The sequence below is a fragment of the Rhinoraja longicauda genome, chromosome 27, assembly GCF_053455715.1.
Source record: "Rhinoraja longicauda isolate Sanriku21f chromosome 27, sRhiLon1.1, whole genome shotgun sequence".
Classification (NCBI taxonomy): Eukaryota; Metazoa; Chordata; class Chondrichthyes; order Rajiformes; family Arhynchobatidae; genus Rhinoraja; species Rhinoraja longicauda.
In genome coordinates, this window is record NC_135979.1 from 4,507,914 (window position 1) to 4,652,092 (window position 144,179).

Consider the following 144,179-nt stretch of genomic DNA (forward strand, 5'->3'; position numbering starts at 1 on the left):
AGTGTGAATTGTGAGGAAGATGCAATAAGGCTGCAGGGTGACTTGGACAGGTTGTGTGAGTGGGCGGATACATGGCAGATGCAGTTTAATGTAGATAAGTGTGAGGTTATCCACTTTGGAAGTAAGAATAGAAAGGCAGATTATTATCTGAATGGTGTCAAGTTAGGAAGAGGGGATGTTCAACGAGATCTGGGTGTCCTAGTGCATCAGTCACTGAAAGGAAGCATGCAGGTACAGCAGGCAGTGAAGAAAGCCAATGGAATGTTGGCCTTTATAACAAGAGGAGTTGAGTATAGGAGCAAAGAGGTCCTTCTAGGCAGAGACGAAGCCGGCCGCCCTCAAGGCAGAGATGAAGCCGGCCGCCCTCAAGGCAGAGATGAAGCCGGCCGCCCTCAAGGCAGGAGCCCAGACGGCCAGAGTGCCGAAGGCCTCCTCCAGCCGCCGCCTGTAACTGGAAACCGCGGAGCCCGGCCCCCTTGCTCGCCTCACGACCACCGCACGGAGAGAAGGGAGTCGACGACGACGACGACGGACGCGAGGAACAAGGGCCGGGGGGGGGGGGGGGGGGGGCGGTGGGCCGCGTTGACGGGGGAGACGGTTGGAAGCCCGGCCGGATCGGACGCCACTCGTGAAGCCGGAGCGCGCCAACTCGACTTTGAAAATGGCGCCAAAACCCCGCCACAGCGGACTATTTCTATTCACGTTGTACTTAATCGGGAGATTGTGCTTGGATATTGTAATACTTTACTGAACTGTATAGAAAAAAAAAATTTCACTGTATGTACGGCAATATTGGAATCTGTAATTTGCACTTTGTTGAATCGTTCGGAAGAAAGCACAACATCGGGTCGGAGCTGCCAAAGGGAGAGGGCTCAACGATGAAGTCCGATGGCAGACCAGCCTGGGGAAGCTCACTTTAGAATTACTGGTCTCCTATTAATGCTACCTCTATATTGCATCTAGTATTATGGGGTAAGCATGAAGAAGGAATAAGATTGGACGTTATTGCCTTCCATCACAGTTATTAAGCTTTTGGGAAGATTGCCCATTTCCTGCATAAAAACACAGTTTTAATATTAGAACCTCTTGCAGTAATTTACAAGCCTGATTCAACTTGTATGTAGGTTAATTGACTGGGTATATGTGAAAAATTGTCCCTAGTGTGTGTAGGATAGTGTTAGTGTGCGGGGATCACTGGGCGGTGCGGACTTGGTGGGCCGAAAAGGCCTGTTTCCGCGCTGTATCTGAAATATGAAAAAAAAAAAAAAAAAAATGAAACTAAATTTTAATCAACAATAAGTAAAAACCGTATCACCTAATATTCCATTTGTCAAAATGTTATTTTTGATATAAATCTTGTCTGCGTTCTATTCAAGTAAATCTGTGTTAAATGCTTCCACCACTGCCCAAGGAAGACTGCTGTGGCCCTTAGCAGAATTTTTAACGGTGTTTCCACTTCTGCTAAGAGAGTGGTTGCCTCACAATGCTGGAGGGATCTTCACCTTCAATGCAGACAGCTCCTCTATCTTGAACTTTGGCACATGCCAATGTGATCTTATCATTGGGGAAAGAGGAATTGGGTTGTTGTAATGTCAACATCATCTAGTTCCATACAAATCCAGCACAGTGGCACAGCAGTAAAGTTGCTGCCTTACAGGCACAGGGACCCGTGTTCAATCCTGCCTACGGGTGCAGTCCTTACGGAGTTTGTACGTTCTCCCCGTGACCTGCGTGGGTTTTCTCCAGGATCTCCGGTTTCGTATAGGTTTGTAGGCTAATAGGCTTGGTATAATTGTAAATTGTCCCTAGTGGGTGTAGAATAGTGTTAGTGTGCAGGGATCACTGGTCGGCGATGACTCAGTGGGCCGAGGGACTGTTTCTAATCTTAAACTAAACTAAAACCCAGGCAGACTTGAAGCTAACAAGTGGATTTATCAAGGTATTTGAAAGGCAAAGTTATATTAATGTATAAACTTGTACGTCTTGGAGTGTGGGAAGAAACCGGAGCACTCGGGGAAACCCCCATGCAGTCATGGGGAGAACGTGTAAACTCTGTACAGACAGCACCCTAGTCGATCGAACTTGGGTCTCTGGCACTGTAAGGCAGCAACTCTACCGCTGTGCCACTGTGCGCTCCAAGCCATGTCATTTAATATCATGCATGTCATTTAAAACCATTGCATCTACAATCTGATCCCATTACTGTACCTATGCAAAGATTACTTCTCCATTTAAAACTATTTTTAATCAAGTTTACAAAATATTTATAATCAGAAGTAGATTTTTGTGCTTTGTTTTAATTTTGTACATTTACAGACCAGCTTTTATCAGTATTATTTTTATACTGGTGGTACCAACATTTTTATGCCGGATATGTGTCAAACAAATGGCTGTGGAGACAATCCAGAACTGGCAATCTGGAGCACGGTCAAGATTATTTTTCACGAGCAGCATTTTGTGACGGCTCTGCCTCAAAGCCCGAAGAGGACGGGGTTCAGCCTGATGATAGAGAGCTGTATTTCAGTAAGAAATTCCTGATGCCACCTTTGCTGAATAAATCAAAGTCATGAATCCTACTGGTGGTCTTTCAGTGTGGCTTCTTTCCTTTGTTCGATGTTGATTGTTCATTGAACTGCTGAAATTCTTGATGCAGGAAGACGTACACAGGCGCTGGATCTGAAGAAGGGTCTCGTTCTGAAACGTCGCCCATTCCTTCTCTCCAGAGATGCTGCCTGTCCCGCTGAGTTACTCCTGCTTTTTGTGTCTATCTTCGGTTTAAACAAACCTGCAGTTCCTTCTTGCACTCTCGATGACGGAACTTGTTTCACTTCCAATAATCGGAAATTGCGCAATTAGTTTTTTATATACGCCCTGCAGGTGCAGCGGCGTTTAGTTTCGAGGTGCACGGAGAGAAGATGGAACCTGCAAACAAGCGGCAGAAAACGTTGAGGACCGATTTGGTGAAAGGGATCAGTGAGGGCGTCATTGGTGATCTAATGGATGCAATGAAGGAGGCAGAAGTCATAAACACCTCTGAATGTGAAGTGATTCGTCAAGCAAATCAAACAACCAAAAACAAGGCTAGATGCCTTATTGATACTGTGTGGGGAAAGGGACCTCGCGCCATTGAAAAACTAATTCAGAGTCTGAATATCGCAGATCCAGAGCTGTGCTGCAATCTGGGCATTTCCTCGAAGGAGAACAAACTTGTCCCAACCACTCCACCAGCACCAGTGATGAAACCGGCCGCCCTCAAGGCAAAGAAGCCGGCCGCCCCCAAGGTAAAGAAGCCGGCCGCCCCCAAGGTAAAGAAGCCGGCCGCCCTCAAGGTAAAGAAGCCGGCCGCCCCCAAGGTAAAGAAGAAACCGGCTGCTCTCAAGGTAAAGAAGCCGGCCGCCCTCAAGGCAAACAAGCCGGCCGCCCTCAAGGCAGAGAAGCCGGCCGCCCTCAAGGCAGGAGCCCAGACGGCCAGAGTGCCGAAGGCCTCCTCCAGCCCCCTCGCGTAACTGGAAGCCGCGGAGCCCGGCCCCCTTGCTCGCCTCACGACCACCGCACGGAGAGAAGGGAGTCGACGACAACGACGACGGACGCGAGGAGCAAGGGCCGGGAGTGGTGGGCCGCGTTGACGGGGGCGACGGTTGGAAGCCCGGCCGGATCGGACGCCGCTCGTGAAGCCGGAGCGCGCCAACTCGACTTTGAAAATGGCGCCAAAACTCCGCCACGTCGGACTATTTCTATACACGTTGTACTTAATCGGGAGATTGTGCTTGGATATTGTAATACTTTACTGAACTGTATAGAAAAAAAAAAATAATTTCACTGTATGTACGGCAATATTGGAATCTGTAATTTGCACTTTGTTGAATCGTTCGGATGAATGCACAACATCGGGTCGGAGCTGCCAAAGGGAGAGGGCTCAACGATGAAGTCCGATGGCAGACTAGCCTGGGGAAGCTCACTTTAGAATTACTGGTCTCCTATTAATGCTACCTCTATATTGCATCTAGTATTATGGAGTAAGCATGAAGAAGGAATAAGATTGGACCTTATTGCCTTCCATCACAGTTATTAAGTGTGAGAGAGGGGTAAAAAGGGATAATTGATTTAGACTAAGGACCCTGAGAAATAGCTGACCCGACCGTGCTCCGCAAGAACAAATGGTGACTTTCCAAGGATAAGTGTTAGAAGATAACCACAGAAATAGGGGAAAGGGCATGAACTACTCTGTACTGCGCTTGCCTAATAAGATAAATGAATATTACAAAAACGCCCAGCATGACAAGATGTCTCATTTAAATGCACATGCGATGTATGACGTGGGAGGCAACAGGGGCGGTGCCGGTAGATTGTGCACCTCAGTGCTCCGATTGGAAGGAGCCCAAAGGGGAGGAATTAAAGGTGTAACAATTGTAAATTGATGTGAATAAAAAGAAGGGATTTTCCCGACCTCGGTGTGTCTCGATAGGGGAGGCACCCAACTCTGCAGACTTGCAAATAAAATATACTTGTTTCTCTAGATTTGTCTCGAGCATCGTGATTGTGAGCACTCACATTTTCATCTCACATTAAGCTTTTGGGAAGATTGTCCATTTCCTGCATAAAAACACAGTTTTAATATTAGAACCTCTTGCAGTAATTTACAAGCCTGATTAAACTCATTTTTAATCAACAATAAGTAAAAATCGTATCATCTAATATTCCATGCGTCGAAATGTTATTTTTGATATAAATCTTGTCTGCGTTCTATTCAAGTAAATCTGTGTTAAATGCTTCCACCACTGCCCAAGGAAGGCTGCTGTGGCACTTAGCAGAATTTTTAACGGTGTTTCCACTTCTGCTAAGAGAGTGGTTGCCTCACAATGCTGGAGGGATCTTCACCTTCAATGCAGACAACTCCTCTATCTTGAACTTTGGCACATGCCCATGTGATCTTATCATTGGGGAAAGAGGAATTGGGTTGTTGTAATGTCAGCATCATCTAGTTCCATACAAAACCAGCACAGTGGCACAGCAGTAAAGTTGCTGCCTTACAGGACCAGGGACCTGTGTTCAATCCTGCCTACGGGTGCAGTCCTTACGGAGTTTGTACATTCTCCCCGTGACCTGTGTGCGTTTTCTCCAGGATCTCCGGTTTCGTATAGGTTTGTCGGCTAATAGGCTTGGTATAATTGTAAATTGTCCCTAGTGGGTGTAGGATATTGTTAGCGTGCGGGGACCACTGGCCGGCGCTGACTCAGTGGGCCGAGGGTCTGTTTCTAATCTTAAACCAAACTAAAACCCAGGCAGACTTGAAGCTAACAAGTGGTTTTATCAAGGTATTTGAAAGGCAAAGTTATGACAGCACCATCCTTGGACTTGCATGAATACAAAAGTGCTGTCAGACCATCTTGCAATCTGAGCAGGGAGTTAGTTGAAAGAGGTAAATGTAACTGCCTCTAGATTTTCTGCGGGTTTCCTCTTTTGTTTAAGAGAATCATGCCCTTCGGCCCACCGGGTCTGCGCCGACCAGCAATCCCCACACACTGACATTATCCTGCACATGAAGGGCAATTTACAGAAGCTAATTAATGTATAAACTTGTACGTCTTGGAGCGTGGGAAGAAACCGGAGCACTCGGGGAAAACCCCATGCAGTCATGGGGAGAACGTGTAAACTCTGTACAGACAGCACCCTAGTCAGGATCGAACTTGGTCTCTGGCATTGTAAGGCAGCAACTCTACTGCTGTGCCACTGTGCGCTCCAAGCCATGTCATTTAATATCATGCATGTCATTTAAAACGAATGCATCTACAATCTGATCCCATTACTGTACCAATGCAAAGATTACTTCTGCATTTAAAACTATTTTTATCAAGTTTACAAAATATTTATAATCAGAAATAGATTTTTGTGCTTTGTTTTAATTTTGTACATTTACGGCCCAGCTATTAACAGTATTATTTTAATGCTGGTGGTACCAACATTTTTATGCTGGATATGTGTCAAACAAATGGCTGTGGAGACAATCCAGACCTGGCAATCTAGAGCAAGATCATGATTGGCAGGGGTTATTTTTCACACCAGCAGCATTTTGTGACGGCTCTGCCCCAAAGCCCGAAGACGGGGTTCAGCCTGATGATAGAGAGCTGTATTTCAGTAAGAATTTCCTGATGCCACCCTTGCTGAATAAATCAAAGTCATGAATCCAACTGGTGGGTCTTTCAGTGTGGTTTCTTTCCTTCCTTCGATGTTGATTATTCATTGAACTGCTGAGATTCTTGATGCAGGAAGACATACACAAAAAGCTGGAGTAACTCAGCGGGACAAGCAGCATCTCTGGAGAGAAGGAATGGGTGACGTTTTGGGTCGAGACCCTTCTTTAGGCGCTGGATCTGAAGAAGGGTCTCGTTCTGAAACGTCGCCCATTCCTTCTCTCCAGAGATGCTGCCAGTCCTGCTGAGTTACTCCAGCTTTCTGTGTCTATCTTCGGTTTAAACCAGCATCTGCAGTTCCTTGCACTCTCTTGATGCCGGAACTTGTTTTCCTTCCAATAATCGGACATTGTGCACTTAGTTTTTTACATATACGCTCTGCAGGTGCAGCGGCGTTTGTTTTGAGGGGCACTGAGAGTAGATGTGTGATGTATATGTAATATAAATGCCAGATCCCCCGACTGCCCGGTAAATGGAGCGCCCAACAGCCGCCCACGGTCCCGACAACGTGACCGGCTAATCAGACAGAAGGCCGGGGGACTGGAACCGTGACGTCCCCGACGTTGAGTTCCAGATCAACACTTCTCCGCTGCCTGAACAAGTGGACGACGACGTTGATGTATTCTACATTGACGCTGTGATTGAGTCGACGCGTGAATGGGGACAGATGTGCTGCATCAACAATGTGAACATTTGAGTTCAAACTTGACTCTGGAGCTCAAGTGGACATCCTGCCAGAGCACTTGTTCAGAAAGACTGGTCTTGCCTTACTGAACACTAATGTAACACTGAGATCATACTCTGGACATACAATGAAGCCTGTGGGACAGGCAAAGGGGAATGTCAAAGTAGGCAAGAAAGAATATAGGGGTGTCTTTCAAATAGTGAGGGGGAATGTGAAACCCATATTTGGGAAGCTAACGTGTGAAAAGTTCTTATACGAAAGGAGGCGGTTGATGGCGTGAGTGCAAGCCCACTATACACTGCCAAGATCATTGAGGGAAAACCGTGAGCTTTTCCAAGGGCTGGGGAGGCTAAAAAGACATGAGTACAACATAGTGCTCCAAGAGAACGTGCAACCTAAGCAAAACCCACCCCGCACTATCCCCTATAAGATCAGAGATAAGGTCAAAGACGAATTAGAGCGCATGGAAGACTTGGGAGTCATAACGCCCGTGCACGAACTGACAGATTGGGTGAATTCAATGTGGTTAGAAAGCCTAATGGCGAAGTCCGCATTTGCCTTGACCCACGTGACCTCAATGCGGCCATTTGTAGGGAACATTTCCCGATGCTGACGTTCGAGAACATTGCAGCTCGCATGCCGAAGGCAGAATGGTTCTCGAAATTTGACGTGACAAGTGGGTAATGGCAGTTTCCACTGAGCGATGATAGCTCGCGTCTGACCACATTTAATATTCCTTTTGGGAGATACCGATACCTCGTCCTTCCATTTGGCATCTCATCCGCAAGTGAGATTTGGCAGCGGGCGATGCAGGGAGAGTTCGACGATTTAGAAGGGGTGGAGATAGTCGTTGACGTCATTCTCGTTTGGGGTGTGAATGCAGCAAAACATGACGCAAGGGTGAAAGCCCTACTCGAACGGGTGAAAGAATCCGGCCTAAAGCTCAATCCCAGAAAGTTGGTAATACGCTCAAACGAGATTGAATATGTGGGACACGCCATCTCGCAAGCAGGTGTGTCACCAAGCCCATCTCGTGTCAGCAGCATGCTACAAATGCCATACCCGACGAACAAGGCGGAAGTGCAAACTTTCTTGCGGATGGTCACCTACATGGCCAAGTTTATTCTGAACCTCTCGGAGATCACCGCCCCACTTAGACAGCTAACAGAAAAGGGAGTAGCGTGGCATTTTGAGCAGAAGCACCGACAGGCAGTAGACAAGCTGAAGTGTCTTCTCACATCGCCACCCGTACTCAAACTGTACGATGTGAACGCGCCCGTTTCAATTGCCACAGACGCTTCCAACAGCGGGTTTGGAGCGGTCCTGATGCAAGACGAGAGACCGGTTGCATATGCATCACGACGCGTGAACGAGGCCGAGCGCAATTATGCGACTATAGAGAAGGCGCTGTGCTCCATATTGTACGCGTGCAGAAAGTTTCATGACTTCATCGTCGGTCAGCGCACAGTAATCCTTACTGACCACAAGCCATTAGTGGGCTTGCTCGCCAAGCCGCTACACAAATTAAGCCCCAGACTCCAGCGAATGCGAATGCACCTGCTACGGTACGACATGGAAATGCGGTGGAAGCTGGGACGTGAAATGTTTGTCCCCTATGCCCTGAGCCGGCTGCCCAGTGCAGACACACCTGCGGAAGAGCACATCGCACTGCCGAACATGATACAGGCTGTAGAAGCCATCCTACACATGTCAGACGAGCGCCTTGCACAGTTCAGAGCTGAAACAAAAAAAGATCGAATCCCGACACTGTTGTGCGAGTATATAAGAAAGGGTTGGCCTAGTGACAGGCGTGATTTGCCCTCGGACTTGACTCTGTTTCATACATACCATGACAAGCTGGTTGAAGTCGATGGATTAGTCTTGAGGGAAAACCGAATCGTAGTTCCCCAAAGCATGCGAAGGCTGATGCTGAACGCGTTACATGAATCTCATCTGGGAGTAGTGAAACTTAAACAACGAGCCCGCAATTTATTTGCGTGGCCAGGAATGAATGCACAGATTGAGGACACAGTGAGAACATGCTCGATATGCCAGGCAACTAGGAAAGCACAAGCAAGCGAGCCGCTACAACCACACCTCATCCCCAGCAGACCTTGGTCTAAGGTTGGCGCAGACATCTTCCATCTGGATGGAGTTGACCATTTGCTTGTAGTGCACTATTACTCCAAGTACCCAGAAATAGCGCAGTTGACAGACATGACGTCACATTCGGTGATACGTGAGATAACGGGCATGTTTGCCCGGAATGGCATTCCTGACTTGGTGATAACAGACAACGCGAGACAATTTGACTGTGCTGAGTTTCGAAGATTCCAGGAGGACTGGGAATTTGCCCATGTCACCTCAAGTCCCATATATCCACCGAGCAACGGGCAGGTAGAGCGCTGTGTACAAACTATAAAAAGTATCATGAGAAAAGCAAAAGGCAGCAGCCGTGACCCGATGTACGCCATCGTCGAATACCGCAACACCCCGCTTGACGGGACAGGCGGCTATGCCCCCTCACAGTTACTGAACAGTAGACTGTTAACAAGCAAATTGCCATCGCCTCTATCGCTCTTACTGCCACATCATGTCCCTCCCATGGGACCACAACTGGTCGCCCGGCAAGAAAAACAGGCAGCATACTTCAATGAGAAGGCAAGTGTCGAGCCGCTGCCGTGCCTGGAACAACAACAACAGGTGTGGTTTCGTGCCAAACCAACCGAGTGGCAACGTGGCCGCATTGCAAGAGAAAACCTTTCCCCTCGGAGCTACGTCATCTCTACACCGAGCGGTACTGAGTTCCGCAGAAACAGGAAGGACATACGGCCTGCGCACGAAGCAGCTGAGCAATGCCCTGGCAACACGCAGCAGACGAGCGCGAGCACTCTCCCACAAGGAGGACTCCCTCTCCCAGAAGGAGCTAGTCTCCCAGACGAGGAGGAGAGTCAACCAGACGGAGGAGCCCCTCTCCTCGAAGGAGCTAGTCTCCCAGATTCAAGAGGACTATCACAGGCCGCATCACAAGGTCCTGTGGTGGGGGAATCGGCTCAAAGCGTGCCAAGCCACACTCGTATACAACATAAATACGACGCAGAACGGGTTGGAAATACGACTTGCACGAGAAGTGGCCGATTGTTAAAACCCCTGGCACGGCTTGTTATGTAAAATTGTTGGGCAATTATTTGATAGTTTTGTAGTCTGAAGAGCATTGTGTTATTTGTGGTGTTTCATCCACATTAAATTGATTAAAGCTTCAAGTTATTAGTTTTGACCCCAACGTTGAAGGGGGAGATGTGATGTAATTAAAGTAAAGGGCGAGATGTGATGTATATGTAATATAAATGCCAGTGCCCCCTTGAGGCCAAAAGCAGAAGCTGGCAAATGTGCTTTTGCCTCGTGATTGAGGTCAGGTGACCTTCTAGAAGTTTACAGGATGTCAGATGTATTGTGCTAGTCACGACGCGGACATGACATGGTGTAGTCATTACAGATGGAACCTGCAGATGAGCAGCTGAAAAAGTTGAGGACCGATTTGGTGAAAGGGCTCAGCGACGCCGTCATTAGTGGTCTAGTGGATGCAATGCTGGAGGAAGAAGTGATAAACACATCTGAAGGTGAAGAGATTCGTCAAGTAAATCAAACAAGAACAAACAAGGCTAGATGCCTTATTGATACTGTGTGGGGAAAGGGACCTCGCGCCATTGAAAAACTAATTCAGAGTCTGAATAATGCAGATCCACAGCTGTGCTACAATCTGGGCATTTCCTCGAAGGAGAACAAACTTGTCCCACCTACTCCGCGTCCAGAGCCACCGACTCCACCAGCACCAGTGATCCCCAGTCCTGGTGACTGGACGACTCCGTCTCCACAGCAAGGGCGGACCAATTGGCTTTTTACGCAGAGGGTGGGCTCGGCAGCAGTGGGAACGCGGCGGGCCTTACAGCCGAGTTACACAGAAAAAAGAATCATCCCTCTCCCCAGCAGACTATTGTTACCCCCTGCCCCGCTGTCCAGTTACTTCGGCGGGTTATTCGGGCAGGTGTCCCCAATCGGCCGCATTGCAGGAGCCCATCCGCACGGGGAGGAAAATCACCCCGAAGGGCTGCAGGGTAGAACGAGTAGGGCCGCGGGGCAGGGGGAAGGCGCGGGGCAGGGGTCGCGGGAAGGCCGCGGGGCAGGGGGAGGCCGCGGGGCAGGGGAAAGGCGCGGGGTAGGGGGAGGCCGCGGGGGAGGGGGAGGCCGCGGGGCAGGGGAAAGGCGCGGGGCAGGGGAAAGGCGCGGGGGAGGGGGAGGCCGCGGGGGAGGGGGAGGCCGCGGGGCAGGGGAAAGGCGCGGGGTAAGGGGAGGCCGCGGGGCAGGGGAAAGGCGCGGGGTAGGGGGAGGCCGCGGGGTCGCGGGGCAGGGGGAAGCCGCGGGGCCGCGCCGCACAAGCACACAGTCGGCCAGGAGGCAAGGGGACCCCTGGCATCGGCAAGCTAGAAGCCGGGCCGGCCAGAGTGCAGAGCCCCCCCGGCCGCTGCCTGTAACTGGAAGCCGTAGAGCCCGGCTCCCTGCTCGCCCCCTGACCACTGAAGGAGAGAGTCGACGACGACGGATGCGAGAAGCAAGGCCCTTACCAAGGGCCCGGAGTGGGGGCCGGAGTCAGGCCTTCCATCCGTACTTTCGAGGCAGGCTGCGTTAACGGGGGCATCGGTTGGAAGCCCGGGGCTCGCCTGGATCGGGCGCCGCTCCTGAAGCCGCAACGCGCGAGCGGACGAACTCGTCTTTGAAAATGGCGCCAAAACCGTGGGCCTCTTAAACCCTGCCACAGTGAACTATTTCTATATACGTTCTACTTAATCGGGTATAGTAATACTTTACTGAATGCAAAAAAAAGTAATTTCACTGTAAGTATGGCAATAAGATACCTTTAATTTGCTTTGTGTGGAATTGTTTGGAAGAAAGCACAACATCGGGTAGGAGCTGCCAAAGGGATGGGGCTCAACGATAAAGTCCGATGACAGACTAGCCTGGGGAATGATTGAAGTCTCCTCTTAATGCTACCTCTATATTGCATCTTGTATTATGGGGTAAGAATAAAGAAGGAAGAGGATTGGACTTTATTGCCATCCATCAGTGAGGAATCCGCTGTGGTGGATGTTTATGTTAACTTTTATGTAGTCGTGTGTCTTGTTGCTTTTTTTAAGTATGGCTGTATGGTAATCGCGTTTTGCTTTACCGTAATTTGTACACTTGACAATAAACAAAGCTCTGAAACATCTTCAGGAAAAGGTCTGTAGTCTCACTCAAGCTTTTTTTTAAAGCACCGGGTAATACCATCAACACTTAGAATCTTTCAGACTACCATATCACTTATGTAGCATCTTGTCGACCAAAAGGATTAATTGCTGGTTTCTTTGAACTGGACTAAGCACCATCTTAGATTGGTACATCAATAGCTCAGTAACTCTGCAGCTCTATATAATTATGAAGTATTTCAGATATTGAGAGGGTCCCTACCTTAAATACAAAGTTATTGATCCGTGGCTGTAGTAACTAGTTTTGTGTCACTAAGCAAGCAATTGTTACTATTTCAGTAAAGCAAGTTGAAATTAACAGCTGGAGACACAGGGAACTGCAGATAATAATAATAATAATCCATTTATTTTATATAGCGCCTTATCACATGCTCAAAGCGTTTTACAAAAACAATTAACATAGAAACAAACAGACAAACTATCCTGACGGAAAAGCGGCGAATATTCAACGCCAGCGTCCTCTCACGTCAGGGTCCGGCAGTAGACATTAAAAAGCACAAGACACACAGATATAATTTTTTACACAAAACAGCCATCACAGTGATTGCTCTAGGCATACCCTCACTGTGATGGAAGGCAAAGTCTTATCTCCTCCTCATTCTTCTCCCGTGGTGCCACGAGGTGATCGAGGCTCCCAACTTTTTGAAGCCCCCACCGGGCGATGGTAAGTCCCAGGGCCGAGCCGAGCAGGCCGATGAAAGTCCTGAGCCCCCACCGGGCGATGGAAAGTGCTGCGGCCGAGCCACGCAGGGCGATGAAAGTCCTGAGCCCCCACCGGGCGATGGAAAGTGCTGCGGCCGAGCCACGCAGGGCGATGAAGGGCCTGCGGGCGGGTTGATCGTACCTCGCGCTTCGGGGCGGTCGAAGCTGCTACTGCTGGAGCTCCCAAAAACCGGTCGCCAGCCAGGGACCTGCGAACTCCCGATGTTGCGGTCTGCAGGGCCCACGGCCGAAGCCTCCGAGATGGTAAGTCCAGGCCCTGCGACCGGAGACTTTGAGGTCGATCCCAGCTGGAGGCCGCCGACTCCACGATGTTAGGCCGTAGCGCGAACGGAGATACGACACGGTAAAGGTCGCATCTCCGTTGAGGAGGAGATTTGAAAAAAAGGTTTCCCCCAACCCCCCCACCACCCCCCTACATACACAGAATTAAAAATAAAACAAAACGTACATTTAACAACGACAATGACAAAAAAACGGAGAGACTGCCGGTGAGCCGCAGCTGCAGAACACAGCCACGCCCCCTATCCAGATGCTGGTTTACAAAATGCTGGAGTAACTCAATAGTCAGGCTGAGAATCTATGCTATTAGCTGATATAGTCAATTAGAGATATTGTATTTTGTTGTAGTTGAGATGGTTTCTTTTGTTGTTTTAGCTAATATAAAATGAAGGCTTATTTTCAGTGGAAAGCAGTAAGATGGATGCTTGTGGCAGAAACGTTATCATTGGGATGGAATGTGTTTGTCCTTTTATGAATGATAGGGAGTAGACAGGAGTATTACTCCCTTCGTCCGATAGTGTATTGAAACAGTAGAGCAAGGTCGTGCAACTGCGAGATTGCTCGTGTATAGAGATAAGTTTCTTTCTCAATAACAACTCCGTATATGGGTGCGTGTGAAAGTAGGAATAGTTTTGAATCCACTCTAGGTAAATTGATGCGTTTCCCCGAAAGCATGTGACTTATATTAATGGTTTGGTTTCTGAGCATGTGACCTGTATTAATGATTTTGTTTTCTCTGTAACCACGGGAATTGTATTAGATTTGTAATTGGTCCTTAATTTTTATCTGTTACGCCCCTTTTTCCTTTCTGTATAAAAAAGTAAACAATCGTGGAAAAGTTGTTCTTCCCCTCCCCTGAGTTGAGATCTTTTCAGACACTAGTATTGTGTCTGGAGATCCTCACGGGAAGAACCCCATGGTGGAATAAATCTGATGTGCTAATCCAGTATTACGTGTGATTATTCAGACTGAAGGTAAAGAACTTGATTTAACAAGGCAACATCTCTGGAGAATGTGCAGGAAGGAACTGCAGATACTGGTTTGAACTGAAAATAGACACAAAAAGCTGGAGTAGCTCAGTGTGTCAGGCAGTATCTCTGGAGAACATGGATAGGTGATATTTCAGGTCGGACCCCTTCTTCAGACTGAAGAGTCCCAACCCAAAAAGTTACCTATCCATATTTTTCACAGATACTGTGTGACTTGCCGAGTTACTCCAGCAGTCTTTAAAAACTACCAGCTGTTGGCAATGGACTCAACATTTAAAAATTGTGACGCAAGATTTTTCACCCAATTTGCTACAGGAAGGCAGCATATTAATCCACACATGGTTATAGTACTTAATGTCAGAATTTTATTTTTCTGCAGCTTTGTCATGACTACAGTTCAAAACATTAAAATCACCTACACTTTAGATCTTATGCAATCCAGTTATACTTGTGACTACAATAAAGTATTACTATTAAGTTATTAGCCTCACCACAGACATACATATTTGATAATCCACAGTTCTCAAGGCAGCAGCAGTTCAAGGCTGCAATAAACATGGACTACCATTCCAATGTATTAAATAGATGTTCCTGTACAAACTGCAAATACACAGTGACAAGGCAGTAGCAAATTGCAAGTAGGTAAACTTGCTTCTCCCCATGCTTTGCTTGGAATACATTAGAATATTACATGAGGAGATTGTGCAGACAGGTATTCCAGAAGCAAGCTAATGCTTCAGCATTTAAAACCACAGCCACCTTAACTTTGGCAGTGCAAAGCATTATTTTCAGAACAGCATCAGGGAGCCCTGAGCTACTGGTGACAAGGTTTCATCAACTCACATATTTGGAGTTAATTTGCCATTTCCAGGCTCACATCTTCCTCACTATATTAATTTGCCCAGCTGTAGACATCATACAGTAACTTGTGTGAAAATCAGAATGGCAGGTCCTGTCCTTTATAACTGAATTAGCCCACGAGTGGGAAAAATGGACCTTACACCATTTGCTGTAGCCTCCCCAACCCTCCCCAGGTGCTTTGGGCAAGCAATACTCAAGGAAGCACATACTCAGCTGGTAGACACGGGACATTAACACAGAACTATCGAAATGTCCACACTTCAAGATCCTGCACCATGAAATCTTCAGTTTTGGACAGAATGGAGTTGTTGAATGTTGTACAGGGATTGCTTCTTCCATGATTGAGATCTTCATCCAACCACAAACCAAAATGTCCACTGAACAGAAGAGAAACATTAAACGTATCACCAAAGCTTTCACCATACTTTAAAGATTCCCCAGTAGACACAAATTGCTGGAGTAACTTAGCAGGTTAGGCAGCATCTCGGGAGAGAAGGAATGTGTGACGCTTCGGGTCGGGACCCTTCTTCAGACTGATGTCAGGGGAGGGGTCTGGACAAAGATAGAATGTAGTCAGACAGTAAGACTAGTGGGAGAACTGGGAAAGGAGAGGGGATAGAGAGGGAAAGCAAGGGCTATCTGAAGTTAGAGAAGTAAATGTTCATACCGCTGGGGTATAAACTACCCAAGCTAAATATGATCACCAAATTGCATTGGGCCTCACTCTGACAATGGAGGAAGCCCAGGACAGAAAGGTCAGATTGGGAATGGGAGGGAGAGTTAAAGTGCTGAGTAGGTTAAGACAGACTGAGCGGAGGGTTTAAAGATTCCCAGGTCAGTTGGGTTCAAGAAATAATAAAAATCTTAATGAAAATATTGGCTCAGTTTGTTCCTTGATCCCCTGTGGGAGGGCAGGAGATGCCCAGTGTGACCTGCCGGGCACATCTTTGAATTAATTATTCTTTAATTAATTATTAGGCCTTTCAGCCGACAGAGTCCACCTTGACCAATAACCTGTTCACACTAGTTCCATGTTTTCCCACTTTCTCACCACTCTACACACCAGGGGTAGTTTACGTGATCCAATTAACCTACAGATCCATAGGTCTTTGGTATGTGGGAGAAAACTGGAGCACCTGGAGGAAACCCATGCGTTCACAGGGAAATCATGCAAACTTCAACCAGACAGCACCAGAGGTCAGGATCGAAGTGTCTGGCGCCGAGGCAGCAGCTATATAAGCGCTACATTTTGCAACTGCAACGTTGCTGTCTTTGTTCCTGCTCTCCAACTGCTCCCATTTCACTCATTAATCAGATCATCTTATTTACAGTTTATTCCCTTGGTGATCCCCAGTTTTAGCCTCTGAGATAACACCCTACCCTTCCTCCAACTTAATCCTCTCCTTCCCAATTCTGACAAAGTCTTTAACCTGAAACATCAAACATTTCTCTTCCCACAGCTATGGGACTGATCTGCTAAATATTTCCAGCATTTTTTGCTTTTATTTTGAAACAAAATTATATGGCTAGAAATGTTTTATTGATGTTCAGAAAACCTCCCCCCTCCAATTGCAGGCACATTGAACTATTAGGCAACTCCCTACCATCCAAATGGCAGAAATCATGTTCCAATAAGATACCTGCCACCTCCCAATGCCAGCGAGTCCAAACTTCCTTTAATGAAGAAAGAATTCTCTCCAGTCCATTGGAAGATCTGGGAAAAGAAAAATAATAAAATGAAGCCTATTATTTCATGAAAGGAACTTCACTCAGGTCAAATACTTTACAATAATTGAAGATTTTGGAAATGTGCTCATATTGTAGGGCCATACATTCAAGATCTTGTGTTTCTCCAAACCACTTAGTATGTTTTGTCTGCACTCTAATGTTCTCCTATTGCCCCTTTTGTGCCCACCAAATTAGCCCTTTCATAGCTTCCTGCAACCATGAACTTCCTTTCTCAATCACACTTTGACAAAAAACAGCAACAATTTAAATGTGGCCCATCTGCTCCAGTTAAGTACGAGCATAAAATCACAAAGGTTTCTAGTTCGGAGTCCCACTTACCAAAATTCTGGTCAACTTTGCTTTTTCCCTACCGAGCCAATTTTTAGAACAGCTTACCACTTTTGGACTACACCTGGTTCTACTTGCTTGATGTGGGGGGGAGGGGGGGGGGAACTGTAAAATTGTAAATAGGTGTCCCTTCCGAACGGAGACCCGACCTTTGTTTTCTGGGTGTTGTCTCCGTTCCTGCTGTGGCCTACCATCGGCCCAACTCCTGGAGCTGGCGGCCTCCAGGGCTCTGGTTCGCTGAGCCCGCGGACCGGACTTACCATCACCGGAGCCGGCCGTCCTCGGAGGCTGCGGGAGCGGCTGCGACTCGCCTTAAGCTCTGGCCGCGTGGATGCCGACATCGGGAGCTCCGGCAGCGGCAGCGTGTTCGCCCGCTGGGGCTTAGGTCGCGGACATTTCACCGTCCGGCGCGGCCTAAAATATGCCGCGGGATTTTTCTCTGCTGGGCGGGGGCTTCAATGTCGGGAGCCACGACCGCCCCGACGTGCAGCAACAGCAGCAGCGTGTTCGCCCACCCGGATCGGACTTATCATCGGCGGAGCCGGCCGTCTTCGGAGGCTGCGGGAGCGGCTGGGACTCGCCTTGGGCCGGCCCGCTGCGGACCGTCCGGCGCGGCCTGCAACCACAACAACCTGACCGCGGGAGAAGACGGCAGGAGAAGGGAAAGACATTGTGGCCTTCCATCACAGTGAGGAGAGGACTGGAGGAGACTCACTGTGATGGATGTTTCTTTTTTTGTGTGTTTTTGGGGTTGTGTAATTTTAATGCCTATTTAATGCTTTTATTGTTGGACTGTGGGTGACTGAATTTCGTCCAATATTGGATGACAAATAAAGCTATCTTGAATCTTGATCAATCTATATCTCAAATGTCTCACCAAACCCAATTAGACCAATCAAACAGCGACCTCTTGAAACACACTTCTTACATGGTCAGCATTTGAACAGTAAATGTGCGTGTGCAACAAACACATGGGATGGAGTTTTACCCCCAGGATGTTCAAAGCTAGCAGCTGTTCAAATTGTGACACTTATTTTACGGATTTTTAATCTAGCTGCCATTGGATCTGTAATTTAAAGAGATGAAAATGGTAAAGATGCAACTGTGGCGGATCAGGCCACTCCTCGGGTCAGCCCCCTCGTTACGTGACGGACAGGTGAAAGGAGTTAAAAGCCAGACCAAGGGAAGGCGTGGATCATCCCTTGGAGAACTACGCTGTGGGCACCAGCTCACAGCCTAATAAAGAATCTATTAAACACTGCCTGGCGTCTTGCCTTTTCTCTGGCCTCCGCCAGGCCACTACATTGGTGACCTCGACGGACATCACACGTAGTGATGTCGAACAATGGACAACCCGGTCCTGCCGCCCTCGCGCAACCCGTCTCCCTCAAATCCGATCGGGGGCCACAGTTCACTTCGGAACTGTGGTCGGCCATGGCAAGGCTCTTGGGTGTCAGCCTACACCACACTACGGCGTACCATCCACAGTCGAACGGGTTGGTGGAACGCTTTCACCGCCAGCTGAAAGCTGCCCTGAAGGCTCGGCTCACGGGCCCAGACTGGGTGGACGCCCTGCCGTGGGTTTTGCTGGGGATCCGCACCGCACCCAAGGAGGACTTGGCCTCCTCCTCCGCCGAGTTGGTGTACGGGGCCCCCTTGACGGTTCCCGGGGAGTTCATCCCACCAGCGCACGGTCGAGTGGAGCAGCCTTCTGACGCCCTGCAACGTCTTCGGCAGACGGTGGGCAGGCTGGCACCTGTGCCCACATCACGTCATGGGACATTCCAGCCACACGTCCCTGCCGCTCTGGAGGACTGCCAGTTTGTGTTCCTGCGCAGGGACGCACACCGATCACTTCTCCAGCGGCCGTACGAGGGCCCCTTCCGGGTCCTACAACACGGCTCGGCCACATTTGTTCTGGACATGGGGGGTCGCAGAGAGACTGTTTCGATCGCACGGCTGAAGCCGGCACACGTGGACATTGATCGGCCGGTGCCGGTTGCACAGCCCCGCCCGCGCGGTCGCCCCCCGTCCAAGCTACCCCCTCCAGTGTCTGCTACGACCCCTCCACCTGTCGGTCAGTCGCCGGTCCCTGCGCCGGTCATGGTGCGCACCCGGGCTGGTCGCCTCGTGCGCCCTCCTGTCCGTTTTGTACCTCCGGTTCTTGGGGGGGGGTCCTGTGGCGGATCAGGCCACTCCTCGGGTCAGCCCCCTCGTTACGTGACGGACAGGTGAAAGGAGTTAAAAGCCAGACCAAGGGAAGGCGTGGATCATCCCTTGGAGAACTACGCTGTGGGCACCAGCTCACAGCCTAATAAAGAATCTATTAAACACTGCCTGGCGTCTTGCCTTTTCTCTGGCCTCCGCCAGGCCACTACACAACCAATCTTCTTGCTATGACAGGGTAAAGACCTTCACATTTTTACAACACTAATAACACTTAGTATATAAAGTGCTAGTGTAAACTGATTCACTGACGTCAGGCCACCAAACAACATTCCTGCAAATAGCATCAAGTGGATCATTTGAGCCCATCCCAAAAGTCTATTGCTTGTATCCTAGCCAACACCATCCAATTCACCCACCAATACTGTGAACTGGAGAACACACCTTGATGCTTATGCATCCATACCTGGATACAAAATACTCATTCTTGTGTACAAATCTCCACCTGGTCTCACTCTACCATCTCTGTGTAACATTCTCCAGAACTCAAATCCTGTTCTCCTGTACCCATGCAGTTCTTTTACCACATACAAAGTCTGTGTCCCCAACACCGGAAAGGTTCCAGATGGACTGGTTGTTGTCTGTTGTAGCTTGCACTTTTTGGTTGGTCTCAACTTTTGCCCCATTAAGCTCAAAACACCTTGTCATCTTAAGTCTAAAAGTATTGTGTAATTGATAATTATTCCAAGTGCATTAATACTGTTACCAATGCAAGCTACAACTTCATTTCCAACACAAAACAAGTAATCAAAACCCTATCTTCTAGAGTCTCACTTCAAAAGAGTGACACAAAAATCATAATGCAATTACAAGGAACTGCAGATGCTGGTTTATACCAAAAATAGATGCAAAATGCTGGTGTAACTCTGTGGGTCGGGCAGCATTTCTGGAGAAAATGGATAGGTGGCCATCTTTCAGACTGAAAAAGGGTCCCGACCTGAAATGTCACCTACTTAAAACTCATGATTGATGTGCAAAATAAAAGACAATTTGAAACTCATATTGCACCCAATCAGAAATGTTGTGAATAAAGTTAATCTCACATGTTATGCATTGTTATTTTCACTATTTTCATGTTCAGTAACAGAGCTTGGATACCAGCATCACTTACTGTTCTAGCTCTGGTCTCGATGGAAAGCCACAGAAAGGCAATTCAATTCAGTGCAATGGAAGAGTTATAATCCAACAGCTGGAAACAAGCTCAGTTACGATCTATCCCATGATTAAATTGCCAGAATACAACTACGTCCGTGGTTGGAACTACATAAAGGTGTACATCACAATTGCAAAATGTTGCCACAAATCTGAATGAAACAGATTCACAAGAGTGATGCCTGGATTAGCAAGGACAGGTTTAACAAAGTGAAATAGTTTTCCCTAGAACATTGGAGGCAGAGGGAAAATCCAATGGAAGTACATAAAATAATAAGAGGGAAAGATAGGACAGTCAGACACTTATTCTCAGGGTGGAAATTTCAAAGGGCAGAAGGCATATTTTAAGGTGAGAGGGGCCACACACACACTGTTTCAAACACATTGTGGACCAAAGCACCTGTCCTGGGCTGTACCGTTCTGTGTGTATCCATCAAGGAGAGAATCAATGAAGAAAAAATATATAGACATTACCAGATACAAATGTTTAGAACAAGGCTGTGATAGACATACCTTAAAATCAAGGTTAAAAGTATAGAGAAAGGTTTCTCCCGTTCCATAATAATAGTCACTCTGCTTTGGGGGATGTGAAGTCAAAGCACCAAACACCTGTAATAGACACAGGGTAGTTAAGCATTTGCTGTTTGTGTACATCAGAGGAGGAAGTTGCACTACCTTCACCTGTACACCTCTCTCTCACCTGGCCACACGTATCCTTTATGACTAGCAGTACGGCCGAGTCAGCGTGGGCTACTTTGCGGTACAAGGTTTTCAGACTGAAGCCATGCACGGCGGTGTTGAATGCCAATCGCCAGGGATGGCCCACTGTTCTGGGTGGTAGATATTTTGAAATCTACAGAGCAAGAGAGAATCTAGATTATAGCACGGTTTGTCCAAGGAGAATGACTGCAAAAGGACACAAAGTGCTGGAGTAACTTAACGGGTCAGGCAACACCTCTGGAGCATATGAATAGGTGACGTTTCAAGTCTGCACCCATTCTTCATTTCAAAGGGTCTTGATCCAAAATGTCACCTATCCATGTTCTCCAGAGATGCTGCCTGGCCCACTGAGTTACTACAGCACTTTGTGAAACGTCACCTATCCATGTTCTCCAGAGATACTGCCTGGCCCACTGAGTTACTACAGCACTTTGTGAAACGTCACCTATCCATGTTCTCCAGAGATGCTGCCTGGCCCACTGAGTTACTCCAGCACTTTGTGTCCTTTTGTCTATTAACCATTCTATGAGAACGTCAGCAAAGTAGTTTGGTTATTTGAAAAAATTCTAAAACAGATTTTGTGGGAAACAATTTGTTTTCAATGCTCAACTATATCAAAAACAATTTATTGATTTTGGTAGGGCCTTCTATCATCTGCAACACATTACATTTATTCTGAGATTTCAAAGCTCCAGAATATCTCGCAAATTTAATTTTTGGACATTGAACAATTTTAGAAACCAGTTATCGAGAGCGAGTGGAATTGGCCAGCGACCACTGTGTATCATCTTCCCAGGACCTGGTACAAGCCACCGGGGAAGAGCTGGAGTAGAGTTTTGATTTTGGAAGAGCAGACTTGGTCTTAATGAAAAGCCAGACACGAAAGGAAACAGCAGATTTGCCAAACCCAATTGCCATGGAAGCTTTAAAAAAAAAAAAATAGTGACAATCATGACAAAAAATATAAAAACTACCAAATCATTCATTTTTAGGAAGTCCTGTGGATTATTCAGCTCCCATTGGCCATTGTTAAGACATCAGGGTGCAGACAATAGGTAACACAGGGAGCCTCAGCACCGCCCCCCCCCCCCTCATTGCCTCCTTTGACAGTTGTGTTAAGATCCTCAACAAGTTTATAATCCTATTATACAAACAATTTAATTCACACTTTAACAAGAGACTTATAATTCGTACCAACATTTCATTTCAACCAAATTTCTCATTCTCTGCCTCAACCCCTCATACTAAAAAGTTTTCACTTTGACCCAAAATTTAAGGTGCTCTCTTTATCTCTCTACTCACCATCTTATGTCAGAAACAGTAAATGCTGGCAATACTTTGCAGCTCTGGCAGGATCTTTCGAATTAGAAACAGAATTAATATATCAGGTTGAAGGCTCAATTGATTATGTTTTTTCCCCCACAGATGCCACCTAATCCAAGTGTTTCCAACACCATTTTAATTTCACATTTGCCGTATCTAGTTTTATTTTCATGAACGTTGTCAACCATTTAACTACCCATTCTCACTCCTTTACTAATAGACATAAACTACTCATTTTAGGCACTACAAGCTGTGCAAGAAAGGGATATCAGAGTAAGGAATTAAGGTTCTGCAATGTAATATATTTCTTAACTAAATTACGTAACAGTTTGGTTCCCACTTGCAAGTTTCATCCCTCTCAAAAATGTATTCATTACTTCTTAAAATTCCGACAACCTTAATGCCATATAGGACTGAGACTGAGATGAAGAAAAACTTCTTCACCCAGAGAGTTGTGAATCTGTGGAATTCTCTGTCACAGAAAGCAGTGGAGACCAAGTCACTGGATGTTTTCAATAGAGGGTTAGATTTAGATCATAGGGCTAAAGGAATCAAGGGATATGGGGAAAAAGCAGGAACGGGGTACTGATTTTAAATGATCAACCATGACAGAACAGAACAAAAAAACAAAGGGCAGAACAGCTTACTCCTGCACCTATTTTCCTATGTTTCTATGTCAACTATTTCTCTCCTCGATAATGCTGCCAGCATTTTCTGTTTTGGTTATGTTAATTGTTTCCTTGTTCGAACAATGTACTCTTCGGGAGATGGCCAAGGAAGATGCAAAAGAACAAGGGGCAGCACGGTGGTGCAGCGGTAGAGTTGCTGCTTCACAGCGCCAGAGATCCGGGTTCGATCCTGACTATGGGTGATGTCTGTACGGAGTTTGTATATTCTCCCTGTGAGCCGGCCGTCCTCGGAGGCTGCGGGAGCGGCTGCGACTCGCCTTAGGCTCGGGCCGCGTGGATGCCGACATCGGGAGCTCCGGCAGTGGCAGCGTGTTCGCCCGCCCCGGATCGCGGGGCTTGGGTCGGCCCACCGCGGACATTTCACCGTCTGGCGCGGCCTGAAATAGGCCGCGGGATTTTTCTCTGCTCGGCGGGGGCTTCAACGTCGGGAGCCACGACCGCCCCGACGTGCAGCAGCAGCGGCAGCATGTTCGCCTGCACCGGATCGCGGGGCTGGGGTCGGCCCGCTGCGGACTTTTCACTGTCCGGCGTGGCCTGGAACGTGGCAACGACAACAGCCTGACCGCGGGAGAAGATGGCAGGGGAAGAGAAAAGACATTCTGGCCTTCCATCACAATGAGGAGGGGATTGGAGGAGATTCACTGTGATGGATGTTTCTTTTTTTTGTTTTTTGTGTTGGTTGGGGTTGTGTAATTTGCTTATTTTATTGCTCTGGACTGTGGGTGATGAAATTTCGTCCAAAAAACTTGTTTTTTGGATGACAAATAAAGATATCCTGAATCCTGATCGCGAGGGTTTTCTCCAGGTGCACCAGTTTCCTCCCACATTCCGAAGACGTACAGGTTTGTAGACTAACTGACGTCTGTAAATTGCCCCTAGTATTTATTACTGAAACTAATGTCCAGGTGATCACTGGTCAACACAGACTCAGTGGGCCGAATGGCCCGTTTCCTACTGGATAATCATAATGAGCCATACCTTCTCAACGTGGAAAGATTCCATTAAACAGCTTTTCCCCTGGAGAACAGGTGCAATGTTCCCAAATTCGGCATCAAAAGCATCTTTGTAATGTTTCAAAGGGCCATCGTCCTCTGTTATAATCTGTGAAGGGCAGGAAATAGCTAATTAGTTTTACAATCTTAGGATTGCCACAAACCCTTACCTATACACTATGAATGGTAATTTCTTAATCACTGGACCAATTTGCCTTTTGAATCCAGATAGACAGTTACAATTTAGATGGGATACTGGGGGATGGGCAGCGCAGCGGTAGAGTTGCTGCCTTATAACGCCAGAGACCCGGATTCGATCCAGGCTACGGGTGCTTGTCTGTACGAAGTTTGTACGTTCTCCCCGAGATCTGCGTAGGTTGTCCGAGAACTTCAGTTTCCTCCCTTACTCTAAAGATGTGCAGGTTTGTACGTTAATTGGCTTGGTAAAATTTTTAATTGTCTCTAGTGTGTGTAGGATAGTGTTAATGTGCGGGGATCACTGGTTGGTATGGACTCGGTAGGCCGAAAGGCCGGTTTCCACGCTGTATCTCTAAACTAAACAAGGAACTGCAGATGCTGGTTTACAAAACAAACAAAGTGCTGGAGTAACTGAGCAGGTCAGACAGCATCCCTGGAGAACAAGGGGTTTCACTTCAGGTAACCTATCCATGTTCTCCAGTGATGCTGACTGACCTACCAAGTTACTCCATCACTGTCATTTTCAGTTACAATTTAGGTTGCGAGTGGACTTGTACTACAAATATAAAATGTTCAGCACTACAGACAACAGTTTTGCAGACAACGGCACTACAGTTTTGTCGTTACTCACACAAAATGTTTTAAATTTAAATTTCCTTCCAACATTCAGGGACGCAACAAGCAGCATTTCACTTGCACTTCACCCAGTTTAGTGCATTTCATTTGCTGCTCATAATGTGGTCTCCACATTAGAAAAAACAGACACAGCCAACCACTATATAGAGCACTACACAGAGTCTATATAACAACCCTGAGCTTCTAGTCATCCATCATTTTAACTCATTGTCCCACTTTCACCTTGACCTGCCTTCAGCTTGCTACATTACTCCAAACATGACCAATGTAAGTAGACCAAGTCTACTCCACCATTCAATCATGGCTGATCTATCTTTCCCTCTCAACCCCATTTTCCTACCTTCGCCCCATAATTCCGACGCCCTTACTAATCAAGAATCTGTCAATCTCCGCTTGAAAATATCCATTGACCTGGCCTCCACAGCTGTCTGTTGCAATGAATTCCACAGATTCGCCACCCTTTGACTAAAGAAATTCCTTCTTTCTAAAGGTATGTCTTTTTATTCTGGGGCTATGGCCTCTAGTCCTAAACACTCCCACCAGTGGAAACATCCTCTCCACATTCATTCTATCCAGGGCTTTCACTATTCAGTATGTTTCAATGAGGTCTCCCCTATCCTTAATATTAAATTGAAACACTTTTGTAAACCCCTTATCTGCAGTTCCTGATATCCACTAAATTTTCCGCCTAGTTGTACATTTAATGTACATTACTTGCTGAAAATCCAAAATACATAGCACAGCCTACCATTATATTCAATTTTAAATAACATTTGTGCAATGACTCGCACTGTGAACTAATTTCCTTTGTCAAAGGCATTCTGAGAGTATCAGATCACAAATCCAGGTCTAGGGCAAAATATAGTTTAACATTAAAAGGTAAGCTTGGTGCAGCTCACGCCAGGGCTCGGTGGGGGAGGACCACAGTCCAGAGTCCTTTCACAGCAGGACATTAGTGGGCAGGGTCTGGTAGAGACGCCCCTCAAACAAAGGAAGGGATATCAACCCAGAGGGGACACGAGTGGCAAGGGTGCTTGGTACAAGGATAGATTGTTTTTTGTTGGCTGTGATTGTGTGTGAAATTGCTTATTTTTGTTGCTCTATTGCTGGACTGTGGGTGAACTTTCATTTCATAGCACATCTTGTATGTGTACGTGACAAATAAACTTGACAACACCACCGAATATAACAACGCTGAGAATGTTTGAGAACGTTGAGAGTTTTTGCATTGTTCCTTTTTTATTATTCTCAATTAAGTTTATTTTTGAAAAAAGAAATCTGTGCAAGACTATACTTTACAGGTAGGCCTAGATAGAGTGGAGGGGAAGTTTCCAGTAGTGGGAGAGTCCAGGACTAGATGGCACACCATCAAAACAAAGGGTCATACCTTTACAATGGCGATGAGGATGAATTTCTTTAGCCAGACAGTGGTGAATCTGTGGAATTCATTGTCACAGATGGCTGTGGAAGCCGTCACTGGGTATTTTTAAAGTGGAAATTAATAGGTTCTAGATTAGTAAGGGTGTTATAGGTTATGGGGGAGAAGGCAGCAGAACGGGGTCGAGGGATAAAAATAGATCAGCCGCAATCAAATGGCAGAGCAGACTCGATGATGCGAATGGCCTAATTCTGCTCCTGTGCCTTATGATTATACTTGTGCACAGATTCGATATTTGAGTCCCTGGTTGATGTGAAATTCAGAAGGACAATGTTTATTCTCCCTCAGGCTTCCCACATCACAGTTCAGCAGCAGTAACTGTTGCTCTCCTCCACTGTAACAGATACGTAAACAACAACTTACAGACCTTTTCCACCTCAAGCTTTCATTACCAATTTAAAACTGGAGGCACTTCAGGGGAGTAAAAACAGATTTAAAACTGACAACGAACCATAACACTCCCATTGACTATGAGAGGTCTAAAGATGTCAACCATAACCCTCGGCAATGCGTTGCTTGAACAAAGAAAAGTCATGTGGGTCGAAGGACATTATTGACTTTGGCCCTTAAAAAGCAGTCAGATTTATTTGGAGTACAGCAGGAACATTGAGCTAATGTGCATCAAAGTAAAAGCTTGACCCAAGTCAGGGTTTCAAGATGGGCAAGAAGATACCGCTTCAACAATGGGATTCCAAATGAATTTGATCCTTTGCCTATTGATCGGTCGATGTGACTAGTGTCCACATTTTCCTTGCTTTCATTTCCAGGCATTCCTTACCTGGTATACTGTTCAGTATTTTACTGCTGCATTGAGCAATCAGTGAAAACATTTTTAACATCAGTGGATCGATACCAATAATTCAATTAGTGATTTAACTCACCTCCCAATCATCAAACAGTCTATCGAAAAGCTTCTCGTTCAAGGAGAATGGGCACTTTTCACCCAAGAGCACAAAGTCATCCACACGATTGTCACCCATTTCTTCAAATAAATAAATACCAGGTCTCCAATGGTTTAGGTACGTGTGGAATTCAATCAGTCTGCAATGATAGAACAGGAAATATACAATACATTTGCTTTTATACAGGCTCTTTTCATGACCTCAGATCAAAATGCATCACAACAAATGAAGTGCTTTTGAAATGTGAATCAATCAAAATAACCCACCAATTGAAAGGGTTAATATTGGGAAATGTACTGGAAAACATCCTCAGTATTCAACATGGATCTGTCCACCCAAGGGGCCAGACACGTATTTGTTGATGAAACACTTTTTGGCTTTGCACTGACAATCTGTCTAAATATTCATCCGATTTTAATACAAATAACAGGTATTTTGGTAATTTTTAACACGTATAAAAACAGATTAATAAAAAATCTACATGAAGAAATAATGTTTTAGGCCCGTGCTATAAAATAGGGTTAAATACTCAGCACGACATAAAGAATGCGTTGAGCAATTATTCTCAATCAATCCATTTAAGCTTCTTAGAAATCAATTAGATCAAATAGATTTTTTTTGTATACTCAGAAATACAAAGATAATGAGTTTTGACTTTCCCTTTTACACTTTTGAAGAATTTTACATCTTGCAAAACACAAGTTTACTATCTAGGCATTTTAAATTATGATACGGAATGACTCTTGACTTTTATAATTGACCTCTCTTCTCTCACCTTACAAACAGTTCGTAAAAACAAGTCCAAAACTGAACAAACCTTTGCTGCATTTACAAAAGGAAAAGCAAGCAATTTTGTCAATCAACACAGGAAGCCGACAGTATACATTTCATTAACCATCAGGCAACGCCAGGAGTGTTTGAATCAGGGTTCGCAACAATTTCCATCTATATTGTTTACATTATCCAAAGGCAGACACACCTTGCTATTTTCAACGCAAGGGATTTTAATTTCAATATCATTGTCATTTGTGGAGAGACGATCACGTAAAATTCAGCTCGTGTCTAGACTTGTACAGTGTTCAAATTGTGACTTTCATATACAGATGACTCACAACAGGATTTCTGTTCTTTTTAACCAAATGAGACGAGAATTCAAGAACCAGAGTTTACATATGATCGATAAAAAGAAGTTATATGACACAACTCAATTAATTGTCTGAAGAAGGATCTCAACCTGAAACACCACCTATCCACATTCACCAGACCTGCTGAGTTACTCCAGCATTTTGTGTCCTTTTTAATTACAGACAGGTTCTTCTCAATTTTTTTAAAAACCATATGCCAAAATCAATTCTTAACCATATTTGGAAGCTACAGCAAAACAAACATTTTAAAAGTTAATTAAGTGAAGAATCACAGTGTAGATGAATAAATCATTTATAATCATTGCAACTCCATTACTCCCAATGATTCACTTTGTATACATTCAAACAAATGAAATAAGCCAGAAACTAATTAAAAATCTCATTTGTCTCTTCACTCAAAAGATCTATACTCACAAAACAAGACTCTTCTAATCCAAACTTCTCCGGGCTTGCAACTGAAACAACTTCAGAACAAACTCGCCTCATTTGGTTATACACACAAAGATAAATCTTCCACTGACTAATCAGGAGCCTGCTCCAGTGAACATAGAGATAAAGGAGGTAATCATATACAGCTTACGTTCTCAGCAGGGCATACCAACTGCTTAAATAAATCAGCAGCTGAGATATTTAGAAAAGTCACTGAAATTTATAAAACATAGAGCCCCAACTTAAATCCTAAAAGCAGATACGGTGAGGCTGCATCAAAAATGAAAGACACAAACCAATCTCTGGAAGAAGATGTAAATCCACCTAATTATGGATTTGACAAGGGTGACCAGTTGACCAATCTACTCTCATGATATGGGTGGGACGTTTAATTATGATAATGAAACTGATTACCTTAATTTGACAATCATTCTACTTTTACCAACAAGGCTGTTAGATTTAAAATCTTAAAGAAGACAAAAAATGCTGAATGTTTATATTAAGAGATTTTCTTTGCATCCAAAGCTTGATTAAGTAATGTAGAATGAAAGGCAGATTCCAATTCATGCATAGATCCTTTGCATTAGATTTGACAATAGGAAGTTTACTTCAGGACAAGCTGCCCATGTGTTGATGAGTTGTCCAGTCTAGGGTCCTTCTGCTGCTGGATGTTAAGGGGCAGAGTCTGTTGGGGACACCCCCCAAAGGGAGGGGAGGGGAGGGATAGGATATCACCCCAGGGAGCTGCATGAGTGGCAATAGTGCTTTCTTTAAAAATGGGTGTGAACACTACTGAGTAGGACACCATTTAATGTGCAGACACTGAGAATGTATGGAGTTTTTTCACCGTTTTTAGAACAAAGAACATAGAACAGTACAGCACAGGAATGGGCTTTTCGGCCCATAATGTTTGTGCCGAACAGGATGCCAAGCTAAACTGATCTCATCTATACGGTATGAATGTTGATTTCCCTAATTTCAAGTAACTCCAACATTTCTTTCCCCCCCACCCCCAAGTCTATGCTGACCATCGATCACCCATTCACACTAGTTCTATATTATTCCCAATTTCTCACTCCTGGCACACTCGGGGTAATTTACAAAGGCCAATTAATCTACTATTCTGCATGTCTGTGATGTGGGAGGAAACTGAAGCACCCAGAGGAAACCCTCAGGGTCACAGGGAGAACGTGCTAACTCTGTACAGACAGCACCTGAGGTCAGGATCGAACAGAGGTTTCTAGTGCTGTGAGGCAGCAGCGCTACCAGCTGTGCCATCATGCCGCCAACCAAGTGAACATTTCCTTTCCTAAATGTGTTGGAAGGAACTGCAGATGCTGGTTTACACCGAAGATAGACACAAACTGCTGGAGTAACTCAGCAGCATCTCTGGAGAAAAGGAACAGGTCGAGACCTTTTCTCGGACTCCTTTCCTAAGCCTGCCTTATATCTCATATTTTCTGTTCTATCGCTTCCCCCTTTTTCTTTTGGGAGGGTCTGTTCTGCATTTCCCAACCCATGATTTTTTTTTTTTGGATCTTCCTTTTAAATTGAGGGTTGTATATCACAGCAAGTTCTGTTGACCTTGAATAGTCAATCTTTAAACTGTGGGAATGATCAACAGTATTCTTGGGTAGAACAGGTTTAGAGTAACCATTGTGCCAGTATAAGGCAGTTTACGTACATAGTTAAACCTCAGTTTATAATCTCTGATGTAACCTAAGTTAATGATTAGGTTTTAATTGATGATGTCAAGTAATTTATTCTTTTTGGCTCAGGTGTCCAAAGTAGTTCTGTCCCACTCATTTTACAAAACAAACTTGAAGACCAAACACATAACAGTCTTAACCATCACACTCATTAACCACTTGAATTATTATATATATTATTGATAACAAGAGCATTTTCTGGTTACCAAGTTGCTGCTTGTAATCTGTTTCCTCGCTCCTATTATCTCTGCTTGTCGTCTGACAAAGCAATATTTATTTTCCCTGCTTTGCCTTGCAAGGATTAATTGAGGAAAGCTACATGTTCTCTCCTCATTCTCCCTGATTTTCCTGCCATCCCTTTTTGACGGTGGATTCGATGGAACAAATATTCGTACAAGGGCTTCAGGTGCATTCTCAAAGTACTGCATGAAACTGAGGACCAACTCCTGCACTAAGAACATTGTCTGGTTCCTCTTACCTTTGCCCCAGCCTCCATTCCCAAGTTATAATTACACTGAACATTTGCCCTCCTTATCTACCCTGACTCAGTGGGGAGAATTTGTGTTGCCTTCAATTCGCCATTGGTTATTTAGTTTGATGGTTAATGTTGTTTTCTTTCTTTATGTGGCTGGATTCATGTGCATCATCTTCAGAGTGCCTGCTGCCTTGACACCACCCTTTGATTTGCTGTGGTTCCATAGATAACGTTCAGAGACAAGGATTCCCGTTAACAAACTTACTTTTCTTGGGACATTGCAAACCAGTATTCCTCAGATTTGTTCATATCCTGAGGTGCAGCCACTCCTAACTTAAGCAAGTGCATCCTTTTCACAGGAAGTTTAACCTTCAGGCATAAAAACATCAATCTAAGTTTGTCTTCATCATCTTTAGAACGATACAGGTCTGCAATTTAAAAAAAAGAATTATTTAGTTAGTACTATGTTTAAGATTCAGTTTCAGATTAGTTTATTGTCATGACATTCTTTGCATGAAGCTCATAGAGTATCAAACGTACATGATGGTAGTTACTTAATAAATACAATGACAAATGTAAAACAGTAAACCGATGCAAATATTTGTGCATCAGATCAGATAGTGTAACCTGACTTGGTTTTTTAAAAAATTGCAAACCTGAAGTAGTGCAAAATAAAAGACTAAAGTGCAATAAGGGAATAATTGAATGAGGTAAAGAGTAAGAATACCTCATGGAATGGGTTGTGAACGAGAGGTTGGTTCAGGAATCTGATAGCAATGGGGATCAAGTTGTTCTTAAGTCTGGATGTTTGGGCTTTGATGCTCCTGAAACATCTGCCTGAAGGTCGAATAGAGAAAAGGGAATGTGGACAGGGTGGCAGGCATCCTTGTCAATTCTTCCAGCCTTCCCGATGCATTGCATGAAGATGGACTGGGTGGAAGGAAGTGACGTACGGCATACGTGTGATGGACTGGGCTGTGCTCTCTGCAGGTTCAAGTGATCAAGAGCAGAGCAGTTGCCATAACAGGCCAAGATGTATCCTGTCAGAATACTTTTTATAACACATCTATAAATGTTCAAGAGAATCCTTGGGGACATGCCACGTCTTCTCAGACATCTAAGAAAGTAAATACAACTGATGTTCTTTCTTGATCACCACATCAGTATTAAGAGACCAGGTTGGGTTGCTGGTGACATGATACCTGGCTACTTGAAGCTATTGACCATCTCCGTTGATGAAGACAGGGATAGGTTCATTCCCCTGCTCCCTCAGGTCAACAACCGACCTGTTCATCTTGCATACCTTAAGGGCTAGGTTGCTGTTCTGACACTGTGACACCAGGTTTCTGATATCTTTCCTGTACTCTGTCTCATCATTGTTGTTTATCCGGAGAGGCTCCAACGGAGAGCAAAATGGAGCAGTGGTCTACTGAAGCACTGCCTTGAGCCAATGGACTGGAACATGTTCAGAACTACTTCATCCAGCCTGAATGAGTACACCTCAATCGTTATCAGTTTCATCAAGAAGTGCGTTGATGATCGTGCACTGACAAGAACAACCAGGGTCCATCTTAATCAGAAACCTTGGTGAACAGGGAGATTCACTCTCTGCTAAACTCCATATCTGGGACCTTCAAGAAGGATGGCCCTGTACTGCATTAAAAGGCCAAGTATGACCTCCGTAAAACTATCAGGGAAGCTAGAGACTTTAATTTCAGACAAGCTAGATTCAATCAAGCCAATGCCAGGTGAATGTGGAAGGGCCTGACTAACCATCACAGGCTACAAGCTGAAATCATTGGTGATCCCTGGGATCGATGCACCTCTACTGAATGAGCTCGATGCATTTTACTCCCACTTGAACAGGCAAACTAAGGTCCACCAAGGTACACTCCTTGTCCCCATTGGCTCTGTCCCAGAAATCGTGCTGGCGAGTTAGACCTGCTTTCACGAGGGTAAATTCTTTGAAAGCAGCTCACCTGGATGGAGTTCCTAGAGAGGTTCTGAAATCGTGCCCCAATCACAGTCTTCACCAAGATCTTTAATCTCTCATTTCAACACCCTACTGTCCCTAAATGGTTCAATGAACTCTCCATCATTTCAGTCTCCAAGAAAAATAAAGTGACCCATCTCAATGACTAACGCCCATTAGCCCTAACATCAACCATAATGAAATGCTTTGAAAGATTGGCGATGGCACACATCTGCGCCTGCCACCCAGACAATCTCGGCCCCTTGCAATTTGCATAGAGGAAAACTAGGTCTATTAAAATAGGTTAATTAAGTAGTGAAGTGAGGGACATAAACACACAGCAACATTCATGAGCACTGATGCATTATGCTCATTTTCAAAACACCTTTGGTCTATCTAAAGCTATTTCAACCAAACTTCAGTAACATTTCAATAATGTGCAGGCTTGGACTTTGGTGCAGGACTGGCAGATTTTCCAGTTTATGAGATATTAATGCCCCAATGAACTCTGAACATACTTTTAGATGTTACACAGTAATACAATATATTTATTAGGGAACTAGTTTAGAGAGAGAGAATAGGAAAGTAAACCTGCAGGAAACAGGGCCCCTGTGAGTTTAAGGGGAACATGGGAATGGGGCCCCAATGAGTTTATAAGGACTGTGGGAACTGATGAGTTCTCAAGGAGTGTGCATCAATGAGGTCCTGAGAATTCAAAGGGTGTGAGAAAAAATGCTTGGTCAGCTGAATGTCAAACTCTCAGGATATTTGAATAGATCGCAGATTATTTGAAGATTGTCTGAAGAAGGGTCTCGACCCGAAACGTCACCCATTCCTTCTCTCCCGAGATGCTGCGTGACCTGCTGAGTTACTCCAGCATTTTGTGAATAAGCAGATTATTTGAGTATCTATTTGCATTAAAATCGTACCATCGTTCACAAGTAGAGATAAAAACCAAGCTGTAGCGGGCCAACTTCATTGGCCAACTATCCTGACTACGGGTGCCGTCTGTACGGAGTTTGTACGTTCTCCCCGTAACCTGCATGGGTTTTCTCCGAGATCTTCGGTTTCCTCCCACACTCCAAAGACGTACAGGTATGTAGTTTAATGGGCTGGGCAAATGTAAAAAAATATCTCTAGTGGGTGTATAGTGTTAGTGTGCGGGGATCGCTGGGCGGCACGGACCTGGTGGGCCGAAAAGGCCTGTTTCCGCGCTGTATATATATGATATGATATGATATGATATAACATCCTCCAAAGATTTGTTGTCCAAAACTAGTTACTGAGCAGTTATTCAAGTTCAGAGAACAAGTTATTCCTGATATAACAATCTGAGTTGTCATAACAAGCGATCTAATTTTGTGGAAGAGGACAAGATAATTGAGATGGAAAAGCAACATTTAGAGTAGGAAAAAGGAATAAAGGTACAGACTATTACAATGTAATGGATCAAGGACTTCTGGTACAGGTAGGTTAACACAGGTAAATTCTTGAAACACTGAAATGGACACTGTAATGGATACTTCGTAAAGGAGCTAATTGGATTTCCTCAATCATAATTATTTCAAGCTCTTATGAATAAACAAAGAAAGAACTTGTGTGTTCACAAAGCAAAACTAAAACTGTTTAATATTCAACAGCGTACTCTGCAAAAGTACATTCGACTCTCAGTCAGATAGTTGTAAATTCAGATGTGTTGTACATAAAGTGTGCTGTTGACAAATTTCCAAAAACAAAAGTTTAATTTAATTTGAAATTGTAAATAAATTCTGGGAGATAAAATGATCCATCTTGAGATAAATTGATGTTAAAATGGTAATTTTTTTTTCTTGGTGCTTTTATGTTGCTTTAATAATCAATTAAAAAATATATTGGAATTTTGATGGTTAGAAATGCATTAACCAGATGTGGTTAATGCATTTGTAAACATCAAAATTCCAATATATTTTGGGGATATGAAGCGGCATGGAATTATATAAAAAAGAATAGATAACAGCTGCTAAAAATAAAGTTAATCTGATGTTCAATGATAATAAGGGTTTAATGTAATGATACTCCAAGAGAATGCTCTAGGTGAAGTGGTTAAGTGTGGAAATGCAATATTATCTCCTCTATTACAAACCAACTGAGTGGGTGTTTTAGAAGCATCATTCTTGTGGGACCCACTGTAAATGCACTGGGTGGTCCTGTGAAATATCTGGCTTGTTCCCAGTTTTGTTGTAGATGGCTCTGGTGACATTGCTATGGAACGTTCCAGTTAGTTGGACAAATGGCCTGCAACCTGCCCTGCAACAAAAACGCAGTGCAGAAGAACTTCTTTGACTACAAGACACACACAAAAAAGTCCTCAAGTCCATTCAAGAAAAGGAGAGGATGGACCCTGTCAGATGGTCGATGGTCGAAGTCATTTGGTTTAACGTCATATCAGAGACCATTCAAACAAGCAGCAATGGTGGTAGTGAGAGGAGTTCTCCCTATCAGATCCTCCATACACAGTGGGAATGTCAGTACCATTGTATGCTGTCTCAAGGCAGTGGGGATGAGTCCTTCAATCATCTCCTCCAGGAATGTGCTTTCTGTCCGTGAGGCTGCTGAGAGCCCACGGTATCTAAGGGCAGATACTAGCATGGATCGCAGGTTGGCAAAGAGTGTCAATATAGGGGGCTTTTTCTCGTTGGCTGCCAGTGACTTGTGGAGTTCCACAGGGGTCGGTGCTGGGGCTGCTACTCTTCACATTGTATATTAATGATTTGGACGAGGGGTTTTAAGGCTTTGTGGCCAAGTTTGCAGATGATACGAAAATAGGTGGAAGGGCCGGTAGTGCAGAGAAAGCAGGGACTCTGCAGAAAGACTTGGACAGGTTGGGAGCGTGGGCAGAGAAGTGGCAGATGGAATATAGTGTTGCAAAGTGTGGAGTCATGCATTTTGGTGGTAGGAATAAAGGCATAGATTATTTTCTAAATGGGGAGAGAATCCAGAAATCAGAGGTGCAAAGGGACCTGGGAGTGCTGGTGCAGGATTCCCAAAAGGTTAATCTGCAAGTCGAATAGGTAGTAAAGAAAGCAAACTCAATGCTAGTTTTTATTTCAAGACAAAAACAGGGGTGTAATGCTGAGGCTCAATAAGGTGCTGGTAAGGCCACATTTGGAATATTGTGAGCAATTTTGGGCACCATATCTGAGGAAGGATGTGCTGGCTCTGGAAATCCCAGGAATGAGTAGGTTAACCTATGATGAGGGTTTGTCGGCACTGGGCCTGTACTCGCTGGAGTTTAGAAGAATGAGGGGGGACCTCATTGAAACATACAGAATAGTAAAAGGCTTGGATAGAGAGGATGTGGAAAGGATGTTTCCAATAGTGGGAGAGTCTAGGACTAGAGGTCATAGCCTCCAAATTAAAGATGAGAAATTGCTTTAGTCAGAGGGTGGTGAATCTGGAATTCTTTGCCATAGAAGGCTGTGGAGGCCAAGTCAGTGGATATTTTTAAGGCAGAGATAGATAGATTCTTGATTAGTACAGGTGTCAGAGGTCATGGAGAGAAGGCAGGAGAATGAGATTAGGAGGGAGAGATAGATTAGCCATGATTGAATGGCAGAGTAGTCTTGATCGACCGAATGGCCTAATTCTACTCCTATCTCTTATGACCTTATGACAAACACTCTCCTCTCTCTGGCCAAATGTTGCTTGCTCGTTAACAACTTCCACTTTCTATAAATCAAAGGTGTCGCCATAGACACTCGCTGGGCCCAAGCTTCGCCTGCCTCTTTGTTGGCCTTATGGAGCATTCTTTGTTCAAGTCTACTCTACCAGTACTCCCCAGCATCAACAACTGTATTTGTACTGTCTCATGCACCCACAGTAACTTTCCCATTTTCAGAGAAGTGTTGACATTTTGCCCACATGCTTTTTGAAGGATGATCAATTTGCAATGATTTCCCTTGACTGCATTTATAATTCAGCTGTCCACTTACTGTACTATGTCATTAAAAAAAAGTTCTAATGTTGAATAGTTCTTGTGTAATTAATGCAAATGGAATAATTGTGTCCAGAAATTCAGTTGAGTATATTTCTGTTCGTATTTCTAATTATTATTTTGTGATAAAAATCCTTAAGAAAGTTTTTATTTGTACATCCTTTGCCTATAGTTACTTATTAAGAGTTTTAGCTCTTTATAAAACAGTGGGATTGGATAAGAAATTCTAGAAAGCTGCAAAGTCTTGTAGTAACTTTGTTATCTGATGATCTGAAATATTGTTAAGCCAGCTATCATGTTTATTTCATTCCTGGTGTTGATAAGTTTCCAATGTCAGATCAAACTGGTTTCATGGATGAAAGAATAGGGAAGATCCTGGTTTGATCTTTGGTCAGCGTCGAGCTAGATGATTGCAGATGAGGATAGTCACACAGGCAGGCAGTGCCCCTGTGAGCAACATTCTTGCTCCATTATGTCCAGTGGAAATCCACGTGTAGATGATCAGTCACGACATGTTCAAGCTGGGAACGACTTGCTCATTGACCAAGTCAGGGATTTTTTTTAAATGAAATTATGTAGGAGACTATTATATAGTTTATTTTTCTGTTTTCTGTTATATAGTTCCTGTTATATAGTTCTATATAGTTCCTGAGGATTGGAGGATAGCTAATGTAACCCCACTTTTTAAAAAGGGAGGGAGAGAGAAAACGGGGAATTATAGACCAGTTAGCCTAACATCGGTAGTGGGGAAAATGCTAGAGTCAGTTATTAAAGATGTGATAGCATCACATTTGGAAAGTGGTGAAATCATTGGACAAAGTCAGCATGGATTTATGAAAGGCAAATCATGCCTGACGAATCTTATAGAATTTTTCGAGGATGTAACTAGTGGAGTGGATAAGGGAGAACCAGTCGATGTGTTATATCTGGACTTTCAGAAGGCCTTCGACAAGGTCCCACATAGGAGATTGGGGTACAAACTTAAAGCACACGGTATTGGGGGTTCAGTGTTGAGGTGGATAGAGAATTGGTTGGCGGACAGGAAGCAAAGAGTAGGAATAAACGGGTCCTTTTCGGAATGGCAGGCAGTGACTAGAGGGGTACCGCAAGGCTCAGTGCTGGGACCCCAGTTATTTACAATATATATTAATGATTTGGACGAGGGAATTGAATGCAACATCTCTAAGTTTGCGGATGACACGAAGCTGGGCGGCAGTGTTAGCTGCGAGGAGGATGCTAGGAGGCTGCAGAGTGACTTGGATAGATTAGGAGAGTGGGCAAATGCATGGCAGATGCAATATAATGTGGATAAATGTGAGGTTATCCACTTTGGCGGCAAGAACAGGAAAGCAGAGTATTACCTGAAAGGTGGCCAATTAGGAAAAGGGAAGATGCAACGTGACCTGGGTGTCATGGTGCACCAGTCATTGAAAGGAAGCGTGCAGGTGCAGCAGGCAGTGAAGAAAGCGAATGGTATGTTAGCATTCATAGCAAGAGGATTTGAGTATAGGAGCAGGGAGGTTCTGCTGCAGTTGTACAGGGCCTTGGTGAGACCGCACCTGGAGTATTGTGTACAGTTTTGGTCTCCTAATCTGAGGAAAGACATTCTAGCCTTAGAGGGAGTACAGAGAAGGTTCACCAGATTGATCCCTGGGATGGCAGGACTTTCATATGAAGAAAGACTGGATGGACTGGGCTTATACTCGCTGGAATTTAGAAGACTGAGGGGGGATCTTATTGAAACATATAAAATTCTTAAGGAGTTGGAGAGGCTAGATGCGGGAAGATTGTTCCCGATGGGGGAAGTCTTTTAGGACCGAGATGAGAAAACATTTCTTCGCACAGAGAGTGGTGAGTCTGTGGAATTCTCTGCCGCAGAAGGTAGTTGAGGCCAGGTCATTGGCTATATTTAAGAGGGAGTTAGATGTGGCCCTTATGGCTAAAGGGATCAGGGGGTATGGAGAGAAGGCAGGTACAGGTTACTGAGCTGGATGATCAGCCATGATCATATTGAGTGGCGGTGCAGGCTCGAAGGGCCGAATGGCCTACTCCTGCACCTATTTTCTATGTTTCTATGTTTTACCATAACGTATTTTCACACAGCATATTAAGGGGGTTGATGTGGAACAGCCATATTCCAAATGTGACAAGATGAATTCTTCAAAGAAAAAAAGAGCAGGGATGTAGAATAGTTGTGACTAAATAAATACTAATACAACATTGTATACACCGATCAGCCAAAACATTATGACCACTGACAGGCGAAGTGAATAACATTGATTATCTTGTTACCGTGGCACCTGTCAAGGGGTGGGATATATTAGGCAGCAAGTGAACAGTCAGTTCTTGAAGTTGTTGTGTTGGATGCAGGAGAAATGGGCAGGAGTAAAGACCTGAGTGACTTTGACAAGGGCCAGATCGTTATGGCCAGACGATTAGGTCAGAGCATCTCTGAAACGGCAAGGCTTGTAGGGTGCTCCCGGTCAGCAGTTGTGAGTACCTACCGACAGTGATCCGAGGAGGGACAAACCACAAACCTGCGACAGGGTGTTGGGCGCCCAAGGCTCATCGATGCATGAGGGCAACGAAGGCTATCCCGTCTGGTCCGTAACGACAGAAGGTCTACCGTGGCACAAGTCACAGAAAATGTTAATGGTGGTCACGGGAGGAATGTGTCACAATACACAGTGCATCACACCCTGCTGCTTATGGGGCTGCACACGGATGACCAACAGCATATTAGGCAGGTGGTCATAATGTTTTGGCTCATCAGGTCATAATGTTTTGGCTGATCGGTGTATGATCATGTGAGGAATAGACAGGGTAAATGCACAGAATCGTTTATCCTGAGTAAGGGAATTAAGAACCAGAGGACATACTAGGGGCGTGGCTGTGTTCTGCAGCTGCGGCTCACCGGCAGTCTCTCCGTTTTTTTTGGTGTTTTTTAGTCAATGTTGATGTTAAATATACGTTTTGTTTTATTTTTAATTCTGTGTATGTAGGGGGGTGGTGGGGGGGTTGGGGGAAACCTTTTTTCAAATCTCCTCCTCAACGGAGATGCGACCTTTACCGTGTCGTATCTCCGTTCGCGCTACGGCCTAACATCGTGGAGTCGGCGGCCTCCAGCTGGGATCGACCTCGAAGACTCCGGTCGCAGGGCCTGGACTTACCATCTCGGAGGCTTCGGCCGTGGGCCCTGCAGACCGCAACATCGGGAGTTCGCAGGTCCCTGGCTGGCGACCGGCTTTTGGGAGCTCCAGCCGCAGCAGCTTCGACCGCCCCGAAGCACGAGGCACGATCAACCCGCCCGCAGGCCCTTCATCGCCCTGCGTGGCTCGGCCGCAGCACTTTACATCGCCCGGTGGGGGCTCAGGACTCTCATCGCCCTGCGTGGCTTGGCCGCGGCATTTTCCATCGCCCGGTGGGGGCTCAGAACTTTCATCGGCCTGCTCGGCTCGACCCTGGGACTTTCCATCGCCCGGTGGGGGCTTCAAGGGGTTGGGAGCCTCGATCGCCTCGTGGCGCCACGGGAGAAGAACGAGGAGGAGATAAGACTTTGCCTTCCATCACAGTGAGGGTATGCCTAGAGCAATCACTGTGATGGCTGTTTTGTGTAAAAAATTGTATCTGTGTGTCTTGTGTTCTTTAATGTCTACTGCTGGACCCTGACGTGAGAGGACGCTGGCGTTGATTATTCGCCGCTTTTCCGTCAGGATAGTTTGTCTGTTTGTCTGTTTGTTTCTATGTTAATTGTATTTGTAAAGCGCTTTGTGCATGTGTTAAGGCGCTATATAAAATAAATATATTATTATTATTATTATTATAAGTTTAAGGTGAGGGGAGGAAAGATTTAATAGGAACCTGAGGGGTATCGTTTTTTTATACAAAGGGTGGTGGGTATATGGAACAAACTGCCGGAGGAGGTAGTTCAGGCATGTACTATTATAACATTTAAGGGACACATGGACAGGTATATGAATAGGATAGATTTAGAGGGATATGGGCCAAATTGCAGGCAGGTGGGACTAGTGCAGATGGGGAGTATTGGTCGACAAGGGGTTGGGCCGAGAGACCTGTTTCAACGCTGTATGATCGTATGACTTTATGACTCTATGAATCTATGACCTATAGGAAAGAGTATGAACAGTAACGTTGGGAAAGTTTCTTTTCCACAGCTGGTTTAGAGGTCAAAATAATTAGCATCATATCAGAGACATGAAAGCTCCTGTGCCAAATTGCTTGACTGGCTTCAGGCCAGGCGGAAGGGAAAAAGTTAACAATTGCTCTCAGAGCATTCGCTGAGGAAAGGTAACATTTAGCCAGGTTGCTTCCTTTCAGTCTTCGTCCATTGACTCCTGCTGGAAAATGCCTTTTCTTAGCAAAGGGAGATTCACATGGGGAATGACCATTTAAACAAAGAAGCTATTTGAACTAGGTCACTGAACTAGCAAGAGATTGTTCCTTTCTGTATGAAATATACTATGAAAACAGTATGTAGGTTAATTGGCTGGGTAAATGTAAAAATTGTCCCTAGTGGGTGTAGGATAGTGTTAATGTACGGGGATCACTGGGCGGCACGGACTTGGAGGGCCGAAAAGGCCTGTTTCCGGCTGTATATATATGATATGATATGATAACAAAAAACCCCACAAAGAATAAAACAGATTAACAGAAAATATGACACCAGTGGCGGCCATTTGGCCCATCACGTCAATGATGGCCCTACTTCACCGATCCATATGTTCACCCGAGATGCTGCCTGACCTGCTGAGTTAATCCAACACTTTGTCTATTTTTTTTGTAAACCAGCATCTGCTGTTCCTTGTTTCTATAGTAACCGACTGAAGAGTTTAAAAAGTATTAAAAACATGACAAATAATTACACTTTAACATTGAAATTTAAATTAACAATACATTAAACACTAAGTCAATACAAATATTAAAATAAAAGTTTAAAAAATAAAAGTTAATGCGCCCTTTCGCCACTAATCTCCAGGTTGTAAACCTCAATGAAATTAACCGAGTCTCCAGTGCTCTGCTGGATATGACTGCTGTAGGTTCAGCAAGGTGGACTCCTCGGCATAATGTTGGGAAATTTCAGGAGACAGGGAATTGAGGAATGGAGCAGAGTGACTTATGTGCCTGCATCTCATGTTTGTGGGCCAGTTCAATGGTAGCAGTATATTTTAGTTGGAGCAAACTTGATTTGGCCCAACACCTTCAAGAGAAAATTATATAAAACCCATGAAAATTTTCCTTTTGCAAATAGAAAATCAATAAGATAAAACAGGACCATTGCGTTCAGGGAGAATTCACCATTTTGTCGAGCTGCTGCCTCGCAGCACCAGAGACCTGGGCTCGATCCTAACCTTGGGTGCTCTGTCTGTGTGGAGTTTACACATCCTCCCTGTGATCGTGTGGGTTTCCTGCCAGTGCTCAGGTTTCCTCCCACATCCCAAAGTTGCACAGGTTTGTGGGTTAATTAGCCTCTGTAAATTGTCGCTAATGTGTAGGGAGTGGATGCATCAGTGGGATAACATAGAACTAGCATGAATGAGTGAACGATGGTCAGCTTGGACTTTGTGGACTGAAGAGCCTGTTTCCATGCTGCATCCTCAATCACAGAGTCACACAGCACGAAAACAGGCAACATTGATGGGAGAAATTCTGGGAGCTAGGTGCAGGTTGGAAACATGTTTGTCATGATTTCATAGTAGACAAATCTGGGAGAAAAAAATTGAAGGTGGCAAAGTTGATGAATATTGGAGCAATTATCTCCTACCTTGATCGCATTCACATTTCTTCATAAATGTGGGTAATGTATCATTTGCTTTATTATCTTGTTTACTACATAATCCACACTGATCATCTTTGGCTTTGTTTATGTTACAGCAAACTTCTTCAGCCTTCAAACTTGACAACTCAGCAGAAATTATTTCCTCACTTGTGTTCTTCACCATTGGAGACCACAGATATTTACATCCTTGATCTGATAGATTTATCTCACAAAATGATGCCGCTTTATCATCTGTGCTGTTGAGGGAATCACAGGGCGTCTCTACCTTGTTTTGCTTATGCAACTGATTCTCTGTCAATATATGGGATAAACAGTGATTGCCATCATAATTTGTCTCTGGTTCCAATATTCTTTCTCTGGTACATTTTTCAGAACAGTAACGCTGTTTGTTCTCTGACAGTAAATCTTCACCTCTGTATTTTACTTTGATTGAGAAGGGAAATGTTTCTTCATTCTCAAGTTCATAATTTTCTTTCAGGCTCAAACACATTGTATTCTCTTGTAATTCCATAATATAATTGGATGATTTCACATTAACTGGACATGAAGAATCAGGACAGGAGTAAGGAGCGGGTGTACGTTTTGTCAACGTTTTAGGTTCTTGATCAGCAGGAAATGAATCCGTTTCTTTGAACTCTGCACACAGTCCTCTGCCTTTGATCCAAGCCGCTGGACTGTTCTTATGGCGGGCGTTTACAGTTTCTCTTTCTGTTTGTACTTTACTTTGGATAGGAACTTTTCTTCTACAAATGAGAGAGAGAAAAAGAATCCTTATATTCTATCCAGGCAAAAAGCAATGTTAAGTTATTTAACATACAACAATTGAGAATTAGAAGGAAATTTAAGGACAAAATAGTCTTCAATATTTCTCTCTTCATCTCTTTCATTCCAACAACTCTTATCTAACTTTCTTAGTTTAGTCATAGAGGCGTATAGCAATGAAAAGGGCCCTTCAGTCCAACTTTTCCATTCCGAGCAAGAAAACCCAACCTAAGCTGGTCCAATTTGCCTTTGTTTAGCCCTGTAAACCTTTCCTATCCGTGTACCTGTCCGTGTCTTTGGAATGCCAGTATAGTATCTGCCTCGAGTATCTCATCTGGCACCTCGTTCCATAAACCAACTGCCCTCTAGTGCAAATGGTGTCCCTCAGGCTAGTATTAAATCTTGCCCCTCTCACCCTAAAACACATGTCCTCCCTGGCTAAAACACATGTTTGCATTTTTGATTTATTTCTAATTATGCCAATGGCTCCACTTCCATCTTTGCTAAAAGTTCTACAGTTTCTGTTTGGTTTCATTTAATCATAACCCAGGATTGCCTAACCACTTCAGAATTTGTCAGACTGCTCAATTTTTGGATTCTGCTTCCTTTCCTCTTTCTTTGTTCCAAGATTTCAGGCCTTCTCTCTCTGTGGTTCAGTTTATTTTTCTGTGGCTTATTTTTCTTCTCTGTATTAATTTGGGGAAAGACATCTGGATATTAGACGGATCCATTCGGTCTAATTCAGTGATACTCTTCCAGTTTTTAATCTACAGTTATTCTGTGGTGTTAGTGCTATGGGAGTGGTTGGTTTTAATTTTTTTTAATGAAATTGCAAAGCACAATTTGAAGACTGTTTTATACTATTTATTGCATTTGATATGATAAATGAATCATTGATTGCAATTTGAAGTTTATTTTGAACAAGTGTAAACATTTAAACATGATTGTGGTGACTGAAAAACTTCAGAGGCCTGAGTAAACTGAACCCAGGTCTGCATGTTGCATGTTCAGTTATCTTAGCATTGTAGTAACTTCTTTAATGCAGAAGATCAGTCAACTAGCCTCTCCCATTGTGAAAATGCTGAGGAATTAAGGCCTCACTTATTTTTTACTGGATTCAGTAAATTAAGCATTTGGAAGAAGTATTAAAAAGTTTTTTTAAAAAAATTAATCATCACTTTGAAGCCAGTTTATCTATTTTATGGTCTTGGATGGATTTGACATTAAAGCTACGAGTTAAATCTATGAAACATTCGAAATAAACCACCATTGTGTTTTAACTAGAAGATTAAAAAAACAATTGTTTATAGTGCTATCACTATAACTGCCAGCATGAAAGTATATTCTTTACACAAATGCAATATAAATAAGAATATAAAAATTGCAATATGTTAATTTTTACCAATGCTTTCATTACTTCTCTTCAAATAGTACAAACTCCCTGGATATGATCATACTGGAAACATGCATCTTTCAGTATTTCACTTGAAGCCAACTTCACATGTGTACACTCTGGAAGATTCGTATTACAGTTGAGTCTGATTCTCTCCTTTTATGACTGTGAAACCTGCAAGCACGTACATTGCCTTTTTGCTGGGATCTACAAGATTTTTCTGTAAGATTCCTACAAGTCCTCTCCTGTGGATTTGCACTTCCTCCTATTTTGTACAATTTCCACAATAGTTGTATGTACAGGAGAAGTAGATTGTATTGAATGAAGCTCAGCTGTGTAATTGCTAACAGCTTTTTATACATTAGAGTCATAGTCATAGAATGATAGAGCGTGGAAACAGGCCCTTGGGCCCAGCTTGCCCACGCTGGCCAACATGTCTCAGCTACACTAGTCCCACCTGCCCATGTTTGATCCATATCCCTCCAAACCTATCCTATCCATGTACCTGTCTAACTGTTTCTTAAATGTTGGGGTAGTCATTGCCTCAACTACAAGTTGTCCTCAGGCAGCTTGTTTCATACACTCATCACCCTCTGTATGTAAAAGTTACCCCTCAGATTCCTATTAAATCTTTTCCCCTTCAACTTAAATCTATGTCCTCTGACCCTACATTCACTTATTCTGGGCAAGAGACTCTATGCATCTGCCTGACCTATTCCTCTCATGATTTTATACACCTCTGTAAGATCATCCCCCATCCTCCTGCGCTCCAAGGAATAGTCCCTGCCTACTCAATCTCTCCCTTCTTGGTCAGACCCTTTAATCCTGGAAACATCCTCGTAAATCTCCTCTATACGCTTTCCAGATTGACAACATCTTTCCTATAACATGGTGTCCAGAACTGAACACAATACTCTAAAAGCGGCCTCACCAACGTCTTATACAACTGCAACATGACCTCCCAACTCCTATACTCAATACTCTAATGTGCCAAAAGCTTTTTTGACCACTCTATCTACCTGTGACTTCACCTTCAAGGAACCATGAACCCCTAGATCCCTCTGCTCCACAACCCTTGCCAGAGCCCTACCATTCACTGTGTAGGTCCTGCCTATGTTAGACTTCCCAAAATGCAACACATCACATTTATTTGTATTAAATTCCATCAACCATTTCTCAGCCGACTTGGCCAATCGATTAAGATCCTGCTGCAGTATTTCACAACCACCTTAACTATCTGCAAAACACTTTTGTATCATCAGCAAACTTGCTAATCTTGCTCTGTATGTTCTCATCCAAATCATTGATATAGATAACAAACAGTAACGGACCCAGCACTGAACCCTGAGGCACACCACTAGTCATAGGCCTCTAGTCCGAGAGGCAACCTTCCACCATCATCCTCTGCTTTCATCCATTAATCCAATTTTCTATTGATTCAACTATCTCTCCTTGGATCCCATGTGATCTAACGTTCCAGAGCAGCCTACCATGTGGAACATTGTCGATGTAGAATAAATATTGCACAGGACTGCATCAAAGTTTGCCATTCCTAAAAATCCAAGAAAATATTAATTTTATGAATAGAAGTGCTATTTAAAATGTGTGAAGAATATGGCATAGGATAGATGATTAACTGCACAATTTCCAATACCAGCAGTGAGTGCCATCGACAAAATGCGCTGTTGCAACTTGCCAAGCTTCCTTGACAAGTTCATAGAGCCTACCACTCAAATGGTACACGACATTACCACCATCTATATGATCTCCACAAATGCTGGTCCTGCCAGTGATTTTATGAATGAATGGATGAAGATAATCTTGACATAAACATTCTGGTTCAAGTGGATTGCTCTTACATACTCACAAGGGAGAAGACGTGTAAAGCTTCATTTGAGAAATATCTTTGTGTGACCCTGCTGAAATGATTGATTGTGTGCTGCAGGCAAAGAAATAATCTTCACAGCCATTTTCAATGATAAGAGGATGAGATTTGTATGGGTCAAAAAAGATCTTTTTTGGAGTGACAAATAGGATTCCCGTTACAACACCCTGCAGACAGATTAAAAAGCGCAAACAAATGAAAAATGATTACTGACAAACAATCCAGTAATTTGGTAAAAGATTAAAACACAAATCTACAATACAATTCATTTACTTTTGAATTACCATGAAATTATTACATAATTTGACCATTAAAATAGTTCATTCATATTTAAACAAAAACAATCTTGTTTAAACTCACTTACAGAAACCTCATTTTGATACAGACATGCCTTTGAATGAGTACCACTCTTATTAATTTTGTTCAGACTGCAATCTCATGATGATATAAGTCTTGAGGATACATAGCTGAGAAATATGGATTGGGCAATTTTACTATTATTTTTTAATGCATTTCAGGCACTTCTAAATATACAATATGTGCACACATGGAGTAAAACTCTGTGCTCCGCTGTTGAAAACTGTTGGTGGGTGCGATTTCAATGCAGATAATGTAAACTAATTTCTGCTGGACCACATTCTGAAACTGGTGCATACAGCATAACAACATTAAAAAAATGCCCCACATGCCCTCATGCTGGTACTTCAATCCTTATGAATCGGGGAGATTAGTTTATTTTGGCATCATGTTCAGCACAGACATTGTGGGCCAAAGGGTTTTGTTCCTGTGACGTACTTTTCTATGTTCTATAAGGGCGATAGTCATACAAAATTCATTGTGTAAAATTTGCTGAACCTTTTCTGGCTGTTAGTTCAGTAAGATCTGTCATTTTTAATGGAAAATAATATTTTCATGATGTAAAGTTTAAACTAAATGAGTTTGTAACCGTAATTCTGTTGTTACAATTAAAGTATTTTACCTTTCTGTCTGTGAAATACTTGCAACAGATTTTCAAGAACCTTTCAGAAATAGGTATTTCATCCCTCTTTGGATAAGGGGAGCTGACGATGTTTTGTGAGCTGCACCACTGTACACTGGACATTTCTGCAGAATCAGCATCCTGAAATTAGAGCGATTGTTACCAACACAATAACACGCTGGCATTTATTCAATGTCTCCTTCTACATCTTTAGGAAATATGTGAAACTGTAACACACCCATTAGTTCTCCCACCTGTTTGAAAACCATGGCTTTGGTATTTAATTATTCCTACCAAACGAATGCACAACTTACCTTAAAATATTTTTTGGTCATAATGGTTTTATTTATGTTGATGGAGGACTGTATATTGGCAAGGACATTCACAAGTTATAGGAGTAGAATTAGGCCATTTGGCCCATCGAGTCTACTCTGCCATTCAATTATGGCCGATCTCAGCCTCCTAATTCCATTTTCCTACCTTCTTCACATAGCCCTTGACACCCGTTCTAATCATGTATTTGTCTCTCTCTGCCTTAAAAATATCCACTGTCGTGGCCTCCACAGCCCTCTGTGGCAATGAGTTCCACAGATGAACCACCCTCTGAGTTAAGAAGTTCCTCCTCACTTTTCAAAAAGAGCACCCTTTAATTCTGAGGCTATGGACTCTGGTCCTAGACTCTCCCACCAGTGGAAACATCCTTTCCACATCCACTTTATCTATGCCTTTCATTATTCTGTAAGTTTCTATAAGGTCCCACCTCAACCTTCTAAACTCTAGCAAGTAGAGGCCCAGTGCTGTCAAACACTTATCATATGCTAACCCACACATTCCTGGAATCATTCTTGTAAAACTCCTCTGGACCCTCTCCAGAGCCAGCACATCCTTCCTCAGATATGGGGCCCAGATTTGCTCACAGTTGCTCACAGTGCTGACAGACATGGGATATTTTATTTCAGATCTCAAAGTGAGAAAATTGGCACCGGTGCTTTCTACATTTCAGCACAGACTAACCAGAAGGTGGGTCACGAAAGGTGGTATATCCATTTCTTACATGAAAATCGCTGTGAAAGTCAATAGCTTGGGCCTTTTTCATCTTTACAGCTTGCCTTAAAGCACAATTCTATGCTAAAATGGCCAGTCTGGTGTCAAGATTACATTGTGATCATCACTGCTAACATAATGAATTGAGTTTTATTTTCCAATGCGAAGATGTGCATTTGTGCTATGTACAGCTAGACCTGTCTGCACAAGAATATTACCACCATGCCTTTATACAAATCATGTTTTGGATGAACAGTTTCACCTGTAAATTTCAAGGAAAACAGCAAATGTTCTGAAAGCTGCTCGTTATACACATTTTATCCTGTTTCTGAAATGATATAATGCCAATACTTGTTGTCTTCCTCTCATTTCGTGCCCTGGCCAATCATATCATATCATATATATACAGCCGGAAACAGGCCTTTTCGGCCCTCCAAGTCCGCGCCGCCCAGCGATCCCCGCACATTAACACTATCCTACACCCACTAGGGACAATTTTTACATTTACCCAGCCAATTAACCTACATACCTGTACGTCTTTGGAGTGTGGGAGGAAACCGAAGATCTCGGAGAAAACCCACGCAGGTCACGGGGAGAACGTACAAACTCCTTACAGTGCAGCACCCGTAGTCAGGATCGAACCTGAGTCTCCGGCGCTGCATTCGCTGTAAAGCAGCTCTACCGCTGCCGCATTTAACCCTCAATAAATAAAATGGATTATTTTGTAATTTTCACATTGTGGATCTTCGGATCTTACTGTAGAAAATTAGCGGCTGTGCTTTCTAAATTCAACCTGTAAACATTGTACTTTATTAACAGCTGTCATGAAAGACAGCATATAAACACGTGTTGTTTTCCTGGATGCATAGTACAAGCAAATATAAATGTGGCGCCCAGCTGTTCAGGTTTTTGTTTCAATTGCAGATGGCTTAGCTGGAGGATTTTAATTAAGATTTCTGGTTGAAGGGCCAAAGCTCAGTTCGGGTCACTAAAGGCTTGTAAAATAAATTCTTTGCATGCCTGTTTGCTAATCTTCTCCTGACCATTCTTTGCTCGGATTCTCCCATTTTGTTTGTGGCTTCACTTCATCAAACATGTCCATGAATACTTCCTCTTTACAGGAAAGAAAGATGGAACACCCTTTGATGAGCCAAATTTCTGGTGTCTGCTGCAACAATCTCCAATTATGATCTTAAATTATTTTTGTCTATACCACGATAATTCATGTCTCACTGTGCATGACAGATTTGTCTGTAATGTTTTTGATTCTGCAGATACCCCAAATTCTGCAGCTTTTCTGGAGATAGCATTATTTGAAACTATATACTTACTACTGCAAATCTTAACTTCATGTTTTAATCAGTAATAATTAACATTTTAATTAACCTTTAATTATTGAATTAACCTTGTAATAATTTGGACACAATACCATTAGTGCCATTGGGTTTATTGTTGTGATTCTTGGACTAGTAACTGTCCATCCATTTTCTTACTTTAAATTAATTTAGTTCTTATTAAAAAGCATTCCTATGTTTTCCGTTTCTCCACTCCTGTTCTTACACAATGCTTATGAAAACGAAATATCATTTTCCACTGTCCAAGTTTAATGTTTGCAAGGCGTCTTTTTAACTGCAAACACGAACAAGCCAAAAATGATTATTTTTCGAGGCCTGGGTTAAAGCCCGCAGTAGAGTGGAGGACGTGGGAAGTTAATAGGATGTCCCAATGGCATACTGGTCTTGGCAGAACGTACCAAGAGTTTGTCATATTCAGCATCTGATGAAGACACACTTGGAGACTGGTTTGGACTTGAGGATAAAGGACTGTCTTCACTCTCCGCACAGGCTGGATAAGGAATGCACAATCGCTACGAGGAAAACAAAAATCAGAGTTTGTTCATTTATGCAAAACATTGCTTTCTTGCTGATCTGATGTACATGTAACTGCACGATCCTCGTCAATTTTCCACTCCAGACAAATGAGAAATGTACCCGCAGAGCTCATGGTTCAATGTACTCCATCAGCCATTCATAACGTTTGCTGCATTAAATGATTTCAAACGTTCTACACTTGATAATGGGGTTGTTGGGCAGAAACCAAAGAGTATATTTTCTCTTTATTTCTCCCCCCTCCTCCACTGTGCCCCACCTGGATGCACCCATTTTCCCCATCCCTCCCCGCCCCACCTGGGCTTGCACCCATATCTCTCCCCTCCCCACCCTCTCCTTCATTCCTTCCACTGGCTTCACAATTTGCAACTTTTCAATCAGTCTGTCTCACACCTGTGTTAATATCTGGCCTTTGTTCCAACCATCTGCCTATCAAACCCTCCCTCATCTGTCCACCTATTACCTACAATGCTTTGTCCAGTCTCTCCTCTCTCCCAGTTTTCTTCCCACCCCCACAATCAGTCCGAAGAAGGACCCCGAGATCCCGATCCAACCAAAACGTCACCTATCCATGTTCTCTAAAGATACTGCCTGACCCACTGAGTTACTCCAGCATTGTGTCCTTTTGAATATATTTTGGATGAAGATTCTTCCAAGATTAGAATTGTGCAGAGTTGTTTCCATTTTAGAATTTCCATTGGTTCACCCCTAGCCAACTCACTATTTATCCTCAACGTAAGGATTGGTGCTAATGTTATGTCCCCTATTCAACTCCGATGTACTTTTTTGTCAACCACCCACGTTCTTGAAAGGGTAGTTTTTACTTTAACTACTCCCTACAAATGGTATATTGTTATAAATTAATCAAATTGTAGCTGTGCATACATAAACAGCCTCATAATTAATCATTTTTTAAACTTCGTAGGAAAGAACTGCATATGCTGGTTTAAATCGAAGGTAGACACACAATGCTGGAGTAACTCAGCGGGACAGGCAGCATCTCTGGAGAGAAATGGGTGAGGGTGAGGGTCAGTCTGAAGAAAGGCCGGCACGGTGGCGGCACGGTGGCGCAGCGGTAGAGTTGCTGCCTTACAGTGAATGCAGCGCCGGAGACTCAGGTTCGATCCTGACTACGGGCGCTGTCTGTACGGAGTTTGTACGTTCTCCCCGTGACCAGCGTGGGTTTTCTCCGAGATCTTCGGTTTCCTCCCACACTCCAAAGACGTACAGGTATGTAGGTTAATTGACTGGGTAAATGTAAAAATTTAGTGTGTGTAGGATAGTGTTAATGTGCGGGGATCGCTGGGCGGCGCGGACTCGGTGGGCCGAAGGGCCTGTTTCCGCGCTGTATCTCTAAATCTAAATTTTAAAAATCTAAAAGATCTTGACCCGAAACGTCACCCATTCCTTCTCTCCAGAGATGCTGCCTGTCCCGCTGAATTACTCCAGCATTTTGTGTCTACCTACCATTTTTTAAACTTCTACAATTGAATTTGTTTAAATTTAAATTCTAATCAACTTGCAACCTTATATATTAGAGATTACATTTTGGAGTTACTATTAGAAAAAACAGGTATCAAAACCTAGTTGTCTCTAATATGCTCTCTGTGCTATTATACAAAATACTCAAAATATCTCAAAGAAATATTAACTTTTTTATTATTAGACGGTAACTAACCTGCAATATTCTGCCAGCAGTTCTTTATTTTTTTTGAATACATAAGATTACAGGTTTGTTTTTTTACATACCTGCCCAGGAATAATACTTTGTGAATAGAGCTTGTTTAAATGAACCAGTTTATTTGGTGTACTGTTAAATTTCAGGGCTATGCTGCAAAGTGTATCCGCCATTCCTGCCTGTAAAAAGAATTTCACACTTTATGTCGATTTGTGATGTTACTTAAGATGTGTAAATAATTGGATATATTTGGAAGACACTTACTATATATTCAATAGTGCCTTCCAGTTTCCCTTGGATTAGTTTTCTAGTGTTGTTCTCTGCTCCTTTATTTTCTGAAAGTTATTGAAAGAAAATACGCAAAAATTAATAACAATCTGAGTTGATACCCCATAATGCAAACACTCATATTTTTGAGTGGACAGAAGTATCCTGTTTGATAGCAACAGCCAACTCATTTGGAAACATACAATAACTTTGGTTCAGTACATTGATACTATCAACTCAATGCTTTCCATCTGAATAGTCAGCAGTCAAGATTAGCTCCCTGAAATCAATGAATTCATTCATGCTTCTGCAGATCATGGCAAATTTTCCACTTAAATTTTCCACTTAATACTTTTGGATCAAAAGCAATCAAAATAATTTACCTAAAGGTTATTTTGCCAATTTTTCATCACTATGATTTAACTCACTGAACTAGAAATCAAATTGTGTGCGAAATGGGTACATGGTGGTGTTTGGTTTATGGTTGAGTTGGCTGATTTTCAAACAATGATTTGCATGTCGGACTGTGCTATACTGAAGGGGAGCGAGGTCATTATTTAAAGCCAGCAATCATTTCCTAAATGTACAGATGCTGGTATATACTGAAGATAGTGCAAAGTGCTGGAGTAACTCAGCGGGTCAAGCAGCATCTCTGGAGAAAAAGGATGGGTGATGTTTCGGGTTGGGACCCTTCTTCATACTGAGGAGTACCCCTTTCTTAAATGTCTGAAGGATCCCAATGCAAAACATCATCTGTCCATTTTCCAATGATCTGTGATCATTTTCCAATGTTCAATAGATTCAGGGTGATCATTTTCCAATGTTCAATAGATTCAGGATCAGTTCCTGTGGATAGGAGGATAGCTAATGTTATCCCACTTTTCAAGAAAGGAGCGAGAGAGAAAACGGGGAATTACAGACCAGTTAGCCTGACTTCGGTGGTGGGAAAGATGCTGGAGTCAATTATTAAAGAGGTAATAACAGTGCATTTGGATAGCAGTAAAAGGATAAGTCCAAGTCAGCATGGATTTACGAAAGGGAAATCATGCTTGACTAATCTTCTGGAATTTTTTGAGGATGTGACAAGTAAAATGGATGAAGGGGAGCCAGTGGATGTAGTGTATCTAGACTTTCAGAAAGCCTTTGATAAGGTCCCACAGGGGAGATTGGTGAGTAAAATTAGAGCACATGGTATTGAGGGTAGGGTGTTGACATGGATAGAAAATTCGTTGGCAGACAGGAAGCAAAGAGTAGGAGTAAACGGGTCCTTTTCAGAATGGCAGGCAGTGGCGAGTGGAGTGCCGCAAGGCTCGGTGTTGGGGCCTCAACTGTTTACCATATATATTTATGATTTGGAAGAGGCAATTAGAAGCAACACTAGCAAGTTTGCGGATGACACAAAGCTGGGTGGTAGTGCGAACTGTGAAGAGAATGTTAGGAGGTTGCAGGGTGACCTGGACAGGTTGAGTGAGTGGGCAGATGCTTGGCAGATGCAGTATAATGTAGATAAATGTGAGGTTATCTACTTTGGCGGCAAAAACAAGGATGCAGATTATTATCTCAATGGCGTTAGGTTAGGTAAGGGGGAGGTGCAGCGAGACCTGGGTGTCCTTGTACACCAGTCACTGAAAGTTGGCGTGCAGGTACAGCAGGCAGTGAAGAAAGCTAACGGCATGTTGGCCTTCATAATGAGAGGATTTCAGTATAGGAGTAAAGAGGTTCTTCTGCAGTTGTATAGGGCCCTGGTAAGACCACATCTGGAGTATTGTGTACAGTTTTGGTCTCCTAATTTGAGGAAGGACATCCTTGTAATTGAGGCAATGCAGCGTAGGTTCACGAGATTGATCCCTGGGATGGCGGGACTGTCAAATGAGGAAAGATTGAAAAGACTAGGCTTGTATTCACTGGAGTTTAGAAGGATGAGAGGGGATCTTATAGAAACATATAAAATGATAAAAGGACTGGACAAGCTAGATGCAGGAAAAATGTTCCCAATGTTGGGGGAGTCCAGAACCAGGGGCCACAGTCTTAGAATAAAGGGGAGGCCATTTAAAACTGAGGTGAGAAGGAACTTTTTCACCCGGAGAGTTGTGAATTTGTGGAATTCTCCGCCACAGAGGGCAGTGGAAGCCAAATCACTGGATGGATTTAAGATAGAGTTAGATAGAGCTCTCGGGACTAGTTGAATCAAGGGATATGGGGAGAAGGCAGGCACGGGTTATTGATTGTGGACGATCAGCCATGATCACAATGAATGGCGGTGCTGGCTCGAAGGGCCGAATGGCCTCCTCCTGCACCTATTTTCTATGTTTCTATGTCCAACCTTTCCAAAGATCCTACCCAACTTACCGAATTGCTCCAGCACTTTGTTTTTTGTTAAATGGGAGCCTGTTAGTCCAATGTCAGAATTACAAAAAATGCTGGAATCCTCAATAAAAGATTTAATAACAAAACATATGGGGGGGGGGGGGGGGTAAAAAAGGATTCAATGCAAAAGGCATATCATGTTTGACTAATCCACTGGAGTTCTTTGAGGATGTAGCTTGTAGAACATTTGGAGGAAACTTTTTCTAATCTCTTACCTCGACGGAGATGCGATTTATTTCCATATCGTATCTCCGTCCGCACTGCGGCCTAACATCGAAGAGTTGTCGGTTTTTACTGGAGACCGATTTCGAGAGCTCCACCACGGGACTTCAACATCGCGGAGCCCGCGATCCCTTTGCCAGGAATTGACCTCCAAGCTCCACCACAGGTGCCTGTGGACTTTAACATCATGGAGCTCGCGGTCTCTGGTCAGAGACCGACTTCAGGAACTCCAAGCCGCAGGAGCTTCGACCGCCCCGAGGCAGGAGCTTTGATCTCCCCGACGCGGGAGCTTCGACCGCCGGCTGCGGGAGCTTCGATTGCCCCGACCGCGGGAGAAAAATGCCTATATGCCTTCCATCACAGTAAGGAATGTGGGGAATCCACTGTGGTGGATGTTTATGTTAGCTTTTATGTAATTGTGTGTCTTGTTGCTTTTTTAGTATGGCTGTATGGTGATTCACATAGCACTGTACCTTAATTGGTACACGTGACAATAAAAGACCTTTGAAACCTTTGAATAGATAATGGAGAGCTTCTGGATGTGATTTGGATTTTCAGAGGCATTCTTGTTGTACTTCGTGGTCCGGTACCTGTTGTACCTTTAGTGACTCTGGACGGACCACAAGTACACGTGTATAAAAGGTTACAATGCTGGAGCTCAACTCCAGGCTGTTTATTCCGTGGTCATCTGGATCCAGAGTGACCACCCAATCACACCAACCTCTTATATACGCACTCCTGCACATGCAAACAAAGTAGTCCTTGGGATACACAAAGTAGTCCCAGGCAATATCACAACATCCCCCTTGTCTTATAAAAGAAATATATATATATATATATATATGTAACAACAAACTCTAAACACAAACGTTTTTTTGAAACACCATAAAACATTAACAAATATCAACGGTAATGTGCAGGTTTCTTACTGGCACGTCCCGAGCGTGTCACATAATCCCCATCATCATTACGGGCCGGTCGTTCCTCCGCTTCACATTGGGTCTCAACCCTATCGCTGTCTGGGGGGACACAATGGGGACCAACCCCTGGCTTCTCCAGTGGAAGATCTCTCAACTGCACTCGATTCCTCCTGAACCGATTTCCATTCGGCGTCTCAATAATGTAAGACCTTGACTGGGGTTCGTCGCAGACCGATCTCACTTCTGCTGGAACCCAGACCTGATTCGCTTCATCCAGAACCCGGACCTTCTGTCCAGCGTGCAATGGCAACAAGTCATGTCTCTTGACCGAACTGTCAAACTGTGCCTTCATATTCTGCTTACGCTCCTCAAGTCGCTCAAAGGTCCTCTGCCCTTCGTATGCCTTGTTCATGTCAAGGTTCGTGGGGAGAGGCGTCCGAATCTGTCTTCCAAACATCATCTCCGCCGGTGACAGTAACTTGGAATCAATCGGTGTAGTGCGCAAGTTGAGTAAAGCTGCTGCTACACTCTGTCTCGTTGCCAAGGACTTCTTGATAACAGACTTCACCGTTCGTACCATGCGCTCAGCCAGCCCATTCGACTGAGGGTACCTAGGCGACGACGTTGTATGGGTGATTCCCCATTGCTTGCACATGGACTGGAAAGCTTCACCCACAAATTGTGGACCATTGTCGGAGATGATCTCCGTCGGTGCTCCTAGCAGACCAAACATTGCAGTCACCATATTAGCGACCATGGCACTCGTGGTGCTAGTCAGTCGGTTGACCACCGGAAACTTGGAATGGTAATCCACCATGACAAGATATTGAACGTTGTCAATTTCAAACATGTCCATTGCTATTTTGGTCCAAGGTGTGACTGGTATCTCATGTGGCATGAGTGTTTCCCTCATTTGCTCTGGCATGTGCATCTGGCACGGACTACACCTTCGGACAAGGTCATCAATGTGTTGGTTCATGTTGGGCCAATAGACCATTTGTCTCGCTAGAAGTCTCGTCTTCTCAATGCCTTGGTGGCCAACATGAAGTTGCTGCAATACATCCTGTCTCATCGACTCAGGAATGACTACTTGCCGTCCTTTGAAAATGGCCCCATTTGACATGCCCAACTCATCTCGAAAAGACCAGTAGGGCCGCAGGTCGGTAGGTATCTCCTGTAGGGTCGCCGGCCATCCGGAATGGACATACTGCATAACCCTATGCAGTATAGGGTCACGACAAGTTTCTGTCTGCAGCTCCACCCTTTTGAGTTTGCCGAAGTGTATCAAGTCGACACCTAGCGTGTCCTCGATGTTGTCGAAGAAGATGCTCTCTACATGTACATCGAGATCTATGCTCTCTGTCTTCTCCGGATTGGGCAGCCTGCTGAGAGTGTCAGCAATGATCATCTCAGCCCCAGGTCTGTGCTCTATGGTGAAGTTGTATCCTTGCACCTTGATGAGCAACCGCTGCAGTCGGGGTGGGGCACTCGTGAGTGGTTTGCCGCAGATAGTGACAAGAGGCTTGTGATCAGTCAGCACCTTAAAATCCCGCCCAAATAGGTATGTATGAAACCTTGTGATGCCAAAAACCAATGCAAGGGTCTCGCGTTCAATATTGGAGTAGTTGGACTGGCATGAAGACAGTGCCTTCGAAGCGTACGCAACAGGCCGTCCTTCCTGCGAAAGGCATGCTCCCACTCCTTTCATTGACGCATCTACCTCAAGGGTGACAGGAGCATCAGGGCGATAGTACTGGAGGACAGATTCCCCCTGTATGCAGCTCTTCAGGTTACAGAACGCCGTTTGGTGGTCTTCTTGCCACAAGAATGGGACATCTTTCTTCAACAAATCCCTCAAAATGGCGACCAGGTCAGCATACTTTGGGATGTAGGGCGATAAAAAATTCATCATCCCCAGGAACCGTTGTAAATCTTCCTTATCTTGTGGTGTTGGCATCTTATGAATGTCCTGCACCTTACCAAGATCTGGTCGAATGCCTGTGTCTGAATACATTGTCCCGAAGAAGTTGATGGAGTTAGCCTTCACTACGCACTTAGCACTGTTGAAAGCTAGCCCTTCCCGGGACGCTGCCTCTAACAGCTTCTGTAGATTATAATCATGTTCTTGCGCTGTGGATCCCACTATGACAATATCATCCGCAATGCAGACGCATCCAGGAACCTGTTCTATGATCGTGTCCATACGCTGCTGGAATATATCCTGACTCACCAACAAACCGAAAGGCAACCTCCTGCAGCAATACCTGCCAAAAGGCGTGCGGAACGTGGTAAGTTCCTGGCTAGCCTCATCAAGTCGGACAGACCAATAACCCGCTTTAGCATCGAGTTTGGAGAACAATTTCCCATTGGCAAAAGCCGGATTGATCTCCTCAAGTGTCTGGATCTTGTGCGGGCAACGTTTGAGACTTGCATTCAAACGCTTCGGGTCTAGGCATACCCTGATTGACCCATCCTTCTTAACGGAGGTGGTTATTGGACTGCACCAGTCCGTATGGTGAGTCACCTTTCGGATGACTCCATCATCTTCCATTTTGTCCAACTCAGCCCGCAACTTGTCTTTGAGATGGATACTACATTTCCTTGGCGCATCAATGTGTGGTGTGGCCTCCTCCTTGAGATGAAGGGTGGCTGGCCCCTTGAAGTTGCCAATCCGATCAAACTGATTAGGCCACCTCTTCATTAGGTCCCCCACCGAGTTGAAACTGTCTTGCTCCTTCCGAGCATCTGATGGGTGCTCCTCTGTTCCCATAGCATGTATCGTGACAACCTGAAGTTGCTTAATACCTGGGAGGCCGATGACAGCGGATCCTGCCACGTCTACCACGAAAAATTCCTGAGGACACCACATCGACCCTTGGTATCGGCACGAAACGGATATAGTTCCAACACACATGATTTCCGTCCCATTATATGCTGTCAGACGGACTTTGCATGGTCGTAGGTGCTGCTTGTATTTGTCATTGGGATACATGTCTCGTATGATCCGAAGGGGAAGAGTATTTCCTCCAGCCCCGGTGTCTATCTTCACCTTCAGTCGATGTTGCCCCTTCATTGACGGGCATTTGATGTTCAACACCGCAAATGCCTCATCACCCATTGGAGGCATCCTGTCCATACCTGAAATGGTGATATTATGGACATACATATCCGATCCTTCCTCTTGACTGTCACAGCACGATGCATCACCGTCATGGGACTGCTGCTGCACCTCGTTAACTCGCTTGTATTTGCCCCTGGACCATTTAGATGGGCGCACAGGATCCACTTTATTCCTACAGCATTTTGCCCAATGCCCTTTCTTGCCACACTTCTTGCATGTGTCGCGATACGCCGGGCATTGCCTGGGCTTATGAAACAAATCACAGTAGCCACAAGGGTTTTGTCTCTCATCCTGCGACTTCTGTTCCGTCGACCCTCGTGTCTTGACAGCATCAATATGGCTAGACCCGGGCTCTAAATTTGCAATGCGCTGTCTGCCCGCTGCAATGGCCTCATACTGCCTGCCTAACGTAAGCACCTCTGGAATGGTGTGACCTTTAGGCTTCTGTATAAGCTCTCGCTGTAGACCTTCATGGGGCGTGGACGTGATTACCAACTCCATGACTGTCAGTGAGCTCCTGCTCAGTGAAGTCACACTGGAGGCTTTTTTCGCGACACCGGGTCACAAACTGAGCAAGCAACTCCCCCGGCTTCTGGCGATACCGCATCAACTCCAACCTGTGGACCCTGAAATTTACCTTCGTCCTCAGCTGGTCCTCAAAAAATGCCCATATGCACTCCGGTTTGCTCCGATCCTCCACACTCAGACCTGACGCATTCAAACGACGAAGGCCTTCCACTCCCAAAGCGATTTTTATCTTCGTGGCCTGCTTAAATTCCGATGCAACTTCTAAGTCTTCCAGGCACAGTTGCAACCTTTCCTTGAACAGGGAGAACTCAGTGGGGATGTCCAGCACTTGCCAGTTCATTTCAGGTAACCGAGACATATTATTTGCACTATATGGCGGAAACACGGTAACTTGAACAATTATAAACAAAACCAAAAACAACCGTATCACAGGACCCCAACCCTTGCTATCAGCAAATCTATAGCACTATATGCATTCACAGAAATAAACATACATATACCATAGTATCAAATGCAAACAGTAATCTTGCAGTATTACACACAGATAAGCACACAAAGCAATGTCCAAATCTTCCCTTCAAGAAGCAGACTGGCTGTGTAGATCAGCGTAGCGTAGGCTCTAGATGGGTGAAGGTCGCTGCTCCACTGCGATGATCTGCCTCGCAACGATGGGCTCGCAACGATGGGCCCGCAACGATGGGCTCGCAACGATGGGCCCGCAACGATGGGCTCGCAACGATGGGCTCGCAACGATGGGCCCACAACGATGGGCTCCCAACGATGGGCTCGCAATGATGCAGCTCCCAGCCGCTGTAACCGCGGTGCGATCGGGCCTCGGCTGCGGTGCGCGTTGGCCCCGCCCACAGGTGCTCCCGGCCGCTGCCGCTCAGTCGACGCGTGCTGCCGCTGCCTCGGGCCCAGGGCCTTCCCGACTCACCGGTCGCCGCGCCTGGGTAAGGATGCAGTGCCTCGACCTTACCGGTCGTCGCGCCTCCGTGGGTGGTCGGTCCCTCCGGTCGCCGAACTCCCCCGCGATGTCGGGTCTCACCGGTCTCTGCACTCCCCCGCGATGTCGGGTCTCACCGGTCCCTGTCGGTGACGGTGTCGTCGTCGGTGTGGGCCTTCACACACCTCCCTCAGCAGCTTGCAACGTCCCGTCGGCAGCTCAGCGCTGACTACAGATCAGGTAAGTGCACATACACTGTAGGCCCTGTCGAGAGGCAATCCAGCGTCCCGTACGAGCTGGAAACTACTCTTTATTTCTGTTTCTTTCCCCTAGGGCACTAGTTTAATTATTTTCGTAGTATAGTTTTCGTAGTATAGTATAGTTTTTTTTTTGACTTGTGAACCTTTTCCGCTTGGGTTTCTCTTTACCTTTCTAGGCAAATCACCAAACCGCTGCCACCATGTTGTACTTCGTGGTTCGGTACCTGTTGTACCTTTAGTGACTCTGGACGGACCACAAGTACACGTGTATAAAAGGTTACAATGCTGGAGCTCAACTCCAGGCTGTTTATTCCGTGGTCATCTGGATCCAGAGTGACCACCCAATCACACCAACCTCTTATATACGCACTCCTGCACATGCAAACAAAGTAGTCCTTGGGATACACAAAGTAGTCCCAGGCAATATCACAACAATTCTCTCAGTCCCAGATACTCTTGCATGCGGAATTGTGAGTAATATATTGCCATCGAAACAGAATTACTTATTGAGCAAAGCAAAGAGTGGAAATGTATATATCCTTCTCACACTGACAGGTTGTGACTATTGGGAACTGTGGTTTCTGTAATTGATGACACAAAGTGCAGGAATAACTCAGCGGGTCAGGCAGCATCTCTGTTTCAGATCCAAAATACCACCTATCCATGTTCTCCAGAGACGCTGCCAGACCTGCTGAGTTAATCCAGCACTGTGTTTTTTTTAATAAACTAGCATCTGCAGTTGCTTGTGTCTGTAGTAATTGACACTTGGGACCTAGATATTACCATCGATATAAATCATGTGGTTGAGGCTATGAAATGTCTTATTTTCAGGCACGTTCATGGTCCTAAATGAATTGTAATCGAGAGGATGGAGGAAGATATATGGAGAATTCCATCAGTCATTAATAAAATAAGAGAATTACCTTATTTCACCAGTTCTTGCAGGTTGTAAATCTGGCATAACAGGAACAAAACAAACCCCTTCTGATACCAAGCAGCAACGTTCTAAAATACTATTCATTATTTTAAATCTTCTTTTAAATTGTAAAATAAATAATTTCACAATAGCGTGTGGATTCATCAGCAATATTTACTTCTATTATCTTGTTCAAGTTGACAGTGGTTACCTGGAAACCTTTGAAGGGCATACAGACCCAATCTTATTCTCAACCAATATTAAAGCACCACAGAGGACGAGGAACAGAAAGTATGGGCAGTTTTGCCTCTTTAATTACCTCTTCAAAGAGAGTAAATGCAACTGAATTACTTTACTCTTGCCCCTCTTTAAGATGACTGGCAGATGAGGAGGAGACTGGGAATTTTTCCTCAAGTCAAGAGTGTGTATTTGTTTTATGTCCTAGATAGAAGATCAAAATACTTACTGCAGCAGCACTACAGAATATGATGTCCCAGTCTCAACTACAAAAGAAATAGAGTTGAAGGAGTGCATTTAATTCTCCCAGCCTGATGGGGAGGAACGGGCGAGGGGAGGGGTTAAAATAAAATGCAACACCACACAAATCCATTCATTTTATTTCCTAATATGGCTGTCTGCAATAAGGACACTTGCCCGAGCTGGTGACATCTTATTTAAACAACCAAACTAATTTAAGAAAAGCACAAGAGAGGGCCTTTGCTACACAACCAAACTCTGCTGAAACATAAGCCAAAGGAACCACATAAGAAAAAAAAGTTATTTCCTTGTAGGCCAGAGGAACTAGCGAGATATTGGAATCAATGTCTTCAAAAAGATATAGCAAAAACTTGGTGAAATTACAAACTGGTCTCCTTAACTCCTATTTTTTTTTTTTTTAATATAGTATATGTCACACATGAATACATACAAGTGTAAATATATATATAAATACCTGCTGTGTAGAATTGGTGAAGATCAGTTTTCTGCCTTCCTGATGGATTCAATACTGGTGTGGAATAAGCTACATTTAACATAATGGCTTTGTTAAATGCAGAGGCCATCTCGTTCTTACGCTCTGTCCCTGGAGACTTTATTGTGGTGACTTTAGTTTGCTTAAATTTCTTCTTTGATCTTGTAGAAAGAAATTGCGCACTTAAGCTCCGAGCAAATTCTGCTCTTGTTACTCCACCATAGAACCCTCCAAATGTCAGTAAGTCTACAAGATAGAATATTTGCTTGATGGTTACTTAGAAACTCTGCCACGATGAAAATGTAAAAGGATTGGCCATATTTATTCCAAAAGCTTTAATGTTGACTCTGCACCTTTGAACTGCAAGGACACCCTGTGGTGACATGAAGATCTTACCACTAAAGATTAACTCACCAGAAGAGAGCTGCGACCTGAAATAAAGGACATGGGACATTCTATGAAATTAGAATACACAAGTATTTTAGGATGAAAGTCATTAGATTCAAAGATGTTGGATAATTACTATTTTTGCCTCAATAGTCATGGTTTTTCACAGCAAAACATAGGAAATGAACAAGCACAGAAAACAGGAATAGGAAGTGAGGTTCCTCACTTCAAACCTGCCCCACCATTCAAAATGATCCTGACTATCTACCTCTCTTTTAAATAAATGTAATGACTTGTCCTCCTACATTTTGTCACTTTGTCCACTCCCCACCCCACTGCTGCCTCCTCCTCCTTCCCTTGCTCTGTCCACTCGGCCTCTCCCCCAACTCTCCACTGCCTCCTCCTCCTCCCATGGAGTCACTGACATACTCCACCTTCAAAGATGTTGGTAACTGCCGGGGAGGAAGAGGGAGTGGCGGTGGATCGTGGGAAGGCCGCGTGGACATAACGATGGCCGACAGGAAGTGGCAGCTGGTGAAAGGGGAGGGAACCCCACGGTGACCGAGCATGTCCTGTCGGTGGCAGCGGCCAGAAGAGAGGACAGAAAGTGGCGGCGCTGCGCAGCAGCTGCAGCTCACCTGCAGTCCGTTTGTCTTTTGTGTTTTTTATTTTTTGTCTTAATTGTAGTGTTTAGATGTGATGTAGTGTTTTTTTGTGGTTGTGTACTGTGTGGGGGGGGGGGGGGGCTGTAAAATTGTCTCTTCCGAACGGAGACGCGACCTTTTTTCTGGGACATGTCTCCGTTCCCGCTGCGGCCTACCGTCGGCCAAACACCTGGAGCTGGTGGCATCCACCTGGGACCACCTGGGCTCTGGTTCGCAGAGCCCGTGGACCGAACATACCATCTGCGGAGCAGCTGCCTTCGGAGGCTGTGGTGGCGCTGCGAGAGTGGCTATGACTCGCCTTCGGAGGCTTCGGCCGCGGGCCGCATGGATATCGGAAGCTCGCAGCCCTCTGGGTGGGCTCTGACATCGGGAGCTCCGGCAGCGTCTTCGCTCGCCCCGAATCACAGGGCTTGGGTCGGCCCGCTGCGGACTGTTGTGATATTGCTGGGACTACTTTGTGTATCCAAGAACTACTTTGTATGGCTGTGTATATAAGTGATGGGTGTGATTAGGCGGTCACTCTGGATGCAGGTGGCCACGGAATAAACAGCCTGGAGTTGAGCTCCAGCAATGTAACCTTTTATACACGTGTACTTGTGGTCCGTCCAGAGTCACTAAAGGTACAACAGGTACCGGACCACGAAGCACAACATGGTGGCAGCGGCTTGGTGTTTCGCCTAGGGAGGGAATGAAGCATGCCCGAGCAGAAAAGGTTAAAAAGAAGAAAAAAAAGAAGAAAAAAAAGCCCTGAAGGGAAACAAAACAAAGAAAAGTTTCCAGCTCGGTACGGGATGTTTGGAGTGCATCCCGACAGAGCCAGTATGAGTTGGTATAGTTACCTGCTCAGTAGTCGGCGCCGAGTTAGCGACGTAACGCTGCAAGCTGCTGGGGGTGGTGCGTGTAGGCCCACGTCGCGCCCCAGCACCTGTGTAGGCCCGAGATTAGAAGCCTGCAACTGCATCGGGGGGGAGAGACCGGGAGACCCGACACACACGGAGATGTGCGGTGACCGGGGAAGACCGGGAGACCCGACACACACGGAGATGTGCAGTGACCGGGGAAGACCGACACCCACGGAGGTGTGCGGCAACCGGAGGAGACCGGGAGACCCGACACCCACGGAGGTGTGCGGTGACCGGGGAAGACCGACACCACGGAGGTGTGCGGCAACCGGGAGAGCCCTGGAGGAGACCGACACCCACGGAGGTGTGCGGCAACCGGGAGAGCCCTGGAGGAGACCGACACCCACGGAGGTGTGCGGCGACCGGGAGACCCGACACCCACGGAGGTGTGCGGTGACCGGAAAGACCGGGAGACCCGACACCCACGGAGGTGTGCGGCGACTGGTAAGACCGACACCCACGGAGGTGTGCGGCGACCGGGGGAGGCTGACACCCACGGAGGTGTGTGGCGACCGGGAGAGCCCTGGAGGAGACCGACACCCACGGAGGTGTGCGGCAACCGGGAGAGCCCCGGAGGAGACCGACACCCACGGAGGTGTGCGGCGACCGGAGGGGGTCGGCGACCGGAGGGACCGACCACCCGCGGAGGTGCGGCGGCCGGTAAGGCCGAGGCACTAAATACTCACCCAGGCGTGTCGACCGTAGAGTCGGGTCGGCCCTGGGCCCGAGGCAGCGGCAGCGCGTTGGAATAGCGCGGCAGCGCGTTGGAATTGCGCGGCAGCTGCCGGGAGCACCTGTGGGCGGAGCCGGGGAGCACCTGTGGGCGGGGCCAGCGGCAGCGCGTTCGAAAAGTTGAGCGACAGCTGCCGGGGAGCACCTGTGGGCGGGGCCAGAGCGCACTGCAGCGGAGGCGCGATCGCACCGCGATTACAGCAGTGCCAGCCCAGCAGTGCCAACCCAGCAGTGGGAGCCCAGCAGTGCCAGCCCAGCAGTGGGAGCCCAGCAGTGCCAACCCAGTAGTGGGAGCCCAGCAGTGGGAGCCCAGCAATGCCAGCCCAGCAGTGGGAGCCCAGCAGTGCCAACCCAGCAGTGGGAGCCCAGCAGTGCCAACCCAGCAGTGGGAGCCCAGCAGTGCCAGCCCAGCAGTGGGAGCCCAGCAGTGCCAGCCCAGCAGTGGGAGCCCAGCAGTGCCAGCCCAGCAGTGGGAGACCAGCAGTGGCAGGCAAATCATGGTGGTGGAGCATCTAGAGCCTACACTACGTTTGATCTACACAGAACGTCTTCTTGAGGGGAAGATATGGAACAAAATGAATATTTTGTGTTTAATGACCTGTGTAGTGATCTGTGTACTGAAAGCGTAATGTATTATATTTGATGCTTTTGTATATATGTATATATCTGTGGAGTGACCACACGGAGTGAGTGACCACACGGAGTGAGTGACCACACGGAGATGAGTGACCACACGGAGATGAGTGACCACACGGAGATGAGTGACCACACGGAGATGAGTGACCACCCGGCGATGAGTGAAATTCCGCAGAGGAGTGACCACCATGATGGCGAAAAAAAGCAATTGTGTTTAATTGTGTTTAGTTGTGTTATTGGTTTTGTTTGCAAAAATATATTTTAGCCCTCGAATGGTAAAGAAAACAATTTTATATAAGACAAGGGGGATGTTGTAATATATAAGACAAGGGGGATGTTGTGATATTGCTGGGACTACTTTGTGTATCCAAAAACTACTTTGTATGGCTGTGTATATAAGTGATGGGTGTGATTAGGCGGTCACTCTGGATGCAGGTGGCCACGGAATAAACAGCCTGGAGTTGAGCTCCAGCAATGTAACCTTTTATACACGTGTACTTGTGGTCCGTCCAGAGTCACTAAAGGTACAACAGGTACCGGACCACGAAGCACAACACGGACCTTTCACCGTCCGGCACGGCCTGCAACAGGCCGTGGGAATTTCTCCGCCCGGAGGGGGCTTCAATGTCGGGAGCCCCGACATGGCAAGTTCAACAGCCTGACCGCGGGAGAAGACGGCAGGGGAAGAGAAAAGACATTCTGGCCTTCCATCACAGTGAGGAGGTGACTGGAGGAGACTCACTGTGATGGATGTTTTTTGTTGTTGTTTTGTGTTGGTTTGTGATTGTGTGTGTAATTGCTTATTTTAATTGCTCTTATTGTTGGACTGTGGGTAACGGAATTTCATCCAAAATACTTGTTTTTTTGGATGACAATAAAGGTTATTCTGATTCTGAGAGAGGTGAGGGCCAGGGGCTACAACATGATCTACAACAGCAGCCTTGTCAATTGGACTGTGTGTAGCTGGTGAAGAAGGGCTCACTGGTGCAAACCAGTGGCATCGGCGCCCAGTTTTAAGGTGAAACAACACAAGGTGTTGGAGTAACTCAGCAGAGTGAATCAGCCTGAAGAAGGGTCCCAACATCACCTATTGATGTTCTCCAGAGATACTGCCTGACCTGCTGAGTTACTCCAGCACTTTGTCAACCATCATCTGCAGTTGTTAGTGTCATCTACATACAATGATAATACCTTATTCGGTTACAGCAGAGACCATTCAGCCCAATACTTCACCCCCCCCCCTCACCCAATGGTCCATTATAACAATTTACTGTATTCAGTAGCCGCAAATAATTTCTGTTGTACTTTAGAATTTTTTGGGGAGGATGAGATGACCTACTACATAAACACATAAACCCTGCCTATCATAATGTTTTCTCTACTCTCAGTTACTACTTCTTGACTAAAAGAGAATAAAGCTCCAGAGTCCCAGTTCAATCTGACCTCAGGTGCGATGTGTGCTCATTCTCCAGGTGTTCCCGTTTCATTCCACATCCCAAAGATATGTTGTTAGAATAATTGAAGAGAGACACAAAAAGCTGGAGTAATTCAGCGGGACGGGTAGCATTTCTGGAGAGAAGGAATGGGTGATGATTAGGGTCGAGACCCTTCTTAGAATAACTGGCTGTTCTAAGTTGCCTGTAAAGTAGGGTGATATCAAAAAGAATAAAAGACAAGATGGTGGGCTTGCGCGAGTGAATAAAGAAGGTGAATGGGACTAATGGGATTGCTCCCCTGAGAACCGGCATAGACTTGATGGGCCAAAAGACCTCCATTTGTAATGTGATAGGAAAGAGGAGTTCAACTCTAGCACGTAAAAGACAGTTTTATCCATTTTTCTTTTAGTTGAGATTCGAGGACTGAATTCAATTCAAACAATATTCCTTCAGGCAGTAAGCCTGGATTCTGGAAATAATTAATTGCCTAATGTACTCAAATTTTGTTATCCCAAGGGTCAAGAGTGTTTAATTGTTATATATATATCAAAACTGAAAAATGAAATTCTTACTAACAGCAGCACAGGTTTGTAAAGTAACCAGTTTATCAGACTTTCAAGATTGCTAAAAATATGAATGCTCACGTTAGAAGAATAATCTTACCGTTTCACCCTCCTCAGTCTTTGTTATCCACGATTATACTAATGCCTCAGAGTGAAAATGTCAGTTATTTTAAAGGGCACGTTGTTTCACTTCTCTCTTCAGTGTAAGCTTCATTATTAACAGGAAGTTAACCATGTGACTTGGTGCCAATGTGTACATCTTGTAAAAATACTGCACAGGAAAGGAAAAAAACCCAAGTTAGGAATCATTCAAAAAGAAATTAACTAAAAAGGTTAAAAAAAAAAAAATCAGTAAATGTATCACCATTTTGTTTTAGTCCTGTGCATGTGAAAACTGGTTATGTCTGGAGTGGAGAAAGATTGCAATGCCATCTCGATAATTCAATGGCTGTAACGCACTTTGAGAAGGGGATGTGAAAGCCATTCTCTCTTTTGAATTAGCTAAAGTGAAGAGGCTCAAGAGGCTAAAACACCTGCTACTCTGAAAGGGATGCGGGAGATGCAAAGTGCAATTTTCAGCCCCTCACCCCCATACTCTTTCCAGCAAGCAAGCAAGCAAGCAATCTCGCAATCTCGCAATCTCTCTCTCTCTCTCTCCCTCTCCCTCTCCCTCTCCCTCTCTCTCTCTCTCTCTCTCTCTCTCTCTCTCTCTCTCTCTCTCTCTCTCTCTCTCTCTCTCTCTCTGTCTCTGTCTCTGTCTCTCTCTCTCTCTCTCTCTCTCTCTCTCTCTCTCTCTCTCTCTCTGTCTCTCTCTCTCTCTCTCTCTCTCTCTCTCTCTCTCTGTCTCTCTCTCTCTCTCTCTCTCTCTCTCTCTCTCCCCCCAACTTGCAGTCTGAGGAAGGGTCTCGACCCCAAACATCACCATTCCTTTTCTCCAGAAATGCTGTCTGACCCGCTGAGTTACTCCAGCTTTTTGTGACTATCTTCGGCCAGCATCTGCGGTTCCTTCCCACAAATCAGTGTCCAATCACAATGGTTTAAAAGGAAGCATACACACTCGAGTTATTTTAAAAATATATTGATCTTTCACACCATCTGCCCACACCCAACCTCGCCCCTCACACCTAATCTTCAGCCTGCTCTTGATCTATGACTCCCCCATCCAGATTCAGTAATCCACCTCAGTGGAAATATCGCCTCGATTCCCTAGTTTGTTCAACTGTCATTCTCCGAAAATACCACTGCACATAATCTGGTTGCACAATCAGTCCCCAATCCCTCCAACCCAACACCAATCTCAATAGACAATAGGTGCAGGAGTAGGCCATTCGGCCCTTCGAGCCAGCACCGCCATTCACCGTGATCATGGCTAATCATGCACAATCAGTACCCCATTCCTGCCTTCTCCCCATATCCCTTGACTTCGCTATCATTAAGAGCTCTGTCTAACTGTCTCTTGAAAGCATCCAGACAATTGGCCTCCACTGCCTTCTGAGGCAGAGAATTCCACAGCTTCACAACTCTGAGTGAAAAAGTTTTTCCTCATCTCCGTTCTAAATGGCCTACTTCTTATTCTTAAACTGTAGCCCCTGGTTCGGGACTCCCCCAGCATCGGGAACATGTTTCCTGCCTCTAGCGTGTCCAATCCCTTAATAATCTCACGTTTCAATAAGATCCCCTCTCATCCTAAATTCCAAAGTAAACAGTCTCCAGTCTCTTCACCCAGAATGGACTATTGGTCTTAAACCCCCTCCCTTCCCTGCCACCACCTCAGGCATTGGTATTCAAATTTACACACCCACCCAATCTCCAATTCCCCTCTGACCCATTGGATTGCCATTCACAGTAACTCATTTGATCTGCTGGTTTCTGATCACTTTGATCCAGTGGGAGCATAACTGCACTGATCTCTATTGGGTGCACTAGACATTCTGGGCAACAAAATTCTTAAAGTGCTTGACAAGATTAATGCTAACAGACTCTTTCCTCCAGTTGGATATTCAAGAACTCATGACAAAAGATTGACCATTTAGGACTGAGATGGAAGAAAATTTCTACATTCAAAGGATTGTGAATCCCATGTAGCCATAAATACTCAGTAACTGAGTATATTCAACACTTAAATAAAACGTTTTGAAACTATGGCAATTAGGAGCAGGAAAGTACAGTTGATGCAAGAGTTCAGTCCTGTTCTCTTGGGAAGGACTGAAAAGACTATTTTTTTTCCTGTCTCTTATGTTCACAAGAATATCAAGATCAGTGCTGACTTGTTCAGGTTTGGTCATGATGTGCCTTTTACCAATTTTAGATTAGAGGAGAGGTTTAGATGTTGAATAATTTTCTCTCTTCTCAAAGATCAGACTATTTCATAAGAAAGACTTTTAGAATTGATTTAAGTAGAAGAGACTTGAATCCCCATTATTAGCATTTCATAAAGACAGAGGACCCAGAAAGAAACACAAATTTCACAATCAACATGGTAATTTTTTTGTCCTATGTAGCAAGTAGTTTTCCGATGAAATTCCATTGCATAGCACAGTCGTAGAACCGTACAGCACCGAAACAGGCTCTTTGGCCAAATGTATCCATGCCAACCAATCCTTGCATTCCTTCTTAAATACATAAACAATATTAGTCAACATCCAGTCTTCTGCTACCTCCTCCATAACTAATGATGTCAATATCTCTACCGCGATCTCAGCAATTTCTGTCCTAGCTTCTCACAATATGCGGATACAGTTGGAGAGGCCCTGTTATACATTACGCCTCGTTGATTATGCAATAACATTTCCAACCCATTTGCCATTGTGAATGCAACTGTAATTCTTGTACAATGCTTCTAAAAATGAGCCAACTACAGCAAAAAAAGCCAAAAAAAAGTAGGCCTCGGAAGATGTATTGTTCCTTGGGTGGAAAAATAAAAGATCAAGCAAAGATAAAAAGCTGGCAGTGGAAAAGGCCAAATATAAATTTAGGGATTATCAGGAGGTTATGACTTCATCCTTAAACTTGTTATAACTTTCAGTAAAATTATAATAATAATAATAATGAACATTTATTTTATATAGCGATTTTCCAAGTGCTCAAATACGCTTTACAAAAACAGTCTTCAAGGTCAATCCCAGCTGGAGGCCGCCGACTCCACGGTGTTAGGCCGTAGCGCGAACGGAGATACAACACGGTAAAGGTCGCATCTCCGTTGAGGAGGAGATTAGAAGAAAAGGTTTCCCCCACCCCCACATATACAGAGCTAAAAATAAATCAAAACATACATTTAAACGATAACAAAAGACAAAAACAAAAAAAAGACAGAGACTGCCGGTGAGCCGCAGCTGCAGAACGCAGCCACGCCCCCACAAAATTATGGCAGATCTATAAATTTATTTTGTGTACGCATCTTTGGGATTGTGATTATATCCTCTAGCTGTAAATGGCTCAAGTAACAGAAATAATCTGACTATCCCTTTAATTCATCAAAATTGAAATGTTGAAGAAAATTATCCCTTAGCCTTCCCCCCCCTATTTCATCCCTGGAATCTAGGTAGCAGGCTGCAGGTACATTTCCTCACACCCCCTTCACCCCCGCCCCACAGTTACATGGCTCCATGTTTAACTCAAGTGATAGCCAGGTTGTTTTTTTTATGGAATCGAGGTGCATAGCGTGGAAGTTGTAGAAATATGAATCTGGCTTTTCCAACATAAAGATGAAGGAAATTAGACATTTTCAATACCTTTAAATAATACATTTTCAAACATCAATTTCTCCTGAGACTATATTCTCTGAAACGCTTTCAGAATGCTGTCAACTGCATTCTATCATGTGTAACATCAGCCTTTGACCTCCTTATTTTTTATTAGACATGAAAATCAGGGATTGCTAATCTATTTTATTACTTTCTGCATAGCTTCCTCCTCCTTACCATTTCAAATTTTCTCCAGGATTGGTCTTCGGCCTAAATTACCATCTTTTACATCATGCTGGATGCACAAGTCATCCTTTCCCCTTTACCCTGAAATTTGAATATGCCGGCAGCATTACTCATGGGCTAACAACCTTCACAAAGATCAGACATGCTGGTGTCAGATTTGTCTATAATGGCAGAATATCTGTGCTAATGGCACCTGTAACAAAGTCCAACTAAATCCCAATATCCCAACATTTGAGTTCATCTACCCATAAAGCATACGTCCAAGTTGATGTTACTATTTGCAGAGAAGAAAAATGTCAATGTGATTTCACTCTTTACTTCCTAGTTGTGCTTTTTAACCACACCCTAATTTTACAAAATTATCTTTAGAAAATCCATCAAAGGGGCAGCACACTTAAAGTTATTGTCTCAGAGCTGGAGTGATCTGCATTCATTCCTGACCTTCCGCGATGTGTGATGAGATTGCACATTTTCTATGCGACTGCATAGGTTTGCTCTAACCTCCCAAGAAAGTGGTTGGGTGAGTTAATTGGCCACTGTATAGAAGAGAGGTAGAATCCAGGGAGTCATTGATGAGAATATGGGTAGAATAAAATAGCTTAGGGTAGAATTGATGTAAAAGTGGGTGGTTGATGGTTGTGTGGCCATGTGGACCACAGGATCTGTTTCCATGCTGCATATCTATCCAACTCTATGTTTCCAAGATCAAGAATCGGGTGAACTTATGTAAAAAAAATAGGCAGAATAAGCTTCAATACACCGTATATGAATTCCACACTCTACCATGCGACTGGTCTTCTCAAAATATTGTGCTCCTCTCTGAGCCATTAGGATTCAGCATGCTAGAACTGAATTTCTGAAACAACACTAATTTAATGATATAAGAAAATAACTGCAGATGCTGGTACAAATCGAAGGTATTTATTCACAAAATGCTGGAGTAACTCAGCAGGTCAGGCAGCATCTCGGGAGAGAAGGAATGGGTGACGTTTCGGGTCGAGACCCTTCTACTAATTTAATGATTATGCACACGGGGTGGGAGCTGCTTTACATCCTCGTCGTCCACCCTGGGTAGTTCTACGGAACTGGCAACATTTGCAGCAAAGCGTCAAGTATGGTACTCTGAAGCACCAATTACCACTTTTGATTGTTGTAGTTGATATACGAAAGAAATAATTATGCACACTGTCCTATGCAATAGAACCACATACACTGAGGCAATCTCCATTACTGACAGCCTCATGTGGCTGACTATTGTTGCTATGTTAAGATATTTCTCTATTTACTCAATACTGATGTTTCAGTCACATTCTTCTTCTTCTATTCTCCTTATGCTGCTGCAAAATTTAACCAAACATTCTTTATTGCTCTTACTTTTTGTTAGATCTTGACTATGGTTGATATCCATTATACCTGTTCTAGTCCTTGCCTTTCTTTGCCGTAGTTTTGGTACATTGGAATTTCTCAACTTCTTCCCCTCTCCTCTACTTAAAATACCACTTTGGAATGACTTAAATGACTTCCCAATCATCCATTGTTGTCATCAATTCTTTCACCTTATGATAACAATCCCCATTTCTATCAATATAGGAAGAAGTTTAGTGGCAGGAATTACAAATGTTTTTACATTTTAAATCATGTAAGGTATAATAAGAGTTAATAGTCTCACTCATAGACATGGAATCCTTGCGGTAATCAGATGGATATGAACATCAACTCAGGCCATAGCAGGACTCAGCTGTGATCTGTGTAGGAAGTAACTGCAGATGTTGGTAATACCCAAGATAGATTCAAAATGCCGTAAAAACTCAGTAGGTCAGGCAACATCTCTGGAGAGAAGGAATCGATAACATTTTGGGTTGAGACCCTTCTTCAGATTGTGTGAAGATGGGTCTCGACCCGAACCGTCACCCATTCCTTCTCTCTAGAGATGCTGGCTGTCCTGCTGAGTTACCCCAGCATTTTGTGTCTATCTCAGCTGTACTCTGCTCCCTATTAATCAGATGATACGTCACATTACGGATGTTAGCAGAATGAAAGATTCCAATTTTGTTCAGTTGTACCATATAGCCGGTAAAGTGAAGTGCTGCAAAATCATGAAATTCCATGACATTTTGATAAGATTATTTCACCCGATCAGCAGGCAGTAACGTGCTGTAACAAATTCCTTTGCACATCGTAGTTGAAATGCAGACATTTCTACCACAAACCATTTTTATACGCAAGTTAAATATTAAGCTGGAAAATGTATTAAAAGCATGACAACAGGTACATAGTACAAACTCCAAAGGTTCAATGCACCTTACAGCCATTATAATACATATTTATGAAGGTAGAAGTGCAATAGATAATTTGTGCATGATTAGCCACAGAAAGCAAAGTGATAATGAGCAGATTAAAAAGCAAAAAAATATTTATATATACAGGTGTTGGAAATCTGAAAGATTTCTATCACAGTTTCGATAGAATCACTGGAGAGATATAAGATGTTTCATTATACAATCCTTGATCTAATTTCCTCAGCATATCCTCAGTAATGCATTTGAATTTTGTTCTCGTGTGTCTGGAGTGAGATTTGAACCCCGGCATATGATCTCAGAAGCATGATTACTGCTACAAAATCACAACTTGCATGCGAGATTAGATTCTATTTCAAAAACAGCAGCACAGATTTATGGATCTGATGCTATGATTCAGCAATCACATACCACTTCCAAAAAAGCATTGAGATACATAGCATTTAAAAAACACAGCACATAGAACACTTCATGATAAAAGCCAAAAAGATACATTTTAAAATTAGAAGTCACTGTTTTTGTGCTCACCTGTATCATGTCGCATTTTAGCTATTGCGATTTTCAATAAATGCAATGGATTTTCATTTACATGGTTTCTCAAGTCCAATCAGATGAATTCTCAGCCGATCCCGGGAATTACTGCATTTTACCACACGCCACCGAATTTTAGATGGCACAAAGACGGAAAGGAAGCGAAAATACTGACGTGAGCAGTTTTAAGCGTTAACAAATCACCTACCACAACAAATCATGCACCGCCCAGCCCAACGCTTTACGTATTGACAGTGAGTGGGCAAATAAATCTCAATTTACCCACAAAGATAATTGAAACACCATAAGGTAAATACTGGGATAAACATGGGACAGAAAACAGCCGGGGGGTATTCATGTTAAAAATGTCTATGTTAAAAATAAACTTTATTCTTAATATGAAATATATAAAACAAATGTCATGTAATCACACCACCAATCAAATATCATGCAAAAAATTCCATACATTCCTAGTGTCTATACATTCAATGGTGTTCTACTGAGTAATGTTCGCACGTGTCTTTACACAAAACACCTTTGCATACATGAAAACTGGTTCGTCAACGAGCCAGACCAGAATGAATGTTGGTGAGACCATTCCACGCACTCTAACAAGGTTCTGCGCCGCTGAGCCAGACCAGGAATTGATGTTGGTGTGATCGTTCCTAGCACTCTAGTGAGCCTCAACAATGCCGAATCAAGCAAGGGGTGAATGTTACTGTGACCATTCCATGCACTCTTAACAAAATTCTGCACCACTGAGCCAGACCAGGAATTAATGTTGGTGGTCTGTGTGGGAAGGAACTAGAAATGCTTGTTTACACCGAAGATAGACGCAACATGCTGGAGCATCTATGGAGAAAAGGAATAGGAGACGTTTTTGTCGAGATCCTTCAGACGCTTGCTGTGATCATCCCATGCACTCGAACAAGGCTTTGCGCCGCTGAGGCAGGCCAGGAATGAATGGGGGTTGGGTTTTTTTTTAGCTGTTATTGTTCCGTGCACTTCAGCAAGTTTCTGCGCCGCTGAGTCAGACCAGGAAGCCCTTTAAAGACGGGATAGAGATTAAAGCCAGCGGCCGCCATCTTGGTGCCTCCCCCCTCACGGTCCAAGAGCCTCACCTCCCCCCATCCCCGTTGCCCCATTGGCCGGCGGGCGGTCGGAACTCGAAAGAGGGCCAATAGGAAGCGAGGTTGTTGAAACGCCCATGGTAACCACTTGAGGCCTTCCCCGGCGAGCGGTCTGGTCGAGCCTGGAGCAGCGGCGGCGACGGCGTATTCCGACTCCCCGAATGTGTCCGTGTCCTGAACGACCCACCGCCAATTACCCGTTGGCAAGGTACTTACACAAAAACGTTAATATTCCCTGTCTGTCTCAACATCGGAGATCAAAGCGGACTGTAAAAGTTATTGTTTAATTTAGCTGCGCTGTTGTCCCTAAAAAAAGGATCATTGTACAGCTGCTTAATAATTAATATGTACGCAAGAAACTTTTTAAACGAGAGGTGGTTTGTCTTTTTCTCTTTCTCGACCCGAAACGTCACCCATTCCTTCTCTCCTGAGATGCTGCCTGACCTGCTGAGTTACTCCAGCATTTTGTGAAATAAATACCTTCGATTTGTACCAGCATCTGCAGTTATTTTCTTACACTATATTCACTCTATTGTCATAAAGTAAAATTCAGTAGGCCTTTAGCAACCAATGGTGCATTATCATTTGTAGAAACTGTCAGAAGACGTTGGTGTTAGTTGACCTTGATGTTCTGTTTGGGTAATGTATTGAATTACAGTGCCAAAAACAGGCTGTCCCAAATTCCAGCAAATTTTTGGCCCACATCTAGTTTGTGAGACATGATTGCCAGGTTGATAGCACTGCCAGAAAGCTATTATAATATCGTACCTATCCGAATGTTCAAAATGTAATTATCTAGCAAGTCCACAGATTAGAGATCAAGTAACTTTTTACTAACCATCCCAGTTGACATTTAAGAAATATTTGATTAATTGAAATATCATACACAGATGTCCAGTTTTTCTTACTGAAATAAAAATATTTTTGCATCCGAATAGTGATAGAAATACCCAGTGGTTAAAGTTACACTGTTCAAAAATGACAGATCTTGTATATTGAGAAAATATTGACTTTTGAATACAAACATTTTGGAGTACAGAAAGTGTTTGATTTTACATCTTAAACAAGGCAATCTATACTAGTATTTCTTCAATTTAATTTCAAATAGAATGACTAATAGAATTACATTAATAATTTATTTAAACTGCAGGTACATAAAGGTTGAGACCTATAGGGTTCTTATAAAGGGAAGGGTTGGATGAGATCAGCTGGGATTATATTGAATGGCAGGATAGGCTTGAGGAACCAAGTGGGTAGAAACATAAAAACATAGGTGCAGAAGTAGGCCATTCGGCCCTTTGAGTATTTAATATGATCATGGCTGATCATCTAAAATCAGTACCCCATTCTTGCTTTTTCCCCATATTCCTTGATTCCTTTAGCCCTATGAGCTAAATCTAACTCCCTTGAAAACATCCAGTGAATTGGCCTCCACTGCCTTCTGTGGCAGAGAATTCCACAGATTCACAACTCTCTGGGTGAAAAAATGTTTCCTCATCTCAGTCCGAAATGGCCTACCCCTTATTCTTGTGCATGCTATTTTCCTTGTGTTGTATTTTGTCTCATTTTGAACCAAAATAGATTAAATTAAAACTTTATCTTCACGCAGCCACATTTTGGGTGCACTTTAATCTTGAAGTGTGATTATGATATAATAACGCAAGGGAGGTAAAAAGGAAAGACTTGAAAGCTAGCACCTGTAAAGAGAACTGGAAAGTGTTTTGGCCTTGTATTCTTCAGAACTGCACAATGACACATCAAATCCTGTTTACTCAAATCATTTTTAAACTCTGATCTAAAGGCATCCCACTTGTCAGACATTCCTTTTTCTTCAGCCTCCCATAAAAATATGTGAATATTTTTTGTCTAATACCATGAAATTGACCTTGTCCCAATTTAAGACTTCAACTTTTGGACCAGAACCATCCATTTCCATAACTATTTAAAATCTAATAGAATTATGCTCAATAGTCCCAAAGTACTGTACTCCCTCACTGACATTTCAATCGCCTGCCCTGTCTTATTTCCGAAAAGGTCAACTTTTGCCCCTCATCTTGTCGGACCATCTGCGTATTGGTTGAGAAAAAAAATCCTGAATGCACTTAACAAATTCTACCCCATTCAAGACCTTAGCATTCTGGGAAATACCGGTTGATATTTGGAAAACCAAAATCCTTTACTGCTACAAACTTATTATTCTTGCAGCTATCTATGAGCTTCCTGTACAGTGCCCTCCATAATGTTTGGGACAAAGACCCATCATTTATTTATTTGCCTCTGTACTCCACAATTTGAGATTTGTAATAGAAAAAAATCACATGGTTAAAGTGCACATTGTCAGATTTTAATAAAGGGTATTTTTATACATTTTGTTTTCACCATGTAGAAATTACAGCAGTGTGTATACATAGTCCCCCCATTTCAGGGCACCATAATGTTTGGGACACAGCAATGTCATGTAAATGAAAGTAGTCATGTTTAGAATTTTGTTGCAAATCCTTTGCATGCAATGACTACTTGAAGTCTGCGATTCATAGACATCACCAGTTGCTGGGTGTCTTCTCTGGTGATGCTCTGCCAGGCCTGTATTGCAGCCATCTTTAGCTTATGCTTGTCTTGGGGGATAGTCCCCTTCATTTTTCCCTTCAGCATATAAAAGGCATGCTCAATTGGGTTCAGATCAGGTGATTGACTTGGCCACTTAAGAATTGACCATTTTTTTAGCTTTGAAAATCTCCTTTGTTGCTTTAGCAGTATGTTTGGGATCATTATCTTGCTGCAGAATGAACCGCCAGCCAATGAGTTTTGAGGCATTTGTTTGAACTTGAGCAGATAGGATGTGCCTATACACTTCAGAATTCATTATGCTACTACCATCAGCAGTTGTATCATCAATGAAGATAAGTGAGCCAGTACCTTCAGCAGCCGTACATGCCCAGGCCATAACACCCCCACCACCGTGTTTCACAGATGAGGTGGTATGCTTTGGATCTTGGGCTGTTCTTTCTTTCCTCCGTACTTTGTTCTTGCCATCACGCTGATGTAAGTTAATCTTCATCTCATCTGTCCACAAGTCCTTTTTCCAGAACTGTGGTTGCTCTTTTAAGTACTTCTTGGCAAACTGTAATCTGGCCATCCTATTTTTGCGGCTAACCAGTGGTTTGCATCTTGCAGTGTAGCCTCTGTATTTCTGTTCATGGAGTCTTCTGCGGACAGTGTCATTGACAAATCCACACCTGGCTCCTGAAGAGTGTTTCTGATCTGTCGGACAGGTGTTTGGGGATTTTTCTTTATTATAGAGAGAATTCTTCTGTCAGATGCAAACCACTGGTTAGCCGCAAAAATAGGATGGCCAGATTACAGTTTGCCAAGAAGTACTTAAAAGAGCAACCACAGTTCTGGAAAAAGGACTTGACAAATCTACTGGAATTTTTTGAGGATGTAACTAGGAAAATTGACAAGGGAGAGTCAGTGGATGTGGTGTACCTCGACTTTCAGAAAGCCTTCGACAAGGTCCCACATAGGAGATTAGTGGGCAAAATTAGGGCACATGGTATTGGGGGTAGGGTACTGACATGGATAGAAAATTGGTTAACAGACAGAAAGCAAAGAGTGGGGATAAATGGGTCCCTTTCGGAATGGCAGGCAGTGACCAGTGGGGTACCGCAAGGTTCGGTGCTGGGACCCCAGCTATTTACGATATACATTAATGACTTAGACGAAGGGATTAAAAGTACCATTAGCAAATTTGCAGATGATACTAAGTTGGGGGGTAGTGTGAATTGTGAGGAAGATGCAATAAGGCTGCAGGGTGACCTGGACAGGTTGTGTGAGTGGGCGGATACATGGCAGATGCAGTTTAATGTAGATAAGTGTGAGGTTATTCACTTTGGAAGCAAGAATAGAAAGGCAGATTATTATCTGAATGGTGTCAAGTTAGGAGGAGGGGGAGTTCAACGAGATCTGGGTGTCCTAGTGCATCAGTCAATGAAAGGAAGCATGCAGGTTCAGCAGGCAGTGAAGAAAGCCAATGGAATGTTGGCCTTCGTAACAAGAGGAGTTGAGTTTAGGAGCAAAGAGGTCCTTCTACAGTTGTACCGGGCCCTGGTGAGACCGCACCTGGAGTACTGTGTGCAGTTTTGGTCTCCAAATTTGAGGAAGGATATTCTTGCTATGGAGGGCGTGCAGCGTAGGTTCACTAGATTAATTCCCGGAATGGCGGGACTGTCGTATGTTGAAAGGCTGGAGCGATTGGGCTTGTATACACTGGAATTTAGAAGGATGAGGGGGGATCTTATTGAAACATATAAGATAATTAGGGGATTGGACACATTAGAGGCAGATAACATGTTCCCAATGTTGGGGGAGTCCAGAACAAGGGGCCACAGTTTGAGAATAAGGGGTAGGCCATTTAGAACGGAGATGAGGAAGAACTTTTTCAGTCAGAGGGTGGTGAAGGTGTGGAATTCTCTGCCTCAGAAGGCAGTGGAGGCCAGTTCGTTGGATGCTTTCAAGAGAGAGCTGGATAGAGCTCTTAAGGATAGCGGAGTGAGGGGGTATGGGGAGAAGGCAGGAACGGGGTACTGATTGATAGTGATCAGCCATGATCGCATTGAATGGCGGTGCTGGCTCGAAGGGCTGAATGGCCTACTCCTGCACCTATTGTCTATTGTCTACTGTCTATTGTCTATTAGCTGTGGAGGTCTTCCTTGGCCTTCCAGTCCCTTTGCGATTAGTAAGCTCACCAGTGCTCTCTTTCTTCTTAATAATGTTCCAAGCAGTTAATTTTGGTAAGCCTAAGGTTTGGCTAATGTCTCTAACAGTTTTATTCTTGTTTCTCAGTCACGTAATGGCTTCTTTGACTTTCATTGGCACAACTTTGGTCCTCATGTTGATAAATAGCAATAAAAGTTTCCAAAGGTGATGGAAAGACTGGATAAAAGACTGGGTACTGAGAGCTCTCTTGTACCTGCATTAAGGAGGCAATTAAACACACCTGAGCAATTACAAACGCCTGTGAAGCCATGTGCCCCAAACATTATGGTGTCCTGAAATGGGGGGACTATGTATCAACACTGCTGTAATTTCTACATGGTGAAACCAAAATGATTAAAAATGGCCTTCATTAAAATCTGACAATGTGCACTTTAACCACATGTGATTTTTTTCTATTACAAATCTCAAACTATGGAGTACAGAGGCAAATAAATAAATGATGGGTCTTTCTCCCAAACATTGTGGAGGGCACCGTATATTTCCTCCTCTAACTCCTGCTGACTATTAGCGTTCAATAGTACAGGTGACTTTTGAGTTGCTCACTGTTTGCTCTTTTCCAAACACATGCATGTTATATTTAAAGTTCATTGTCTTGTGTTTAAGCTTATCACGATGTGTTATAATTGTTCAAGCAGCTTTGGAAGTTTTCCCACTTGCTAAGCAAATGTTGTGGCAATTCATATTTTACAGATGATTCCAATATGGCAGAATAAGCCTTGTGGATCGTCCCGCAGTGTTGTTCGAATGATTGGGTCAAACCTCCCTTTGAGGCCATGTCCTAGAGTTTGTTTCCAGGTAATTTCTCCCCTCTTAATTTAAACCTATGCCCTATGGTTTGGGATTCCTCTTTCCTGGGAAAAAGACTGTGACTATTCACTTTATCCATGCCTCTCATGAATCTGTATACTTCTATAAGGTCACTCCTCACTCAGCCTCCTATGCTTCAAAGAAAAAAGTCCCATCCACTCGTGACTCGAGCCCTCAAATCAGTACTTCAACTGGTCTCACTCGTGTCTTGTGCAGTTGTAGCATAATGTCCCAAATCCTATACTTTATACCCTTATCAATGAAGGCATGAATGCCAGAAGCCACTTTTATCACCCTGTCTACATGTGTTTTCAGGGAATGGAGTACCTATAACCTCGGGCCTCCATTCTACAAAGCTTTCCAGGTCTACCATTCTCTGTGTAACTCCTGCCCTGGGTGACATACCAAAGTACAACATCTCACACTTTTCAGAGGTAAATTTCACTTGCCATTTCTTGGCGCACCTTCCCAACTGATCTAGATCATTTTATAAACTTCGGTAGCCCTCCTCATTATCCACGAAACCACCAATTTTGGTGTCATCTGCAAATTTACTAACATCAACTACATTGTCGTCCAAATCATTTATATAGATGAAAAATAACAGTGCACCCAGCACAGATCCCCGTGGCACACCTCTTGGGGCAAATATTGAATCCAATTGGCGAGCTCACTCAGAACCCAGGTCACTTGCGTTGAAGCAGCTGCACTACCTGCTAAATCACCACACCTCTTTAAGGAATATAAATATTAACATAATATACTTGAATGTCACTGTGCCTGTAAATCTCATGCAAGGGTATGGTGACTGCTGTTGGAATGAAAGAATGAAAATAACACTTTAAATTAAGTTGGATACGCAGAGAATGGACGATATGGATTATATGCAGGTTGATAAGACTTGGTCTTGGCATCATGTTCGACACAGATATTGTGGGCCAAAGGGCCTGTTCCCATTCCGTACTATGTTTATGTTCTAAGTTCGCAGCTTTTGAATCATTCAAGCATTTCTATCCTTCATATCTCTTTTCTTCACTCTCTAACAGGCAATTATTAACTAACTTTTTAATTTAACTACATGATAAGCTGAATATAACTTTTAAAAAGGAAAGTAAAATGCTACATTTTCTTTGGCTCATTTTGTCTAGCCAAATGTTTCTATTTCCATTAATGTAATCTTTGTTTTGTTTCCTTCAGCTTGTTCCTGGGCTCACTGCGGCTGAATCTTTAAGTTCAGTCCATGGTGATAAACCAGCTGTGCCGACTCTGGCGGACATTGCATGGATAGCTGCAGATGAAGGAGAAGCTTTTACCAGGATGAGGTATTCACCAATGGGACCAGTAGATTGGGGTTGTCTCTAATGTTGGCAAGAAATTAGGAACAGGAACAGAACCCAGTTAATTCTGCTTTTGACAGAGATGGACCAGTCCTAAGCTGAATTTTTAACTTCTAGATGTGGTATCACTTGACTAGAATTTATTGCTTATTCGTAATAAGATGATAATAAAAATAAATGAGATGATAGTGGTAAATGATCTCTGAAACTGTGTAGTCCTTTTGGTCAATAACTGGGTAGGGAGTTATAGGACTTGGACCAAGTGATAATAAATTAACACCAAAATATTTCCGAATCAGGATGCGTGCAACTTGAAAGGTGAAACCGCTGATGGTGGAGGTCCCACGTTCCTGCTGCTCATGTTCTATTAGTGGCAAGGTCATGAGTTTAGAGTAGCTTAGGTGAGTAACTGCAGTGCATTTTGCAAACATGAAAATAAATAGAAGTAAAATAGGCCAAGGTTATTCATCATTTTATCTTGGCATCGATTGCCCCGTGTCTAAAAATCTTATCTCTAATTCATCACAGTCCTTTTGGTAGAGAAGCCCCAAAGATTTGCCATCTTCTCTTTTATCCACATAGCCATCCCTAATTTTGAGACCGTGACCCCAATTTCACGGAGGTAACATTCCCACATCTACTCTATCAAGCCATATAAGATGGTGCACGCAGCCATATTAGGACAAGGAATTAATGTTTATACATACCAAATAAACCGGTTGTTTTGCCTGGGTGATATCACACTGCATGATAGTTGTTGGAGCTACAGTCCTTCATGCATTTTGGAAAAGTACAATTTACAAGCACAGGTCAGGAAAGGGTTTCTTGGTGGCATGAGACAAGTTATATGTCACAGGATCCCTCCTCCTCCCCCCTCCCCGGATGCCCAATGCATTTGAGTGTCAGGTTAAATATGATCCTTGTAATGATGCTGGGAACTTGGCACTCATCATAGCAATGGTGATTCCAGTGTCACCTATCGGATACAATGACCCAAGATTTTTTGTGATTGCTGACAAACTGTGTCAGGTTTTGTGAAGCATGCACTAGGACACCCAAATTCTTCTGCATCTTAGAATTCTGTAGTCTCAATTAAATAAAATGTTTTTTTATTTTTCCTATCAAAATAGACAGACTTATCTTTTCCCACATTATATTTATTCGTCAGGTCTGACCACCTATTTTTATTCCTTTATCCCTTTCTCTTCTTTTCCACAACTTGCTTGGCTTCCTTTCTGTGTCATCTGCAAATTTGGCAACAATAACATTGCCTCCAAGTCATTTATATAATTATAAATAGCACTGATCCCAGTATCACGCCACACAATACAACTTGGCAGTCAGAAAAAAAAGCACTTTTACTTGTGTTTCCTTTTAGCCAGGAAATCTTCCATCCACGGCATTGGTACTTTATAAACTGTGTTTTTATTTTCTGCAATAACCTTTGTAGCAGCACATTTTCTAGTAAGAATTTGTTTATTAAGGATAGTGCATTCACTTTATACTTAATCCATGTTACTTCAAAGAACACCAATAAATTGGTTTTGTGAAAAGAAAATGAATTGATAAATGTCACCACCTGATGACTTTTCAATTATTTGCCCAACAACCACTCTTGCTTCAAAGTCAATGGGGATAGGGAGGCTGTTTCTGTGAAATAGGCTTTCTGCCTAAAGGGTGTCAGCCTGTCTACCAGGCTGTTTGTGAACAGGAATTCCACTGAAAGGAGCCTTGAGGTTAAATTCTGCGGTTATATGTGAAACCCGTGCTTCCACATTTCTGTCATCACAATAGCTTAGCACTTTACCAACCAATACCTATCTCCTCCATTTGCATGAGTGCAATTGCAGTGACGTAGTTAGCTGATGTCCTGCCCTCCTGACATCAGTCTGAAGAAGGGTCTCGACCTGAAACGTCGCCCATTCCTTCTCTCCTGAGATGCTGCCTGACCTGCTGAGTTACTCCAGCATTTTGTGAATAAATACCTAGCTGATGTTAACATCACCTAGTTTAGTACTAAATTGCATTCCACGACAATATATTCAGTATTTTCCAGATAAAGTGCACTTTCTAGTTTGCCTAATTTTAACTAGTGAATGGAATAATTTGTGATCTTGATGGACATTGAAAATATCTTGGATTTCCCACCCCCATGGCTTTTATATACATTTTCATATGATAGATGCAATTAACAATTTGTTCTAAACCTGTTCTTTGACTATTAAACATCTTAATTATTTACAACTTAAAAGATAATCCTTTTTCCGGTTACTGGAATCAAAAGTTTAACTTATACGTGGAGCAAAGATTCATAGTTTTTTAGATCTGCATGCATAAATGTAGTTTTAACGAGAAATTGCGGAGAGTTGTGAATATAATCCCTCATACAGATCAGATTTCCCACCATTGACTCCATTTCCACCTCACGCAACCTCGGAAAAATAGCCAACAAAATCAAAGACTTATCCCTTCCTGCGTCATTTCTACTCCCTGCTTCCGTCCGCCAGAAGATACAGAAGCTTGAAAGCATGCCCCAACAGACTCGGGAACAGCGTCTTCCCCTCTGTTATCAGGCTTCTGAATGTCCTTCCACAAGCTAGGGTACTGTCCAATTCAACTCTACTTCATTGAGGACATTGGACTTTGTCTGCGAAACTAATGTGCTGCAATGTTGAGAGCTGTCGTCTGCACGCTGTATCTTCCCCTTTGCTCTATCTATTGTTTTTGAGTTTGAGTTGATTGGATTTATTATGGTATATCTGATCTGTTTGGATCTACTGTAAAACAAGGTTTTTCACTGTTCCTCGGTACAAGTGACATTAATAATAAACCTAACATACGAGTCCTGAATTATGAGTCATTTTTGTTTTGTATTTTAAGACTTTTGTGAAAAATCACTTCTGAATTATATTTTTAATCTGTCTGGTTTGTATTAAAGAGCTGATGCCAGACCCTACAGGGATGATTGGCATCCTACTCCTCTACTTATAATGCACAGAAATTCATCCGTCCCTAACTTCCGAAGGGAAGGGAAGAAATATGAAAGTCTGAAGAAGCCCGGACTGACTGCTCTGAATCATACGGTTGCACTTCAGGATGAACTTAGCCACTTGCGAGAACAGATTGCTAAAATAGTTGCTGTACCAGAAAGTAAAATGGAAATTGGTAAGTTGGTGAAAATATTGTCTCAGCCCTAAAACTACAATTCAGGAAAGGTTAATAACATGGAAATTATGATTGCAATTGAATGATCTGACCCAAGTTGTTGGGGTAGTGGCCAAAATTGAAATGAAATAACATTGAGGTTTTTTATATGGTGGAAATTGGAAAGTTTGGGGTTACAGTTCTGAATGTCAGGGTGACTGCAGATTAACGTACCATTGTTGGTATAGGGAGAGGAAATGAAATAACAAGATGGACACACACCTATAGAGTTGGTGAAGCTGGTAGAAGGCATGAAGACTTGGAGCTAGTTAAGTATGGTGAATGGGGAAGTCAAATAGTGAAGTTGGTGATTTGTTTTGGAATACCCGTGAGGTGCATCTGTAATTAATGCAGGTTGCATAATTGGTAGCCTTTTGGTGTGTTCGAACATGAGTGCAATTATTGACAGAACTGTGGGGCCAAAGTATTTGGGGATTGAGTGTAAATGATTTTTTTTCAATATGTGGAACTGGCTGTTACACATATATGGATTTTTATTTTAAGGATATAGAATAAGACAGCCTAATCTCTCAGTAAATAAAGGGTCTTGACCTGAAACCACCCATTCCTTCTCTCCAGAGATGCTGCCTGCCCCACTGAGTTACTCCAGCATTTTGTGTCTGTCTTCAGTTTAAGCCAGCATCTGCAATTCCTTCCTACGCACTCTCTGTAATTAACTAGTCGTGAACATTTCCTGCTTGTTACATTAGTGTTTACAGGCACTCCCCAATTTATGTAAGGGTTATATTATGTGAACCCTTACCTAAGTCAGATGTTACATACATCAGAATCAGAATCATCATCATCCCCTCCCGAAATAGCTCACTGAGAGTATTAACTGGGTGCCCAGCTGTGTCTGGGGCACTTCCTCCAGTGTGTAGCGTCAGGGCAAACACCCGCTGCTATTGCTGGCTTGAGTTCCATCTCGCTGTTGGGGCACTTACTGAGGTGCGCATCCTTCTGGGTAAGCACTGCCGGCTTGTTGCCGATGTAAACTTCACTGATCGTACAGTGTTGTGGAAATTACAAACTGCCTTGATTGCATTCGGGACTGAGTACAGAATTGTTTACGTAAGTGTGAGTTTGCACAAGTCACCTATTGCGTAAATTGGGGAATGCGTATATGAAAAAGTCAACTGCGCTGGATTAAAAGTGAGTAGGATTTTCCTCCTGTGTTTCAGCATCTGCTCCTTTTACACCAGAACTTGGTTCTCCTGACGCAACAAGCATTGCCTGCTCTTTACCAGATTTTGAATCAGCGTGCCCTCCTTTAGCATCATTTATACTAAATGATGATGTTCCAGAAACGGATCCAGCTGACTCTTTAAGCATTGCATCATTTTCCATGGCTGCTTCATCAAACTTTGACCTAGATTTTGAAAATAAAAGACAGGATATAACCATCGATGAAGATGATGAAACCTCCTGTCTATCAAAGTCCACAAGCTTTGCAGATATGATGGATATCCTGAAAGACATGAACAGAGTCAAATTGAACTCCTTACAAGGGTGAGTTGGAAGGAAAGGTAACGTGAGTGGATAATGACCTGAATCCGAATTTAACAATGCTAACAATACTATGTTACCAAAGAGAAATTTTGCTATATTAGTTGACATTACTGGCAGACCTCAGCAGAAAACCATAACCTAACACAAGTTGAAATATAATAGAAAAATGCCACAGTTGCTGAAAAAATAGCATAAAAGTGGAAAATTGTGGCTAACACTCAGCAGGTCAAATGATGTGTATGGAAAGAGCTAGCATTTTGCTAGAATGGAGTTGAGAGGGAAGAATAGATCAGCTACGATTGAATGGTAGAGTAGGCATGATGGGCCGAATGGCCTAATTCTGCTCCTATAACATGAGCAACAGTGTTAATCAGAACAAATTGAAAGGTCAACAATTTGATGCATTCATTCTGCTTGACTTAGGTGCTGCCTGATTTGAGCGTTTGCTTCTTAACAGATCTAATATCATAACTGACCAGAATAAAAACAAAATGCTGGAGGCACTCAGCAGGCCAAGCACCATCTCGGATTTCAAAGAAATCTTGTGGCCTGCTGAGTGGTCCAGCATTTACTGTTTTTATTTCAGATTTGGAAGTATTGTTAAAAGTTGTTGTGATTAATAAAATGTAAAAACCTATTGTAGCTTTGCAACACATTGGAGGTTGTACAATAAATATCTATCAAGAAGTCTATTTTACAAATGCTTAAATGTAATTGGAAGGGCACATTTTAATGACTGAAACTATTGGTTTAGGTCCAGGAGAGGCTCGCAGCTTTTGAGAGAGAATGACCCATCAGTACTCATATCAGAAGCATTGAAGCGCAAGTTTACTGTATCGGATAGTATTTTTATGAAGGAAGACTGATTTTGAAAATTCTTCAAACATGAAATACTACTCCAACGAAAGTAAGTCTCTTCATTAAGTATACTGAGAGAATATATGGTCCATTGTTCTTTTACTAATCATGTTACTTGATAACAATAAGATTACGCGATTCCCTGCAAGACAAAGACGAGAAGCCTTGATTCTCATCTCATCTTTCCACTTCCTATTTATTCAGCCAGTAAAATGTAATCTTTTCCTCATTAAATCTGGCTGGTGTATTTTGGAAGTGTTCATGGTCAGTTTGTCAAGTGAAAATTCTGCAAGGGGCTGCAATATTGCTGATGACTGAAAGGGCATCTGCTGTGGAAATAGTAATGCTTTCTGATCATCAGCCAGCCGTTTGAAGCAAAAATTAATCGCTTGCAAATTGATGAAGATGAGCAGTGTTGCAGGGGGATGGAGTAGGGCACAGTGGGAAGGGAAGAGGAAAGACCAGTAAAGAAAGAACCATTGTTTAAATTTGTGTCACATTAGGAACTCCCATCATGTGAGCTGCAATTGATGGGGGGATGTCTAATGATCTTCGTTTCACTTTGGTGATGGGGTGTCATTGAGAGAGTGGAGGGTGGGGGGGGGGGGGGGGGGGGGAGGAGGGGGATTCCAATGGAGTATCTGTACTTTTTGTGATGCTGGAAGAAATATCTGCCCAATAAGCACATTCCAGTTAGTTAAACATTAGAATTAAACTGCATTTGATGGGTTTGTCTTTTTTTTTTTTGTCTTCCCATTAGGTTTAAAACACGAACTGTTGATGGAAAACTGCAGTTATTTTGGAAGGAACTGCTGTATTCTTGGGCAGTTCAGTATGCCCTGTGGACCCTGCTACTAATATATAATGAACTCGGAGCAAAATGCTATATTGATCAGGACAACTCCTGGTCATTTTGCACTGCAATATTACAGGTTGTGGAAACAAGGTTATAAATGGAGCAAGCTTGTATTTGTGCCTTGACTGCAGGAAAACTTCATATGGAGGAATAACTTCCTGACCTCAGTTTTTTTTTTTGGGGGGGGTGGGATGGTGGACTGAGATAGTGGTCGATATGGGACTGGTTAAATGCATAAATTGTGGGTTTGTATTTAAATTAATGGACAATTTTTTATTTTTTTTTCCCTAGTCTAGTTTACTTTCTCTCCACTTGCACAGTGCTCCTCAGCACTGGAATGTCCAGGCAAAATTCATGAGCTAAGGGCTCTGTAGTTTCCTTAATGTAGTGGTCTCTGAAATCCCTGATTTTTGCATCCAAATGTGCACACAAGCTCTTGTGACCGCGTTGTTTTCTGATGCCCCCACCACCAAAGTCGGATAAATTCTTTCATTCACAATTAGTGATTGAAAGCAGCAGTGCAGAGCTTAGCTGCTGCGTTGCAAATGTTTTGGGAAGTGTTAGGGATGATGTTGTTACTTTTTCATACAAAAGCTGTAGTTGAAGTATATTTTCTTTGTGCTTTGAAGTGTATTTTCTTTGTGCTCAGCTTCCATCCGCCACTGCCTTCCACCACCTTTCTCCCACCGCCCCCAAAGGTCAAATCCTTGAAAGCACAATGCAGTTCCAGTATGTGTACAGCAGTTTTTAAGTCCTATTTATCATTGTTAAAGAGATGCACGTACAACCATTAAGCAGCAAGAAAGGATATCTGATAGTTTGATGCTAATAAGTCATATTTCCAGTTTTGATCTTTAACTATTTTTTGTCGATTTTTTGAATTTGTGCTGTTTCATTTTCAGAATATTTTTATTATTGTTGGTTTAGAACCATGGCTACAGTTTGTGGAATTTAAATTTTATTTGTTGCATGGTATTGGATTGTAAAATGGCTACCTAACTTGGGGTTAAGATGCATCGAAAGTTGCAAGGCATTATAGTAAGTTACTGTTTTGGTAGAGGTTATAGAATGTCACTTACTTGACATGTGTTCTCAGCAGCTCGGTAGTTTGTATGTTACAGTGAAGGTCAAAGTATTGCAACAACCAGTTGTAACAGTCAATGCATGAACTAGGGGTGAAATTATTGAAAAGATGAGTTCCTTTTGACAGTGGCTCAGTAAGGCTGTTGACATGATATAATAGAAGATAGAGACATGAGACTGCAGATGCTGGAATCTGCAGCATAATGCAATTACTCTGAACTAGAAAATGATGTGTAGACAAATGGGCCTTTATATTGTACACTCTGCTCATGGCTTGAGTTACAGCAGTTTAATAGGTCTAAAACTAAATGAAGCTCTTAATTTTTGGCGGAATAACTACATGTTTTACCTCTTGTGCAATATCTTGAAAATACTTAGATCTGATTTAGCAGAAAACATTCCTCTGTAAAACTGCTTTATTAATAAATTTGGTTCATTAGAGGGAAGTTACTGACGGACAGTTTAAGTGACAGGGAATCCATCTCGATCCCATAGAGATGGTTAAACTATTGCACGTTCCTCCTGCAGTCAAACCTCCCTTTACCCAAGTGTAGGTTGAATAGGAAGAGTTGTCATTGAGTGATTGGTGTGAAAATGCAAGATAAATGAAAATGGACCAGCCTGGCTCATGCTTTGCGAAGTCAGATTTAACATAGCATTTTAGAATTTCCTGTTTAATTGTGCTGCAGGGTACCTAGGCTTTTAGACTTTCCCGTGTTGGTTTCCTCCCCCCACCCACCCCACCCCAAATCCAAACCATAGTTCTAGGGCTCTGAGAAACAAAAGAGGCACATATGTAGATTAATTTCTTTTGAAATTTGAGACTGCAGGTGCATGCAGCACATAAGGAAACATGTGGCTTATTTGCCATGTTTAGTCAAAATTGATTTTAATTTCCAAAGAAATATAACAGCTTTGTATGTTTCCAGTTGTTTATCCATTTTTGCTATTAAAGGTATAATGATAATCAAGTATTCAGTGATCTAATTGTGAAACAAATTAAAACCCAGTTGTGGTAGAAATTACTGAAAGCATTTATTTTCAATCCTTGCATCCACAACTATACTAATGATTTTGTATGTAGAGATGACGATTGATGCATTGAGTCAAATGGTAGAACATCTCATAGCTCTGTTGGCTCCTGTTAGATCCTCACCTTGATCCGAATATAATGAACACACTCCAAGGACACTGAACACAGAACATGCTGTTTAATTCCCCTCCATTCCTTACATCCCGGCACCATGTGTCCTCTGACCTTTCTGACTCATAGTAACACTTTTAAAAAGACGCCAGTTACCACGATATCCCTCCCTTGTCAAACAAAAAGGGTTTCCGCATCATATTGTAAACTGAACATTCCAACACTGTTTGGGATATGGCGTTCGTTACATTGATAACGCATCATTTTCACATGTTAACACATCTCATAGTTCTCATATCTCTTGGTTCTCAAACTTCTTTCTCAGATTCAATCTTGTCCTCAGCTAGATTGATGCCATTACTGGTCACCTTGTGACCCACAAACACCAATTGCTGAAACACCAGGCAAACATTTGTCCGCATTCACTATCAATCCAGCAGGCTTTAACCGAGCTAGTGTCTGCCTGAGTCTCATTGTGTTCCTCATGTGTGGTACCATGAATAATGATCTCATCTGAGATGTTTGCAGTTCCAGGAATCCCTTGAATTACCTTGTGAATTTCTTATTGGCAAATCTCTGAACAGCAACCTCTTATATCGGTAGAGACCACAATGTGTGACAAAAGTAGTTATTTTCCTTGACTCTATCTAACTCCAACTGATGATAACCCCACTTTAGGTCTAGCTTTGAAAATACTTTGCTTGTAGATAGCTCTTGTAGAACCTCATCAACAGTAGGTATGGGGTGTCTCTCTCGTGTTATTGCCTCATTTACTTGTCTCATGCCCACACAAAGCCTTATCTCTCCGTTTGGTTTGGGACTACTGCAACTGGACTGACCCATGGCCTTGATTCTTCAACAGGTTCATTGATATCGTGTTTAATGGGTCTTGGATCTTAGCCTCAACCTTTGCTCTTAACCCAAATGGAGTTCTTCTCATTGGTTGTGCTATTGGCTTAACATTTTTTGTCTATCTTGAGTTTGACTTGACAATCATGCAATTTCCCAATGCCTTCAAATACTGCCTTGAACTTCTCATTTAAGTCTGTGTATGACTTCAGTGAGTTCACATTTATCCCAATGTGCAGCACCATTAAATGCTAGGGTAGTCTTTCTACTCATGAGTGGTTTTCTTTCTCCTCGATGACACAAATTCAGCCAACAGTGTGCTTTTATCATCTGCTTGGACCTCTGCCTTGAACCATCCAACCATCTGGAGTGGTTTTGATGATGTATAAGGATACAATTTATTCTCTCACTTTCTTGAAGCGCATTTTATCTTATTCCATTTTAAGTCTTCCCGCAGTGCTCTACCAATAATATTGCTATCGCTTCCAGATATCACTGTCATGTCTACTCCAATTCACACCGGCACTTTTGCGTGCTTATTGTTGATAGCAAAAGCATATCCTGTGTCCATCCTTCTTTCATCACGTTTACACTCACGTTAATTTTGATCGTATCTGCCTCTCTGCCTTCTTCTTCCTCAAAGTCTGTTTGTTTTTCCATCATCTCTCTTTGGTTTGCCTGGGGCTCGACGCTTCCTTGCAAAAGGTTTTGGGTTTTTTCCCGTACTTTCTGCACGTTGGACTAATCTTTGGCAAAATGTCCAGAATTCCCACATCTAAAACACACAGTTATCTTCAGGTTTGGAATGACTCTTACCATCTGCATGACCCTTGCGAGTGCCAGTACGTGATTTCCTCCGTCCAATTTCATTGTCTGAAACTAGGTTTCCACGGCTTCAAATGAACACGCAATTGTCAATATTTCTGCTAATGTTAGCGTGCCTCTTTTCTCCAACAACTTGCGTCTCAAGCTATTTGATATGCAAGTTTGTATAACCTGATCCCTGATTTTAGTTTCGTTTATTATCATGTTTACCGAGGTACAGTGAAAAGCTTTTGATGTATGCTAACCAGTCAGCAGAAAGACAATACATCATTACATTTACAGTGTAATAAAGTTTTGTGCAAGGTAAAGCTAGTAAAGTCCGATCACAGATAGTCCGAAAGTCGCCAATGAGGTAGATAGCACTTCAGGCCCGCTCTCTAGTTATAGTAGGATGATTCAGTTGCCTGATAACAGCTGGGTGGAAACTGTCCCTGAATCCGGAGGTGTGTGTTTTCACACTTCTATACCTTTTGCCCAATGAGTAGAAGAGGGAGTGGCCAGGGTGCGACTCATCCTTGATTGTGCTGCTGGCTTTACCGAGGCAGCGTGGGGTGTAAATGGAAGGGAGGTAGGTTTGTGTGATGGTCTGGGCTGCGTCCACAATTTGCTGCATCTTCTTGCGGTCTTGGATGGAGCTGTTCCCAAACCAACCATCCCGATAAAATGCTTTCTATGGGCATCTGTACCAGTTGGTGAGAGTTGTTGGGTACATGCCGACCTTCCTAAGCCTACTAAAGAAGTGGAGGCAATGGTGTGCAGTTGTTGCTTCAATATGGGTGGTCCAGGAGAAGTTGTTGGTGATATTGACTCCTTGGAATTTGAAGTTTTCAACCATCTCTACTTTGGCACCGTCAATATAAACTGGGGTATGTGTTCCGCTTTGCTTCCTGAAGTCAATCACTATCTCCTTTGTCTTACTGACATTGAGAGAAAGGTTGTTGTCTCGGCACGAGGTTCTCAATCTCTTTCTTGTACTCTGTCTCATCATGATATCTGGCCCACAATGGTGGTTTTGCCTGCAAATTTGAAAATTAAATTTGTGCGTGGGTGCACAAGGAGTAAAGAAAGGGGCTGAGAACGCATCCTTGTGGTGCACCAGTGTTGAGGATTATCATAGAGAATGATTTCTCCCCTATCCTCACTGATTGGGGTCTGTTGGTCAGGACGTTGAGGATCCAGTTGCATAGATGAGTGCTGATTCCAAGACCCGCGTGGTTGGTAATACGCTTGGATGGTATAATGGTGTTAAAGGCCGAGCTGTAGTCTATGAATAGGAGTCTGAGGTAGGTGCTCTTTTATCCAGGTGTTCCAGGCATGAGTTTAGGTCTAGGGCAATTTGATTCTCCAACTCGGCGCCATAGTTGCAGTCCTCAGAAATTTGAGGCAATCTTTTTAGTTTTAGATATACAGCACGGAAACAGGCCCAACAAGTCCGCACCGACCAGCAACACCTGCACATTAACGCTATCCTACACACACTAGGGACAATTTTACACAAAGCCAATTAACCTACATACCTGTACGTATTTGGAGTGTGGGAGTAAACTGAAGATCTCAAAGAAACCCCACGCCGTCACGGGGAGAACGTACACAGCCAGCACCCGTAATCTGGATCGAACCCAGGTCTCTGGTGCTGCAAGGCAGCAACTCTACCGCTGTGCCACACTGAGCTGTGACATACTGAGCTGTGATTTGCTCCTCTCTGTCATTTGGTGAAATACATGTCATTGAAAAGTAGCATATCTTTGCACCACATAATGCTTGTTCAGTGCGGCAACAGCCATCGCATAATCTGCGTTGCCTCCTGGCTCTCTGTTGTGTGGGTTGCACCATCGTTGCTCCTTTAAAATACAGTCCCAGGCTGTCAGTGTGAACACCAAATTCCTCTGACCATGCCGCCCACCTTGCACTTGCTTCTCCACTCGGGTCGAATGAATTCAAACCTCTAATTCCAGCTGCCTCTCTGGCTGATGGTGAGGGTGGAATTGACACGTGTGAAGTTTTCGAGGAGGTGAGGGGAACGAGGGACAAGAGATCCAGATCTCATCGGGGTCTCGGCTGGAGGTCCAGGCGTGGGGGCGTGGAACGGCAGGGAGCCTACACAACCCATAGGGGCGTGGTACGGCAGAGAGCCTACACGATCCGTGGGCTCCAGGCTGTGGGGGGTGGTGGGCAACCTCCATGGCGAATTCATCCGCTTCAATACTGAACATCTCTTACAGGCCAATCTCTTCTGAATGCAATAAACACACTCCAAGGACACTGAACACAGAATGTGCTGTTTATTCCTCCTCGATTCCTTACATCCCTGCACCATGCGTCCTCTGACCTTTCTGATTCACAGTAACACGTGATGCATTTAAATAGGATGTCATTTACCATGACAGCTTCTTTTTAAAAAAATGATGTCCAATATGAAATCGGTCATTTTTGTTCTATCACGGCACATCATCAGTGGAAAACTGCTCAACACTCTAATTTGACTTTGGATTGGGGTGGGATGAAAGGAATTGAATGGTCATAATAGGATTTGTTTTGTGGTATGCTTTTAATATTCCCTAATGCAGGTATTCGATTGTAGAGGAGAAGGTGGTTCCCAGCAACATTTTGCCACTCTTATCTTTGCTGAGCCCTAAAATTAATAGTTGAAATTGGATGGAATGTTTTTCTCTTGTGCAACCATTTTGTGGATATCATACAATTGCATCGAATTCACTGCCATTGTTCAATTTGCACCTCCATTCACGTATGCAATATATTTTAATTGTTCATTGTATTTTAATTACTTTGTTAAAAGATTTTGGAAATAAGTTGCTCATCATGAACCTCATGAACCTAAGTAATGTGTTGCAGCTTTGTTACACAACAAAGCTGGAATAACTTCCTAACATGGCTTTTCTTTCTCTCTACCACCCACCACCAACCCTAACTCCCCACACAAGTTTTGTGGTAACTACAGAACCTTTTTTGCTCGAAAGTGCATTTTCATTTTCAGTGGGCTTTCTAAATTACTGTTTCTGAAAGAGAGCCAAAAACTCTTCAGACTTCCTTGTTAGGTCATAAGTGATAGGAGCAGAATTAGGCCATTCGACCCATCAAGTCCAGCCCGCCATTCAATCATGGCTGATCTATCTCTCCCTCCTAACCCCATTCTCCTACCTTCTCCCCATAACCCCTAACACCCGTACTAATCAAGAATCTATCTATCTCTGTCTTAAACTAGTTAAAGTGGTGAATAAACAAAGCTTTGGTTTGGGGAGTGAAACGTTTTGGGCCCAAGTACTTCAGTTGTGCACTATGGAGATGCTCATACAACTGCAAGCTCATCCTGCATGTCTACAGTACTAGGTGGGACCTGGTGGGTGAGAGTTGACGTATTTATTCAAAACTATGTTAGTATTCAAGTGATAAACTGCATTATTGAATGTTTATCTATATTTGTGTTAATTTTTGCACAATGTTAAAAGCAATAAAGATATCAGCATGATTCGTTAACTATTACTTTGATGAGGGAAATCTATTGAAAACATTTTGTTTAAAACAGTGATATTTCTGAAAATACCAATAAAAAAAAGAAATATTTTGAGACTTCTGAACTAACTATTCTGAGTGGTTGGTAATGCCATCTCCTTTTCCACCCACCTAATTATTTGGCCAGTATCTCGGTGCACCATAAATTTTTGCCTGATTTACAGAAGGGTTTTCTCTTCTAACTTGTCTAAGACCAAGAAACAAGAATGCTCGCAAGTTCAGTCTGTTTGCAGAACAATACAATAAGCTTATCCAGTGAACAAGGATTGTAAAACGGCGTTACTCATCACAGAATAGGTGAAGATAGACACAAAAAGCTGGAGTAACTCAGAGGTACAGGCAGCATCACTGGAGCGAAGGAATGGGTGACATTTCGGGTCGAGATGCTGCCTGTCCCGCTGAGTTACTCCAGCTTTTTGTGTCTATCTTCGGTTTAAACCAGCATCTGCAGTTCCTTCCGACACAGTATTGGTGAAGTTGAGGCAGCTACAAATGGCCTCGGCAATGCAGGATGGGGGAAGGGCAGCATTATACAAAGGTGGTTCTCCTTGATGATGGATGGGACCTCTGAAAGACAAAGCACGGACTTGTAGCTACTTTTGCAACTGCATTCCCATTTAGTGGGGGGGGGGGGGGGGGAGAGAACGGTGTGTGGGGAAGGCAAATGTGTGTTGCATGTGTATGTGTTCATTATTAAATTTAGAGATTTTTACATTTAGATGTTTTCATAAGGTATTTTTTTCCATAATTTAAAATTTGCTTTTTAAGATCATAAGATCATGTCTTACATCGTGAGATGTAATTTGTGGCGTGGGTACTGACTGGTATTAAAATGTGATTTAATTTTTTATAAAAATCTGTAATAAATTGTGAGCCAGCTGAGGGCAGCATTACACAATAGTTTGAACAAAATCTCTGAAGCTGCAAAGCACAATTATCTTCAATCTGAAATATTAACTGCCCCACTTGATGCTGAACGTTTCCAGCATTTTCTGTTTTTATTGCAGACTAGACCAAGTGGACCCGTTGGGCCCAAACCTCCCCTGCATTGGTGCAGCACCCTCTCCCCTCTCCTCCCCCTCCCCCTCTCCTCCTCCTCCTCCCCTCGCCTCCCCTCCCCCTCTCCTCCCCTCCCTTCCCCCTCTCCTCTCCTCTCCTCCCCTCTCCTCCCCTCCCCCTCTCCTCCCCTCCCCCTCTCCTCTCCTCCCCTCCCCCTCTCCTCTCCTCCCCCTCTCCTCCCCTCCCCCTCTCCTCCCCTCCCCTCCCCTCCCCCTCTCCTCCCCCTCTTCCCCCCCTCTCCTCCCCTCTCCTCTCCTCCCCTCCCCCTCTCCCCTCCCCCTCCCCCCTCCCCCTCTCCTCCCCTCCCCCTCTCCTCCCCTCCCCCTCTCCTCCCCTCCCCCTCTCCTCCCCTCCCCTCCCCCTCCCCTCCCCTTCTCCTCCCCCTCTCCTCCCCTCCCCCTCTCCTCCCCTCCCCCTCCTCCCACTCCCCTCTCCTCCCACTCCCCTCTCCTCCCACTCCCCTCTCCTCCCACTCCGCTCTCCTCCCCCTCCTCTTTCCTCCGCCCTCCCCTCTCCTACCCCCTCCCCTCTCCTACCCCCTCCCCTCTCCTACCCCCTCCCCTCTCCTACCCCCTCCCCTCTCCTACCCCCTCCCCTCTCCTACCCCCTCCCCTCTCCTACCCCCTCCCCTCTCCTACCCCCTCCCCTCTCTTACCCCCTCCCCTCTCTTACCCCCTCCCCTCTCCTACCCCTCCCCTCTCCTACCCCTCCCCTCTCCTACCCCTCCCCTCCTACCCCTCCCCTCCTACCCCTTCCCCTCTCCTACCCCTCCCCTCTCCCCTCCCACTCCCCTCTCCTCCCCCTCTCCTACCCCCTCCCCTCTCCTACCCCCTCCCCTCTCCTACCCCTCCCCTCTCCTACCCCTCCCCTCCCCCTCTCCTCCCACTCCCCTCTCCTCTCACTCCCCTCCCCCCCATTCCATCCCCCTTAACTCCCCTTATCCACCCTCCTCCCCCCCACCTCCTCCCCCCTCCCTCCCAAGGAGATAGATTTAAACTTTAAAATGTGAATAACTTTAAAAATATAACACCGATTTCAATGAAACTTCTTCCATTAGCACCAAAGGGACGACGGTGAGTAAGGTGGGCCTAAAATTAGCACGCTATCGTGTACCGTTTTGGCTGTAGTTCAGGAACAACCAAACAAATGAGCGTTTTAGTATATAGATTTCATTCTCCCACTGAGCAGCAAACAGTGAGTGTGTGTGTATTGGCAGTAAGGAGCAGTTGGACAAACTTTGATTGTTTTCTCTGGAGTGCCGGAGGCTGAGTGGAGGAGACCTGCGAAATGTATAAAAATGAGCGGAATAGAAACGGTAGATAGTCAGAAACTTTATATCAGGCACGAAATGTTGGTTTAGTAGTGAGAGTGGGAAAGTTTAAAGGAGATTTGAGAGGCAAGTTTTTTTTGTTGTAAACACAGTATGTGATAGGTGTCTGATACGCACTGCCTGAGGAAGTGGTGGAAGCAAGTACGATAGCTATGTTAAAGCAGCATTTATTCAGACGTGAACAGGCTAGGGAATTTGGGGATATAGACCACTCACAGGTAGACGTGGTGTTTAAATTGGCATAGGGGTCGGCACAAATATTATGGGTCCAATGGCTGTGCTGTTCCATGGATTAATCTAAAATGAAAATATCAAGTGCTGTAGATAGCAGGGCAGGCAGTATCTAGAGAGACTGAGTGAACATTTTGGATCAATTGCTTTTTGTTAGAACTGGAAGCAGTTCAGCAAATGGTCATGTTTTAAGCTGTAGAAAGTTGGGTTGAATTGAGGGAATAACTGATACGGTGGGGATCAGGAAAATGGACTTGATAGGTCGCTATTGATTGAGAGGGGATGGTGAAGGTTTGGCTTCACAAGAAGAAGAAAAAAGCAGCTAATCTGTCCACCAGAGATAGAGGGGAACATAGAGGAAGGGAGGGGACTGAGCAGGGAAGAAACCAGCTGAGGCTGAGTGATAGGAACGTGGCAGTTGCAGTAATTCTGATGTAAAGAGAATGCCAGGAAAACCTCTGAGAACACCAACATATCTGTGGTAACAGGAGACTTTGCATCCGATCTGGCCAGGTTTTGAAGTCTCATTCGAAATATTATTTGCATAAAAATGTTAGATTAGAGTTAGGTATAGCTCTTAGGGCTAAGGGAATCAAGGGATATGGGGGAAAAGCTGCAACGGGATACTGATTTTGGATGATCAGCTATGATCATATTGAATGGTGGTGCTGGCTCAAAGGGCTGAATGGCCTACTCCTGCACCTATTTTCTATGTTTCTAAAAGAATGACAAAGGAAATGTAAAATAATTTGTCATTCCTCTGTTTTGCTTTCACCACATACCAGCTGATTCACTCTAGTTCAAGTATGTATCAATTTTTACTTTGGATGTTTTCAATTATTTCATCCCTACAACCCTGGGATACAGAAGTCCAGAAGTCTAAAATCCTCAAGAACCCCCTTTTTATCAGTAATAAAAGAGAACCACTTGTTCTGAAACTGTAACCCCTCACTCTTAGATAACAACTCTGAGGGGAACTTCAGAACTGTATCTGACTCAATAATTTCTCATTCTCTTAAACTCCAGTGAGCAAAGGCTTGGCCTGCTCAATCTCTCCATACATCGACCAATTAAGCCCAGGAGACAGTGAGCCTTCCTTGCACTGACTCTTGCAACGGAGGCAACATTTCATTAGCCGTCCTGGTTAGGTAGATGGCGTAGGTAGCCTTTTTTCAAGAAATATGTCAAATACCACAGGGCTTAGCATTAAGGTGAGAGGGAGAAAGTTTATAGGAGATTTAAGAAGCAATACTTTTTTTCGTGTGGTTGATTCCTGGAATACACTATCAGGGGAAGTGGTGGAAGCAGATGTGATAGCAGCATTTAGACAGACAAAACCAAACAGACGGGATACAGAGATATGGACCCTGTGCAGATGGATGTGCAGTTTACAGTGGCATTAGCACTGACATTGTGGGCCAAAGGGCCTGTTCCCCTGCCTTATTGTTCTATTGCCTATGATTACTATGTGGGCTTCACAGGCGGATCCAGCATTTAATGCCCCTCCCAAATTGCCCATGAAGAGAGTGGCGAGCTGCCTGCTATAACTTTTAATTTACTTTTTTTTAGTTTAGAGATAGAGCGCGGAAACAGGCCCTTCGGCCCACCGAGACCGCACCGACCAGCGATCCCCGCACATTAACACTATCCTACACACACCAGGGACAATTTTACATTTACACCAAGCCAGTTAACCTACAAATCTGTAGGGGGAAATCGAAGATCTTGGAGAAAACCCACACAGGTCACGGGAGAACGTACAAACTCCGTACAGACAGCACCCGTAGTCGGGATCGAACCCAGGTCTCTGGCACTGTGAGGCAGCAACTTTACCACGACGCCTGTAACCTCTGCAGTCTTTTGCCCAAATGGCCCAATTCTGTATTTTGCCTTGTATCTAGTGACCTCACAGACTGCAAAGACTGTTTACAAGTCAGTCTTGTAATTATAAACAACTTTTCCTAATGGATGGAAAAAGATTATATGTTTGAGCAGATGATTTATTTTACATCATGAATGTTTCCTAGTCATTTGACGGGATGTTAAATTCTCTAAACTATAAAATTGAGTTTAAAAAAAAATTAAGTTTAAAAATTAAACTGTTTTGGAAACCTTCAAAGAATGCATTTATAAGTTACCAAAGGCATTTTAAATTCATAATCCTCTTCTGTTACTAATTAAAGTGGTGAATTTAGACCTGCAGTCAGCTTACGGAATCAACTGAGTCAAGGAAAAATGGATTAAAACTGTTAATGAATTTTGAAATGGAACAGGTGGTGCTCGAATTTCAAACAAAAACAGAAAACCTGGAGGGACTCAGTCACCCAAGCAGCATCTGTGGAAAGAGAGACCAGTTAGCACATCCGAGCTGAGAAAGAGATAAATCATCAGTCTGAAGAAGGGATGAAATGTTACATATTCACGTTCACCAAGGATGTTGCCTGACCTGCTGAGTTAGTCCAACACTTTGTCTTTTTTTTTCTTTTTTGTAAACCTGCATCTGCAGTTCCTTGTTTCTACAAGAGAAGAAAGCAAGTTGTTCTAAGGGAAGTCGATGGATTGTCAGTAATAGAGAGAAATGAAGCTGCTGTTGAATAGAGAGTTGCGCTCTTTTGTCAGGGTGTTGTGTTGCTAATGTTGTGAAGCCTGAGCGGTGATGTAAAGCCCACAGGGATGTGCTGAGTTGGCCAGAACGGAAAAAAGGAACGAAAAAGTTGCGGCATAGAGCGGGGTTGCAGAATGGCACGTCCAAATATTGAGGCAGGCAAAAACTGACCAAAGTGATCTGAAGTTGAAGAACTCGGTATCGAGTTCGAAGATTGACACAAAAAGCTGGAGTAACTCGGCGGGTCAGACAGCATCTCTAGAGAAAAGGAACAGGTGGCGTTTGGGGTCGGGGCTCTTCTTCAGACTGAGAGTTGGGGGAGAGGGAAACGAGAGATATAGAGTGTTATAGAGAGATATAGAACAAATGAAAGAAAGATATGCAAAAAAGTAACAATGATAAAGGAAACAGGCCACTGTTTGCTAGGATCATTAGCATCACTGCAAAAATTGTGAATTGTGAGTTCATAAGTGGTGTGACACCTGCAAATGCAAGTCGTCTGTCTCTGTCTTTTTCTTTGACCAGAAAACAAGTGCACTTGCAGTGCACATGATTTATAGCTCTGTAATATGACTGCTTTTGTTTTTGTTTGGAGTGACTGATGAACCTTGGCTATTTCCATTTTAGTTTAGTTTAGAGATGCAGCGTGGAAACAGGCCCTTCGGCTCACCGAGTCTGCACCGACCAGCGATCCCCGCACATTAACACTATCCTACGCACACTAGGGACAATTTTACATGTATACCAAGCCAATTAACCTACCTGTACTTCTTTGGAGTGTGGGAAGAAACCGATCTTAGACAATAGACAATAGACAATAGGTGCAGGAGTAGGCCATTCAGCCCTTCGAGCCAGCACCGCCATTCAATGCGATCATGGCTGATCACTATCAATCAGTACCCCGTTCCTGCCTTCTCCCCATACCCCCTCACTCCGCTATCCTTAAGAGCTCTATCCAGCTCTCTCTTGAAAGCATCCAACGAACTGGCCTCCACTGCCTTCTGAGGCAGAGAATTCCACACCTTCACCACCCTCTGACTGAAAAAGTTCTTCCTCATCTCCGTTCTAAATGGCCTACCCCTTATTCTCAAACTGTGGCCCCTTGTTCTGGACTCCCCCAACATTGGGAACATGTTATCTGCCTCTAATGTGTCCAATCCCCTAATTATCTTATATGTTTCAATAAGATCCCCCCTCATCCTTCTAAATTCCAGTGTATACAAGCCCAATCGCTCCAGCCTTTCAACATACGACAGTCCCGCCATTCCGGGAATTAATCTAGTGAACCTACGCTGCACGCCCTCCATAGCAAGAATATCCTTCCTCAAATTTGGAGACCAAAACTGCACACAGTACTCCAGGTGCGGTCTCACCAGGGCCCGGTACAACTGTAGAAGGACCTCTTTGCTCCTATACTCAACTCCTCTTGTTACGAAGGCCAACATTCCATTGGCTTTCTTCACTGCCTGCTGAACCTGCATGCTTCCTTTCATTGACTGATGCACTAGGACACCCAGATCTCGTTGAACTCCCCCTCCTCCTAACTTGACACCATTCAGATAATAATCTGCCTTTCTATTCTTACTTCCAAAGTGAATAACCTCACACTTATCTACATTAAACTGCATCTGCCATGTATCCGCCCACTCACACAACCTGTCCAGGTCTTGGAGAAAACCCATGCATGTCACGGGAAGAACGTACAAACTCTGTACATTGAAGCACCCGTAGTCAGGATCCAACCCGTGTCTCTGGCGCTGTAAGGCAGTAGATCTACTACTACGCCACCGTACCGCCCTTCTAGGATGCCACCCTTATGTGACTTGTTGCAGAAGTTATGATTTTTGATGGCGATGAAGAGTTTTGATGCTTTAAAAAGTATTGAGATGTTTCTCAGATGGAGAAAAGTTAATAATCAGAGGGTAAAGGTTTGAGGTGATTGTCAAATAAATTTGAAGACATTGTGATTTTTAAAAATTCAGCATTTTTTGCATTAACTTCCACCACAATTCCAGATCACGAGTATTTTTCAAAAGGCAAATGACTAAGTATCTGTGGAAATAATATGTGGGGGTGAGACAGAAAGCAATGGAGTGGGACAAATTGGAAAATCTGGCATCTGGCAATGGTTTGATTAGTTGCATTCTTTGAATTCAAAAAGTTATAAGTGTGAAGTGATAAATATTTCCTTTAGAACTACAAGTTTTCCAGTCATACTGTGAAAATTGGAATAAATCTATCCGGGTTTAATTAGTATTAAGATCCTGTGTTGGGCTTCAAATAAAGCAGATCTACTCAAAGTACTTTTAATGCTTTGATTTTCGGGAATGATAGCAACTTTCCAGGTGCAGTGCTGGTCAAAGCTTAATTGCAAGTGACCTAAGTCGTTGCCCTCCAGCTCTTAGATTGTGTTCTATAATCAACTGAATATGGTTAATCACATGGTTGACAGATATGTATCCCTATCTCTATTGCTTAATTTCCTTTGAACATTTTTATTTGTGGCTCCTAAATAATGGAGATCTGCATAGTCATAGAGTCGTACAGCACAGAAGCGGGCCCTGTGGACCAATTTGCCACGCTGACCAAAATGCCCTATCTATGCTAGTCCCACCTGCCCACATTTGACCCATATTGCTCTAAACCTTTCAGTGTGAGTTTAGTTTATTGTCACGTATACTGAGGTACAGTGAAAAGCTTTTGTTGCATTCTATCCAGTCAGCAGAAAGTCAATACATGATTAGAATCGACCCATTTACAGTGTATAGATACAGGGAAAGGGAATATAAGAAAATAACTGCAGATGCTGATACAAATCGATGGTATTTATTCACAAAATGCTGGAGTAACTCAGCAGGTCAGGCAGCATCTCAGGAGAGAAGGAATGGGTGACGTTTCGGGTCGAGACCCTTCTTCAGACTGATGTCGGGGGCGTGACAAAGGAAGGATATAGGTGGAGAAAGGAAGATAGAGGGAAATCTGGGAAGGGGGAGGGGAAGAGAGGGACAGAGGAACTATCTAAAGTTGGAGAAGTCGATGTTCATAAGGGAATAGCGTTTAGTGCAAGGTAAAGCTAATAAAGTCCGATCAAGGATAGTCAGAAGGTCACCAATGAGGTAGATTGTGGTAGGATGGTTCAGTTGCCTGATAACAGCTGGGAAGAAATTGTCCAATCTGGAGATGTGCGTTTTCACACTTCTATACCTTTTGCCTGATGGGAGAGGGGTGAAGAGGGAGTGGCCAGGGTGCAACTCGTCCTTGATTATGCTGCTGGCCTTGCCGAGGAAGCGCGAGGTATAAATGGAGTCAAGAGAATGGAGGTTGGTTTGTGTGATGGTCTGGGCTGCGTCCACAATTCACTGCAACTTCTTGTGGTCTTAGATGGAGATGTTCCCAAACCAAGCTGTGATGCATCCTGATAAAATGCTTTCTATCGTGCATCTGTAGAAGTTGCTGAGAGTCGCAAGGGACACGCTGGACTTCCTAAGCCTTCCAATGGTAAGGCAGGTTGAGGAGGGAGAGTGTTCCGATTGGATGGAATAAACGATTGAAACTTCCAAGAATATAGTGATAGGGACTAATTTAATTACTGTATTAAAAAAAAATTTGTGTTAAAAAAATAATTCTATTCTGTTTTGTAGTTTAGCACAATCCGCAGGCGTTGCCACTTTCATTTCACTGCACATCTTGTATGTGACAAATAAACTTGACTTGACTTGATACATCCAGGCAACTGTGTGCTAGTTTCTATAATTTCTCTTATTTCTCTTCTTGAAACATATACGATTATTAAGGGTTTGGACACGTTAGAGGCAGGAAACATGTTCCCAATGTTGGGGGAGTCCAGAACCAGGGGCCACAGTTTAAGAATAAGGGGTAGGCCATTTAGAACGGAGATGAGGAAAAACCTTTTCACTCAAGAGAATTGTAAATCTGTGGAATTCTCTGCCTCAGAAGGCAGTGGAGGCCAATTCTCCGGATGCTTTCCAGAGAGAACTAGATAGAGCTCTTAATGATAGCGGAGTCAGGGAGTATGGGGAGAAGGCAGGAACGGGGTACTGATTGAGAATGATCAGCCATGATCACATTGAATGGCGGTGCTGGCTCAAAGGGCCGAATGGCCATAATCCTGCACCTATTGTCTATTGTCCACATCTTGTCACTGTACTGAGAGATTAAGAATCAGTACATCAGGAAAACGACTCCTTTGGATCATAAATGGCTTAATGCAGTGCTTACACCAGCCGCAGGAACCAAACTCATGGCTGAACAGGCTGCCTCTGCTGGGGTCTCACAGATTGATGCCAAGAAAGAGGATGATCAGCTTGAAAGTCCCTGAGCCGTAATTAATCAAATTGGCACAGTATTTGAAGGTGGCGGTTGCACGATCGAGTCAAACAGTTCATCTTTGAATGCTTTGCCAGGACAACATCAATATTTGTTAAGTTCTACTTTAGGAATGGAGTTTCCCCGTGATCTGCATGGGTTTTCTCGGAGATCTTCGGTTTCCTCCCACACTCGAAAGACGTACAGGTTTGTAGGTTAATTGGCTTGGTATAAATATTTTTTTTAATAGTCCCGCGTGTGAAGAGTAGTGTGAATGTGCGGGGATCGCTGGTCGGTGCGAACGCGGTGGGCCGAAGGGCCTGTTTCCGTGCTGTCTCTCTAAACTAAGCTAAACTTAATGACAAAGCAAGAACATTAAAAGTTATACCCCAACTGTTTTCACTATCACATAGCAGTTTAAAATGATGGCCAATGAGAGCATTTAACTCATTATGTAATTAAGCTTTGAGGATAGTCGGCTTCCTCCTAGCAAGAGGATGAATTCATTCTAGCAGATTGTTCACCATCATGGAGACGGTAAAAGCAAGTTGTACGTGAAGAACGGTATCAACATGAGAAGTTGGCTGTCCATTTCCCTCCACAAACACTGCCTGACCCATTGAGTTCCTGCAGCAGTCTGGTTTTTTTTCTCATTTATGAATAGGATTGCCCAACACGATTTGATCTAATTGTTGTAAATGAATTTCTTTGCACTGCTAAGTGAAACCAGGGTTAGTATAATCTGCAGCTACAATGTACTAGTTCATTGTACAGTATCTTTGTTCTACCATGACATAGAGGATGAATCATCGCGTTTTGAGATGGGGAAATTAACAAACGCCCACTCTTTATTAATTTCATTGATTAATTGTGAATTCGAGTTCCTGTTGAATAATATTGCACAAATCACAAAAGTCCGTAGTGCTAAATTTAGATCTGCATTCTTAATCATAGAGGGTAGAAAGCTGTTTTATTTCCTGTACATCACGGTAACTTTATAGGAGAGAATGTCATCTGACCAGAATACTAGTTCCTCTTTGGGTGTTTCCAGTGGAAACTGATATAGAGGCGTCAGATGGTTTGGTGTTTGAAATTGATTTCTCAGGGGGAAAAACATTTGCAATCTGACATGGGTATTTCAGATAATGAACTATGAAGATAATGAACTATGACAAGGACAGTAATTGGTGTGAAAGATATTGATAGGTAGGTGGAATAAGCAGACACGTGGCAAAAATTTAATGCAGAAAAATGTTAAATGTTGCACTTGACAAATGATCCTATGATCTTTGGAAACAGATGTGTCTGTAAACTGCATGTACTGTTGAAAGTAGCAAAGCAGATTGAAAAAAACCCCAGTTATAGTTCAAAAGGAAGGAAGTCACAAGACTTTGGTTCAGCCACAATTCCGATGTGGTGTCCAATCTTGCATGCAGTCAGGAGAGATTTTGTTTTGCATGCTATCCAATCAAATCATACTATACTTGACTTAATGACATCCTTCTTGCAGCCTGGTGACCAAAACTGTAGGCAGTACTCTGAGTGTGGTCTCACCAACGACTTGTGCAGCTGCATCATGATGTCCCAACCTTTGTACTCTTTGTACTCGGGAAACTTTGTATTCAACCTCTCCTTGGCCAAGTCCGTGGTCCCTGCATGCTTCAAAAGATCCATTATTGTACCGGTGCCAAAGAATCCCTCTCCAGCTTGTTTAAATTACTACCGACCGGTGGCCCTCACCTCGGTTGTCATGAAATGCTTCGAGAGACTAATCAAGAAGCACATCTGTGCCCTCCTTCCTCGCAACATGGAGCCACTACAGTTCGCATACCGTCCGAACAGGTCCACGGATGATGCGGTCTCCCAGGTTCTGCACACCGCTCTCTCTCATCTGGACAGCCAGAAGGGGGGCTATGTGAGGATGCTGTTCATTGACTTTAGTGCAGCTTTCAACACAATAGTCCCCACCAGACTGGTTGAGAAGCTGCTGGAATTGGGGCTTAGCACTCCTCTGTGTGCCTGGGTCCTGGACTTTCTTACGGCCAGGCCCCAAGTGGTCAGGATGTGGGAACACACATCTAGCCCCCTCACCCTGAACATAGTATCCCCCCAGGGTTGCGTCCTTAGCCCCCTACTGTACTCCCTGTACACACATAACTGTGTGGCCAGGTTCAGCTCAAACTCCATCATCAAGTTTGCTGATGACACCTTGGTGGTGGGCCGGATCTCTGACAACGATGAGAAGGCCTACCGGGAGGAGGTGGCTGATCTGGCACTCTGGTGTCAGGACAACAGCCTCCTCTTGAATATCACAAAAACTAAGGAGCTGATTGTGGACTTTAGAAGGGCTCAACATCCAAGGACGTACACGCCACTGGAGATAAATGGGTCTACTGGGGATAGGGTGAGCAGTTTTAAATACTTGGGAGTCCACATCAAAGAGGATCTGACATGGGCAATGCACATTGCCGCACTGGTGGGTAAGGCAAAGCAGCGCCTTTACCACCTTAGACAGCTGAGGAAATTCAGAGTGTCTCTGAGGATCCTTCAATGCTTCTACTCTGGGGCTGTAGAGAGCATCCTGTCCGGCAACATTACAGTCTGGTTTGGGAACAGCTCTGCCCAGGACAGGATGGCCCTGCAGAGAGTAGTGCGTTCGGCAGAACGCACCATGGGAACTACACTCGCCCCCCTGCAGGACCTATACATCAGGAGGTGTAGATCCAGAGCAAGCAAGATTATGAGGGACCCCTACCACCCCAGCAACGGACTGTTCCAGATGCTACGGTCAGGCAAATGCCTCCGCTGTCACGCTGTGAAAACGGAGAGGATGAGACGGAGTTTCTTCCCACAGGCCATCAGGACTGTTAACTTTTATAACTCCAGGGACTAAATTTTGGCTTCTCTGTATTATCTTTTATTTATATGCTGTAACTGTAATTCTTTTTTGTACACAATCCGCAGGCATTGCCACTTTCATTTCACTGCACATCGTGTATGTGTATGCGACAAATAAACTTGGCTTGACTTGACTATATCCTTCCCAAGGAAGGCAAGCATGCCAAAAGCCTTCTCCACCACACCGTCTACCTGACTCTTTTAGGAAATCATGTATCTGTGTTCCCAGGTCTCCCGGTTCTACAACATCCTCCAGGGCTGTACCATTCACTGTGCATGTCCTGCCCTGGTGTGACATACTAAAGTGCAGCAGCTGAGTTAAATTCAATGTGCCCTTCTTTGGCATACTTTCCCATCTGACCTAGATCTTGTTGTACACTTGTAAACAGTCCTGACTGTCTGCTATCGCAGCTATTACGATGTCATCTGCAAATGTACTAACAACGTTAACTACATTGTCATCCATTTCATTAAGGTTTATATATAGAAACAGTGGATGGGCTTTAACGCACCCACCTTTGGGGCAGTCCACTCGGCACAGACGGCCGATCAGAAAACAACCCTCCACAATTCCCCTCTGATTCCTTGACCATGTGTATATAATCATGAGGGGATTACTTGAGTTTTAAATTCAAGGATGCCAAGAGGTCAGAATTAGAGGAACAGAAATATCTGAAGCTAGACACGAAATGCTGGAGTTACTCAGCAGGACAGGCTGCATCTCTGGGTCGAAGGAATGGGTGACGTTTCGGGTTGAGATCCTTCTTCAAAATGGCGGCACTGCCCTAGCAGCTGCCGCTCACCTGCGGTCCATTTGTCTTTGTGTTTTTGTTGTTTTTTTTGGGTCTTAATTGTAGTTGTGATGTGGTGTTTTTGTGTTTGTGTACTATGTGTGTATGTGGGGGGGAGGGGGAAACTAACACTGTAAATAGATGTCCCTTCAGAACGGAGACCCGACCTTTGTTTTCTGGGCCGTATCTCCATTCCTGCTGCGGCCTACCATCGGCCCAACTCCTGGAGCTGTCGGCCTCCGGGGCTCTGGTTCGCGGAGCCCGCGGATCGGACTTACCACCACCGGAGCCGGCCGTCTTCGGAGGCTGCGGGAGCGGCTGCGACTGCGACTGCGGCTGCGACTCGCCTTAGGCTCGGGCCGCGTGGATGCCGACATCGGGAGCTCCAGCAGCGGCAGCGTGTTCGCCCGCCCCGGATCGCGGGGCTTGGGGCGCGGACATTTCACCGTCCGGCGCGGCCTAAGATAGGCCGCGGGATATTTCTCTGCTGGGCGGGGGCTTCAATGTCGGGGGCCACGACCGCCCCGACGTGCAGCAACAGCGGCAGCAGCGTGTTCGCCCGCCCCGGATCGGACTTATCATCGGCGGAGCCGGCCGTCTTCGGAGGCTGCGGGAGCGGCTGCGACGCGACGCGCCTTGGGCTTGGCCCGATGTGGACCGTCCGGTGCGGCCTGCAACCACAACAACCTGACTGCGGGCGAGGACAGCAGGAGAAGGGAAAGACATTGTGGCCTTCCATCACAGTGAGGAGAGAGAGGACTGGAGGAGACTCACTGTGATGGATGTTTCTTTGATGGATGTTTCTTTTTTGTGTGTTTTTGGGGTTGGGTGGTTTGAGTGCCTATTTAATGCTTTTATTGTTGGACTGTGTTTTTGGGGGTTTTGGGGTGTGTGATTTGAATGCCTATTTAATGCTTTTATTGTTGGACTGTGTTTTGGGGGGTTTTTGGGGTTGGGTAATTTGGGTGCCTGTTTAGTGCTTTTATTGTTGGACTGTGGGTGATTGAATTAACATTTTGTTCAAGATGGCCGCGCCGTTGTGTTTGGCTGCCTGCCACTGTATGTTTCTTTTTTTTCCTAGTCAGATGTGCAGCACTTTGGTCAACGTGGGTTGTTTTTAAATGTGCTATACAAATAAATTGACTTGACTTGACTTGACTTCGTCTGAAGAGGGTCCAGTTGATCATCAGTTCCAGCTTCAGACGAAGAAGGGTCTCGATCCGAAACGTCACCCATTCCTTCTATCCAGAGATGCTGCCTGACCTGCTGAGTTACTCCAGCATTTCGTGTCTACCTTCGGTTTAAACCAGCATCTGTAGTTCTTTCCAACAACAGAAATGCCTGGGAAGTTTTGAAGATTTGCAGATAATGATTTGCAAATATATTCTTAGAAATATTCTATAATTGTGGTTTTGTGTAGGTTTGTGAGCGCAAGGGTGGGTGAACACAAGAAATTTCCGCAGTGTTGAAAAATGTCACCTTGGAGCCGTCATGCAAGTGACGAATAACGAAATGCAAAATATGAAGGGAATGTAAACAGGAAGGTATGCTGAAGTAGAACGACTCTTGACTCTAAAAGGAGGTGGCTGTTGAATCTAGTAAATGTGGGTGTTTCCGTGAATAAGGGTACCAACCTGTGACATGGGTGGCCAAACGTGAAAGTTATTGAATCACAATGAAATACCACAGCATTAAAAATGGGCCTACCTCTGGTCCTTTTGAGCTATTTTGTGATCAAAATCAACCAAAATTTGAACAAAAATGTTAATACTTTCAAAATTTGAAAAACAAAACGAGAGAAAAAAAATTATTTATAAGACATACAAGACATATGGGCCACTTACTGAATTCTAAGCTCCCTTAAAAAATGTCAGCACCTAACCCACCACGAGACCTGTAGTTCACGCCAGGGTCATTATAATCGTGTTAGAAACATAGAAACATAGAAAATAGGTGCAGGAGTAGGCCATTCGGCCCTTCGAGCCTGCACCGCCATTCAATATGATCATGGCTGATCATTCAGCTCAGTAGCCTGTACCTGCCTTCTCTCCATACCCCCTGATCCCTTTAGCAAAAAGGGCCACATCTAACTCCCTCTTAAATATAGCCAATGAACTGGCCTCAACTACCTTCTGTGGCAGAGAATTCCACAGACTCACCACTCTCTGTGTGAAGAAATGTTTTCTCATCTCGGTCCTAAAAGACTTCCCCCTTATCCTTAAGCTGTGACCCCTGGTTCTGGACTCCCCCAACATCGGGAGCAATCTTCCCGCATCTAGCCTCTCCAATCCCTTAAGAATTTTATATGTTTCTATAAGATCCCCCCTCAGTCTTCTAAATTCCAGCGAGTACAAGCCCAGTCTTTCCTCATATGTAAGTCCCGCCATCCCAGGGATCAATCTGGTGAACCTTCTCTGTACTCCCTCTAAGGCAAGAACGTCTTTCATCAGGTTAGGAGACCAAAACTGCACACAATACTCCAGGTGCGGTCTCACCAAGGCCCTGTACAACTGCAGCAGAACCTCCCTGCTCCTAAACTCAAATCCTCTTGCTATGAATGCCAACATACCATTCGCTTTCTTCACTGCCTGCTGCACCTGCATGCTTGCTTTCAATGACTGGTGCACCATGACACCCAGGTCCCGTTGCATCTCCCCTTCTCCCAATCGGTCACCATTCAGGTAATACTCTGCTTTCCTGTTCTTGCCGCCAAAGTGGATAACCTCACTTTTATCCACATTATATTGCATCTGCCATGCATTTGCCCACTCGCCTAATCTATCCAAGTCACTCTGCAGCCTCCTAGCATCCTCCTCGCAGCTAACACTGCCACCCAGCTTCGTGTCATCCGCAAACTTAGAGATGTTGCATTCAATTCCCTCGTCCAAATCATTAATATACACTGTAAATAACTGGGGTCCCAGCACTGAGCCTTGCGGTACCCCACTAGTCACTGCCTGCCATTCCGAAAAGGACCCGTTTATTCCTACTCTTTGTTTCCTGTCCGCCAACCAATTTTCTATCCACCTCAACACTGTTTGAATTTTTAATAAAATCGCGATGAATGCAAAAAAAAAACCATTTTAGCGCTATGAATAGCATTGACAACATTAGACAATGGGAGGGACTACAGAATGAGACATCGCTAAAATAGGTGAGCAAACTAGAAAGCTTAAACACAAAATATAAACAATTTTTAAAAAAGAAACAACAAATATAAAAACGGTTATTCTGCTTTCAATTCACACATTTCACACGTGACCAAATGGACACGGCCTCTCACGTTGTGCTACAACTGCTTGGGGCATCAGGAAACCATCTTGTAACTGATAAAAATCATAAGCATAATCAGAATTTGACTTGCATAGAGTTATTTAATTGCAAAATTAATGTAATCTTTCTGGTATAAATTAGCTTAAGGACGATGAAATCCTGCTTGAAAAATGTCACGAAAAAGGGCAAGGAAACACAGGGACATATTTTCATATTTATTATATTTTCATATTTCAGATACAGCGCGGAAACAGGCCTTTTCGGCCCACCAAGTCCGCGCTGCCCAGCGATCCCCGCACACTAACACTATCCTACACACACTAGGGACAATTTTTACATTTGCCCAGACAATTAACCTACATACCTGTACGTCTTTGGACGTATCTGGTATTTTTCTTTGTAAAAACAGATTTATTTATGCTTGCCTCATCTCATTATTTTCGGCTATGCACCATGATCTATACTACTTAAAATACAGGATATGAAACAATGGGAATATTACTTAAAAAGCAGGAAAATAACCTGGAAGTGTGGAGACCTTCAGTTTCACTACTGAGTGCTGTATTTATGGAAACGCCCATGTACAAATATCTGTCCTAAAGATATGGGTGCACACTGTGTTTGAGAGAAACACATTCAGTTAATGACAATCACGTGCGACAAAAATGTTCCCACCCATCTGCCAAATATTTCTGCTGAGAGTAATGGTGAGAATCAGGGCGAACCTGCATTGTTCTTTGAAAAATTGCCTCTTTCTTATTATGTGAATACACGGGGGACTGTTACCAGAGCTTATAGCACAACAATAGGATATTTTGCGAATAAACTTCATAAGGGCAGCCTTTCATGCTTCCATGAGATTTTTCTGTGCGACAATGGGCTTCCCAGGCAATGCCACTGGCAATGGATGAGTCAGAGATTGAAAGCAGGTACGGCTCGGAAAATCATGCAAGCACTCTTACATGGGAGTGAACGTGTTGGGGTAATGAGGCTTACATGATGCGATTCGTGACATAAAATAATATTTCAAAAAAGAATGGTGTAGAAATCTACCTGCAAGATGAAGAAACATTATGGTAGTTTGGTTTAGTTTAGTTTACTATCATGTCCAGTGAAAAGGTTTTCTGCTAACCAGTCAGAGGAGAGACAATATATGATTACAATATGTAATCCACAGTGTGTAGATACATGATAAAGAGAATTCCTCCTCTCCCGAGATGCTGCCTGACCTGCTGAGTTACTCCAGCATTTTGTGAATAAATCAATTTGTACCAGCATCTGCAGTAATTTTCTTATATTATATATATATAAAGAGAATAACGTTTAGTGCATGATAGAGTCCAGTAAAGTCTGATTAATGAGGTAGGTAGTAGTTCAGCACTCCTCTCTAGTTGTTGGCAGGATGGTTTGTTGCCTGATAACAGCTGGGAAGAAACTGTCCCTGAATCTGGAGGTGTGCATTTTCGCACTTCTATACGTCTGGCCTGTTGAGAGAGGGGTGAAGAGGGAGTGACCGGGGTAATGACAAGTTCAGCTGTTTTAGGTAAATTTTGGTGAAGGTACGTTTTGGCCAAGGCAACACCATGGAACCCCAAAACATCACCTATCCATGTTCTCCGGGGTTGCTGCCTGACCCGCATCTGCAGTTCCTTATTTCTGCATTCTAGCTTCAATTATTGTTGCTTTTTATCAATGGAACAATCAGTGTGGGTTTTGTTTTGGTGGAGTTTCATTTCAAGATATAGTTTGTACGGCTTTGAACAATTATTCTCTCGGGACATTGATCTCTGTTACTTCTTCCCAAAGCTGGCAAAGAGACGATGTGTAGGATGCGTTGTCAAAATTTTATCTTTGTATGCTTCGTTGTCACCTTCCCCTAACTAACAATGATCTATTCTACATTTTCCTTGAAACCTCATCCCCTTTGATGTCTCGTTTTCACACCTTAACCTTCCGTATCTCCCTCTCCCCTGACTCTCAGTCTGAAGAAGGGTCTCAACCTGAGACATCACCCATTCCTTCTATCCAGCGATGTTGCCTGACCCGCTGAGTTACTCCAGCATTTTGTGTCAATAAAAAGACACAAGGAAATTTCCGAGGAAATTGGATCGACTGAGCAGAATGCACAGTGAGCGGAACTGGGAGACTGGTCTTCAAAGGCAAAATGTTAGCAGCTCTGGTGAAACGAGACATAAAGCTACATTTGTAAACACCATGAATGTTCTTCGAACCACTAAAATCGTACACGGCGTGTTGAATAACACCATGAAATCCAGCCTTTTTCTGAGTATCATTCAGCAGCTTTAAGAAAACAAATGTTTGTTTGTATTAAGCTGCGTTGGAATCCAGGTATTGACCCACTACCTCACTAATTTTCCACTGTAAGTCATTGTTCACGGGGCATTAGTCAACTTTCACATCTCACGTCTGCTGACCAATGGTTTCCTTTGCAAATATTCGCAAGATTCTGGTCTCATTGATATTTATAGTCCATCTTTAATTGTCCGTTCAATTGAATGCCTTTAAACACAATTTCAGAGTGGTGTTAGTACTCAAATAAATTGCTGTATCTGGAATCTCATATAGCCCAGCTTGGGAAACAGCAAAAGGACATTAGTGACATTTCAGGACATTTTTTACCGCAATGCGGCAACTTCATGGACTTGATAATTGTTTTTAGTTTAGTTTAGAGATACTGCATGGAAATAGGCCCTTCAACCAATCGAATCTGTGCCGACCAGCAATCCCATGCACTAGTTCTATCTTACACACTAGGGACAATTTAAAGAAGCAATTTAAGCTATACCCCAGCATGTCTTTTGAATGTGGTAGGAAACCGGAGCATCCAGAGAAAACCCCACACTGTCACAGGGAGAATGTGCAAACACCATATAGATTGCACCCCTAATCAGGATCAAACCTGGGTCTCTGGTGCTATAAGGCAGCAACTCTATCAGTGCACCACTGTGCTGCCTGTTAGATGTAAGGACTTTAGTTCAAAATCTAATCCGTCTTAAGAAGGGTTTCGACCCGAAGCGTCACCCATTCCTTCTCTCCAGAGATCCTGCCTGTCCCGCTGAGTTACTCCAGCTTTATGTGTCTTTCTCCGGTTTAAACCAGCATCTGCAGTTCCTTCCTGCAAATCGAATTGATAAGTTTAGAGTCAGTTTCCATGTCCATTTTGTTATCATCAAGACTGTTCTTGTCCCATCTGATGGGGCACCTATATGGCATCTTGTCATAACTGAGAGGATGTGCTTGAGTCACGAATCCTCTCAAAGCATCCTGGATTGCATCCACTGCCTCTTTTTTTCTAATATACGAATACTTTTATTCAGAAAAAAAAAACAACAAAAAAAAACAGTAACACGATCAAAACTGCCTTCAGTCTGAAGGGTCTCGACCCGAAACGTCACCCATTCCTTCTCTCCCGAGATGCTGCCTGACCTGCTGAGTTACTCCAGCATTTTGTGAATAAATACCTTCGATTTGTACCAGCATCTGCAGTTATTTTCTTATAAAACTGCCTTTGGGACATTTTACAAAACAACAGTCAACAATTTTAAAATAACGTCATCCTCATCAGTAATACACTCGGCCTCGCGCTGTAACCAGCGTTCACGGAAGGCCTCCAAAGTCCCCGTGGACACCGCGTGTTCCCTCTCCAGGGACAGGCGGGCACGCACGTAGGCCCGGTAAAGGGACACCAAATGCCTCGGGAGCAAGGAAAGGGCAAGGTTCTTCCATGCACTGAGTAGTAACGCCAGCAATATTCAAATGCCATTTTGGGAGATTCCTCATCGTCCTGGGATGGTTAGCAACTTTCCTGCTGGCATCACTACTTTGTCTTGCATGTGAAAAAGCAATCATTTAACTGCAAAATGACAAGAGTGGGCAGAGGGAAGATATGACCTCTTTCGGAAAAGGTTCAGAAGAAGAGCCCATCATTATAAGATATCCGTGAATGAAACAGGGAACTCGCGAGAAACTGTTACCCAAGGAGAGACTTCTACATAGACGTTTCTGCCTCAAGGAATGGTTGAGGCGATGAGTAGGGATGGATATAAGGGGAAGCTGGATAAGGAAGCTGGGTGTCAGGGGTTATGGGGAGAAGGCAGGAGAATGGGGTTGAGAGGGGCAAGGTAGATCGGCCATGATTGAATGGTGGAGTAGACTTGATGGATCGAATGGCCTAATTCTGCTCCTATTACCTATGAGCTTATAAACATGAACTTTAGATAGGAACTTACAATATGAACTAACATGAACCGTAGAAAACATTTTATCGGGATGCATCACAGCTTGGTTTGGGAACAGCTCCATCCAAGACCGCAAGAAATTGCAGTGAATTGCGGATGCAGCCCCAGACCATCACACAAACCAACCTCCCTTCCATTGACTCCATTTATACCTCACCTTGTGAAGTTATGAATTGAAGGATCTATTGATGAAATGAGATGAAAAAGGGTAGAAAGGTTTCAAAGGTCTTTTATTGTCACATGTACCAATTAAGGTACAGTGATATGCGAATTATCATACAGAGGATTAATGTGGAGATTGAACATCGAAGATTATCGAAATAAAATGTTAACTGTTTCTCTTTGCACAGATGCTGTCTGACCTACTGACAATTTCGAGCATTTTCTATTTTAATGTCAGATTTCCAGCATATGTTGCTTTTGAAATGCTGTCATTGCCTTATGCAACTGAATGGGCATAAAGTGCTGGAGTAACTCAGCGGGTTAGGAAGCATCTCTGGAGAAAAAGGATGGGTGACGTTTCGGGTTGGGACCCTCGTCAGCAGCCTGAAACGAAACGCTGCTCCTCCTACTTTTTCTCCAGAGATGCTGCCTGACCCACTGGGTCTGGGCCCGAAACGTCACCAATCCTTTATCTTCAGAGATGCCTCCTGAGCCGCTGAGTTACTCCAGCACTTTGAGCTGTCCAGACTTGCATTTAATCTAATTATTCGGTGTTTTGGGGAGTAGGGACTGACTTGGGGATTTCCCACCTCGGGCATTCACTGAAGAATAACAAAGACACATTGGGGAAGTTTCCGATAACAACGTTGGCCATGTTCCCTTTAAGCTGTGCTGTTCTCCATTGTCGTGTGGCTGCCATCACAATGAAAGTCTTGTCTGTAGAAGGTGTGGAGGAAGTGAAATGATGATACAATTTCCTGATAGAATCGGTGCACTCTTTATTTTTATGAACCCATGTGACAGAGGGTATTCACTAAGACTTAATCACACTCAGAAATAAATTCCTCAGACAGCAACAATATGCTGGCAAAATCTGCTTGCAGCTCACAAATAGCAATGAAATGGAGCTTAGCTAAGCTAAGTACATTGACCTGGGTTTTATTACATTGGACATTGATCAGATTTGCCCTTATTAACATTTTATATCTTTTGAAGTAGTAATTATTTATGTGTTACAGTGAGGCCAACATGGAACTTAAAACAGTGCAGCAGCGGAACAGGCCCTTCGGCCCACGATGTTCGTGCTGAATGCAACGTTACGTTAAACTAATCTTCTCTGCCTGTATGTGTTCCATATGTCCGGGCGGCCGCCATTGGTGAAGTGGGAGCACGTGGCCGCTGGCTGGGTGAGGTCACGTGGGGCGCGGGGCGGTGACATCGCCTTGTCCCATAATTTGGAATGAGGAAGTTGGCAACTCTAATCCAAGGACAGCAGGAAGAGTATACTCTAAGGTTGAGCTGTAATAGGTTTTCTCGATTGATCACATACCTGAAAGGAATTGTAATCTAAAATAATGGAGCTACAGTGCTGTAAAGTGGTTAAAAACTGTTCTGGAAATGATAAAGATGTCAAAAATGTCAGCAGAATTGAGAGGTGGGGCTTCTTGTTCTGGCAAAGATTAATCTGAAGGATGACTTGCTGAAAAATCTTTAAAGCCGTGAAGAGGATTAATGGAGTGGATGAAGTGAGGTATTTTTATTCTGTCAAAACTAGGACATAAATGCAAGGAGTGTCACAGATAAATTCAATGGATATTTCTGGAAGTTCCCGACCCGAAACGAGGCCTATCCATGTCCTCTAGAGATCCTGCCTGTCCCGTTGAGTTACTCCAGCACTTTGTGTCTTTTTTTTTGTAAAACAACATCTGAAGTTCCTTGTGTCAAAACTTTCCTCGGCAAGCAGTGAGACTGTGAAGACCAATGCCACAAGAAGGGTTAGCTTTAATATAAGTGTACAAAGAAGAGGGACTAGTTAGTGTGAGGTGAAATGGGCAGACGGAGGCTTGGACAAAATTGGTTGGATCAAGCCATGGGATCAAAGACAGAGGAGGCCATCGAGTTTATGCCATCTCTTTATGGAGCAATCCAATCAGTCATCTATAACCCCACCAGCTATTTCCCCTCAAGTGCCACCTATCAATATTTCTCTTTTGAAAATCTTTAATGATTCCATTTCCACTATCCCTATCTGGAGTGGCTTCAAGATCAGAACCGTTCAGCGTGAATTATTTTTGGCTCACATGCTTGTTGTATCTTTTGCCCAAAACATTCAATCTTTTCACCTCAGTCAGTGTACTGTTCATGAACGGAAATAGCTTCTCCCTTTTACCTTGTCGCGATCTTGCCCGTCATATCAAATTTCCTCTCAACCTCCTTTACTCCAAGAGGAACAACCCTTCCAACCCCAGTGCAGGCAGAAATCCCTCATTCCAGAGTTATTCAGCTTGGAAACAATCCCTTTGACATAACTCATTCTTGCCCTGCAAGATACCCCATGCAGACTAGTTTCATTTGTTCACTTTTGTGTCAAATCCATCTAAACCTCTCCTATCTATGTAGTGTTCTAATATCTTTTAAATGTTGTCATTCCACCCATTCCTACTTCCTTGGCAGCTCGTTCCATATACCCATCAGCCTCCGTGCGAGAAAGTTACCCCGCAGGTTGTACAAAATCTTTCAACACCCACCTTAAACCCATGCCCTCTAGTTCTTGATTCCCCTGCTCTGGGTAAAAGACTCTGCATTCACCCTATCAATTCCCTTTATCATTTTATGCACCCCTATCAAGTCAAGTCAAGTTTATTTGTCACGTGCACATACACGATGTGCAGTGAAATGAAAGTGGCAATGCCTGCGGATTGTGCAAAAAAAGAATTACAGTTACAGCATATAAATTAAAGTTAATACAGAAAAGACAAAATTTAGTCCCTGGAGTTATAAAAGTTAACAGTCCTGATGGCCTGTGGGAAGAAACCGTCTCATCCTCTCCGTTTTCACAGCGTGACAGCGGAGGCGTTTGCCTGATCGTAGCAGCTGGAACAGTCCGTTGCTGGGGTGGTAGGGGTCCCTCATAATCTTGCTTGCTCTCGATCTACACCTCCTGATGTATAGGTCCTGCAGGGGGGCAAGTGTAGTTCCCATGGTGCGTTCTGCCAAACGCACTACTCTCTGCAGGGCCTTCCTGTCCTGGGCAGACCTGTTCCCAAACCAGACTGTGATGTTGCCGGACAGGATGCCTTCTACAGCCCCAGAGTAGAAGCATTGAAGGATCCTCAAAAACACTCTGAATTTCCTCAGCTGTCTAAGGTGGTAAAGGCGCTGCTTTGCCTTACCCACCAGTGCGGCAATGTGCGTTGCCCATGTCAGATCCTCTTTGATGTGGACTCCCAGGTATTTAAAACAGCTCACCCTATCCACAGTAGACCCATTTATTTCCAGTGTCGTGTGCGCCCTTGGATCCTGGTACAGGTATCCGATCGCCCCTGTGCTCCAAGGAATAAAGTCCTGTCCAGCCCAACCTCTCCCTATACAGGTGCTCCCTGGCTTACGATGTTTCGACGTGCGATAGCACGACTTTGCGATGGTGCAAACGGCAGCGAGCCGTAGCGAGCCGCCACTCGCCTCCGGCCACGTGATCGCGTGTATTACAATGTATTTCGACTTACAATACTTTTGGTTTGCAATGGGTTTCTCGGAACAGAACCCCATCGGAAGCTGAGGAGCACCTGTAGTTCAGGCCCTCAAGTCCTAGCAACATCCTTGTAAATCTTCTCTGCAATCGTTCCAGTTTAATAGCATATTTCCTATAGCAGGGTGACCAAAATGGAACGCAATACTCCAAGTGCAGTGGAAAAGACAGCAAAGAGTTGTGGACACTGCCCAGTCCATCACTGGCTCTGACCTCCCCACCATCGAAAGGATTTATCGGAGTCGCTGCCTCAAAAAGGCAGCCAGCATCATCAGAGACCCACACCACCCTGGCCACACTCTCATCTCACCCCTGCCATCGGGAAGAAGGTACAGGAGCCTGCAAACTGTAATGTCCAGGTTCAGGAACAGCTTCCTCCCTACGGCCATCAGGCTATTAAACACTACAACCTCAAATAAACTCTGAACTATTATCGACTATTATTATTATTATTATTATTATTATTATTATTATTATTATTATTAATATTATTATTATTATTATTATTATCTATATACTAAAACTCTCGTTTGTTTGTTTGTTTGTGATCGAACTTCAGCCAAAACGGTACAAGATAGTTTAAATCTATCTCCTTGGCAGGGAGGAGGAAGTGAGGGAGGGGTAGGAGGGAGGATAAGGGGAGGTTGAGGGGGATGGAGTGGGGGGAGGGGAAGGAGAGGTGAGGGGGTGGACGGAGGGGGAAGGGGAGGGGGAGGGAGGGGGGAGGGGAGTAGGGGAGAGGGGAGTGGTGGAGGAGGGTGTTGCACCAATCCAGGAGAGGTTTGGGCCAAATGGGTCCACTTGGTCTAGTTGTTGTTGTTGTTGTTGTTATTATTATTATTATTATTATTATTATTATTATTATTATTATTATTATTATTATTATTATTATTATTATTATTATTATTATTATTATTATTATTATTATTATTATTATTATTATTATTATTATTATTATTATTATTATTATTATTATTGTTATTGTTATTGTTATTGCAGTACTGTTGTTTGTGTTTTGGGTATGTGTGTCTGTATGTGTATGTGTATATACTATATACTATAATATATGTGTGTCTGTACTTGTGAGTATGTGTATATATATACACACTGAACTTTTTTCTCTCTCTCGTTTATCATATTGTTTACAGTGTACTATGTTTGCATGTTCTGTTATGCTGCAGCAAGTAAAAAATTCATTGTTCTATCTGGAACACTCTTGACTCTTGACTTGACCACAATATAACGTCCCAACTTCTATACTCACTACCCTGACTGATGAAGGGAACCATTCCTGTGATGCCACTTTCAGAGAATTATGTACTTGTACTCCCAGATTGTTCTGCTCCACAACGTTCCCCAGGGCCCTACTGCGAAGGTCCTGCCCTATTTGACTTCCAGCTTCCAGTAAATCAAATGGCCTATTTCTATGCTGTAACCAATATGCAATTCTATTATGCAAAACTCATTCATTCTCCAGGACGAAGTGTTACAGGAACCCTCATTATTATTTCAGTAGGTACCCTTAGCTTCTTTCACTGCTATTATGTGACAAGCATTGAAATGTAAAGTGCTGCTCTCATATGTCTGCCTTTCCAATTGTGTGATTGATGTTATTTAAAGGTGCAATGCCCCATAAATGGCACCGTGCTATCTTTTTCTGACGTATATATATGAGATAAGAAAGCCAATCACACACAAGTAATGGGTCCTTCACATCAGCACCACCGATGAAGATACTGTAAGAGGATTGGGCAACTTTGTCGGCATGGATGAGTTAGGCTGAAGTGCCTCCTTGTGCGCTGTATAATTGTATCAGAGCAGAATTTCCAGTAAGTATTGTTTGGATAGAAAGCCATCAAAGAACTAGTGCTCAGGCAACAGTTGGACCGCATAAAACAACCTCTCGCCATCACGTGCAGGAAGGAACTGCAAGTGCTGGTTTAAACCGAAGATAGACACAAAATGCTGGAGTAACTCAGCGGGTCAGGCAGCATCTCTGCAGAAAAGGAATGGGTGATGTTTCGGGTCTCGACATTTTGTGTCTATCAACCTTTAGCCATAGTTGGATATTACTTCAAGAGCTATTCAGATCATAAGGCCATAAAAAGTAGGAACAGATGTAGGCCATTCAGCTCATCGACATGGGCTCCAGTCATTTGGATGATGGTTGATCCAATATTCCTCAAGCCTGCTTTTCTCCCCATTCCACATAATCCTCCATTCCCTCAAGCAATTGGTAAGGATTCCTTTCTAATTTTATCTCCTTTAAATTTCAGTTTCTGTTTCTGTACAGTTACAGTTTAGTTTATTGTCACATGCACCGAGGTACAGTGAAAAGCTTTTGTTGCGTGCTAACCAGTCAGCGGAAAGACAATACATGATTACAATCGAGCCATTTACAGTTTATAGATACATGAGAGGGGAATAACGTTTAGTGCAAGATAAATCCAGCAAAGTCCGAACAAGGATAGTCAGAGGGTCACCAATGAGGTAGATAGTAGTTCAGGATTGTTCTCTGGTTGTGGTTTTCCCCCTCTCATCCTAAGGCTAAACACTCTGTGAAATTTCCACCTGGAAAAATTCTGACTGTCTACCCTATCTACGCCTCATAATTTTATGTACTTCTGACAGGTCTCCGCTCAGCCTCCAGAGAAAAACAGTCCAATTTGTTCAATCTCTCCGTATAGCTAATATCCTCTAATAGCAAGGCAGCTGGATTTCTGGTAAACCTCTCCTGGTAAATCTCACCTGCACATTTGGGCATCATTCCTGCACCCATTACTGACGGCCGACTGTCATATCATCATGGGTTTGCCTCCTGCAGAGGGGGACCATTTGGCCCACATGTCCATGCTAGCCAAAAATAGATCTACTTAAGTTACTCAGCCAAAGATCCTCTGTCACCGACCTATGCAGAAACATCAACAGCCAGGCAATGATTGTTCTTAAAAAGTTGTATCCCACATGTGAAGACTTTGAAAACACACAAGAGCAAGTCTGAACTGAAGATTGAAACAACTTGCTTGGCATTTACCTTGGCCGCTACCAGGGAGTCTGCACATCTATCTCTCTCTCCCTCTTTTGATTATTTTTTCTCCCTCCCTCCCTCCCTCTCTCCCTCCATCTCTCCTCCCTCTCTCCCTCCATCTCTCCTCCCTCTCTCCCTCCATCTCTCTCCTCCCTCTCTCCCTCCATCTCTCCTCCCTCTCTCCCTCCATCTCTCTCCCTCCATCTCTCTCTCTCTCTCTCCCTCCATATATATATATATATATATATAATCTCTCTCTCTCTCTCTCTCTCTCTCTCTCTCTCTCTCTCTCTCTCTCTCTCTCTCTCTCTCTCTCTCTCTCTCTCTCTCTCTCCCCCTCCCTCCCTCCCCCCCTCACCCCTCCCTCCCTCTCCCCCCCTCACCCCTCCTCTTCCCCTCTAACTGTTGCAATCAGTTTTATTTTTGAAACAGCTAATCTCTTGACTCGCACACGATCGTCATGGATAAGTGGCTAATTTGTGTTTATAAATAGCACTGCTTTGGCCAGAGTGAATGTGAATGGGTGATAATATGATGTTGGAAAGGAAAGTAATCTTGGCAGCTTGTCAGGTCAGGTTGGCCTCAGTGCTACACTGAGAACAGAAGGTTCATACCAACATACAAATCAAGTGCAGGGTTTGGACATTTGGCCCCTCAAGCCACTTCTGTTTTGGATCCAGAAACAAGGAACTGTAGATGCTCCTCTACAATAAATCTCGGGAGGACATGGACAGGTGACATTTCGGATGGGGACTCTAAGAAGGGATCCATAACTGACAACGTGGTCACTTGAAATAAATACAGCAAATAGTCAGGCAAAAGCTGAGGAGAGAGGAACAGAGTTAACTTGTCAGCTGAATTACTTTCGTCCGAGCTGGCAAAAGTAAAAAATGAAACAGATTTTATGTTGCAGAGAAAATGGGGGAAGGGGAAGAGAGAAGAAAACAAGGGTCGCGACTGGAAACGTTTCCTATTCATGTCCTCCAGAGATGCTGCCTGACCCCCTGGGTTTAGTTCAGTTTTAGAGATACAGCGTGGAAACAGGCCCTTCGGTCCACCGAATCCGCACTGACCAGTGATCCCCGCACATTAACACTATCCTACACACGCTAGGGACAATTTTCCATTTACACCAAGCCAACTAACCTACAAACCTGTACGTCTTTGGAGTGCGGGAGGAAACCGAAGACCTTGGAGAAAACCAATGCAGGTCACGGGGAGAACGTACAAACTCCGTATAGACACGCACCCATAGTTAGGATTGAACCCGGGTCTCTGGCGCTGTGAGGCAGTAGATCTGCCACCATGCCGCCCTTAACGGTTACTCCAGCACTTTGTGTTCTATCTGGTTTGGATGTTGCCTGGTGGATAAATGCCAATATTTCCCCATTTACTCCATAATATCATAATGTTTGGAATATGCGACTTCAATATATGGATCTAATTTTCACTACGTCAGATAATATGTCACTTTTTGCTCCTGATAAGAGGCAACGTCAAATCACCCTCAATGCCCTTTCTGATTTATGAAATATTGCGCCACAAAAGATTTTCCTGAAACCCTTCCCTTTGGTAAATGGAGAAACAATTGTACAGCCAGTTATTTCAACAGTCCGTCTGACTCAGCAGTTCCAGTGGAGTTCCATTTATCGTGCATTGTGCAAATGTATCAGCCTAGATTTTCATACTCAAATCTCTCAGCTGGGAATTATAGTTGCAGTATCAAACATTACAGCAAGCTCTTGATCTGCTGGGCAGGTGGGCTGAGTAATGATGAATAGAGTTTAAGAGCATCAAATCAATAGACAATAGACAACAGGTGCAGGAGGAGGCCATTCGGCCCTTCAAGCCAGCACCGCCATTCAATGTGATCATGGCTGATCATTCTCAATCAGTACCCCGTTCCTGCCTTCTCCCCATACCTCCTGACTCCGCTATCCTTAAGAGCTCTATCTAGCTCTTTCTTGAATGCATTCAGAGAATTGGCCTCCACTGCCTTCTGAGGCAGAGAATTCCACAGATTCACAACTCTCTGACTGAAAATGTTTTTCCTCATCTCAGTTCTAAATGGCCTACCCCTTATTCTTAAACTGTGGCCCCTGGTTCTGGACTCCCCCAACATTGGGAACATGTTTTCTGCCTCTAACGTGTCCACCCCTTAATAATCTTATACGTTTCGATAAGATCTCCTCTCATCCTTCTAAATTCCAGTGTGTACAAGCCTAGTCGATCCAGTCTTTCAATATACGACAGTCCCGCCATTCCGGGAATTAACCTAGTAAACCTACGCTGCACGCCCTCACTGTGATAGGAGCAGAATCATAAGTGATAGGAGCAGAATTAGGCCATTCGGCGCATCACGTCTAATCCGGCATTCAATCACGGCTGATCTATCTCTCCCTCCTAACCCCATTCTCCGAAAACAGGGGATGTAATGCTCTGTAAGGCACTGGTCAGGCTGCATTTGGAATATCGTGAGCAGTTTTGGGCAACATATCTGATGGAGGATGTGCCGGCTCTGGAGAGGGTCCAGAGGAGGTTTACAAGAATGATCCCAGGAATGAGTAGCTTAACATATGGTGAGCATTTTGACGGCACTGATCATATGTTAAGCCCAGTCTCCCAACCTTCTGCAGAGTCTTTACAGTACCGGCGCCTCCACCTGTAGATGATGTAGGTAAGTGTGAGGTGTCGCAGTTTGGGAAGTCAAACCACAGCAGGACACTTCACAGTGAATTGCAAGAGCCCAGGGGAGTGTTGTAGAGCACAGGGTTTAATGCTCCCTGAAAGTGGCATTACAGGTAAATAAGGTGGTCAAGAAGGCTTTTGTTGCATTGGCCTTCATTAGTCAAGATATTGAGCATAGAAGTTATGTTGCAGCTGTACAGGAAGTTGGCGAGGCCACTCTTGGAGTACTGTGTTCAGTTTTGAAAGGATGTCAATAAGCTAGAAAGAGTGCAGAGAAGATTTACGAGGATGTTGCCAAGACTTGAGGGACTGAGCTTCAGGGAGAGGTTGGGCAGGTTAGGACTTTATACCTTGGAGCGCAGGAGGCAGAGGGGTGATCTTATAGAGGGGATTCGATAGGGTGAATGCACAGCCTTTTATTCAGGTTAGGGGAATGAAAATCAAGAGGAAATGTATTTAAGTTGAGAGGGCCTAGATTTAAGAGGAACCTGAGGGGCAACATTTTCACACAGAGGGTGGTGGGTGTATGCAATGAGCCGCCAAGGAGCTAGTTGAGACAAGTACTATAACAGCATTTAAAAGAGACATATAGGTACATGGATAGGAAAGGTTTAGAGGGATATGGGCCAAACGTGGGCAAATGAGATTAGGTTAGATCGGGCATCTTGGTCGGCATGGACCTGTTGGGCCAAAGGGCCTGTTTCCATGCTCTTTGACTATGTCTCTAATTACTGACTCAGGGAAGAGAGGGCAGGCAGCGCATTGAGCCACAATAAGTAAAGGGCCTGTCCCACTTAGGCGATTTTAAGGTGACTGCCGACGACTAGGCTGTTGCCGACAGTTCGCCGGGGTGTCGCGGGCATGATCGTGAGGAGTCTTCCAAAAATCGTAGTGGAAATCATCCGGTTTGAAATTTCTCGGCGACAGCTATTAATACAGCTATTAGTAAACTGGAAATCAATCCAGTTTATAGCTTGGTTTTCAAGTAACCCGGGCAAGATGTTATATTTCAAAACTCTCAAGTACTTACCGACTTGTCAGTGATTTCAGCGAAAATTAGGACGCCGGAGAATCATTGACAGCGTGGGAATTTCGCGATGTTTCAGAAGACGCTGTAATCTCGACCTGACTCATCATTGTCGTGGTCATTGTCGTCGGGTAAAAGAAAATTTTGGCAATCTGCTACGACTTTGACAGTCGCCGGCAGTCGCCAAAAAAATCGCCTAAGTGGGACAGGCCCTTTAATTCTATATTTTTACTTTAATTTAGAGATAACCAGCGCAGAAACAGGCCCTTCGGCCCACCGAGTCCGCAAAGACCAGCGATTCCTGCAAGCGAACGGGGTGATTGCTCGTTGGCACGGACATGGTGGGCTGAAGGGCCTGTTTCCGCACTGTATAATCTCTAAATAGGTGCTTCGGCCCAGCAAATCCGTGCCAGCCATCTACCACAAACATTAGTAAACTTCCATTAATCCAATTTCATTTATCACCCCAGATTCTATCTCTCACCCATACGAGAGGTAATTTTCAGCAGCCAACTTTTAATACCAATCTGCGCATGTGGGCGGAAACCAGAGCATGCAGAGGTAACACATGCAGGGAGAATATGCAAACTCCACAGCAGAGACAGCACCCTAATGTCTTTGGCATCGTGAGGCAGCAGTGCAAAGTGCTGCCTCTCTCTCCGGGAATAGTTTCCACATCAGCATGTCTACTTACTGTGGGGAGTCTGTAAGGACAAATTCATATCAGCAGAAATACTGAATGACACAGGCCGGAATTGATCAGTTCCTTCTCTGGTGGTGAATAATGTGAGAAATTAAACCAGGAGACTTATTGTCAATGACATGTAAAAGCTACATAATGTTATTTGACATTTGTGCTTAATATTTAATGAATGCCCTCGTGTTTAAATCATTTGGTAGAACTTTGAATCTTTTGCCAAGTGCTCTTCAGAGCTGTGCCAAACTAAGGAATTGGCATGGAGTTGTCAACATGACATTATCACAATGTTACTTGACGCTAGAAAACCTTTGTATTTCTTTTTTTTAAGTCTTAGGAAGTTTCTGATAATCAAAATAGAATAACCTTTCAAAGGCATCTGTTCCTTGAAGAGTGCAGAGAGGATTTACGAGGATGTTGCCAGACTTGACGGCCGGTGTTATAGGAAGACGTGGGCCAGACTAGGAAGTTTTTCCTTGGAGTGCAGGAGGCTGAGAGCTGATCGTATCAAGATGTGTTAAATCATGAGGGGAATAGATAGGGTGAATGCACAGAGGCTTTTCCGCAGTCGGGGGGCCTGAGCTATTGGCAGAGGTTGGGCAGGCTAGGTCTTTATTCCTTGGAGCGCCGAAGTGGGGCTGAGGGGTGATCTTATGGAGGTGTCCCGATTTACACGAGCTCCTAGGTGTTTCTCCGCAACGTCATCTCAATGAGAAAAAGGCAGTGCAATCCAACTGAGGAATGTTCCTCAGCAGTGGGCTTAGGCTCTCCCAACACAACACTGGGTAGGACACAGCGTGCAGGAAGGAACTGCAGATGCTGGCTTAAACCGAAGGTAGACACAAAATGCCGGGGTGACTCAGCCTGGACAGACAGCATCTCTGGGGAGAAGGTATGGATGACGTTTCGGGTCGAGACCCTTCTTCAGACTGAAGTAGGGTCTCGACCGGGACACAGTGTTGGGTGACACAGTGGCACAGTGGCACAGTGGCACAGCGCCAGAGACCTGCATTCGGTCCTGACTAAGGGAGCTGTGCGTACGGAGTTTGCACGTTCTCCCTGTGATGGCATGGGTTTTCCCCTGCATACTCTGGTTTCATACAACACACCAAAGAGGTACAGGTTAATTGTAGGTTAATTGGCTTCTGTAAATTGTAACTTGTCCCGAGTGTGTAGATAGTGCTAATGTATGGGGTGATCATTGATCAGCATGGATTCAGTGGGTTAAAGGGCCTGTTTCCACATGTAAAGTCTCAAGTGAAGACCTGTACAACCTCATCGCACTTTGGTACTTGGTGTTCATATGTGTACTTGTTAAATCAAATTCTTTACCTTCAGTCTGAATAATCACACGTGATACTGGATTAGCACATCAGATTTATTCCACCATGGGGTTCTTCCCGAGAAGATCTCCAGACACAACACTAGTGCCTTGCTTTACTGTTTCAATACAAAGCACTCGCAGTCAGACAGAGTAGTGGGAGAGGACAATAGCCCATCTCTTCTGTACACTCCTTATCATTCGTAAAGGGACAAACACATTCTGTTCCCAAGGATAACATTTCTGCCACAAGCATCCATCTTACTGCTTTCCACTAAAATAAGCATTCATTTTATATTAGCTAAAACAACAAAAGAAACCATCTCTACTACAACAAAATATTATATCTCTAATTGACTATATCAGCTAATAGCATAGATTCTCATACTCAGGCTGTACACACACATGATGCACTCACACAAGAAGGGACACATCAGGATGATGTCAGATTCCTTTGTCAGAGTGAGGCCCAGCGCAAATTGGAGGAACAGCACCTCATATTTCGCTTGGGTAGCTTACACCCCAGCGGTATCAACATTGACCTCTAACTTCAAGTAGCCCTTGCTTTCCCCCTCTCTCCATCCCCTCGCCCTTCCCAGTTCTCCCACCAGTCTTACTGTCTCCAACTACATTCTATCTCTGTCCCGCCCCCTCCCCAGATATCAGTCTGAAGAAGGGTCTCGACCCGAAACGTCACCCATTCCTTCTCTCCAGAGATGCTGCCTGACCTGCTGAGTTACTCCAGCATTTTGCGTCTATCTTCGATTTGAACCAGCATCTGCAGTTCCATCCTACACATCAGGATGAGAAGATTGTTTGGTCCGGTTTTCTCTCTTATATCCAGAAACACTACGCTATGGTCTATTTTGGATCTCCGGGTGAAATGGAAGGGTTGGGTGAATGCCTGAGTTATAACCGATGCTGTGAATAATTCTGTTGAAATAGCCCACAGCTCTCCATGGATGCCCAATTCTGAGCTGTAAACCCGATCTGAATCAATTTCCTTTGGCATATTGGTCACGCCGCACAATATGATGGAAAGAACCCCTCAGTATGAAGATGGCACTTCACCGGTTGCAATTTGCTAACGCTGGGTAACACTGGAAGTGTGAGGCGATTTGCTATTCTTGTTTTAATCGGACAGGCTTTTCATCTTTTGTGTTAGACATAAAGCCAGTTGTATCAAACATTTTCCGGTAGCTCTTCTATCAGAGTCTTGGCCCTCGTACTCGATCGAATCTGCTCCCCTGCCACTACCACCCCCTCCCATCCCTACCCCTGCCATTCGGACGCACCCTCATTGTCTCCCTACCCTCCCCAATCTCCCCTTTAATCTTGCCCTGTATGTTCTCATCCAAATCATTGATGTAGATGACAAACAATAACGGACCCAGCACCGAACACTGAAGCACACCTCCAGTCACAGGCATCCAGTCTGAGAAGCAACCTTCCACCATTACCCACTGCTTCCTTCCATGGAGCCAATCTGCTATCCATTCAGCTATCTCTCCTTGGATCCCATGTGATCTAACCTTCCAGAGCAGCTGACCACGCAGAACCTTGTTGAACGCCTTACTGAAGTCCATGTGCACAACATCTACAGCTCTGCCCTCATTAACCTTTTTGGTCACATCTTCAAAAAAATCAATCCATATATGATTATAATCGAAACCGTACATGAATACAAAAAGGTAGAGCAAAGAGAAAGGAAAGCAAAGAGTGCGGAATATAATGTTACAACTGCAGAGAAAGTGCAGATTTTTTTTTAAATTGCAAGGGCCACAAGGAGGTAGATTGGGGGATTGGGGAACCGGAGCACCCAGGGGAAACCCACGCAGCCACAGGGAGAACGTGCAAACTCCACGCTGACAGCACCCAAGGTCAGGATTGGACTGGTGCTATGTTGCAGCTCCCAGTTGCAGCCTGTGGCCTTTACTTGCCACCTGAGAGGCATCAGGGTCAGTACTCTATAAAAGCAGCAGGTTGTGCTGCTTATGTTGGAAGGAACTGCAGATGCTGGTTTAAATCAAAGACAGGCACAAAATGCCAGAGCTACTCAGCGGGCCAGGTAGCATCTCTGGAGAGAAGGAATGGGTGACGTTTCAGGTCGAGGCCCTTCTTCTCCGGATTTTGAGTTTTCATGTAAATGAAAATAAGAAATAATACAATAAAATAAAGCGAATCTTTTAAGATATTATATATTGGATATAAGTGGCACAGTGAACCAGTGGGAGAGTTGCTGCCTCACAGCACCAGAGACGCAGGTTTGATCCTGACCTCGTGTGCTGTCTGTATGGAGTTTGTACGTTCTCCCTGTGACCATGTGACCACGTGGGTTTTCTCCGGGTGCTCCTGTTTCCTCCCACACTCCAAAAAAGTACAGGTTTGTAAGTTAATTGGCTTTGGTAAAGATTGCGAATTGTCCCTTGTGTGTAGGATAGCACTAGTGTATTGCTTCACAAAAAGCTGGAGTAACTCAGCAGGTCAGGCAGCATCTCAGGAGAGAAGGAATGGGTGACGTTTCGGGTTGAGACCCAAAGGAATGGGTGACGTTTCGGGTTGAGACCCAAAGGTGTCGACCCGAAACGTCACCCATTCCTTCTCTCCTGAGATGCTGCCTGACCTGCTGAGTTACTCCAGCTTTTTGTGAATAAATACCTTCGATTTGTACCAGCATCTGCAGTTATTTTCTTACAGTGCTTGTATGTGTGTGTATTAGTGTGTGTATGTGTGTGTATTAGTGTGTGTATTAGTGTGTGTATTAGTGCGTGCATGTGTGTGTATTAGTGTGTGCATGTGTGTGTATTAGTGTGTGCATGTGTGTGTATTAGTGTGTGCATGTGTATGTTGAAGGGCCTGTTTCCGCACTGTGTCTCTAAACTAAACTAAACTAAACTAAAGATAAAGGGAAAAGAGCTGGATTCAGACCTTAATATCCTGGCCATGAATGTGTGTTATTTATTTATTGATACTTGACATATCTGTCATTGCTGTTACAACAGATTACTGTTACTGTTTGAATTTAAATCTATTTTTTAAGCTAAATATTTTTGATTAAACTGGAAGCTCTTGTGACTTAAGGGTAGAGGGTCACAATTTACGTCAGAAGAAAGCACAATAATATCTGTGGCAGCACCGAGCAGAAATAAAGGAGAAATATGGTTTCAAAAGGGAAAACTTCCCTGTATTTCAAGTGAATAAATAATGAATATAATTGTCAGGAAATAGCTTATTGGAGGAACAGCACCTCATATTTGGCTTGGGCAGCTTACACCCCAGCAGTATGAACATTGACTTCTCTAACTTCAAGTAACCCTTGCTTTCCCTCTCTCTCCATCCCTCCCCTTGCCCAGTTCTCCGACCAGTCTGACTGCCCCCGATTGCCTTTTATCTCTGTTTGCTTTGTTGTCACCTTCTCCTAGCTAACGATGATCAATTTTACATTTACCTTAAGTATAAGAAAATAACTGCAGATGCTGGTACAAATCGAAGGTATTTATTCACAAAATGCTGGAGTAACTCAGCGGGTCAGGCAGCATCTCGGGAGAGAAGGAATGGGCGACGTTTCGGGTCGAGATCCTTCTTCAGACATTTACCTTTGATCACCATCTCTTTTGATGTCTCGTTTTCGCACCTTATCACTGTGTCTCCCTCTCCCCTGACTCTCGGTCTGAAGAAGGATCTTGATCCGAAACGTCACCTATTCCTTCTATCCAGAGATGCTGCCTGTCCCGCTGAGTTACTCCAGCATTTTGTGTCTATCTTCTCAATGGCTTATATGAAACTGGTAAGGAGAAGTATTTGGATATTAGAGTTAAGGTTTTGCACTTGTAGTACGGTTATTAATTTATTGTTTTTTTTCTTTATTATATCCCATCTTTGAGTATTGTGTTTACAGGCCTGTTATGCTCCTGCGTGTAATAATCTCATTGTTTCACTGTTGGTACATATGAAAATTAAGCACTCTTGCCTCTAGACTCTTGCCTCTTGATCTGTGCACCTGTGCAGAAAAGCCCAAAGTCCTTTGTGCCACCAAGGACAGTCCATAGAAGTTCATTGTTGAGGTTAGTGTTGTGTAGTGTCCAAGAACCTGGTGGTCATGGCTTTCAGACTCCTGTACCTTTTTCCTGATGGTAAGAGTGGAATGAGAGGTTGGCCAGGGTGGTGTGGGTCTCTGGCGATATTGGCTGCCTTTAGTTTAGTTTAGTTTAATTTAGAGACACAGCGTGGAAACAGGCCCTGCGCCCCACCCTTGTCCACGCCGACCACAATCACCCATACGCTAGTTCTATCCTACACACTAGGGATAATTTACAGAGGCCAATTAACCTACTAACCTGCTCGTCTTTGGGATGTGGGTGGAAACCCGAGCACCCGGAAAAAACCCACGCAATCACTGGGTGAACGTACAAACTCTGTACAGACAACACCTGTAGTTAGGATTTAACCTGGGCGTCTGGCGCTGTAAGGCAGCATAACTACCTCTGCCCCACTGTACCACCCTTTGTTGAGGCAGCATCTCCTATAGATCCCTTCGATGGTGGGAACGTCAGTACCCATGATGGACCTGGCAGTGTCTACCACTCTGTAACCTCTGTCATTCCAGGCTGTTTAACTTGCTGAACCAGGCCATGATGCAAATGTAGATCATATATAATAAACAAAAAAATTATAAATTAGTAACCCCATACTAGTGCAAAAATAACCAAGGTTCTTAGTGCAACCAAGGACAGTCACTCTGATAGTTCATAGTTGATTCAATCGATTCAATGATACTTTGTTGTCACGTGTACCCGGGTGTAGTGAAAAGCTTTCTTTTCCATACAACCCGGTAAAATCACACAGCAGATCTCAACTGGGCAGTACACGAGAGTCACCATGTGTCTGGCAGTGACAAAGTTACCAACGTTCACAGAGACATAAATGGAGTAGACAGAGTTTTATTCCCACGGTGGAAATATCAAATACTACTGGGCATAGTTTAGGATGAGAGGGGGAAAGGAGATTTGCAGGGGTAGGTACCTGGAAAATGGCAGATACAATGGCAATATTTAAGAGACATTTGAAAAGACCCAAGAAGAGGCAGGGAACAGAGGTATGCAGACCAGGTATAATGAATGAATGAATGAATGAATGATTGAATGAATGAATGAATGAATGAATGAATGAATGAATGAATGAATGAATGAATGAATGAATAAATGAATGAATAGGTTTATTGGCCAGATGTGCAGGAAAAAAACTGCTGATTATGGTTTAAATCCAAGGTAGACACAAAATGCTGGAGTAACTCAACGGGTCAGGCAGCATTTAGGGAGAGAAGGAATGGATGACGTTTCGGGTCGAGGCCCTTCTTCAGTCTGAAGAAGGGTCTCGACCCGAAACGTCACCCATTCCTTCTCTCACGAGATGCTGCCTGACCCGCTGAATTACTCCAGCATTTTGTGTCTACCTTAGGTTTATTGGCCAAGTATGTGCACATACAAGGAATGTGCCTTGGTGCTCCGCTCGCAAGTAACAACACGAGCATACAGTAAACAATTTAGAATAAAGCACAAAACATTAAGACATTGCTGAAACGTCACCCATTCCTTCTCTGCAGAGATGATGCCTGTCCCGCTGAGTCTTTGGGTCTGTGCACACATTGGGTGAGTTAGATTGGTATCATGGTCAGTGCAGACGCGATGGGCTGAGCTTGGGACATGCCTGTGGTTCTGCCACTTGGGCCCCTCGACTCAATTCACAGCCTGTGATCGAGGTTTTCCGACAATGGACCTTTTGAAAACACTAGCTTTTGGATTTTGCCCTGTTCCTTGTATGGTTTAATTCAATCAGACAGGCTATCTACAATGATCTGAGCGCCATTTAACTAAAGTCGACTTAATTAACGGGAAAAGTGCGTGGCATTGCTCCTTTAACTTGCATCTATTTCGGGAGGTGAGATTCAACACATCGCCAGTGGGCTGTGAATACAGCTGCAGTAATTCCCGCCCGGCCAGTCCAGGTCAATCCTCTGAAATGATTGAAACTATTTCCATCTATCTCCCTCCCTCCCTCCCTCCCTCCCTCTGACCGGTTGGCTGAGCTGTGTCTAATAATTCATCAGCTCTCTAATCTACCAGCAGACTGTCCTTCACAAAGCAGGCTGCTACCTTGTGGATAATCAGGTTGGAACAGATTGCTCTGCACATAGGTCTGACAAGGGTTCAGGAGCAAAGGAGGGGGGGCAATAGATTTACCCATTAGTTTTTTCCAAAAATAAACTTTATTCAGAATTTAAAAAAATATATAAAACAGAAAACCGTGTAAAAACCGTTCAGACATTTTTGGATCAAATCCATCCCCAGCCCAAGGACTTACAGTTAATGTTGATGCCGACCTGATACGTCTAATCTGGGAGTTTCTCCAACATGCTCTGACCTCTCTCTCCTCCCTGCCTGTGCTCAGGGTCTGGCACTGCCCCACCCCACACTGACATTACCTTATCTCACCAAAGGCCACTGGCACGGTGGCACAGTGGTAGAGTTGCTGACTCACAGCGCCAGAGACCCACAAGTTCGATCCTGACTACGGGTGCTGTCTGTATAAAGTTTGTAGGCTCTCTGCGTGGTCCGCGTGAGCTTTCTCTGGGGTGCTCCAGTTTCCACCCACACTCCAAAGACCTACAGGTTTGTCAGCTAATTGGCTTGGTAAAATTGTAAAATTGTCCCTAGTGTGTGAAGGGTAGTGTTGGTGTACGGGGATCGCTGGCCGGAACGGACGCGGTGGGCCGAAGGGCCTTTTTCCGCTCTGTATCTCTAAACTAAAAAACAAACTGAGCATTCTCGGACCAAATCCAACCCCTGCCCAAGGACTAGCAGGTCATTTTGATGCTGATCTGATACGTCTAATCTGGGAGTTTTCTCAACATTCTCCTACCTCTCCTCCCTGCCTAGCCCACGCCCCTCCACCCCACAGCCATGTATGGCTGATATCACCTTATCTCACCAAATGCAAAGATATGCTGCCATAGACAGTTTTTGTGATTGAAAGATGCTGCATGTAAACAGGCCCTGCGGCCCATTGAGTCCATGCTGACCGTCGATCACCCATTCACAGTTTTTCCATAATGTAATAAAAAGGAACTGCAGATGCTGGTTTATACCAAAGATAGACACAAAATGCTGGAGTAACCCTTCAGGTCTGAAGAAGGGTCTCGACCCGAAACGTCACCCATTCCTTCTCTCCTGAGATGCTGCCAGACCTGCTGAGTTACTGCAGCATTTTGTGAATAAATACCTTCGATTTGTACCAGCATCTGCAGTTATTTTCTTACATTGTCAAGGGAACATTCACTGCCAGTCGAGTGATTGGTCTTGTGCAATCATCACCTGTGGACATGACTCAGCTTTTCCCTCTCCGCAGATGTCTAATCTGCCGCGTTCTCCCAACATTCCCATACTTTAGATCTCAGATGAATTCCGATGCTCTGCATCACACAGTTCTACTTGTTTTTTTCCCCTCTTTGACTGGCCTCATTCAACTCCTCTGCACACCTCCCCCACACCCACCAACTGTGACCAACACGCATTCACCCATGTTTTCCAACCCGTTTCAGACATTCCCTTTGATCTCCCCACCCATTCCCTTCTCTGCAGCTTTCCATACTTGTTTTCTCACACCTCCAGCCCTGACAAAAGACATTCAGCCGGAAATATTAGGTGGAGGCACAAGAAACTGCAGATGCAGAATCTTGCGTAGAACACAAAGTGACGGAGTGACTCAATAGACAATAGACAATATACAATAGGTGCAGGAGGAGGACATTCGGCCCTTCGAGCCAGCATCACCATTCAATGTGATCAAGGCTGATCATTCTCAATCAGTACCCCGTTCCTGCCTTCTCCCCATACCCCCTGACTCCGCTATCCTTAAGAGCTCTATCTAGCTCTCTCTTGAATGCATTCAGAGAATTGGCCTCCACTGCCTTCTGAGGCAGTGAATTCCACAGATTCACAACTGTCTGACTGAAAAAGTTTTTCCTCATCTCAGTTCTAAATGGCCTACCCCTTATTCTTAAACTGTGGCCCCTGGTTCTGGACTCCCCCAACATTGGGAACATGTTTCCTGCCTCTAACGTGTCCAACCCCTTAATAATCTTATAGGTTTCGATAAGATTCCCTCTCATCCTTCTAAATTCCAGTGTATAAAAGCCTAGTCGCTCCAGTCTTTCAACATATGACAGTCCCGCCATTCCGGGAATTAACCTAGTAAACCTACACTGCACACCCTCAATAGCAAGTGAGTCTGAAGGCAGCATCTCTGGAGCACATGGATAGGCAACGTTTTGGGCTGGGACTCTACCTCTCTCTCCACATATGCTGTCCGACCTGCTGAGTATCTCCAGCATTTTCTGTTTATATTTCAGATTTCCAGCATCTGCACTTTTTTGTCTTTTGAGTGATTGGCCTCAAAGTAATGATTCTGTGTGTTTGGAATATTCGCAGTAACATATGAGGGACTGAAGAAGGGTCTCGGCCCGAAACGTCACCCATTCCTTCTCTCCAGAGATGCTGCCTGACCCGCTGAGTTACTCCAGCATTTTGTGTCTACCTTCGATTTAAACCAGCACCTGCAGTTGTCTTTCCTACATCTGAACGAGGTTATTTGGTTACACAATCTCTTGATACTTTTGCCTGCAGCGAATGTATTTGCAATGTGTCAGTAGCTTTGCCTTGTTTAGTAGATTGCAGAAAAGGAAGGATATCGCCTGTTGATTTGTGGATGGAAGGTTGCAAACGTGTGTTGCCGGAAGAGATTACCACATGCTCCTGGAATTTAGAAGGTAAAAGGGCCATTTAGACAATAGACAATAGACAATAGGTGCAGGAGTAGGCCATTCAGCCCTTCGAGCCAGCACCGCCATTCAATGCGATCATGGCTGATCACTCTCAATCAGTACCCCATTCCTGCCTTCTCCCCATACCCCCTCACTCCGCTATCCTTAAGAGCTCTATCCAGCTCTCTCTTGAAAGCATCCAACGAACTGGCCTCCACTGCCTTCTGAGGCAGAGAATTCCACACCTTCACCACTCTCTGACTGAAAAAGTTCTTCCTCATCTCCGTTCTAAATGGCCTACCCCTTATTCTTAAACTGTGGCCCCTTGTTCTGGACTCCCCCAACATTGGGAACATGTTTCCTGCCTCTAATGTGTCCAATCCCCTAATTATCTTATATGTTTCAATAAGATCCCCCCTCATCCTTCTAAATTCCAGTGTATACAAGCCCAATCGCTCCAGCCTTTCAACATACGACAGTCCCGCCATTCCGGGAATTAACCTAGTGAACCTACGCTGCACGCCCTCCATAGCAAGAACATCCTTCCTCAAATTTGGAGACCAAAACTGCACACAGTACTCCAGGTGCGGTCTCACCAGGGCCCGGTACAACTGTAGAAGGACCTCTTTGCTCCTATACTCAACTCCTCTTGTTACGAAGGCCAACATTCCATTGGCTTTCTTCACTGCCTGCTGTACCTGCATGCTTCCTTTCATTGACTGATGCACTAGGACACCCAGATCTCGTTGAACTCCCCCTCCTCCTAACTTGACACCATTCAGATAATAATCTGCCTTTCTATTCTTGCTTCCAAAGTGAATAACCTCACACTTATCTACATTAAACTGCATCTGCCATGTATCTGCCCACTCACACAACCTGTCCAAGTCACCCTGCAGCCTTATTGCATCTTCCTCACAATTCACACTACCCCCCAGCTTAGTATCATCTGCAAATTTGCTAATGGTACTTTTAATCCCTTCGTCTAAGTCATTAATGTATATTGTAAATAGCTGGGGTTCCAGCACCGAACCTTGCGGTACCCCACTGGTCACTGCCTGCCATTCCGAAAGGGACCCATTTATCCCCACTCTTTGCTTTCTGTCTGGAAGCATTTGTTGTCCTTCAGACATTTTGGAGAACTGGGAGGCTCAATAAAGAGAAACTGTCTCTGTTTGGGGAATCTGGGACCAAGAGTCAAGGTGTAAAATCTTGGAGCCAGGTCTTCAGGAGCTAAAAACAAAGTGCTGGAGGAACATAGAACGTCGAACAGTACAGCACAGCAACAGGCCCTTTGGCCCACAATGTCCATGCTGAACATGATGCCAAGACCAACTCTTATCTACCTCATCGGGGACCCTTGGACTATCGTTGATCGGACTTTACTGGACTTTATCTTGCACTAAATGTTATTCACATTATTCCCTTTTCATGCATCTGTAAATGGCTCCATTATGTCTTGTCTTTCCGCTGGCTGGTTAGCAACAAAAGCTTTTCACTGTACCCCGATACAAGTGACAATAAACTAAACTGAACTGAAATGAAGATAAAGTCTAATTTAAGATAGTTCGAAGTCTCCAACAGGGTAGATGGGAGGTCAGGACCGCTCTCTCGATGGCGAGAGCTGAGATTGTTATATTTATTGAAGGAAATGGGAAATGCCTGGTCACCGCTCAACCATAACCTCACTGAAAGGCAGAAGAGGCTTGAGAGGATGGATAGATCGTCCTATTTATGAACTCCTTTACTGTCATAACAAAATGAGCAGCTTTGTGAGAAAGAGGACAAAGACCAAAGTCCCGTGTTGTTCAAATCCGTTCAATCTGACCATCATCAATTACACTGGGAAAATTCAGTGATGCATTATATTTCCAAGCCTGCGCTTCATGTTGAGACCATTGCTCCTTTGAAACCTTGTCTGTGGGGAGATGGCAGGTTGAGGTCTCGATGGGCCAGGGCCTGTTTTTGATCCTGAAGCCACAATGATTCAAAGTCCAAAACAATGTTCATATTTTAGCAAGTCCCGATCTGTTCCTTCCACAGAAAAACAGATGAGATCACAGATTATAAAACAGATGTCAAATTCTGAGACCATTCCTGAAGCAAAAATTGAATTAGCTTTACTCAGTTATGGCAGATATTGTAGTCGTTTCTTCGGGAAATATAGCAAATTAGTTTTTCTGTCTGCATCTTACTTAATTCGGACTTAATTCAACATACCCTACCAATCCTCAAGGTATTTATTCACAAAATGCTGGAGTATTTCAGTCTGAAGAAGGGTCTCGACCCGAAACGTCACCCATTCCTTCTCTCCCGAGATGCTGCCTGACCTGCTGAGTTACTCCAGCATTTTGTGAATAAATACCTTCGATTTGTACCAGCATCTGCAGTTATCTTCTTATACCACCAACCCTCAAAATGTATATACACATGTATATCCTCTGTGAAAGTCACATAAGCCTCCTCTGTTTATGTGTGAACATTGGGTACTTATATGTACACATTCTGTATTGAATCTGGTTTGTGCTGAGCTCCCAGTTTTCAGTGGAGAGTATTGCTCAACATCAGCTCACTTTGTGTTTCACAAAACTGCTATCATGTGCTGGAGAATCTCAACGAGTAAATGTAAAATAGTTGCTCGTGTGCGTAGGGTAGTGTTAATGTGTGGGGATCGCTGGTCGGTGTGCACTCGATGTTCCCGCGCTGTATCTCTAAACTAAACTAAACTAAACTAAAAAACATTTTATAAACGCTGTCAAGGTTGGTGTATGAATCAGCAGATTATTTTGGCTCATTAAGGCTGCACTCTCAGCTCTGAGTCAGAAGCCTGTGGGTTTAAACTTCTCGCTGGTGACTTGAGTGCTGTTGTCTTAAATGAGACACTAAACTTAATTCCGATTAAGAATCCTCAACCTGAAATGTTAACTCTGTGCTTCCCTTTGAACAGAGTATCCAGCGTGTTCTGTGTTTATCTCATATTAAACTCAGGCTGTCTCTAACCCCAAGTAGACATGAAGGATACCCATAGTACTAGCCTGACAAAGAGTGGAGGACTACTTCCTGGTACTCTGTCCGATAGTTATTCCTCAACAAACTCATCAGAACTCACTACATCAGACTGTCTAGACATCTAGCGGGCCTGTTTGTGGGATCTTGCCCTATGTTGCCAAGTGCACAACTGTGACTAGGGTTGCCAAATTCTTCACTCCCAAATACGGGACAAGGTGACGTCACCGCTCCGCGCCCCACATGACCTCACCCATGACCTCACCCAGCCAGCGGCCAAGTGCACAACTGTGACTAGGGTTGCCAAATTCTTCACTCCCAAATACGGGACAAGGTGACGTCACCGCTCCGCGCCCCACATGACCACACCCATGACCTCACCCAGCCAGCGGCCAAGTGCACAACTGTGACTAGGGTTGCCAAATTCCTCACTCCCAAATACGGAACAAGGTGACGTCACCGCCCCGCGCCCCACATGACCTCACCCAGCCAGCGGCCACGTGCTCCCGCTACACCAATGGCGGCTGCCCGGGCTGGGAGGCGGGTTGCTATGCAATTGGCCACCATTGGTGGAGCGGGAGCACATGGCCGCTGGCTGGGTGAGGTCTCGTGGGGCGCGGGGCGGTGACATCACTCTTTGTCCCGTATTTGGGAGTGAGGAAGTTGGCGACCCTACTAACGCGGGACAAGGGCGGTCCCGTACGGGACAAACCAATTTAGCCCAAAATACGGGATGTCCCGGCCAATACGGGACACTTGGCAACCCTACCTGCGACTGACCTTCAAAAGTGCTTTCTTTCTGTCGAGCACAATGAACGGGCTTGTGGATGTGGATGAAGCACGACAGAAATGGAAGTGCTTTCATTTTTGAGGCAGTATGGTTGGTCGTCATTAATGGATTCAGTTTCAGTTTAGTTTATTGTCAAGTGTACCGAGTGAGGTACAGTGAAAAGCTTTTGTTGTGTGCTAACCAGTCAGCAGAAAGAAAAGTACATGATTACAATCCATCCATTTACAGTGTACAGATACACGATACGGGACACATGTTTAGTGCGAGGTAAAGCCAACAACGTCCGATCAAAGATAGTCCAAGGGTCACCAAAGAGGTCGATTGTGGTATCTCCTATCATTCATTTGCCAGTGACAGCCTCTCTCCCACTTTCTGCTGCATTCACTGAACTCTTGCTATATAATATAAATATAGCGTTATGGCACGGTGGCGCAGCGGTAGAGTTGCTGCCTTACAGCGCCACAGATGCGGGTTCGATCCCGACAACGGGTGCTGTCTGTGCAGTGTTTGTACGTTCTCTCTGTGACCGCGTGGGTTTCCTCTGGGTGCCCCGGTTTCCTTCCACAATCCACATGCAGGTTTGTAGGTTAATTTGCTTCTGTAAATTGCCCCTAGTGTGTAGAATGGGATAGCATAGAACTAGTGTAGGGGTGATCGCCGGTCGACATGGACTCAGTGTGCTGAAGAGCCTTTTTCCACACTGTATCTCTAAATTCTAAACTCTATATCTTTAGCTTTTCCATTTCATTGAGTCGTAGAACTCTACAGCTCAGAAACTGGCCCTTCGGCCCACCACGTCCACGCTGATCATTTTACCCATCTACGTTAATCCCGCGTGCTTGCCTTAGTTCCATATTTTACTAAGCCTTGATGAAATGTCTCTTAAATTATCAGTAATTGTATCTGATTTCACCACCTTCTCTGGCAGTGAGTTCCAGATATCAACCAATCTCTGTGTAAAACATCTTTCTCCTCAAAACATCTTCCTCTCACCTTAAACCTGTGCCCTTCAGTTTTTTTGCACAGGAAAAAGATGACACCTCTGTCACATTACCCGTCCGCCTCCTTTGTTCTGAGAAAGGTAAGCACTCTCTCCAGCATGACCAAATCCTTCCCACAGGTGGCACCCTGGCGCAGCGGGTAGAGTTGCTGCCTCACAGCGCCAGGGGCCCGGGTTCGATCCTGACCTCAGGTGCTGTCTGTGTGGAGTTTGCACGTTCTCCCTGTGACCGCGTGGGTTTCCACCGAGTGTTCCGGGTTTGCAGGTTAATTGACCCTCTGTAAAATGCCCACAGTGCGCGGGGAGTGGATGCGGACGTGAGAT

At 44.2% G+C, this 144,179-nt stretch overlaps 2 protein-coding genes across 14 annotated transcripts; one reads left to right on the forward strand and one right to left on the reverse strand.

Annotated features, from left to right (window-relative positions):
- Positions 1-14,431: 14,431 nt before the first annotated feature.
- On the reverse strand, positions 14,432-76,202 carry LOC144606839 (nuclear receptor coactivator 7). Of its 13 annotated transcripts, none has more exons than XM_078423251.1 (19): positions 75,985-76,202; positions 75,106-75,216; positions 68,452-68,622; positions 67,796-67,921; positions 63,445-63,461; positions 63,013-63,276; positions 52,778-52,848; positions 52,585-52,692; positions 50,700-50,813; positions 47,903-48,043; positions 46,906-47,090; positions 42,869-43,626; positions 31,407-31,569; positions 27,363-27,522; positions 24,196-24,318; positions 21,186-21,338; positions 20,999-21,094; positions 16,672-16,745; positions 14,433-15,408 (listed from the first exon to the last, which is right to left on the reverse strand). In XM_078423251.1, exons 4-19 carry the CDS (start codon positions 67,837-67,839, stop codon positions 15,273-15,275), a joined length of 2,607 nt encoding a protein of 868 aa, XP_078279377.1. In that variant the 5' UTR covers positions 67,840-67,921; positions 68,452-68,622; positions 75,106-75,216; positions 75,985-76,202; the 3' UTR covers positions 14,433-15,272. The 13 variants fall into 13 exon arrangements, with proteins under 13 accessions (XP_078279378.1, XP_078279377.1, XP_078279376.1 ...); XM_078423250.1 differs by having other exon boundaries at positions 75,654-76,202; XM_078423252.1 differs by lacking the exons at positions 52,585-52,692; positions 75,985-76,202 and having other exon boundaries at positions 14,432-15,408; positions 75,106-75,490.
- On the forward strand, positions 76,181-97,133 carry mtfr1l (mitochondrial fission regulator 1-like). Its single transcript, XM_078423264.1, has 7 exons — positions 76,181-76,446; positions 81,705-81,809; positions 83,019-83,143; positions 86,097-86,323; positions 87,544-87,871; positions 88,626-88,778; positions 89,490-97,133. The coding sequence occupies exons 2-6, from the start codon at positions 81,705-81,707 to the stop codon at positions 88,735-88,737; spliced, it is 897 nt and encodes a 298-aa protein (XP_078279390.1). The 5' UTR covers positions 76,181-76,446; the 3' UTR covers positions 88,738-88,778; positions 89,490-97,133.
- The last annotated feature ends 47,046 nt before the right edge of the window (positions 97,134-144,179 follow it).

Bases quoted from the DNA above. Each gene is read 5' to 3' on its own strand.
- LOC144606839 (XM_078423251.1), bottom strand. From the start codon at position 67,839: ATGAAACGGGAACACCTGGAGAATGAGCACACATCGCACCTGAG. The intron at 50,814-52,584 runs GTATGTAAAAAA...TTTTCCTCGTAG, and splicing joins AAAGTATTATTCCTGGGCAG to CGATTGTGCATTCCTTATCC. The intron at 21,339-24,195 runs GTATGGCTCATT...CTTGCTCTGTAG, and splicing joins AATCTTTCCACGTTGAGAAG to ATTTCAAAATATCTACCACC.
- mtfr1l (XM_078423264.1), top strand. From the start codon at position 81,705: ATGATTCCAATATGGCAGAATAAGCCTTGTGGATCGTCCCGCAGTGTT. The intron at 81,810-83,018 runs GTAATTTCTCCC...TGTTTCCTTCAG, and splicing joins GTCCTAGAGTTTGTTTCCAG to CTTGTTCCTGGGCTCACTGC. The intron at 83,144-86,096 runs GTATTCACCAAT...TTTGTATTAAAG, and splicing joins GAAGCTTTTACCAGGATGAG to AGCTGATGCCAGACCCTACA.